General features: G+C 42.3%; 1 long non-coding RNA gene and 2 pseudogenes across 2 annotated transcripts; 1 reads left to right on the top strand and 2 right to left on the bottom strand.

Moving 5' to 3' along the window:
• Positions 1-18,816: 18,816 nt before the first annotated feature.
• LOC100408296 (large ribosomal subunit protein eL34 pseudogene) lies at positions 18,817-19,249 on the bottom strand (annotated as a pseudogene). Its single transcript, XR_013520399.1, has one exon. The product of XR_013520399.1 is annotated as a large ribosomal subunit protein eL34 pseudogene (transcript).
• Positions 19,250-30,834: 11,585 nt separating this feature from the next.
• LOC144577175 (uncharacterized) lies at positions 30,835-121,563 on the bottom strand. Its single transcript, XR_013520572.1, has 2 exons — positions 121,383-121,563; positions 30,835-31,549 (listed from the first exon to the last, which is right to left on the bottom strand). It is a non-coding gene; the product is annotated as an uncharacterized LOC144577175 (long non-coding RNA).
• On the top strand, positions 61,681-62,015 carry LOC108592665 (large ribosomal subunit protein eL33 pseudogene; annotated as a pseudogene).
• Positions 121,564-121,896: the final 333 nt, after the last annotated feature.

Below are 121,896 nucleotides of genomic sequence, written 5' to 3' on the forward strand. Positions count from 1 at the left end.
ATGTATGTAAATCACTATGCTGGGTACATTGAAAATGTGTGACATTAAATGGTAAATGTCCTTTCTTCATTCTACTGCTGTTCCCAAGTCTGGGACCTGAAGGGACTTTAAAACACCCTCTATCCCCTTGGCCTACACACACACACACACACACACACACACACACGAGAGAAACTACATGGTTAGATCTGAGTGTTACAATTGAATCTCTTCCCTTTCTTGCAGATAGTGAGCTGGTAAGATTAACATGCCTGGCACATAGCAGCTGCCCAATAAATATTGCTCTATGAGTAATAAGAAAATACAAGGCCTCATTTTCAAAGTTCTCCCAGAGTTAGATTTTTCACTTTCAACCCAACAAAGAAGGAAGTAGGCCTGCCTGAGTGGGGCTGTGGAGAATCAGGAGCAAACTGCTCCCCGCCCTTCCCAGTTTGGGGTGTTGCTTCATCACCCGACTGACACACAGGCCAGAGAAGCAGCTGGCGCCCAGCAGAGCGGCTGCCTTATAAGGACATTGGCCAGGCCTGCCAGGTGCGTCGTCATGAAGCCCAGTGATGGCCCCAGTGAGTCAAGGCTGGGGTGGATAAAGCAAGCTCAGAAAGCCAAATGGGCAGCAAGTGAGAGTTTTCTCACTTCCTCTCCTTCTTATATGTTTCCATGTGTTTCTAATTATTATCCCATTTACCACTTACCTCTGCAATTGGGAAAACAGAGAAGAGAATTTTTGGAAAAGAGGTACTCATAAACTATTACTCGAGTAGCAAAGAAAATTCTCTCTCTGCTTTTTGATGGGTTGTTGGCAGGGAGTGAGCTGGTGAAATAAAGCAAGTAGAGTCTGCGGGGTGGCCCCTTAGGAATGAATACGTGGTGGCCCCTCCAGGACAAGGCAGTGTCCAGCAGCATAGAGAGCTGCCTCTGTCCCAGGGCAATGTGGGGAGACCCGGTCTCTGTCTGTTGAGGGAAGATTTGATGCTCAAAAAGACAAGCCAGCAATGGGCAGGGAGCCTTGGAGAAAAGTGGCCCTTTTGAAAGGTATGAAGGCCCAGGAAGGGGCAGTGGTACTGACCAGAGGTGGCATAGAACCATGACTAAGAAATTAGGCTTTGAAATCTTACAAACCTGGATTTGAGCCCCAACTTTTACAACTTTAGCTGGGTGAACTACCGCAAGTTAGTTCGTTTCTTTTTTTTGAGACAGGGTCTTGCTCTGTTGCCCAGGCTGGAATGATCACAGCTCACTGCAGCCTCGACTTCCCGAGTAGCTGGGACCACAGGTACACCCCATCATGCCCAGCTAATTCATTTTTATTTTTTGTAGAGATGGGGTCTTTCTTTTTTTTTTTTTTTTTTTTTAATTTTTTATTGGATTATAGGTTTTGGGGTACATGAGCAGAGCATGCAAGACAGTTGCGTAGGTACACACATGGCAGTGTGCTTTGCTTTTCTTCTCCCCTTCACCCACATTTGGCATTTCTCCCCAGGCTATCCCTCCCCAGCTCCCCCTCCGACTGGCCCTCCCCTTTTCCCCCAAATAGACCCCAGTGTTTAGTACTCCCCTTTCTGTGTCCATGTGTTCTCATTTTTCATCACCCACCTATGAGTGAGAATATGCGGTGTTTCATTTTCTGTTCTGGTGTCAGTTTGCTGAGGATGATGTTTTCCAGATTCATCCATGTCCCTACAAACGACACAAACTCATCATTTCTGATTGCTGCATAATATTCCATGGTGTATATGTGCCACATTTTTCCAATCCAGTCTATTATCAATGGGCATTTGGGTTGATTCCAGGTCTTTGCTATTGTAAACAGTGCTGCAATGAACATTCGTGTACATGTGTCCTTATAGTAGAACGATTTATAGTCTTTTGGATATATACCCAGTAATGGGATTGCTGGGTCAAATGGAATTTCTGTTTCTAAGGCCTTGAGGAATCGCCACACTGTCTTCCACAATGGTTGAACTAATTTACACTCCCACCAACAGTGTAAAAGTGTTCCTTTTTCTCCACATCCTCTCCAGCATCTGTTGTCTCCAGATTTTTTAATGATCGCCATTCTAACTGGCGTGAGATGGTATCTCAGTGTGGTTTTGATTTGCATCTCTCTGATGACCAGTGACGATGAGCATTTTTTCATATGATTGTTGGCCTCATATATGTCTTCTTTCGTAAAGTATCTGTTCATATCCTTTGCCCACTTTTGAATGGGCTTGTTTGTTTTTTTCCTGTAAATCTGCTTGAGTTGTTTGTAAATTCTGGATATCAGCCCTTTGTCAGATGGGTAGACTACGAAAATTTTTTCCCATTCTGTTGGTTGCCGATCCACTCTAGTGACTGTTTCTTTTGCCGTGCAGCAGCTGTGGAGTTTGATTAGGTCCCATTTGTCTATTTTGGCTTTTGTTGCCAATGCTTTTGGTGTTTTGTTCATGAAGTCCTTGCCTACTCCTATGTCCTGGATAGTTTTGCCTAGATTTCCTTCTAGGGTTTTTATGGTGCCAGGTCTTATGTTTAAGTCTTTAATCCATCTGGAGTTAATTTTAGTGTAAGGTGTCAGGAAGGGGTCCAGTTTCTGCTTTCTGAGATGGGGTCTTTCTATGTTGCCCAGGCTGATTGTGAACTCCTTGCCTCAAATGACCCTCTTGCATTGGCTTTCCAAAGTGCTGGGATTATACTATGCCTGGCCTTCATCTTTGTAAATCTCCATTGCCCCCTGTGTGAAGTATTTGTCCATTTAGGAAATACCCACAGAGTATTTCAGCGTTTTACCCTCATTAACTTTTCATAGCAAACCAATGAAGTAGGTTCTATTATTAACCCCATTTTACAGGTGAGGAAAGTAACTTGCCCAAGGCCGAACAGCTAGTAACTAGGAGAACTGAAATTTGACCCCAGGCTGTCAGGCACCAGGGCCTGCAGTCCTAAGCCTAAACTATGCCAAGAGGTTATAATTGCACCTGCTTTGCCTGATGGGATTCAGGAGGACTAAGTGGACCAGGGCATGTAAAGAGCTCTTATCACAGTGCCTGAAACATGGTCAAACCCAGTGAATGCTACCTATCATCATTTGTCTGTTATTTGTGAGGATTACCCAGAAGTGGATCCTGAGAGAAAGGTTCTTGCGCAAGTGCAAAAGACGAGCTCCCGAAGAAACAGGTGTGGTATGGAATGGGGCAAGTCGGCCAGGGACTGAGAAGAAGCCAAGCAAGGGTGCAACTGCAGGCAAGGTCTCACAAGGGAGTGTGTGAGATTTCTGAGTTTGTCCCCATGGAGACAAGGGAGCTGGGCTTTGCGGTGTCAAACTGTTGGTCTCTGGCTAAGGGATGCTCTAAAAAGATGAAAACTTCTTGGCGTGCCTGGACTCTGCACGTGTGGTCAAAGCAGTATAGTAATGAGATGGCAGGCTCCCAAAGAGAGTCATGGGTATGGGGCTGTTAGAAGCAAAAGCATCAGAAAGCACTGGCAGAGTTCACAGAAACAGCAAAAAATAGATCCAAAGGCCTCTGAGGGAATAGGAACTGAGCGACCCAAGACCACCCCTTGCATCACCCAGACTAACTCACATCTTCTATTCTGTGCACTTCATCCTGCCGTTGCATCTTCAAGAGGGTAGACACTCAGTTTCTGGAAGAAAATTTACAAGGTAAGAGTTTAGTGAGACAAGATATATCTCTTCTCACACAAGTTTATGTAAGCCATTCACACAAGTTTATATAAAAGAATATTAATTGTGCTGGGTGCTGTGGCTCATGCCTGTAATCCCAGCACTTTGGGAGATCGAGGCAGGCAGATCACCTGAGGTCAGGAGTTCAAGACCAGCCTGGCCAATGTAGTGAAACCATGTTGCTATTAAAGATACAAAAATGAGTTGGGCATGGTGACTCGCACCTGTGATCTCAGCTACTGAGGAGGCTGAGGCAGAATTGCTTGAACCTGGGAGGTGGAGGTAGTGAGCCAAGATCACGCCACTGCACTCCAGCCTAGGTGACAGAATGAGACTCCATTTCAAAAAAAGAATATAAAGAATGTTAATTGCAACATGAATAATAATAGCTAAAATGCAAATAAGTCAAACTTATTTGATCTCTAGGGATCAAACTTAGATCTCTAGGGATTTGCTTTTTTCTTTTAATAATTGCTTAATACTCTATGGTATGGCTGCATACCATGATGTATTTAAGCAAGCCACTGATTCATGATTATTCATTTAATGAAGCCACTACTGACGAAAGTTAGACTTATTTGCATCTGAGCTATTATTAACAATGTTGCAATTAATATTCTTTTACATAAACTTGTGTGAGTGGTTTACATAAACCTTTGCAGTGGTCCCTTGGCTGTAGCTGATATTCATTATCTCCCTGCCCTGCCACTCTTTCTAGATTTCCCCCACTCCCAGCAAGTACTTCTGGTGGTGTAGGTTGTTGAGATTCACTCACTCAGGGTGGCTGGCAAAATATTGGGAAACGTTAGGAAAACTTATAGATTATAGCCTCAAACCTTTCGGAAGGCCAAAAGATTTGCTGGAACAGGCTGAAGGCGGCTGGTTTGTTCTGTTAGCACAGCGAAAAAGACAGGGACAATAAAGTACAAGTTAAGTCTGTTTACCCCACACTCCTTTGTCTCTAACTGTTTACCCATGTAAATTTGGTGCTGGATGTCCCTCTCAGGGAGGTCTAAGGGGAATTACCCATTAATGGGGTTTGCTCTGGGCCCCCGGAACCTAAAGCTTTTATCATTTGTAAAACTACTCTTTTAACCATGTAAATTATCCACTGGCATTAACTTAGAACCTCTGTTATTAAATCTATCCTGAATAAATGTGAGCAGTTACAGGGAGTTATGGTGGGTTAGCCGCAATTGTCCTCTGAAAGCAGCCGACAACCATCCTAGCCCACTCAGATTAGTGTGAGTGTATTCACTCATCCATCATTGAGTCAGGGTCTGCAGGACAGACCTCTGCAGGTGGTGACTGACCTCTCAGTAGGTGGCTTGCTTGATGAAGTGACAGACTTTTAGCGTTTATCTCCCACCCTCTGAAGAGCATGAATCCTAACAGGCATCCAGAATTGTTGCCCCTTCCATCTTACCAGGTTCAATCAACGTAAAGCAACCGATACGGTGGACCAAATACAAAGTACACTGTACTCTCGGCTTCCTAAGAAAGGAAAAAGATAAAATTCCATTAGCCGTAGTCAAATGAGCACACCATCAATGCCAAGAAAAACTGTAAACTTGTGTTAATTAACCTGTTGTGATTTGGTTAAAAAGAAACCATTGACCAATAGGAACCAGAGAGGGTTCTCTAAGAACAAGTCAGGCCAAGGACACATTGTGGATGAGCAAAAGAGAAACTGTAAATCAGTTTAATTTTGGACTTGGTAACAAGTAAAACAAATGGTTGAGAGAAGTGGAGGTGGAAGAGATAAAAATGAATGGAGAAAGTGTCTATTATTTGTAGATTTCATTTATACAAACAATTCTTTTCCATTGATAGTTGAAAACTGAGCGTGATGTTTTCCTGTTTGCTGGGGTAGAAATAGATTGTGAAATGTTATCCTATGGTTTCCAGGGAGTAAGTGGAAAGCTGGGGTGAAAATGCAGCACAAATTCCGTGTGTTGTGAGACCTGCCATCAGGAGCTAACCCACCAAGCTGAGGTCCCTCAGAAGTTTCCCTGTGTGGCAGCCAGTTTCTCACATGCTAGCAGTAGCAAGTCTCTCAAATTGCTCCTTTAATAAGCAAGAAAAAAAGCTTTCTCCCAGATTGGCAGTATTCATTGTTTCGCTGTTGCTACAAGTATAATATCTGCTTGTAAAATCTCCAAAATATGAAATTGAATGTGGAAGTCTCTAATTAGTCTAACTCGATCTAGTGATAATGTGGTGATAAAACTGTTAATGGTCTGATATATACAAATTTCACCTCTTTTGCAGAATAAAAAAATGAAAGGAAAGATGGATGAGCAGATGGAAAAATACTTTACAATCTGCCTCTTTCACTTAAAATACTGTGGACAGCCTTCCTTGTAAAAACAGATCTCTTGGGATTTGCTGTTCTTCTTTTAACAATTGCATAATATTCCATTGTATGTTTGCACCATGATTTTTTTAACCAAACCAATACTGATGAAAGTTTGAATGTTTGCATTTTAACTACTATTGGCAGTGTTGCAATTAATATTCTTTTACATAAACATGGTGTCTTTGTCTGTAGGACAAATTTCTACAAGTTCTGGGAATTGCTGGGTCAGAGATTACACAAATTCTAAATTTGGAATTATCATTGCTTACTGGACCTCGAAAGGGTCTACAAATTTACACTCTCACCAATGGTTCATCAGAGTATCTGTTTCCCCTCACCCTGCAGCTTTTACTGTTTACATGGGAGACTGGGCAGGGAAGAAGAGTCATTTGTGTTGTTTCTTTCGTCAGCCAACATCTTTGGTCACTTTTTTCTTAGGGAATTTGTCTTTTTCTTATTGGTTAATAAGAAAAAGTTGCTTATTAAGGACATTAATCCTTGGTAATATTGGGGAATCTTTTCAGAACAAGCCATTTTAATGAAATAAGTGTTCCTGCCTAATGGGCAAAAAGGTATAATATTATGATGTAATAATTTTACATTCATATACAGAGAACCTCCTCAGCCCACCCTATGCATAGCAGATAATGTGCTGCATAGAAGATACAGACAGACGAACCAAATTGCTTATTATTTAAAGAAAGAGATAAACAAATAAATGCCATATAGTGCAAAATGTTATAAGGGAATTTCAGGCAAGGTTCATGAGGGACTAACAGGGGAATAGTCAGCTCTGGCCAGGAAGGACTCTGTCTTTTTCCCTGGTTGTTGTCTGTGGGTACCTTAGGTGGTTTGTCTTCTTGCTGATTTGTGAGAGGTTGCTCTGATGCACTAACATGAGAAACAGCGTGCTGAATTCTGTTGGGATGTTCTGAATTTGAGAATATCATAGACGGGGATGGTGGGAGGGATGGTAATTCCCATCAAACACCTTCATGTTTCCTATCCCCCCCTGATCTTGTGAGATAATATACAACTCTAGAGAGGGAGTCCCATGAAACCCACCCCTAGACCCCACTGGAGTGATAAGGAGGGTACAACCTGAAAATGAGGAGTGTAGGCTAAATCCCCAAAGCAGTTGGGAGTCTTCGAGGAGTTGTAAGTGGTGTTGGAGATGGGGCTGCCCTTCCTATTTGTGCCATAGAGGCACTCTAGCTGCTGTGTGAATGGGTTCAAGGAAAGCAACTCTGGAAGCCAGACCTATGTGAGGGCTGCTGGAGGAAGATGCCTGGGCCGGAACTGAGGTACCACACAGATTGGAAAGACATAGAGGTGGGAACTGCTGACTGTTTGGACACGGGGGATGATGAGCGTGAGTGATGGTGCCATTCACTGAGTTGCAAGGTGTAGCAGGAGAAGCAGGTTTGAGGGAGTTTAGTGGAGAAGTAGGTACCTGTGGGGTTACTAGCGAAGATGCCCAGAAGGCAGCCACATACACAGATTCAGAGCTTATAAGGCAGTTCTCAACTGGACCTTTGGAGGGAGAGTCAGCAGCCTGTTGCTGAACACTGAAACCTCGAAAATGGATGCTATTGCCCCTTGCAAGGTTAAAATGAGAACAGGGTTGGCACAGAACCCTACAGAAGACCGACAGAGCAAGAGAGAGGATGGAAGATAGATGACTGGAACAAATGCCAACTCTCTACAGGCTCTGAGATGACACAAGAGTAAGGCAAAACCAAGCTGAGACTCAATCTTTAGTTCATTTAGCAAACCCAAGCTGAACGTTTAAAATACACTCTGGATTGCAATGCTGGTTTAAACTGGCTACAGGATGGAGTCCAACAGCTCTGTTCCCTGGTATCATAGCTGCAAACCCATCCAAACTGTGCTCTGCTCCCAATCAGTTCTTTGTGATTGAAGGAATTCAGCTTCGGTGTATAAGACACCTTCATCCCCTGATTCACAAAGTGACTTTTGCACACTCCCAACTAACTCTCTGTTTCCCTGAGCTCTGCTTTGTCAACATGCATCTTCTTTCCATCATAGCACTGTGGAGAAAATGTTTCAACATAAGGAAGTGTATAATGTAGAGGAAAAACCCAAAAGCCCTCTTAAGTGTTCACGTTCTCTTTGAAATGTGGCACATCCGCCAGCTTCCCAGGGTTCCCAGGCTGGGGGCTGGGCTGGACTGGGAGTCAGATGGTGATGATATGCCCAAGTGCAGCTGGCTCTTGCCTAACAGAGAAGCAATTTTTAGCAAATGTTAAGGAGGATTTGCTCTCTCTTTAGGATGATCCACTTTTCCACTAGGCAAGACTCATTCAGTTGCTTTTCCAGAACCTTTACACTCTAGTCTGAATCACACATTGGGATTTTAATTATTCACTGTCTTGTGCCACCAGTCATGTCCTCAAGTGGATTCTAAATTCCCTGAGGAGTCAGAGGCCGTGATGTTACTTCTCCTGGATCTACCAAGTACCCACAACTGGTCTATGTGCATGGGAGGCCCTCGATGAAGTGAAGCTGATCAGGAAACGCAGAGCACTCAGGCTCACAGACCTTGGCCTTGGGGAGCATCCAGCGCAACCCCTTACACATAGGGAAACTGATAGCCATGGCCATGCAGCGGCATGTGCAGTCCTACAGCCCATTGATGACAGAGCCGGAAGTGTTACACAAGGAAGTGTGGAGAAGTAGCAGGGTGACAAGCCAAGAGCATGGCCTTTGCCAGGCCTCCTTCATGTACTGGCCACATGAGTGTGGGCTCCTTATCATGCCTCTTCCACTTCCCCTACTATAAAGCAGAGATCGTAAGTGAACCTCAGGCCGGGCACAGTGGGCGGCCCATGCCTGTAAACCCAGCACCTTGGGAAGCCAAGGTGGGCCGAACTCCTGAGCCCAGGAGTTCAAGACCAGCCTGGGCAACACAGTAAGACCCCATCTCTACGAAAACATACAAAAATTAGCTGGGCATGGTGACATGCATATGTAGTCCCAGCTACTCAGGAGGCTGAGGTGGGAAGACTATCAGAGCCCAGGGCGGTCAAGGCTATAGTGGGCCACGATCACACCACTGGACTCCAGCACATGGGTGGCAGAATGAGATCCTGTCGCAAAAAAAAAAAAAAGTGAACCTCAGCAGAGGGCATTATGAAGATCAAATGGGCAGACCCGTAGACAGCTCATGGCACAAGGCCAGTAGAGTAAGTGCTCAATGAACATCAGCAAAAGGGAAATACATTACTTCAAAAGAAAAACGTACAATTTCATTAAAGTAGTTGCTACCTCCAAAGTATTTAGCATGAATTTGTTGAATAGCTTGACATTTTCATCTCAACTCTTCCCACACAGAGGACGCAGCTGGGAGTTGGGCGCTTTCGGTTTTCTAAGCACAGGACTGTTCCTTTCCAAGCAAGCGCTCCACATGGCTCTGAACACTGTGGAGGCTATATTGTCAGCACGGTGGCGGTGGCCGGCAGTCAGGCCCAGCAGCCGGGGCTGGAAATACCCTGCTGAGATGAAGTAATGCAACCAGAGGGCAGAAGGGAGAAGTGACCCACACAGCGCATGGAAGGAAGCGGAGGGAGGGTTACAGGAAAAAGCTTTTCCTTTTCACAAACTGTTGCTTTAACTGAAATGCAGTCTCATTTCAGCCTGTTGTAGACGCTTATTAGACACCATAAAATCATACTCACTGGAGCTGTATTCTAGCTCCTGTCTTTCCCCGCAAAGCCATGTGACGTAATTCCCAAGCCATGTGATCTTGGGAGTTACGCAACTTTTCTGTGCTTCCTTTCATGGTTTACCCTTCCTCCCACAAAATGAGGACGATAATAGTAACTTATGGTAAACCCTTATTAATTACTGCATCAATTTACAAAAACAATTCCTGTGAAAGATTTAGAACAGAGTGTCTAGCATATAATAAGCATTCTATAAATATTAGTTGCTATTGTTTTTAAAAGTGTCTACCCTATACTTTGAATACAGCTGTAGAGTTATTATTTCAGGAGCAAAATCTTGATACCCTCCTTCCACCTGGATCAATTTAATCTGAATTCAATTAAAAACCAAAAGAAAATTGAATTTAGAGTTTCATTATGCATAAACAAAGGCTGGAAAGAAACACCCCAACTGACGTAGTGGTGGATGCAATAGGGTAGGACTATGAGCAGATTTTGTTCTTCCTTCTTACATTCTGTATTTTCCATCAGTTATTTGTATAATTAAAAGCAATTTTTTCATACAAGAGGGACATTGTGAGCTATCCGTGAGAAACATCTTCTATCTGTTGCTCTCTGTAGACAGATACAAAAAAAGGGGGCGCCAGCTTGGTTTGGGGAAAGTCCCAATGCCATTCTCTTGGCTGAGAAGCTTCCTACCTCATCTAATGTGGAGATTCTACCTACCCGGGAAGCCTCCCCTCCTGCTACCTCAAGTCTGCAGCCGGCCTCCCAGCCTTCTGCTCCTCCTACCTACAGCCTGCTTGGGGCACATTGGTGGGAAAGGAGAGCACAGGTGGCCACACTCCCTAGAGCCCCTTCCACTCCTTGACTCAGGCTGGGTTCTGTCAGTTGCACTCTTCCACGGAGATCTCTGTCTTCTACTGGTGCCACCTCTGCATCCTTGCCTCATTGTCCTGCCCACCATGAAAGGCTTCTGTTTCCAGGACTTCAGCAACTGGTACATCCTTCTCTCCCTTCCATAGTCATGGCTGCTTTCAACACACAGGTGTTATCTGTCTGTCTGTTTGCTTATTTGATTGTTTTATAGTATGATTCTTTTAATACAGAGTCCAAAAACTAGCAAACTAGACCGTATTCATGGTGAAATGTATATGTAGGTGGCTTACTATAAAGAGCAGCAATTGTATCTCTGGCACTGTTCAAAGCACTTCATATACATTTGCCATATTTAATCTTTTAAACAACCTTATCAGCTTGCGTCTTCTCATTATCCTTATATTACAGATGAAGAAACTGGGCACAGAGGGATGAAGTAATTTGCCGCAGGATACATAGCTAGTGAGTAGAGAAACCAGGATGTGAATCGATGTCTTCTGGCTACAGATTCCATGTCCTTCACCACTGTGCCATGTTGCTTTCTAAAAAAGCAGCATGGAAATAATTGTCCCAAAAGTCAGAGTAGTAGGTAGCTTTAGGGGAGGCAAAGCATTGAAATCAGGAAAATACGTGGGAGAGATTCTGAGATGCTGGCAGGGAAGTGGTCCCCATCATGACCTACTTGGTGTTTACATAGGAGTTTACTTTGTGATTATTTATTGAACTGCACGTGTCTCTTATGCAACATACAGACGCCCTTTGACTGACGCTGGGTTCATCCAGACATAGCTCATCATAAGGTGAGGAGCCCATGCATATGGCTTTAGCACCACTGCAAAGTTGAGAAAGAAAAATCGTACGTCAAAGCTTCCTAAGTCGGGGGCCATCCGTATATTATTCATGGGGTTGTGAGGGGTACTGAGCACTACACTCCGGAAAGCAAGTGGCTACACCACAGGTTTGACTTCCCAGGTCTGCCTCCACCTGTTCATTCCATAAAACACTGGAGGCCCCTGCTTCATGTTTGGGACACTGGCACCAGCAAAGCCTCTGAGAAGAAACAGCTTCTGGGCACAAGAGCAGCTGGAGTGCCTGAGGGCTCCTGCCATTGAAATAACTGCCCAGGCTTTCCTTATCCTGGGGCCTGGAGCCAGGGTGCCATGGAGGGCGTCTTCTAAACTTTCTGTCCTGTGACTGAGGCCCTTGGGAAGTCTTCCAGGAAAATCTTCCAGGGAGAGCCAGGCAAGGCACAGCTCAGGGTGGCAAGGCACAGCTCAGGGTGGCAAGGCACAGCTCAGGGCGGCAAGGCACAGCCCAGGGCGGCAAGGCTACAGCTCAGGGCGGCAAGGCTACAGCTCAGGGCGGCAAGGCTGCAGCCAGGCTGGAGCCAAGAGGAAAGGGCAGGGCCTCCTGTCTTCCATTCTCACGTCCTGCCTGACCTGGGGCCTCCCAGCACCCTGACCTCCATTTCCATTCCATCTGAGACCCGCATAGGTGCAGCAGCTCTTGGGCCTCTACCTCCACAGAGCCCTTGCTCACTCCTCACTAAAAAGTGGTGAGGAGGAGCCTGCACCCACTGCTGCCCGGAATGAGGCTCTAGCCTCTTCCCAAGGGGCTCTCAAGTGGTGAGGCCTGGGACTCCAGGGGCCAACCCTAATTCAGTCTGAGGCAGGCAGGACCCTGTGACGTTGTGTTCTTCTCACCACTTTTTGCACGTTGCAGGGGGGGCAGTGACTCGTGGCTTTGGGGAGGGCTTTGTCTGCTCTACTTCAGGGTTCTGGCACTGGAGGCCTGATTCATATGCTTATGATGACACCAGAATTCCCCTTCCACCCACTAACCAGCCTTGAAAGTCCAGCTTGTTTCCCAGCTCGCCTCGTGGCTTTATCCCTGCAGTGTCGGCACAGTCCACACTTCTCACTGCCCATTCCGCTTGCTCTCCCTGGGCCAGCTCAGCCTCTTCTAGTGCTGCTCACTCCATATCAGCAGCTCACACCAGCCCCCCTCCTGACTGCCAGACACTCACTCCTCTTCTTCTTCTCCTGCTAATACTCAGAGTCATAGTTCGTTTTGTGTTGCTATAACAGAATACCACAGACTGGGTACTTTATTTATTTTTATTTTATTTTACATTTTTTGAGACAAGAGTCTCACTGTGCCCCAGGCTAGAATGCAGTGGCATGATTTCGGCTCACTGCAACCTCTACCTCCTGGGTTCAAGGGATCCTCCTGCTTCAGCCTCCCAAGTAACTAGGACTACAGGCATTCACCACCATACCTGGCTAAATTTATCAATTAAAAATTTATTTCTTGTAATTCTGGAGGCTGGGAAGTCCAAGGTCGAGGGGCCCTTGTCGGGTGAGGGCTTTTTGCTGCATCCTCCCATGATGGAAGAGGAAAGGGCAAGAGCACACAAGAAAAGGCCGAACTCACTTTTATAACACTTCCTCTCTTGTAATAACAAGTGCATGAGATCTGTTATTGATAACGAGATTAATCCATTCATGAGGACCCATTAATCTATCCATTAACAACATGAATCCACCCATTAATCACCTCTTAAAGGCCCCACCTCTCAACGTTGGTGCATTGGGAATTACATTTTCAACATGTGAAGTTTGTAAGCATTTACTGAGTGAATGTAAGCATTTACTGAGGGCTTACATTCCACGTACCAGACCCAGCATCAAAGTCTTATTTACAATATCTCATTTAATCCCTGTTAACCCACTTCATGGCACTTGGTAGGGGTTCCGTAAGTATGGAATAGATGAGTCTTCATGATACTCTTTTGTGGAAGTTACTGTTAATCTCTCCACCTCATAGATGAGAAAATGAAGGCTTGGAGATGTTAAATAATCAGCCCACAGTCACAATGATGAGTGGCCGAGCTGGAATGCATGTCAATAGCAGATCTGTTTCTAGGATTTATGTGCTTACCCACTGATATACTGCCATTTATCTGTTCATTCAACAAATATTACTCCAGTACCTACTATTAGACCCAGGGGTTGCAACAGAAAATGAAGCAGACAAAATCTTTGATGTATAGAGCTTACATTCGAGTGAGTGAGACAAACATTAAACATGTACCATGAATAGTTGGGTAAGAGCTAATAAAAAGATAAAGAAGGGGAGGAAAGAGTAAGGGGTGTCATTTTAGAGGAATAAACAGGGAGGCTTCACAAAGAAGGGATCGTTGGGTAAAGGCATGAAGGGGGTGAGGGAGACAACTTAATCTAAGGAAAGGGCTTTGGAGACAGGGGACCAAGTGCCGAGGCTCTGAGGCAGGAGGGTTCCTGACAAGTTCTAGGAATTGTGAGGAGACCAACGTCTTTGAAGCAGAAGCACTGAGGGAGAGAGTAATGGGAACTCAAAGAGTAGGAGGAGCTGGGTCACATATGGCCTTAGGTCTCTGTACATAGTGGCATAAACCCTGTGTGTGATGGGTTCACTAGAAGGTTTCCATAGGGAGGCATGACATGTGCTGATGTGGCTTTTGACAAGATTCCTCAGGCTGCCACACTGAGAGACAAGGCAAATGCATCAGCAAGGAGACCAGCAATCTGAACAATTGCTATGGCAATTCTTCAGATAAGAGATTCTGGTGGCTGGGACTTGGGTGGTAGCCATAGAAATGGTAGGAAATAGTTTATTCTGAATACGTTAAAATGGAATCCATAGGCTTCCAGACTCTGGGGCTCAGCTGCCTGTTGGATGCCTGCATGGTCCCCTTATACCTCAAACTCATCATATCAGAAACTGAACTCATTATCTTTCCCCTAGAAATCTTCATCCCTCCTGTACTTTAGTCCCTGTTATTACCACTCCCAGCTAGACAGAGACCCAAGCCAGAAACCTAGGCACCATCCTTGATCCGTCCCTGTTCACCTTCCATTTTGCTTTCTCCTTCTTTGTTCCCAACTGCACTGCATTAATTCAGTCCCACATTCCTCTGGCCTGAACTCTTAACAGTTTTCCTCCTCTGGCCTGGTTCAGCAAACTCTACAAGGTACCAGGATGATCTTTACTGGAAGCAGACCACATCCATTTAAAATGCTTCAAAGACTCTCTGTTGCCCGTTAAAGAATTCCAAAGATGTTCAAAGAAATATAACGTAAGCCACATATATAATTTTAAACTTTCTAGTAGTCACATTAAAAAATTAAAACAAAACAGATAAATTAATTGTAATAACATACATGATTAACCAAATATATCCAAAATATTATTATCTTAACATGTAATTGTTGTTGGAAATAAGAGCTTGGAGTCAAAAAGAAAACAATTACTTGAACAAAAGATTTCTCAGCAAGGCAAATTTACTTCTGCAGAAGGGTGTTGCTCATGCCTGGCATGGTCACAAGAGCACACGGAACAAAGAAGGGGTTTTTATTCCTAACACAGTCTCTGCTTCTGTGTCTTTCCTCCATTGGGTGGGGTCAGACCACGCAATCTAAACTAGTCCTGATTGGTTAAACCCTCAAACTTTTTAAAAATAAGGTAAGCATGTTATGGAAGAAAAAAAGAGAAGGGGGTTGCTTATGGGGAACTAGGAAGCTAACATATTTCCAGATAAGGAAAGGGATGTGGACTGGGGCTCAGGTATGTCCAGGAATGCCTAGGCATATTCAGCCTTGTCAGGGGGCAGGACAGGCAGGAGAGGTTGCTTACGTGTGGGCCACTAGGGGCGGGAAGGTACAAGGGAATCAGAGAACAAAGAACAAGGAAGCTGGGCAAGCTGTTTGAAGAGGAATTCACTGTACCTAACATTGTCAAAAGACAAAATGACAACAGATTTAATGATCTTAGTTGGATTTTATTTGCGATTCTAGAATGAGGCAACATCTTAGTTTGTAAAACGGAGTAAGTGTTCCAATAAGCTGAGCAGATTTTTGTAGACAGAAAAGGGCTGAAGAACACAGAAACAGAATGAAAATCAGAGTGGTTGTTTCAAAGCTGCTTTCCTTGTCAAGGTTAAAGCAGAGGGTACTTCTGCATCATGCTGGCTAAAACTGGCTCCTTTGGGGATCTGGCTGTCATCTGTCTCTCCTGATTTCTCGGAAGGTCAGATAAACAATTTACTTTTGGCTTCATGGTGTGGAACTTCAGCATGTATAACCCCACTTTGGTTTGGTCTGTTGGGTCTAGTGCTTTAGCTTAGTCTAAACCAATGATATTATAAATTTTATTTAACATAATAAATATAAAAAAGTATTAAATGATATCTTTTGCATTCGTTTTTTTCATAAGTCTTCAAAATCTGGTGTCTATTTTACCATCACAGCACATTGCACTTTGGAGCAGTCACATTTCAAGCACTGAGCAGCAATGTGTGGCTACAAATGGGACAGTGCAGCTCCAGTCAGTCAGCCACAGCCTTGCCCTTGGTTTCTGTCTCCTCTCCAGCCTCATCCCAGCCCCTACCCATAGTCCCTCACCTGCTTGTTCCCCGGGCTCCAGCAGATCTTATCCACACACCCGGCTATTCATGACTCTGCCCTTGCACATCAGTTTAGAAGTGTGCTGGAGCACAATCAAGTAAGTCTCTTCCCAACTCCCCATTCAGAGATGCCACGTAACCTGAAGTCAGCCAAGCTGGAAGCATCTATACTACAGAAACTGGCAAGCACTGTAAGACCGGGCTTTTTCTGTGGAAGTGGTAGGTCCATTGATCAACATTTGCCAGCGTATCACTGCATGTAATGACCACCCCCCGCCCGCCCGCCCCACCACCGCCATGCTGTCCTCCCATCCCTCATTCACTAGATAAACTTGGCCATCCAGAGATCTGTGTATGTTTGCAGCCCTACAAGAAAGCAGAAGTTGCCACTTCAGAAAGCAGAGAGTAGTTTTTTTTAATCCAATGCTTGGCATGTAGTAGAGTTCTTTCTTCCTCTCGTTTTTCTTTATTTTTCTATTTTAATTATCATTGTACATAAGAGACCATAAAGAAAATATGTTTAAAACGTCAGATGAATCCTGCTTTCTCTACTTATTGGTGTCGTGGCCTCAGGTAAGGTACTTAACTGTAATGAATATTTATTTTCATATCTGAAAAGAGGTTTAAAAACGTATTTACCACAAAACTGCTGGGATGATGAAATCGTCGACATTGTTTAGTCCAGTACTGATCACATACCACAGGCACTCAAAAAATGTTTAGATATTATTATTAAGTGTTTATCTATCACTGGTATAAAGTAGTTTCTCAAACGCTTTTGGTTAAAATAAATGCTGAATCAAATTTTAGAAATTCCTCGAGTCCAATTCAGAGTATATATGAGTCAGAATTCCAGCTGCAGACAGATGGCACGTACACTCAAAAGGATGACTAAGGGGGGTTTATTAAAGGGATATTTACCGAAGTCTAGGCAAGTTTAAGGGAACCCCAGGGTTGGCAACAGTTCGTGACCACCTCTTGGCCTGAACATGCAAGGGATGGGAACACTGACCTGAATGCAGTGAGAACTGTGGCTACAGGAAAGGTCAATCAATGGGAGCTACAGCCTTCCTTAAAGGAACCCAGCAAGCCATTAGCAGAGGGGGTGGATAGATATCCTGCCTCACTTTCCTCCAGCTCTCCGGGGGACCACCTGCCAGTGCTTCCCAGTGTCACAACCCAAGGAGCCCATACGCAGACCGTGCCAGCCAGCCACATGGACAGTGAGCCAGATGGAGACAGTGGCAGATGGACGGGAGGCCCAAACAGGGACACACAAACACAAGAGAATCTTCAAGTGGGACAAAACCTCCATCAGCCTACAGGTGTCCAGTTTTGCTTATGTATCAAAGACAATAATCATCAATACTGGGCAGTGTTTCTTTGGTTTTAGCCTTAAAGGAAAGAATCAGATGGCAAACATTTGTGTGGCTATCTGGTTATTCTATCTGCAAGTGCATTCCCTCAAATATAAGAAAGCTGATTTTACTCTATGACTTTCCACTTTATTGGCATCAGCATTCTTAGAGAAAGTCCTTTTCCATGTCTAACTTAAACGATTCCCACTACAGCAGAAATATGTTGTATCTTAAATAGTTCTCCATAGAGCAGGAAAAAAATTGGTATAAATACATAACCTCGACTAAATCGCTCTATATTATTTTTACCTATACAATTGATATCACAGTACTTTTCATTTTTATCCTCTGATCATTTATTCAGCTTCTAGCAATGGCCTGCCAGATACCCTACACATGTCAGAAGAGTGGTTAAAATGCTGGTGTGATTATCTTTGCTTCTTGTCGAGACCTGGAAAAAGATTTATAGTTTTCTTGGAAAGGCCTGGAAGGAGGCTGTAATCATTTCTTGACTTTGTTCTGGAAGCTCTCCAGCTTCTCCACAAATCCCTTATGCTAGAGAGAAGGGTTATGGCCAGGGGATCAGTTTCACTTTCCCGTCTATCCTAAAGTGTGGTCTTCTGAGTCTTTCCTTGTCTCTGCTGGCAATTCTAAAAGCAAAGGCTGATGCCCATTCCACAGGAAAGAGATAGGGGAGGAAGGGGGAAGGCAGCAAGGGTCTCACCAACATGTTGATTCCTTCAGTTGAATGTAAGCTCCGTGAGAGCAGGAGCCACAACTACACACTCACCTCATGTCCCTAGTGCCTAGCCTAGTGTCTGGCACACTGAAGATGCTCAGCCCTTTTGTGGAATGAATAAATGAATGAAGGCACACAATGTGCCAAACACTAAGATGTTGGAGATCTTGTTTTTCAGATGGGAAAATGGAGAGCCCAGTATTATTTAAAATGTCAGCAATGGGCAAGGCTTCAACCCCCAGTCTTTGGCTTTCGCTGTCTAATACATCCTGCTGCTTCCCATCTAAAATGATGCCTTCCTTTACCAAGTCATCTTGCTTTACCTTGGCTATTACCTCGCTCAAGTTCAACTTTTCAGTAACAAGCCTGGACCCACAAAGCCTGCCAGGATCAAGAGCCCTTCTCTCCACAGTTAATTAACCCATCTGTGTTCCGTCTCTCATTAACCTTGCCCCAGTGGTCTTCCCCCTTCTCACCTTAAGATCTGCAGCCTTCTGGGGATTTATGACTGTATTTTAGAGGATTTATTTTTTGAGACAGTGTCTCACTCTGTCACCCAGGCTGGAGTGCAGTGGCATGATCTCAGCTTACTGCAACCCCCACCTCTCAGATTCTAACAATTCTCATGCGTCAGCCTCTCTAGTAGCTGGGATTTCAGGCATGTGCCACCATGCCCAGCTACAGAGGCTTCTTTTTTTTTTTTTTTTTTCATTTTTATTACTCAAAGTTTCATTTTTTATTTAGCTTTCTGACTCTGTGCTTGCGCCTTCAACACTTTCACAATGATTTTCTGCTCCTCGATAAGGAAAGCACGCTTGATCCTGTCACGATCACATTTAGCACACATGGAACCACCATAGGCCCTGCTGACATGTTCCTTTGTTTTGGACAATCTCATAAGAACTTTAGGTCTTACAGCACGAACCCCTCGAAGCCTGCCTGGGCATACACCACATGCTGATTTTGGTGCTTTCCCAACCTTCTTGGTATAAAGGTATACAATTCTATTACCAGGGGTCCAGGACATACTAGTTTTGTTAGAGGCAGTATTGTAGGAAGGCCTACGTCGGTATGTCAAACGCTGGATCATTCTGAGTGCCTGCACACAACGTCCCCGGAAGAGCAGAGGCTTCTTTTTGAGTAAACTATATGTGGAACGTTAGAAACTGTGACTGCCTCAGAACCACCACCTGCCTGTATTGATCTCCATGGCCCAGAGGCTTGCAGCTCCTGGTGTGTCAATGGCCTGGATGGATGCCTGCACCACCTGAGGCGGTCCCAGGATACTAGCATCAAGCTGTGAACTGGTTCCAAACAGTTTCCCTTTCCTGCAACCCACCGCCATGAGCTCCTGGACACTCCTGGCCTAAAAGCCCCAGAAAATGGTGAGGACAGTGCCTTGTTTGGGTGGCCCTCCCCACCCACTCCCAAGATGCAGTGTTTCTCTGTCCAGGCTGTCTGCTCCCTGTATCCAGAACTGACCAGCTATGGACCTTTGCTGCCTCTACTTGCCTTGGCTCTGTTCTTTTTGGCAGAGGTAGATATGGAGCTAGTAAAGGCCTGGGTGAAAGGCATAGTTTTGCATTCATGCCGGCCCTTCCCACCCATTTACAGGTGTAACTTTTACAAAGCCTGGATTCCTGTGTGCTGGCACTAGGCCGGTGTTGTGCTTAAGAAGCACAGGACAATATCCAAAATAGAATTTAAAAGGAAATGCATTCTTTATTCATTATCATGTAAGTCATAACAGAATAAACCTAGATAGGAACTCTAACATTCACTAAATTCCCAATATCTATCCTTCCTTTCTTTCTTTCTTTTATTTATTTATTTTTTTGGGGGGGCAAGGTCTCTCTCTGTCACCCAGGCTAGAGTACAGTGGTATGATGATGGCTCATTGCAGCCTCAACCTCCTAGGCTCAAGCAATCCTCCTCTCTCAGCCTCCCATGTACTTGGGACCACAAGTGCACACCACCATACTCAGGTAATATTTTTATTTTTTGTAGAGACGGGATCTCACTTTGTTGCCCAGGCTGGTCTCAAACTCCTGGGCTCAAGCAATCCTCCTGCCTCATCCTCCTAAAGTGCTGGCATTACAGGCACAAGTCACCGTGCCCAGCCTAAATTCCCAGTTTATTCTCTGTCTTCTCTGTTCATAGTTCCTCCAGTGAGACTTCTCAGATCCCTAAAGAAAACTCCTCTACCCCTTCCTTGCTTCCACGACTGCCTTTTTCCTCCAGCCCTATTCTCCTCCTCTCTTGGGATTTTATTAGATAGCTTGAGTTTGCTTCTTTCCCAGCAATAAGGAATCTTTTCTCTTTGGAAGAGGACAGAAATCAAGGGCTCTGTCATCAAAGCTTATCTTTAGAGCACTAGGGGAGAGGGAGAAGTGGATACTCACACAGAAATCAGCATGTCCCATCACTTAAACATTTGCAGAATAGGTATAGCTTCATTATTTTCTTATTAGTCCTCAACTCCTAGAAACATATTTTCAGTTGTTCTTCGTGATGTTCAAAGTGCCACATCAACAATTATCCCAGCTTGGAAATTGAGCCTGCTTGCTGGTGAAAAGCAACAACTCAATTGATGAGACCAGCTTAGAAACAAGGCTATGATAAGTTTGAGCTGGTAGATCTTACCTGGCTGAAGCAGGAAAGGATGCAACTACATCAAGTCTCTTTCTTGTGTGCAAGAACCTGTTCATCCATTCATTCATTCAACCACTAAACCAACATTTTCTGTGCAACCATTACTCTTCTGCTAGATGAGAAGAGACTGAAATGAATAAGACTCAGCCTTCATCTTCAAGGAAGTCACCTCTAGTTGAGGAAATAATCATGTGATCACATCAACCATAACGCAGTTTGGTGCATTATAGCAGACATAGTATCAAGGAACCACAGGCCACTGGGATAGAACAACTAACCCTGACACGGGATACGCATGGATCAGCCTAAAAAGGCTTTCCAGGGGAGGTGTCATTTAATCTGGATCAAAAAAGAAAAGTAGAAGCTTTTCGATGAAGACTGGAGTATAGGCACTTCAGAAAGAGGCATAGAATAGGTGATATCATAGTTACTTGAAAGAGGATGCTATTTTGGGGAAATAATAGAAGTTCAGAATAGCTGGAGTGTATGTGGCACAGAGTATTGGGAGTTGACACAAGCAAAAACGGGAAGGACCTTTGAAATTTAAAAATATATACTGGAAGAAAACAGAAAAAAATTACAATTACCAATACCCCTCATCATTTCTTAAATATTATATAAAGTAAAGCACAATAGAAATCCCCTTTCTGCCCATGCAGAACCATCGACCAAGGAAACCACAGCTATCAGTTTGAGAGATACCCTTTCTTCTTCTTACATGTATGCAATCACATTTAAATCAAGCTTTAGAAACAAAAAATTAAGTATCCTATATCTACGGATCTGCGGGTTGATTTTTTTCAGTTAGTAACATATTTTCGCAGGCCAATTTACACAGAACTATTCTGTTATTTCTAACAGACAACAAGGAACCAGTAAAGAACATTAAGTTTGGGAACAAGTGAATCAGATCTATTTTATATGGAGCCTGGATGGTAGAGAAGAGGACGTGGGCAGAGAGTCCACTCAGGGAAGGCCATGGTGACAACTCCATTGAAAAGGCCACAGGGATGAAGTTTCAGATTTCTGAGGTCAAATCATCAGGATTGTGACAGGTGATGGATTGGCTGTGTGAACGGCTTGGTGAAGGTTCTTTCGTTGTATGTGGCAGAAGCCACTCAAGGTAAGAATCATTTTGAAGCAAGGATTCAAAGGCAGGAACAAAGTGGGGACTGAGGATGGCCTGGAACCGAGAACTAGAAAGCTAGCAGGAGTCAAGATCACTGCTTACTCTTTCTAGGGCCTAGATCTCTCACTCCAACTTCCCCCTGAAGGCATGCCTCATTGTCCTCAGTGTGACTGCTTCTCCACGCGCTGGTGCCTCTCCCAGCTACAGAGCAAGTGCTTAGATCAATCCAATCCAGACCAAGAAAACCCGAATCTGGGGGGACACCTGGCCATCGTGTGTGTGTGTGTGTGTGTGAGAGAGAGAGAGAGAGAGAGAGAGTGTGTGGTGTTGAGGACTAAACTCTAATATATATTTTTTTAATCTTGCCCAAATTCCTATCTAAGGGATCTAGGGAGTCATGCCCTACAAGTCATAAATTCTCATCAATGGGTTTTATCTAACCCTATATATTGTGACTTACTTTCCAACCTGATTCTGGCATAGTATTGAGACAAGGTAGAAAACCAAAACTTTTTACCCCAAAATATGTTTCCTTGCCATATCTTTGAATAGCCCTGCAAAGCTGTTTTTTGTGGGGAAAGTTTGCATCTGTAAAGAAACTCTACTAACATAGCTAGATCCTTTTCTTCCTGACCCTCCCAATCCTAAAGAGATTAGCTGGTATCTGAATAGGAAACTTCTGTCATCTAGTGCCTCTAAGGGTAGCCACTATAAGACTTTGAAAGAACGTTGGTCTCCACAGTCTTTATCTTAACCTGAACATTCCCTTTCTATGAATCCCAGGTCTTTAGACATATTCAACCAATTGTCAACTAGAAAATGTTTAAATTCACCTATAGCCTGGAAATCCCCCTCCTTACACCCCCACCCCGCACTTTGAGTTATCCCGCCTTTCTGGACCAAATCAATGTATTTCTTAAATATATGTGATTGATGTTTCATGACTCTCTAAAATGTATAAAACCAAGCTGCGTCAGGACCACCTTGGGTACAGGTTCTCAGGACCATAATCACTCATATTTGGCTTAGAATAAATTTCTAAATATTTTACAGAGTTAGACTTTTCACAGACAGTGTTTTCAGAATTCCTGGGCAACTTTAACATGGAGCCAGGTTGAACAATCTCCAGTTTGGCAAGGCTCAGAGACTTGGAGGCGCTATTTCCAAGTTTGCAGGAGAGAGGATATGATTGGCCCACCCTGGGTCAGGGGTCCACGCTGGTCCAATCAACTGTGGCTGTGGACAGAGGCCCCGAGACACCGTGGGAATAAGCAGGGCTTCATTTAACAGGGCGACTCCTGCTGGGGAGTGGAAAGGGAGGGAGGAGTGGCCCTGACAACATCAAGGTTCTGTGGTTCCACATGGCACAGGCAAATCAGGTTTCGTATTTGTCTCTTGCTTCTTCTCTCCCGGGCAAAGCCCTGGCCTGAGTGGAAGATGAGTACTTTGTGTCACTGGCAGGGGTCCCATTAATCCTTCCCTCCCCAAAAGGACGAAGGGAGCAGCCTAGTTCTGGGGCTGCAATCCACAGGTCTCCCTCCACCAGGAGCCTGAGCTGCCTGAAGGCGCCACTCTCAGAGCCTTTTAACCAAGTCCAGAGGCAAAGAGCCTGTCTGCTGGGAAGTGGAGGCAAACAGCTGTGAAATGATAGGTTCTGGAATCAACTTGTCATCAGAATAAATAACGGGAGTGAATTGTGGCTTCATATTTCCATCCAGATTTGGGGGAGGAAGGGAGGCGAGAAATTGCTGACTAGAGGAATTTGAATGCCAGAGAAGCTGGCCATTTGTTGTGTCTTCATTCATATTTACTTCAACTGTTGTTAGGAAGTTCCTCCCACTCACCTAAGACCATCTCCCTAAATGCAGAATTCCTCACACCCGGCCTCAAAGCGAGGAAGGGGAACCTGGGCTGCATTTGAAGGGACTTAGTCCAACCGCAAGAGATTCATGTTTCCTGCGCCTCCGCCTCCGACTCAAAGTCAGATTGCTTCGGGGGCGTGGAACTTAACATAACTATCCAGCCCTAAGAACAGCAGGAGGGTGGTTTGGAAAGAGGCCTCTGTTTTCCTCTCTGCCAGGTCTTATCTTCCCTTTTCATACCCTGGTGTTGACCACTGCTTCCACAGTGTTTTTATACTTCGCCCACTTGGCAGTGCATGCACGCGTTTTTGAGTGAATATTTTTCAGTTTTGTTTTGATTTCTCTGGGGATGCTAAGAGGGTTATATTGTTGTGCCAAGACAGAGGACTTACTATAGATTCAGAAGACTCAGATCTCAAGTCCCAGATCTTTCAATTGCTAGTTTTGTACCTTAGGCAAATGACGTCGGTCCCCCGGCCCCCCCATTCTCTGTTATTATAGCTATCACATGCCTGCGTTTCCCAGATTTTGAACATCTTAATATTAAATTTTTATTTATCTTGGTAACAAACCCAGTGCCTAGTACATTACCTAATACATAGATATATATTTTTTTAAATTCTGAAATGTTAAGTTTTCAGTATGAAATTGGGACAATTACACCAAATTGTAAATATTAAATAAGACAATTCATGTGATGTATAAACTATAACAAATACTATGCTGAAAAGTTGTAATAATGTCACTATAAAATTTTGTATTTTTTTATGGTTCTCTTCTTATTGCATACTTAAAAAGTTTAGGGTTAGGAGTTTGTCAGGAAAACCTAGGAATTTTTATTTGCAAAATTTTATTAATTACATGATTTACTCTGTTTCTAGCATAAGCCTCTCTTCTCACTTACAGTGTTTTTTCATTTAATTAGTTACATTCCTTAATGGTTAATATTTGTGATATAAAGGATGATAGCTCTAAATGAGGGTTTGTCACCCTTTGCACTATTGACATTTCAGGCTAGATAATCCTTTGTTGGTGGGAGGGGCCTGTCCTCTTTAGCAGCATTCCTTGCACCCCACCCACTAGATGCCGTAGCCCTTCCCCCTCGCTGTAACAACCAACCGTGTCTCTGGACATTATCATCCCCTCCTCACTGTTGAGCACCATTGCTCTGAAGTCATGACTTGTGCTTTTTTCTCTTGTATGGTCTGTTACTGTCTCAATATTTGAAATGTATACCTCTTAAGTGCTGCAAAATCAGACCACTCTGAAGTCCACCCAAAGCATTTTTCTCCGATTTGGGTCTGAAGACAAGCATGTCCTTCACAGAGCATTTCCCTAGCTTGCCAGAGAAATTCCCTCTTTCTCCCCCATTCTTCCTCTATACACAAGGTCGGCACAGATCAATCCTAAAATTCCATTCACCATGACTTCCAAAAGCAAGTAGCCTTCTTGCTTTGAAAGCCTGGGATGGCTTACCTTCTTAGAATTCCCCAGGTGAACACACAATCAGCCACTGTCAGCCGCCCTGCACTAGAGAGACCCTTTATTTACCGCATATGTACATGTGGGTGTGGTCACTTTATATGATCATAAAGACAAGTCTCTCCTCAGTGAACAAACACCCATCTTTTCTTCACAAATGTACCTTTTTTCCTAGCTTCCCTCCCTTTCTCTGTGTTTGGTGTCTTTACAGATTTGTGCCACTTTACAGGCAATAACTTAATTTTTCCACCCCATTGATGACTGGAGCCAGTGTTAGAATCTTCTTGTAGCAGATAAGATGCCTGCTTTCCTCCCAGCTTCCGGTTTACCTGCTTTGAAGAGCACCAAAGCCCAAGATTGTGTCTAAAATTCATTTCCACCAAGATGCAAAAGCTGTTATTAATCACCTCCATTAGTTTGCCTCTGACCTTGGTAAGCACAAATGAACCAAGTACAAATGGTACCCACTCCTCTGAACACTGGGTACAAATTCCTGTTTCCCTGATAGAAAAGATGCTGTCTCATCAACAAATTGCCCTACGTTCTATGCATACAGCTCCCATTCCTTCTTCAGGAACCCATTCCTGTGGACAAGGAAGAAGGGGGCTTGCTGTCCTCGGACCACGTCTGCACATATTGAATGCCCAGTGTCTGACACATAACAACACTTTTTTCTCCTCAACTTTGACTTTAGGTTCAGGGGTACGTGTGTGGGGTTGTCACATGGTAAATTGCATGTCACTGGGGTTTGGAGTCCAAAGATTTCATCACCCAAGTAGTGAGCATAGTACTTGACGGCTACTTTTTCAACCCTCACCATCTTCCCACCCTTTTCCCTCGAGTAGTCCCCAGTGTCCATGGTTTCCATCTTTATGTCCATGTGTACTCAACATTTAGCTCCCACTTATAAGTGAGAACATGCAGTTTTTGGTTTGCTGATCCTGCATAATGGCCTCCAGCTGCATCCATGTTCCTGCAAAGGACATGATTTTGGTTTTTTTAATGGCTACATAGTATTCCATTGTGTATATGTACCACATTTTCTTTATGTAATTCACTTCTGGGCACCTAGGATGATTCCATATCTTTGTTATTGTGATTAGTGCTATAATGAACATATGGGCACATATGTATTTTAAGTGAATGATTTCTATTCCCTTGGGTCTATACCCAGTAATGGGATTGTTAGGTTGAATGGCAGTTCTAAGTTCTTTGAGAAATCCCCAAACTGCTTTCCATAGTAGTTGAACTAATTTACATTCCTTTCAGCAGTGTATAAGCATTCCCTTTTTCCTATAACCTCGCCAGCATCTCTTATTTTTTTGACATTTTAATAACCATTCTGACCAGCATGAGATGGTATCTCATGATTTTTATTTGCATATCTGTAATGACTAGTGATGCTGAACAGTGTTGATATGCTTATTGGCCACCTGTGTGTCTTCTTTTGAGAAGTGTTCCATGTACTCTGGCCATTTTTTAATGGGGTTGGTTGGTTGTTAGCTACATAACCACATTTCTACAGTTGCTTTTGGCAAGAGTGTTTGATGGCTTAAGATTGCTCTCTTTACAAAGTAGCTACATTTTAAATTAACATTCTGAAGATGAGCTGACACAATGCATCCAACATATTTCAGAATAATTCCCTTCACACTGACAGCCACCATCACCACCACCTCTTTGAACCCCTACTCAGTGCTTGATGTACATTAACTCATTTAAATCTCACAACAATCCTGATGAGGTCTTACTGGAAGTAAGAATTATTACTTCCATCTTACAGATGAGGAAACTAAAACTCAGAGATGTTGTGTGAACTTGACCAACAACCCACACTTGTTAAGTAGCAAATTTAGGATTTGATCCAAAGCACAACAAAGTGAGATGCTGGACATTAGCAACCAGAAGAGAGATTTCTCTGAAACTCTGAAGTGGAATAAAGAGCTTCCTATCTAATCCCAGCAACTATCACATTAAGAAAAAGAATCTTAGAAAACATCTCTCAGAGTGATATGAAAAATACAAATTAGGAATCATAAAATCTGGGTCTTAATCCCTGCTTTACTACTTTCAAGCTGAGTGATCAGGGACAATTTATCACTGCTGAGCATCAGTTTTCTCATCTAAAATGGAAATTACAGGGCTTTTGTTAGTAATGATGTTTTAACTGTTAATCTCTACAAAAATGTAGTTCAACCACAGGCATTTCCAAAGAGTCTCATCACCAAATCCTGGGAAGAACCTGGCTTCTCTGCTCAAGTTAAGTTAGACGGCCGCTGCTGAGGTTGTCCAAAGGCAATGTTCTCTTTCTCATAACATCAGTGATGACACAGAAAAAGCGAGCATGTCAGGCTATGGGGCTGCTCCTCTAATAGGCTGGCCATGTTTGGAACATAGGTCCGGGCCTCTCCTGGCCAGTAACCACTAGGACAGGACGAACAGATGCAAGGGCATGCCTCCAAGTGGCTGGCCAGCACTCGGGGGCTTTAGAACATTGTGGTTAACCTCAGGCTCTGGCAGGAGGGAAAAGTCCCAGCTCCCAAGTTAGTTGCGTCCACAAAAGTAAGCCAAAATGAGTCATGTGATAATGGAGAAACCACCAGAGACAGCTTTCCATGTAAGGATCACAGTAAAGAATAAAAGCCGGCAATGGGAGAATTCTAAGCACCTGGATGGCTGATGTTTCTTTTTTTTTTTTTTTTTTTTTTTTTGCAGTTGCATGGATGTGTATATGTGAGATTGATTTAAATTTAGGGTTGCTGCTGTTTGATACCCAGACAGTCAAGGTTACAATGAGCTGAGATTGTGCTGCTCCACTCCAGCCTGTGTGACTCCAGCCTAGGATGTCTCAAAACAACGAAATAACAACAACAAAAAACCCAGCCTGGCCAACACAGTCAAACCTTGTCTCTACAAAAAAATACAAAAATTAGCTGAATGTGAGGAGGGTAGATCATCTGAGGTAAGGAGTCCGAGACCAGCCTGGCCAACATGGTGAAACCCCAGCTCTACTAAGAATACAAAAATTAGCTGGGCATGGTTTTTTTTTTTTTTTTTTTTTTTTTGAGAAGAAGAAGGGGAAAAAAAGAAAAAGAGGGAAAAAGGAATATTACTTCATTCCTAAAATGGGTTTCAATAATGGTCGATCAATATTTTGAGTGTTTAAAGTGGTTAATGCATATTTTATGTGTTTAAAATGGAGACCTCTATTGTGTTTATTTGTTCTGGCTCTGAGTTCAAGTCCTGGATATCGTTATCAATTTGTTGTCTCGTTGAATCTAAATCTCATTATGTGTCTTACGTATCTGGGTGTTAAGATCTCTTATTGTTGCATTAATCCTTTTACCCTTGTATCCTTGTAGCTTTGAAATCTATTTTGTCAAATGTAAAAATTGCAACTCCTGCTTTTTATTTATTTATTTTTGCTCTCCATTTGGTTGGTACGTTTTTTTTTCCAACCCTTTATTTTGAGTCTATGTATATCTTTGGATATACCATTAGATTTTGTCTGTATCTTTTGATTGGGAGATTTGGTCGATTTAAATTTAGGGTTGCTGCTGTTTGATATTAACTGGCTATTTTGTCCTTTTGTTGATAAAAATTCTTCTTTATGTTAATGCTCTTTACTTTTTGGTGTATTTTTAGAAAGGGTCATACTGGTTGTTCCTTTCTGTGTATAGTGCTTCTTTTAGAAGTTCTTGTAAAGCAGGCCTGGTGGCAATAAAATCTCTGAGTACTTGCTTGTTCCTAAAAAATTTTATTTTTCCTTCAAATGTAAAGCTTAAATTGGCAGGATATGAAATTCTGGGCTGAAAGTTCTGTTGATTAAGTATATTGAATATTGGCCCCCACTCTCTTCTAGCTTGTAGTGTTTCTGTTGAGAGATCTGCTGTAAGCCTAATAGGCTTTCCTTTATGGGTAACTTGATCTTTCTCTCTGGCTGCCCTTAATATTTTCTCCTTCATTTCGATCTTGGTGAATCTAACGATTATGTGCCTTGGGGTTGGTCTTCTTGAGGAATATCTTTGTGGTGTTCTCTGTATTGCCTGGGGTTGAATAGTGTCCTGCTTTGCTAAATTAGGAAAATTTTCCTGGATAATGTCCTGGAGAGTATTTTCCAGCTTGAATTCATTCTCTCCGTCACATTCAGGTACACCAATCAAGCGTATATTAGGTCTTTTCACATAGTCCCATATGGCTTGGAGACTTTGCTCATTTCTTTTTATCCTTTTTTCTCTATTCTTGTCTTGTTGTTTTGTTTCATTAAGTTGATCTTCGACCTCTGATACCCTTTCTTCTGCTTGATCCATTCGGCTGTTTAAGCTTGTACATATTTCACTAAGTTCTCGTGTTGTATTTTTCAACTCCATAAGTTCATTTGTATTCCTCTCTATATTGTCTATTCTTTTCAACATTTCATCTAACCTTTTTTCCAAGTTCTTAGTTTCTTTACATTGGGTTAGAACAAGTTTCTTTAACTCCCAGAAGTTTCTTATCATCCACCTTTTAAAGCCTACTTCAGATAATGGAACACAGTCCTTTTCCATCAGGGCTTGTTCCGTTACTGATGAGTCCTTTTCCATCAGGGCTTGTTCTGTTGCTGATGGGTTCTGATTTTGAGTATACTCGGCCTTCTTAGGCTGTTTTTTTCCCTTCATTGTAGATGAACCACCTTTCTAATTAGTTTTCTGAGTCGACGTCCAACTTATTGATTCCCAGTGTTGGGATCTGAGCAACCCACTGTGGTGGCCTAAATAGCAGCGGTAAGACTGATGGTGCTCTTCTGCCCGGGAATCTCTGGTCTGGCTTCCCTCTTGAGTCCACAACAAGCGGCTCTGACTTCCCGGAGCTCCAAACTCCGGTCAGTAGGGGAAGCAGTCCCGTTGGCTCTGCATGAAGAGCTGCTGCACCGAGACGCCGGCAAAACCGCTGCGGCGGCCACAAGAGTCGCGCTGGCGACCCGTGGGGCTCCTCCACTGGGAATCGGCTGATCGGTGAGTGACGAAAATTTGTCTAAAAGTGTGGCGTCGTCTCGTTCTCTGGGCTTTCACTGGGAGCTACAATCCTGAGCTGTTAGTGGTCGGCCATCTTTGATGTTTCCTTTTTAATGGGTTGATACGTGACATGTGTGGCCAGACACGAGCGTGAGCATGGGTGTGTGCAGTGAGGGAAATCTGTGTGTATTCTTCTGCCTCCTCTGTGGCTGGTTTGCCAGCTGCTGCTTAACATCATCCATGCAGTTTGGAAACTTACACAGTAGTATTATTAGAGGGTGACCCTCATTCATTTTGGTATTACAAAATCGCCCTTTAAAAAGCTTTTCTTGCTTTGATTCTGAGAGGGGGCATAGTCCATATATTCTACCTATGCATATTTGCAACTAAATATGAGTGAATAAGCAAGGACAGCCAGAGCTCTTGAAAGCAAATGTCTCAGAGAAGTGTAACGGGGTGGGGGGGGTGCGGGCATACCCAGCTCCCAGTTCTCGAGAGCTTCTTGGCCTCTCTAACCCCGAAGAATGGGGAAAAGCGTCCCATAGGCATGGTGAGTTTCCTGTTCAAATAAATATTGCAAATGCAAAGAGTTTTGCAGAAGAGCGATTTATTAGACAGAGAGAGAGAGAGAGAGAGAGACAGAGAGAGAGAGAGAGAGAGAGAGCTCCCACACTGTTGTGGGAGGGGAATCCAGAGAGGGCTATCCTTTCAGGTAACCAGCAGCTGAAGTTTTAACCCTTGAGTTATTTCCTCCCCATTCATGTTCTCGTCCAATGAGAGGAGTTCTTTCAAACTTCCTCTGGAGTGATTGATCTTTGACTCTGATATCAGATTGGCTACTTGGTCCACAGCTCTGAGTTACAGAACCCCCTCCTCCCAGAGCTTTCAGTGGAAGTTTTAGGACAAAGGAGCCCTAGCTGGCCTTCTCTACCAAGCCCATGCGCAGGAAACCCAGACAAAGAACTTTACATTTGAAACTCCTCTGGTCCCCAGATGGAGGCATGGAACTGGGAAATTCCTGCCTTTGAAACCACACCCCTTGTGGACCCAGAAAGAGGAGTTTCTTTAACACAGTCCCTCAGTCCCCCCTCTGAACAGGAAAGTCCAACTGCTGTCATGGGCGTTGATCACTCTCCAACTACTTCCTGCTGAATTGGGGTGTAGAAGGGGCCCTGAAGTTGAGGTTCCTCCAAATGAGAGTCTTCCAGGGGTGCAGGTTGATCCAGAAGTCCACGATAGAGCTCATGAGCCAAGGACATCCAGGGTTCCATTTGCAGGACCATTTGTAGCCTCATGGACTCAATTCTAGAAGAAACGAATTTGACAAGAAGGTTAAAGATGAGAGGCCTGGGCCAGGAGCAGTGGCTCAAGCGTGTAATCCCAGCACTTTGGGAGGCCAAGGCAGGTGGATCACGAGGTCAAAAGATCAAGACCATCTAGGTCAACATGGTGAAACCCCATCTCTATTAAAGATACAAAAAATTAGCTGGGCATGGTGGCACGTGCCTTTAATCCCAGCTACTCAGGAGGCTGAGGCAGGAGAATTGTCTGAACCCAGGAGGCGGAGGTTGTGGTGAGCCGAGATCACGCCATTGCACTCCAGCCTGGGTAACAAGAGCAAAACTCCGTCTCAAAAAAAAAAAAAAGATGAGGACGGACTCAAGATGGCACGGTGAGAACAACCCAGGATTGAAGCTCTCAGTGAATGCACAGAGGGTGAGTCAGGGCCACATTTCCAGACAGATCTTTGTTGCCCACAGAATGGGGAAATTCCCAGGTATAAAAGAGACACGGGGCGCCAGCAAAGAGGTTTTGGCTGGTGCAGCCGGTGGCCAGTGCAAAGCGCACGGGTTTGGGAGCCCTGTTGAACAAGCAATCTGAGACTTGAGAGGACAGATTGGCATATCCATCTGATTGAACGGGACTTGGACAGTGAGCCAGGTCAGGAGATTCCAGGGAAACAGCGTTGGGGCCAGCACAGTGAGACAAACAAAACGGCGATTTCAAACGCTCTGGGTGGAGAGTTTCACTGTGGGCACAGCTGAAACCAGGATGGTGCAGCTCAGTGGGGGAGGGGCATCCGCCATTACTGAGGCAATCCGCCCCTACTGAGGTACACGCCCATTGCTGACACAGCCTGCCGTTGCCGAGGCAACCCGCCACAACAGAGAGACCCTGCCACAGGGTGTAGCCCGTGGCAGCAGGGCGGAGACCACAGCAGCAGGGCAGAGCCTGCAGCAAAAGGGCAGACCTCACACCAGCAGGGCGAAGCCTCAGCAGGCAAACAGTGCCTAGACTGCCTCCAAGCTGGGCAGGACAGTGCAATGGACACTCCTAAAGAAAGCCCCAACCCCCCGAGACAGAGCATCTGAGAAAAAAAGGGTTTTTTTTTTTTAATGAGTTCTGCTGCAGCAGAATTAAATGTAGCAGCCTAACAGCCCTGAATGAACAACAGAGCTCACAGCTCAGCACTGAGCTCCTATAAAGTACAGACTGTCTCCTCAAGCAGCTCCCTGACCCCTCTATATCCAGAAGACTGACATTTGGCAGGCATCATTTGGGGACCAAGATAGCAGAAAAAGAAACTGGTAGCATCCCTCACTGTTCCGCAGCTGCTACAGGTGCACCCCAGACTAGCAGGGACTGGAGTGGACCTCAGCAGTCATACAGGAAAGGGGCTAGACTGATAGAAGGAAAACCAAGTAACAGAAATACTTCATCATCAACAATCTGGGCGTCCACTCAGAGACCCAATCGAAAAGTCAGCAACTACTCAGATGACAGGTGGATAAATCCACAAAGATGGGAAGAAACCAGCACAAAAAGGAGGAAAACACCTGAAACTAGAACACCTTGCCTCTTACAAAGGACCAAAACTCCTCACCAGCAAGGGAACAAAGCTGGACGGAGAATGACTGTGATGAAATGATGGAATTAGACTTCAGAAGGTGGATAATGAGAAACTTTTGTGAGCTAAAAGAACATGTTTTAAATCAATACAAAGAAACTAAGAACCTTGAAAAAAGATTTGAAAAAAGATTCGAGGAAATGATAACAAGAATGGATAACTCAGAGAGGAATATGAATGAATTGAAGGAGCTGAAAAACACAATATGAGAACTTCACGAAGCATGCACAAGTTTCAACAGCCGAATTGACCAAGCAGAAGAAAGAATATCAGAAGTCGAAGATCAACTCAATGAAATAAAATGAGAAACCAAGATTAGAGAAAAAAAGCACAAAAAGGAATGAACAAAGTCTCCAAGAAATGTGGGACTATGTGAAGAGACCTAACCTACGTTTGATAGGCATACCAGAATATGATGAAGAGAATGAATCCAAGCTGGAAAATACTCTTCAGGATATTATCCAGGAAAATTTCCCCAACCTAACAAGACAGGCTAACACTCAAATGCAGGAAATACAGAGAACACCACAAAGATATTCCACAAGAAGAGCAACTCCAAGGCACATAATCGTCAGATTCACCAGGGTTGAAATAAAGGAGAAAATACTAAGGACAGCCAGAGAGAAAGGTCGGGTAACCCACAAAGGGAAGCCCATCAGACTCACAGCAGATTGTTGTGAACTGACTTGCCCCACGTCGGGCGCCAGCTGTTGTGAACTGAACGCGAGCCTGGGAATCTCGTCCAGCGAGAGGGTCCCAAACCTGGAAAAAAGCATGCGCCGGAAAAAAAGGAGATAGAAAAGAGCAAGGTCTGGAGAGCTACATGCGCTATGCTCATGCAGCAATTTTATTTTTGCAATATGTTTCATTATATACTTTTCTGAAGTTAAAGTTGTTTATGCCAGATCAACATACTTAAGTTACAGTAAGCAAGTTACACCCACTAAGTTACGCCCAGTAAGTAACTGAAGCCCAGTAACCAGGTTACGCCCAGTAAGTAGGTTACTTCCAGTAAGTAGGTTATGCCCAATAGGTCAAGGTAAGTAAGTTACAGTCACGCCCTGTAAGCTATGGTAAGTAAGTTACAGTTATGCTCTGTAAGCTATAGTAAGTAAGTTACAGTTACACCCAGTAAGTTATGGAAAGTAAGTTACCAAGTGCAAATACTTAAGTTAATATTTTACAATGAAGGTAACAAGGGTAACACAATCAAGCAATAAACATAAGGTGCCAAAAGTGGACACATTGCCTCCCAAGTCCTCATATCCATAAAGTAATGTCTGTTAATTATTTAGAATAACATAGTCCCTCTCTCGGTTCCTGCTTTCCCTCAGCTCGACTCCCCCAACCAGGGATCTGTGTCTGGGCTCAAGCTCATCATATGGTGAGGCCCATTTCCTAGGGGCCTCACACACGAGCGATCCCCACAGGTCTCCCTTAGCAGATCTCTCGGCAGAAACCCTACAAGCCAGAAGAGAGTGTGGGCCAATATTCAACATCCTTAAAGAAAAGAACTTTCAACCCAGAATTTCATATCCAGCCAAACTGAGCTTCATAACTGAAGGAAAAATAAAATCCTTTGTGAACAAGCAAGTACTCAGAGATTTTGTCACCAGCAGGCCTGCTTTACAAGGGCTCCTGAAAGAGGCACTACACACAGAAAGGAACAACCAGTACCAGCCATTCCAAAATCACACTGAATGCTAAAGAGCATCAACATAATGAAGAATCTACATCAACTAACAGGCAAAACAGCCAGCTAGCCTCAAAATGGCAGTATCAAATTCACACATAACAATATTAACCATAAATGTAAATGGACTAAATGCACCAATCAAAAGACACAGACTGGCAAATTGGATAAAAAACCAAAACCCATCAGTGTGCTGTATCCAGGAAACCCATCTCACATGCAAGGATACTCAAAGGCTCAAAATAAAGGGATGGAGGAAGATTTACCAAGCAAATGGAGAGCAAAAAAAAAGCAGGAGTTGCAATTCTCATCTCTGATAAAATAGACTTTAAAGCAACAAAGATCAAAAGAGACAAAGAAGGCCATTACATAATGGTAAAAGGATCGATACAACAAGAAGAGCTAACGATTCTAAACATATATGTACCCAATACAGGAGCACCCAGATACATAAAACAAGTTCTTAAGGACTTACAAAGAGACTTAGGCTCCCACACAATAATAGTGGGAGACTTTAACACTCCACTGTCAATATTAGACAGATCAACCAGACAGAAAATCAACAAGGATATCCAGGGCTTGAACTCAGACCTGGAACAAGCAAACCTGATAGACATCTACAGAACTCTCCACCCCAAATCCACAGAATATACATTCTTCTCAGCACCACATCACACCTACTCAAAAATTGACCACATAATTGGAAGTAAATCACTCCTCAGCAAATGCAAAACAACTGAAATCATAACAAACAGCTTCTCAGACCATAGTGCAATCAAGTTAGAACTCAGAATTCAGAAACTAACCCATAACCGCACAGCTTCATGGAAACTGAACAACTGGCTCTTGAATGTTGACTGGATAAACAATGAAATGAAGGCAGAAATAAAGAAGTTCTTCGAAACCAATGAGAACGAAGACACAACATGCCAGAATCTCTGGGACACATTTAAAGCAGTCTCTAGAGGAAAATATATAGCAATAAGCGCCCATATGAGGAGAATGGAGAGATCCAAAATTGACACCCTATCATCAAAATTGAAAGAGCTAGAGGAGCAAGATAAAAAAAAAACTCAAAACCTAGCAGAAGACAAGAAATAACTAAGATCAGAGCTGAACTGAAGGAGATAGAGACATGAAAAACCCTTCAAAAAAATCAATAAATCCAAGAGCTGTTTTTTTGAAAAGATCAACAAAATAGACAAACCACTAGCCAGATTGATAAAAAAAGAAAAGAGAGAACAACCAAATAGATGCAATAAAAAATGACAAAGGGGAAATCACCACAGATTCCACAGAAATTCAAACCATCATCAGAGAATATTACAAACAACTCTATGCACATAAACTAATAAACCTGGAAGAAATGGATAAATTCCTGGACTCCTGTGTCCTCCCAAGCCTAAACCAGGAGGAAGCTGAAACTATGAATAGACCAATAACAAGGTCAGAAGTCGAGGCAGCAATTAAGAGCCTACCACACACAAAAAAGCCCAGGTCCAGATGGGTTCACAGCCGAATTCTACCAGACACACAAAGAGGAGCTGGTACCATTCCTTCTGAAACTATTCCAAATAATCCAAAAAGAGGGAATCCTTCCCAAATCATTTTATGAGACCAACATCATCCTGACACCAAAACCCAGCAGAGATCCAACAGGAAAAGAAAACTTCAGGCCCATATCCATGATGAACATAGATGCAAAAATCTTCAAGAAAATATTGGCAAGCCGATTGCAACAGCACATCAAAAAACTTATCCATCATGATCAAGTAGGATTCATCCTGGGGATGCAAGGCTGGTTCAACCTACGCAAGTCTATAAATGTAATTCACCACATAAACAGAATCAAAAACAAAAACCACATGATTATCTCAATTGACACAGAGAAGGAATTCGACAAAATTCAACAGCTCTTTATGCTAAAAACCCTCAATAAACTCGGTATTGACGGAACGTATCTCAAAGTAATAAAAGCTATTTACGACAACCCAACAGCCAATATCATACTGAATGGGCAAAAACTGGAAGCATTCCCTTTGAAATCCGGCACTAGACAAGGATGCCCTCTTTCACCACTCCTATTCAATATAGTACTGGAAGTTCTAGCCAGAGCAATCAGGCAAGAAAAAGAAACAAAGGGTATTCAAATAGGAAAGGTGGAAGCCAAATTGTCTCTATTTGCAGATGACATAATAGTATACCTAGAAGACCCCATCGCCTCAGCCCAAAAACTCCTGAAACTGATAAGCAACTTCAGCAATGTCTCAGTATATAAAATCAATGTGAAAAACTCACAAGCCTTCCTCTACACCAATAACAGACTTACAGAAAGCCAAATCAAGAACGAACTGCCATTCACAATTGCTACAAAAAGAATAAAATACCTAGGAATACAACTCACAAGGAACGTAAGGGACCTCTTCAAGGAAAACTACAAACCACTGCTCAACAAAATAAGAGAGGACACAAACAGATGGAGAAATATTCCATGTTCATGGTTAGGAAGAATTACTATCATGAAAATGGCTATACTGCCCAAAGTAATTTACAGAATCAATGCTATCCCTATCAAGCTACAATTGACTTTCTTCACAGAACTGGAAAAAACCACCATGAACTTCATATGGAACCAAAAGAGAGCCCACATAGCCAAGTCAATTCTAAGCAAAAAGAACACAGCGGGGGGCATCACACTACTGGATTTCAAACTATACTACAAGGCTACAGTAATCAAAACAGCATGGTACTGGTACCAAAACAGAGATATAGACCAATGGAACAAAACAGAGGCATTGGAGGCAACACAACATATCTACAACCATACAATCTTTGATAAACCTGACAAAAACAAGCAATGGGGAAAGGATTCCCTGTTTAATAAATGGTGTTGGGAAAACTGGCTAGCCATGTGCAGAAAGCAGAAACTGGACCCCTTCCTGACACCTTACACTAAAATTAACTCCAGATGGATTAAAGACTTAAACATAAGACCTGGCACCATAAAAACCCTAGAAGAAAATCTAGGCAAAACCATTCAGGACATAGGAGTAGGCAAGGTCTTCATGAACAAAACACCAAAAGCATTGGCAATAAAAGCCAAAATAGACAAATGGGACCTAATCAAACTCCACAGCTTCTGCAAGGCAAAAGAAACAGTCACTAGAGTGAATCGGCAACCAACAGAATGGGAAAAAATTTTTGCAGTTTACCCATCTGACAAAGGGCAGATATCCAGAATTTACAAAGAACTCAAACAGATTTACAGGACAAAAATAAACAAGCTCATTCAAAAATGGGCAAAGGATACGAACAGACACTTTACAAAAGAAGACATATATGAGGGCAACAATCATATGAAAAAATGTTCATCATCACTGGTCATCAGAGATGCAAATCAAAACCACATTGAGATACCATCTCAAGCCAGTTAGAATGGCAATCATTAAAAAAATCTGGAGACAACAGATGCTGGAGAGGATGTGGAGAAAAAGGAACACTTTCACACTGTTGGTGGGTGTGTAAATTAGTTCAACCATTGTGGAAGACAGTGTGGCGATTCCTCAAGGCCTTAGAAATAGAAATTCCATTTAACCCAGCAATCCCATTACTGGGTATATATCCAAAGGACTATAAATCGTTCTACTATAAGGACACATGCACACGAATGTTCATTGCAGCACTGTTTACAATAGCAAAGACCTGGAACCAACCAAAATGCCCATTGATGATAGACTGGATTGGGAAAATGTGGCACATATACACCATGGAATATTATGCAGCAATCAAAAATGATGAGTTCGTGTTCTTTGTAGGGACATGGATGAATGTGAAGAACATCATTCTCAGCAAACTGACACAAGAACAGAAAATGAAATACCGCATATTCTCACTCATAGGTGGGTGATGAAAAATGAGAACACATGGACACAGGGAGGGGAGTATTAAACACTGGGGTCTACTGGGGGGAAAAGGGGAGGGTCGCGGGGGGAGCTGGAGAGGGATAGCCTGGGGAGAAATGCCAAATGTGGGTGCAGGGGAGAAAGGAAGCAAAACACACTGCCATGTGTGTACCTATGCAACTGTCTTGCATGTTCTGCACCTGTACCTTAAAACCGAAAATGCAATAAAAAAAAAGATGAGAGGCCTGAAGGCCAGCAATGATAGAATGGTTCTAAACTGCCTAGGAGAGGGTAGGGACAGGTCAGCCAGTTGTTAAGCTCTGTGATCCTGTTTCTTGAAGGATCTAGCCCTGTGTTCAATTGACTTCTGAGTTCTTTTAACTTTGTTTAAGACAATACCCGATTGGTTTACAAAGTACCAGCATTCTTCTCCTAAATAGACACAGATTCCTCCTCTCTCTGCTGTTAGCAGATCCAAGGCCCTTCTATTTTGAAGAGCCATGGCAGCTAAAGAGTTAAGCTGCTTCTGCAGAGAGAATTAGCAACCTTTTCCACGTCATCATTTAACTCCTAGGATAGCTTATAGTAAAACTGAGTAGAGGTAGCAATTCCTCCAATGCCAGTAGCAAGAGCTCCTATTATTCTGGCCCCCACTATGAAAGGAATAATTGGGGTTCAAGTATGGTGTGGCCTTGGCAAGAGAAGACGCTGCACCTGAGAGTCAGTGTAAATTGTCATGGGGGCACTAGGAAGGAGAGGAGGCATATTTGCCCAGGGGTATTGTTCAGGCAGTGGTAAGCTTTTGTGCCATAAACAAAGAATAAGCCTGGTGCTAGGCAGTTGAGGCCTGGGGGTAAGGCAACCAAGTTTTGGCACAGGGAAGCACTGGAGTTGTTAGTAGAATTCACACAAGTGAAGTTTGAGGCAGATGGAATTTGTAGATTGGTGACCAAGGGACCTAAAGCTCTGCATGATTTGAGGGAGAGTTTATAAGATGTAGGCCAATCCATAGGGGCGACCGCATAGAATCCGGTCACAAATAGTAAATTTAAGAGTGATAGTCCTGTCAATGCCAGGCTGTAAATCAGACTCATGAGCAGTTACTTTCTGGGGATCTTGTCAGAAGAGCAGATGTAGATCCTCTAACGGCTCGCAGGTGTACAAAGGGTCATCTCCTGGAACTTCAGGCTGTGGAGTGGAGGCCTATGATTTTCTTCAGGAGGGTCCAAGGCTCAGCCCAGTGTGATGAATCCATGAGTCAGTTCCCACCACCTTAACTGCCATTGGGGTAGACAGAGTAACTGAAAATGGTCCTTCCCAAGATGGGCCTAGAGAGGGAGTCTGAGAGGAGAGATTAACAAGCACCAAGTCTCCAGGGCAGAACAACTCTTTCCCTTTTTCCCTAGGGTTTCCTTCAGGTAAGGCCCTAAGAGCCTGTTGCTACTTAGCCAAGGAGGTTGTATCTTTTATCAGATTTGCTGTTCCTTGTCTACTACAAGATCAGTAGTAAGAAAGGGCCATTCATAAAGCACCTCATAGGGGCTGAGTCCTATTTTCTGAGAGAGTTTCGAGCCCTTAAGAGTGCTGTCGGTCATAGAGATGGCCACGGGAGGTGGGTTTCCTGTGCCAGTTTCTTTGTCTCTTAAGAATTTCATTCATCTTTTCCACTGTCCCTGAGGACTGAGGCCTCCAAGCACAGTGGAGATGATACTGTATTCCTAGCACTTTGGAAGTTCCTTGGGTCACTGCAAGTTTGAAGGCGGGGCTGTTATTGCTTTGAAGACAGCGAGGGAGTTGGAATGTAGGGATTATTTCATCAGGACTTTTATTACCTCTTGGGCTTTTTCTGTTCTACAGGGGAAAGCCTCAACCCAGTTTGTGTAGGTATCTACACATACTAACAGATATGGATATCCCTGAGACTTAGGCATAGGGGTAAAGTCCATTTGCCAGTCCTCATCTGGGTAATGACCAGCTCGCTGCTCCCCAGGAGGAGCTTTGCAATGTGCCAAAGGATTATTTTTCTGGCATATTTCACATCCCTTGACTATTTGTTGGACAGCCTTGAAGAGACCTTTTTTTGTCAATATAGATTTGGCCATTCAATGGGTATTCTCTATACCCATATGGAAGTTTCAATGCAGGGTTTTAAGTACTTTCCACAGGCTGGCAGCAGGTAGGAGTACTTTTCCCTCCTCAGTAGCTGACCATCCTGAAGGAAGAAGATGATGTCCCTGGGAGACTGCCCACTCTACCTCTTCTGATGAGTATTGAGGTTTAGTTTGCTGGAGAGGGTTTTCCCATATTAAAGGTCCTTCTGTAAATTTTTGTCTAGCTGCCCTTTTTGCTTCTAGGTTAGCTTGGCAATTGCCCTTTGCTTCTTCCTCATCTCCTTTCTGGTGACCCTGGTACCTCTTTGGGTGCTTGGACAGCTTGTAATAAGTCTAATATTTCCTTCTGATATTTAATGGGAGTTCCTGCTGAGGTTAGGAACCCTCTTTCCTTCCATATGGCAGCCTGAGCATGCAGAACCAGGTAAGCATATGTGGAATCTGTATATATGTTTATTCCCTTTCCTTTTCCCAATTTTAGAGCTCAAGGAAGGGCTGCTAGTTCTGCCAGCTGGGCACTAGTTCCAGGAGGAAGGGAATTACTTTCAAGCACTGTTCGATCACTGACTACTGCATATCCTGCCTCCTGAAATCCATTTTCTATAAAAGAACTTCCGTCAGTGTATAGGTTAAGGTCAGCATTGGCTAGAGGAGTTTCTAAGAGATCCTCTTGAGCCACATATTTCTGAGCTATAACCTGCTGACAGTCATGTTCCGTGTCTGTGCCTTTTCAGGAAGAAAAGTGGCTGGGTTGAGGGCTGCACATGTGTGCAGCTGAAGTACAGGCTCTTCAAGCACTAAGGCCCGATATTTAAGTAGGTGATTGTCGGACAGCCATAAGCCTCCTTTAGAGGCCAGAATTCCAGCTACATCATGTGAAGTCCATACAGTTAGATCTTCCCCTTGCACTATTTTAACAGCTTCTGAGACCAGTATAGCCACCACAGCTATGACCTGCAAGCAGTGGGGCCAACCTTTTGTTACTGCATCAATTTCCTTACTTAGCTATGCCACCATACCTAAGGAAGGAAAAGTGCTACTTTTTCTTACATATGTTACAGAAAAGTGCCACTCCTGACTTTTCCGTAACATATAGGGAGAAGCCATTCCCTGTAGGAAGGCTTAGAGCTGGAAACTCCAGTAGTGCCAAGGCTGCCTCAGTTACAGATGGGTGTATTAGATGGGTGTTAGCCTTTTGGGTTTCCTTAGTCAGAGCGTATAGGGGTTTGGCCACAGTGGTAGCAAGCTCTGCCAGACTGGCGGCTAACCCAAGACTTTCCCTCTTCCGAGCCCCTTGGGTCTGCTTGCCTGAAGGCCATGACTAGGACTGCAGCTTTTCTCTTGTCCCTCCTGTTCCTTTTGGCCTGTTCCTCCTGGTCTCTACTATAGAACACTGAGTTTGCTAGGTTTCATAATGATTCTAGACTCTGTTCTGGCCCCAGGGCCAGCTTCTGGAGCTTCCTTCTAATGTCCACTGCTGGTTGCATAATAAATTTGTCTTTTAGTATTACCTGATCCTCAATGGAGTCTGATGACAGGAGAGTATATTTTCTCAAGGGCTCCAATAACCCCTCAAGGAAGGCTGTTGGGTTTTCTTCCTTTCTCTGAGTTATGGTGGATAACATTGCATAATTCATGGGCCTTTTCCTAGTTCGCCTTAGTCCCTCAAGTATGCAGGTCAATAGATGCCTACAACTCCAGTTACCCTGTTCTGAGTCAGGATCCCAGCAACGGTCCGTGCTAGGGACTGCCTGTCTACCTGTAGGGAATCTATCCTTCTCCTCTGATGTCATTTGGTCATGTACTTGACTAAGGTACCAGGTGTCTCCAAACTCTTGAGCTGCTGCTAGAGCAGCCTCTCTCATTGCTGGTTAGGGTTTGACTAAGCAATAACATGGTATCTTTCCAATCTAAATTAAAGGACTGACCCAGGCCCTGCAGAACATCTATGTACTTGTCCGGGTCATCTGAAAATTTTCCTAAGTCCGCCCTGATTTGCTGTAAGTCAGAAAGTGAAAAGGGAGTGTGCACCTTGGTTGGGCCAAATTCTCCTTCAGTTGCTTGTAGGGGGCAGAGTTGGGGCATCTTAGTAGCCTGAGATATCTTGGCCTTTTCTGATTCCTCTTGGGTTACAGGAGCTGAGGAGACCTGGTCAGTATCAGTGGAGGGAGGAGCCACAGGGAATCCTAAGTATGGGGGTAGTTAGTCCTGATGAGGGGCGAGTAGGGCATAGGTTATAAGCCTTACACAGCTGAGGATTATCCCTTAGAGTAAAGAAAACTTGCACTTAGGGGACCTCAATCCATTTACCTTCCCTCTTACAGAACAGGTCTAATTGTAGAAGAGTGTTATGATATATATATTTCCCTTAGGAGGTCAAGTTTCTCCACTAGACAGAGGATATCACAGCCATGCTGTAGGTCAAATTGGTCCCAGTTATCCAGGATACACTTTCAGGGCGATTTGCTTTGGGAAGAGCAGCACCCATCTGAAACTAAACACAGGAATGCCTGCATCCCATGGTATTTCTTGCAACTGCTAGCCCTGGAGCATCCCCCAGTTACAGCACCTTATAGTTTCCTTGTGCCCTACATGCATGATCATCTTCTCCCTGCCCCCATGTGCTGGGTTTAATTATGCTTACCAGCATCATGGGCACACCCTCACTGTCTAATATCCTCTTTGGCCACCATAAGGACATGGGGACTGCCAGGCTTAGTGGCCCTGTACTGGCGCATCCTTGAAGAACTAGGCCAGTGAGTCTTGGGTGATGGGTGCCAAAATTCCCTAGCAAGAGTTCAATTAACATAAGCCTGACCATAAACCTGCCCCAGGAGGATAAACTCCTTGAGGAGGGCCTCCAAGCAGAACAATCTTAAAGAAGGTAATGGCTGGCCACATGGCCAAGCCTGGAACAATGCCGGACCTGGGCCTTCTTCCCCACCCCACTTTCCATTCTAGGAATTTGCCCTAGGGTCGTGGGTCGTATTTGAGCCTTGGACCAGGTCTGACTATAGTATTCTAGATGGAGGAGTTATGCCTTACATAGAGCCAATTCTAGGCAAGAAAAATTATATGTTATCTGATTGAGGCACCACTCAGTTGGATAGGGAAATTGAGGATGACAAAAAAATAAAATATCCTATGGCCTCCAGTACCCACTGATAGACTCTGGCTCTGTTAGGACATAACCTAGCACTGCAGACTAAGGGAACTGGCCCTGTGTATTTATCCTGTAGGAGGTCCTCATAGGCATGAGCCTGAGGGCACCATGGGCGTGCCACCCCAAAAGGCTAAAAGTCCTAGCAAGAAGGGTAATAGCCTCATGTGTAGAAAATATCTTAGAGGAAAGAGCTAGGAAGAAGTTTTCCTTATGGAAATCTGGACCCAGCAGGTTGGGGTCTGAAAGGCTGGGGGTGGCTTTCTTAGGAGGTCTAAGTGGAGCCACAACCTCAAACAGACTGAACTGGGAGTTTGGGACCACCACTCTGTCCTCCTACTGACCCTCAGCTTGGCCCAGAGAAAGAAAGAAATTAAACACAGGTAAGAAAGGGAAGCTGGTTTAGGGCTGACCAGGGCCCCCAGTTCCAAAGAGCCAGGGGTTGTTAGAGAGTCCATTCCCAGAAAGCCTGACACCCATGTCTTTAGTCCAGTGGCCATGCTAGTCACACTCAGATGGCTAACAGGCACCTGGTTTTTACCTCCTTAACAAATTTAAAAGAAGGGAAAGGACAGATTGGCAAGTGAATGGGGTCCAATACCACACCATTCTGAAGTTCAATGTCTCCTGGCTGGCTCGCCAACAGATGTAACCAGGGGAGCATACCCAGCCCCCTGTTCTGAAGAGGTTTTTGACCTCTCTAACTGCAAAGAACGAGAAAGGGACCCCAAAAGGCACAGTGAGTCTGCTGTTTGAATAAATATCGCGGACCCAAAGAGTTTTGCAGAAGAGCAATTTATTAGAGAGAGAAAGAGAGAGAGAGAGAGACAGAGACAGAGAGAGAGACAGCCCCCTTGCTGTTGTGGTAGGGGAATCCAGATAGGGATATCCCTTAAGGTAAAGAGCAGCTGAAGTTTTAACCCTTGAGTTATTCCCTCCCCATTCATGTTCTCATTCAATGAGAGGAGTTCTTTCAGACTTTCTCTGGAGTGATTAATCTTTGACTCTGATACCAGATTGGCTACTTTGTCCACAGCCCAGAGTTACAGAGCACCCTCTTCCCAGAGCTTTCCACATGATTTCTGGGACAAAGGAGCCCCACCTGACTTTGCCTACCTAGCCTGTGTGTGGGAAACCCAGACAAATAACTTTACATTTGAAACCCCTCTGGTCCCCGGATAGAGACATGGAGCTGGGTAATTCCTGCCTTTGAAACCACGCCTTTTGTGGACCCAAGAAGAGAAGTTTCTTTAACACAGTCCCTCAGAAGGGCTGGAAGACAAAGTTGAGGAAATAGTCCCAAATGTAATGCAGAAAGAAAGGATGAAAATTATGGGGGGAAAGTTGAAAGAAATGTAGGTATCAATTCACAAAATCCAACATCCGTCTAGCAGGATTCTAGAACACACACACACACACACACACACAAACACACACACAGTCAAGATGAGGGGAAACATTATCAAAGGAAAGACAAGAATTTCAGCCTGGAAGGACCCACTGAAGATTGAGCAAAAAGTGTATAAAAAGGACTCATATACATTGTGATAAAATTTAGAAATATAAACAGAATATTCTCAGTGATTTGAGAAAGTGAAGATAGATACTGTAGAAAAATAAGAATCAACCCAAGCTTTGCCTTCTGGTCAGTAATTTTGGATGCCAGAAGAATAACCCAGTGAAGCAATTGATGCCTCTGTAGTACCAAGGGAATCTGTTTTTCCATTTAGAATCATCAATACAATCAAACCATTCAAATGTCAGAGCAAATAGATTTTCAGAACCACGCTACTTGATTCTTCAGTAAATAATATTTGTAGTTATATTATTGTAAAGTTAGCTGAGATTAAGGAGAACAGACCCAAAGTCAGGCATGCACGTTTTATTAACTTGCCGAGCTGCCCCATAACAATCATAGGAGGCAGCCCCGTAAGCGAGGGGTTTGTATGAGGTGAGAGAGGCATAAGGGAGTTTCAGGACTGAGATAATCTATCAGCTTGTAACAGGCACAGAGATAGTTTGTTAACTTGTGACAGACTTACAATACATCATCCTGTGACTTTTGTGGTGGCAGTTTTACAAAAAACAGGATTTTTCAGGTATGTGTCAAACAGGAATTTATAAGTATGGATAACAAACATTTGTTTTCCCTGTCCTCCCTCAAGCTGCCCAGATGGCTGTAATCAGGCTTTGCTTAATTGTAGCACGTCTGGCAGCCTTGATGTGGCGCCTTGGTAGGGGTTCAGGAATGCAGCTGCAGAGCAATCAGGGGTTGGGGGTGGGGTCGGCTTGCAAGGAGGGGGTTTTCTGAAGCAGCTTGTCACTAACAATTATAAAAATTGATTATCAATCTTTGATTTTCAGAATTAACCTATAGACAAAACAAAGACTCAAATGTTTATCTCCCTATTCTGAAAGAGTACCTGGTGTGTGCACCCCAGTAAGATGAAAGAGGAATCCAAGAAAAAGAAAGTCACAGTATCCAAGAAACATTAGAAATAATTTAAGCATGTAATTAAAATTTTAGAAAAACATGATGGTAACTGTGGTACATACCTAGAAAACAATGAGACAAAATTCAGTCATTTAAAAACGGTATGCTTAAGAAACTGGATGATCTTCATGATATAGTAAACAGGATGTTTGTTTCTATTGTCAATTAATTTAAAAATGGAAAGCAAATAGAACCCCAGAATAAAACCAAAATAAGAATTAGAAGCAACCTAAATTAGGGTATAGTTTTGAAAAACTGATTAGGGTAAGAAAAGAGAATCTGTTTTCTTTTGCATGGCCTGGGATTATTTATTTCTTGATTCTTCAGGAAATAATTTTTATATATTCACAGGATTATAAAAACTGTGTATTGGTTTTTAATATTTAGAATCAATCCTTAGACAAAGCAGGGAAGACTTAACTTTGGTTTCAGAGAAGAATATAATTATTACAACCCCGGCAAATACAAAAGGGAATTGTGGTACAGGCAGAAGTTAGAAGGTGAAGGAAGTAGGAAGGGTGGAGGGAAAATGGGGTCATGAGGTCCTCATTTTTCTCGTGAGGAATCAAGTGGAATACAGTCTAAAATTATGAAGCTGGAAAGACACAGAGGCAGTGGAGAATAAGTCAGCAAACACCCTCATCTGGCAGGAGTCAATACATACTGCTGAAAGCTGATACATCAGAAAAGAGAGTATTTTGTGGCAAACACCTAAACAACCAAAACCGGAACTGGTTAACATTGATTGCCATTGGCATGGGATGGTGTAAGGATAGGGAGAAGGAGACTTTTCATAGTATTCTGTCCTATTTTAGTATAATTTCCTTCACATATGGGCATTACTTTTCAAATAAAACTGGAAAGAATAATAAGATTACCAAGTGTTGACATTGGGGAAGAAACTGACACTCATACCCTGTTTGCAAGAATGAAAACTGAATTGGTCCAAGCTTTTTTTAAAAAAGTCATGAAACACTGAGAAAACTTGAAGTCATGTGTGTGCCTTTAGGAGTTCTATTTTAAGTAAGACTTGGAAGTTTTAATGCACTTATGCACAAACTGGGAAGTGCTAGGGAACTCACATCCTCCCCATCAGCCTGGCTGGAGCCATCTGGGACAAGCATCTACTTGTGGCAGAAAACTTACACAGCAGAAGCTTGAGAGTTACTCTGTCACTTGGCTGACAGATCCACAAACTCCTGAGAAGAGGAACAGGAGGGAGCGGCAGTGGCCTTTCCTGGAGATATGAGGGGTGCCTTCTCTGAAAATTTCATGGCAGGCCACAATTTTGTCTTACACCATATTGTCACAGGAAGAAATGCTGCCTGTGGAAACTCAAACACAGGACCCAAACAGGAAAATCCCAATGAGATCATGGGTCCCTGGAGGGGATCCTCTTCTGCAAACCCCCAAAGGCAAAGCACTTTGCAGGCAGTAGGCATTTATATCAGTGTGCTAGGGCTGTCATAACAGAAGAGCATACACTGGGGGGCTTAAACCACAAGTATTTATTTTCTTACAGTCCTGGAGGCTCAAGTTTAAGATTAAGGTGCCATGAAGATTGGTTTCTGGTGAGGCCTCTCTTCCTGGCTTACAGACAGCCACCTTCTTGGTGTGTTTTCACATGACTTTTTCTCTGTATATACAAAGAGAGAGAAATCTATAGTATCTCTTTTTATAAGGACACTAGTCCTGTCAGATTAGGGTCCAGTCCTTATGACCTTATTTAACCTTGATTACCTTCTTGAAGACCTCATCTCCAAATACAGTCATACTGGTAGATAGCGCTTCAACATACGAATTTGGAGGTGACACAATTCAGTCCATAACAGTGTGGAATAAGCACCTATGCTTATTGAATGATAATGCTCTGTTTTCCTGGATACGTGGAGGCCCTAATTTTTATGCCACACAATGGAGGCTGTAAAGAGAAAGAAACTCTCCTTCTTGCTCACACCTATCTTATCCCTCCTCAAGGTGGATGTCATTGCTAATATAATTGCACTGCCAAGGTTGTCAAGAGGACAGTTTTTACACATCCCTAGGAGGTGGCAGGGACTTGCTCACCCATTACTCAGCAAACATCCACATGTCCATGATCAGCCACTGCCCCTATTCACACCTGCCCCCACAATGGGAGCTGGTTCATTCTCTCTGTCTCTGTCACTACCTGCTACAGTCTGAGTTTTTGTGTCCTCTTTCTCCACAGATTCATATGTTGAATCCTAACTTCCAACTTGATAGTATTAGGAGGTGGGACCTTTGAGAAGTGATTGGTTATGAGGGTGCAGCTCTTACGGATTGAATTAGTGCCCTTATTTTTTTCAAGAAATAAAAAAAGTCCCCAGAGAGCTGCCTTGTACTTTTACCATGTGAGAATACAGCAAGAAAGTATCATCTATGATCCAGGAAGTGGGCCCTTACCAGACACCGAATCTGCTGGTGCTTTGATCTTGAAACTACCAGTCTCCAGAACTGTGAGTCACAAATTTCTGCTGTTTAAAAGCTACCCAGTTTAAGGTATGTTTGCTATAGTCACCCAAACAGACAAAACTGTTCTCTGTCTCTCTCGCAATCTCTACTCAAGGGGTAATGAGAGCCTGAAATCTGTATGCATTTTTAGGGGTAAATAATGTGGGCTGCACTTCAGTTTCTAGCCTTAATTGTGTGTTCTCTGGAGGAGGAGAAAATGGGGATGGGCAGAGATGTAGAATAGGTATTGTGCACCCTCCGCAAAAAAAAAAAAATAGCAGCCTCTGTTTTCCATTTGCTGTCTTCTCTCTTCCTCACAGAGAAGAGGCCTCACAGGCAAGAAGAACATGAGAACACGGATGCTCCCAGGGTCCCTGGAAAAATGCCATCAAAATCTAGTGTACGTCTGTAACAAAGACAGTTTACTGTTCCAAGAGTCTGCATGTTTCACCTAATAAAGAGTCATATGAACATAAGGAAGCTCTGGTCTCAAGCTATAAATGTGTTTGCTCACTGGGTGCCTGACTGAAAGACAGACTGTGCTTCCTGAACAAACCAGAAACATACAAAACAAATCCTCCCTGAATACATAGGACCCAAAGTGATTTCTCAAGATGCTTGTTTCCTTTCACAAGTAGTCCTAGGTCATATGCCTTATATTCAGAGTGGTCCTGGTACTCTCCCGGCTTCCTAGGACACCACAGCTCAACATCCTTTCAGTTTCACTGTCCAGGGGCCTAGCATACTCATTTCCTCTCTAAATCCCTTGACTCTCAAAAATATCTCTAACACATTTACAGTTTACAAAGTGTTTCCGCATGTCGTCATTTAATTCTTGTAAGTACTCTGTGAGATGACAGAGATTCAGTCATTCATTCATTCAGCAAGCACGAATCAAGGGCTAGGTACCATGCCAGGCCCTGGGGAGACAAAGCTGGCTGAGAAGTGCTGCTCACATTTGTGGAGCTTGCAGACCACCAAGGGAAATAGACGATGCCCAGGCCTAGGTGCCATGGTAGGAGGGCACCATAAGTTAAGAGAGCACAGCGGCAGCCCATTCTGGCTCAGGAGAACCAGGGAGGTTTCCTGAGGAATATGGTCTCGTTCCTGATGGGAGAGTCAGAGCTGAACAGGCAAAGAAGGGGGACAAAGGAAGGCCAAGTAAGCAGCAGGGCATTCAAGTTATAAAAGAGAATGTGTATCCAAATGTGGTGCTTTGAGCAGCTGAGTGTGGCTTGAAGTAGAGTGTGAAGTATGGGAAGGGAGGTGGACAGGAGATAAATCCAGAGAGGAACTTGGGGCCAGATCACAGGTGAGTAGATTTCAGGACATGGTAAGGAAATTGCATTTTTACCCTAGGGAAATAAATAGGTAATTGCAAAGGGTTTTAAGTAAGGCAGGTACATGGATTAGCTGTGCAGCTTAGAAAGAGTAATTCAGGATGACTGGGCGCAGTGGCTCATGCCTGTAATCCCAGCACTTTGGGAGGCCAAGGTGGGCCGATCACTTGAGGTCAGGAGTTCAAGACCAGCCTGGCCAATATAGCGAAATTCTGTCTCTATTAGAAATACAAAAATTAACCAGGCATGGTGGCATGCACCTGTAATCCCAGTTACTCAGGAGGCTGAGGCAGGAGAATCACTTGAACCCAAAAGGCAGAGGTTGCAATGAACAGAGATTACATAACTGCACTCCAGCCTGGGCAACAGAGGGAGACTCTATTCTCAAAAAAAAAGAATACTAATTAGGCAGAGCAGATCCTGGACTGAGGGGTGAGCTGGGAAGATTCTGAATAGTCCAGGAGAGAGAAGAGATTTTCATTCAGAGAAGTAGGAAGTGGGTTGGGGAGTAGGGATGCTTCAGGATATATTTAAGAGGACATGCAGGACTTGTGACTGGATGACTATGGGAGGTGTAGGGGAAGCTGGGGCAAACATCTGGATTTCTTCTGGTTGGGCCCATGGGTAGATGATGGTGCCATTCACCTAAGTGGGATGAGGAAGAGGAGCAGGTTTGGGAAGAAAGTGAACAGATTGATTGGGCATACTGAGTTTTAGGTACATGTAAATCCCAAATAGAGATGTTTGGAGAAGTTTGGGTTCAGGTCTCAGGAACTCAAGGGAGAGGTTTGGCTTGTTGATAAGGATTTAGAAAACTCTGGAATAGTAGCGGTATATAGTGTCACAGAAGTATCCAAGGGAAGGATACAGAAGCCTGATGTCATTAGACAGATGAGGGGACTGAGGTTGCCTCAAGATCTCATAGCTGGTCCATGGCAGAGCTTGGCTGGAGCCAGGTCTTCCAACTCCTGGATATGAGCCTGGGTTGTATCGGGAAGCCAACAGGTTTTACCTCTGTTGTTTCCTTGTTTTATCTATAGGAAGTAGCCCTTGAGCAATGGCCAAGAAGTCTTCATCATGTTGCTCTCGGTAGGCTGCAAGGGTGAGTGGAGGAGTAGTCTAAATACCTACCAGGGAAATACCCTTGGATGAGACAAGGTGGAAAATGCACACACTTGCCACCATGTTCACCCTGTCATTCAATCCTTACATCTGCTCTTCCTAGGTCACCTACCTACCTGCTTACTTCCCTTGCCTCTGCTCACATCAGGTTCTTTGCTTTACCTCCCCTCTCCATCGAAATCTTCTTGTCTTAGTCCCATCCCACTTCCACTCTATAGTTCTCTGCTAGACCATGAGATAAATAAAGCAAGTTCTGCTAAGATGGGTACTAATCAGTTAATGAGAAATCCATCCCATGGTACCCACTCCTTTTAACCAGAATTCTTGGAGACATGTAAGTAGCACTGCTAAAGGCAAGAATTTGAAACAACTTGGCCGATTATTGCGGAAAGGCTAGGCACATAGGCAGGAGAAAAAGAAAGAGAGGAATTTGGGACCAGATCACCATGGTTATGTTTAATATTACATTAAGGTGTTTGGATTTGAGTTCATTCAATATGGTGATGCAGTGGCCTGCTGGTTCAAGCCTTTCTTGTCATGACAGTTGACATTCTATTTCAACACCTGGTAAACAACAGGTGTGCCCTTCTATATGCACACAACATAAGCATCCCTTGTCTTCTGATCTGCAATATGACAGAACAGAGACAAGGCGATTTTCAAATCAAGGCCACAAGTCCCAAATGTTTTTCTCAAATTCTGTGAGTGATCTCACTGGTAGAACCAGTGCCAGGCAGGCTAGAAATCCATTCAGAAACAATGTTTACTAAAGGGTGATTTAAGAAGAAATCCCTTGGGAGACGGAGGGTTTTTCTCCTTTGGCAAAATATGTTTGCTGTTTTCAAGTTAACGAAAAGAAGTGGGGAACAAAAAAATAACAACGGAAAGATCTTTTAAAGGAAGTACAAAACTTGGACAGACCAAGGAACATTTACGAAACAGCCTGCCTTCCTGTCTGGTTCCAGCCTTGCAAGACTTAAGCCAAGTGACCTCAGGGTCATGGAAAGAAGCAGCCCTCTGGGGTTAGAGTTTGGGGAGGAGGAATGTTTTCTAGCACATGCAATGCAGGGCGGCAGGTTTATCTCAAGGGCTCAAGGTCTACAGCAAGCCCCAGGGCATGTTGACCGCCTGCCTGGATAGACATAGGGCCACCCAGTGCTCTGCTATGACTTGGGATGATGAACTGGCAGCAGATGGTGAGGCGAGCCCATCCAGGCTCCCAGCTACAGACAGAAAACGCCAGAGCACTGGGAATTGGGGCATCATGGAGTTCATGAAATCACATGCCCTCCAGCTGTAAGGTTGTCCAGTCTCACTCCTACCAGCCGATGTCTGAATTTCCTCAACAACATTCTCACCAAGTGGTCATTAATCCAGGATTTGAATAGCCCGCATGACAGAAACTTTTATCCTTCAAGAAAGCCAGTTTTGTCTTTGCATAGTTCTGGCTGGAGGGGTAGGTGTTACTAAGTCTAAATGCCTCCATTACTCCAATTGCCTAGTGGTTCTCTGCACTCACACAGAAGACATTTCTGCCCATCCCAAGTGGCAAGAGTTGGTCTGAACACCTGGGTCTGCCACAATGTGCATCAGACCAGTCATCCCACATATCCAAGCACAGGTGACAGGGACATTTTGAACTGCTTTTCAGAGTAAGAGTTCTGTTTGTTTACCTCTGAATCTTCAGCATGAAAATTTCTAGTGTCAATCTGCCCCATGATTGACACTAGAAAAACTAGATAAATATTTTCCAAAAAAACGAGTTTATGAACAAGCCTCAGGTTTTGCCATTTATCTCACCAAGAAACAGAAATTGGGTTTCCAAAAGTCGAATGTGATTTTAAAGGGCATTCAAGACTCAACGAACTCATTCTAACCACACCCTTAACCCAGTGCTTTCCACCTAGGTACATACCAAATTTTGTGCTGTGCTTTTGCACTGGCTCTCTACTTCAAGAGATACACTATCTCTTTTATCATACTGTAAATTCCTCCAGGAAGTTTCACCGGAAAGTTATTCTGGCTTTTTGTATAACTTCCAAAGTTACACAGTGCTGAGCCGACGTTGAGTAGTAAAAATGTTCCATACTTGATCTATACTAGGTAACCACAAATATTTATTTATTTATTGAATCAATGAATGAATGAATGGCAGAAGGAAAGGCTTTGCTGTTGTTTTGTAAAAGTACAGAAGTCAGATCACCCAAACTTTACTTCTTACAAAAGTAAACATGCATATATGCAGACACACGTTCCTTTCCGTCTCTTAACTTTGAATAATTCTTAGAGTGTTTTGACTATCCCCAAACTTATTTTTCAGAAATAAATATTTCCACTATTTCACTTAAATTTACCTATAGCACTTTTGGCCACTTATCATAGACCCTGGGTCTTATTTGAGATAATAGTAAAAAGTAATAATTAAGAATATACATACTATAAACTATAAAATAAAAACTAAAGTAACACAATAAAGAATTATGGATAATAAACCAGTAGAGGAAATAAATAGAATACTTTTTAAAAATACTGAATTAGCCTAAAAGAAGATAGAAAAAGAAGAAAAATGGAACAAAAAACAGATGAGACATAGAAACAGATACCAAGATGCTAGACTTCAACTGAACCCTCTCAATAATCCTATCAAATGTAAAGAGTCTAGACGTCCCAATTAAAACAGAGATTGCCAGATTTGATTAAACATAAGCAAAAAGGTAAGACCCAAATAAATACTACCAATAAGAAACGCACTTTAAGTAAAAAGACACAAATAACTGAAAAGCAAAAGGATATAAACAGTAATCTCAAGAAAGCTGGAGTGGCCATATTAATGTCAGAAAAAGTAGATTTCAGGGCAAAAAAAATATATAACCAGGGAAAAAGCTGTTTCCCATTTAGTAAAAATAAAGGTGCTGAATTATCAAGAGGACATAGGATAGGAATCATAAATGTTTATATTTGTAATAACTAACCTTCAAAATATGTTAAACAAAATATGAATTAAATTACAAGGATAAATTAACAGATACATGATTATAATAACATATTTTAACACCTCCATCTCAGTAGTTAATAGACACTGAAAGAAAATCAGTAAAGATATCAACAACTTGAATGATTCTATCAACCAACTTGACCTAATTGACATTCAGAGAACATTCCACCAAAAAACAAACGAAAATGTCAACATAATACACATTCTTTTCAAATGCATATAGAATATTTTCAAAGACAGACCATATTCTGGGCTATTAAGCAAGCCTGAATACATGTAAAAGGATTTGGGTCATACAAAGTATATTCTTTGACCAAAATTGAATTAAAATAGAAATCAGTAACAGAAATATATCTGGAAAAAACTGCAAATACTTATAAACTAAATTTCACACATATAATCTATAGATCAAAAAAGAAATCACTAGGGAAAATAGAGTATATTTTAGAATTAAAAAAATGAAAATACATCATATCAGAATGTGTGGGACGCAGCCCAAGCAGTACATAGAGGTAAATTTATAGCACTAAATGCTCATATTAGAAAAGAAGAGTCAGGCATGATGGCTCATGCCTGCAACACCAGCACTTTGAGAGGTTGAAGAGAGAGGATAACTTACGGCCAGGAGTTTGAGACTAGCCTGGTCAACATAGGAAGACCCTCTCTCTATAAAAACTGCAAAGCAAACAAACAAACAAAAAAATTGGTCAGGTATAGTGTCATGCACCTGTAGTCCCAACTACTTGAGAGGTGAAGCAGAAGGATCCAGGAGTTCAAGGCTGCAGTGAGCTATGATCATGCCACTGTACTTCAGCCTGGGTGGCAGAGCAAGACTCTGTTTCAAAAAAAAAAAAAAAAAACAGAGAGTGAGAAAAGAAAGAAGGAAGGAAAGAAAAAGAAAAGAAGGCCGGCATGGTGGCTCACACCTGTAATCCCAGCACTTTGGGAGGCCTAGGCGAGCGGATCACCTGAAATCAGGAGTTCAAGATAAGCCTGGCCAACATGGTGAAACTCCATCTCTACTAAAAATACAAAAATTAGCTGGGCATTATGGTGTGCACCTGTAATCCCAGCTACTCCGGAGCCTGAGGCAGGAGAGTCACTTGAACCTGGGAGGTGAGATTGTGCCACTGCAGTCCAGCCTGGGGTGACAGAATGAGACTCCATCTCAAAAAAAAAAAAAAAGAAGAAGAAGAAGAAAACTCTCAAGTCAGTAACTTCAGCTTTGACCTTAAGAAGCTAGAATAAGAAGAGAAAGTTAAAAGCAGTATAAGCAGAAAAAATAAAATAATAAAGATTAGATCACAAATCAATAAAAAGGAGGAGGGGGAAGGAACTAGTATAAGTAACTTTGAAAATGAATGGAGTCTGTAAGACTTGAGGCAAAAAAAATGGCACATAAGCATGTACTCTAGGTAATAAAGCTGTTTCATATGGGGTTACAGGTTAACAATTCTCTTATTATACATGTGTACTGGAATTGAACAGTTAAGTAAATGGATGGCAGATGGTGGAAGCCAGGTTTCTCACTGATGGGGTGGGAAGCTAGAGATAAGCAAAGGGAAGAGAATAGAATGAATGGTCCATGTGGTAAAAGATGACAGTTGGAGACATCCTTATGAAATCATATTTTGCGTACCATAGATACAGATGGTTACATATAAAAATATAGATATGTGCATATAAATAAGTTAGTATTTACACAAGTATATTTCCCTTGCTTCATCACCTGAGAGGGCCTGGAAGCAATGGTACCTCTGTAGGGACAAACACACAGAGCATCCGGATCTTGGTTTCTAATACCATTCTCTGATAAAATGAAACCAAGCCTCCTTTGAAAAATTGCTGCTTCAGTGACTTAGCAGAAAATAAACAAGATAAGACTAGAGAACCATGCAGTGCAAGACAGTGAGTTTCAAAAGAAAACACACACACACACACACACACACACACACACACACAATAATGAGGGGGTGTATGTCAAAAGGACAGAGGGGAAAACTAAAACTGCTCCCAAAGGGCAAAGTTGCAACAATTTGGGCAACAAAACAAATAATCTATCATTGGATTATGAACCGAAGTATTAAATATATAAGAATCCATGTTAATATGTAAGTAAATGATTGAATAAATAAATGGGAAAGAAGAGAAAAATCATTCATGCACAAAATGTCAAATAATTTATGTAGGTACTCTGCTCTCAAGGAGGTGGAACATAACTCCTGGCTTCTTAAGAGTGGGCAGCACATATTGACTTCCTTCCAGTGAGTACAGTGTTGAAGGTGGGGCAGGGGTAACTTTAAGTGAAGAAACATAACAAACAGGGGAGCTAATCCTGGAAGACATAATCCCAAACATCATAATTCCAAATGTTGAAATCTCAAAAACTCCAAGTACTGAAAATGTAATTCTGGAAAAAATAATTTTAAAATTTTCTTTTAAAAATATTTATTTATGTTTTTAAAAGGGTCTTTGAGAAATACACCAGAACACTTCATAGGCCACTTTACACAATGAAATAGGCAATAATAACATATATATTTTTGCAAGCATACACACTCAGATATACTAACAACAGTTGCAGAGACATAAGAGTTATAAGCAGATGAACTGTATTCATAAAGAAATAGGTCAAAAGCAAAATGTATACATGTAGATCACTATGGTCGGTAATTGTGAGCAGCCATGTTTATAATTTCAGTTATGTGAAATACAGTGACAAGTGACCTAAGTCGTTTGATGAGATGGATCAAAAACTGCAGTGGGTCACCACTGCATATGCAGTCGTCCAAAGAGCCTAGATCTCAAAAAATGTTACCTTTCACAACCGCAGACGTACAAAGAGGGCATCTTTTCATTTATTGAGAAAGTTTTGGTGTTTTTATGTACAAGCACAATGCTTACACGCAAAGTCAGTGTTATGATAATGCACTTTTGGGAAGTCAAATTTGCAAAAAAAAATGCATAAAACAAATTAGAACTCTCCAAAGGTCTTTACATGGTTCATGGCTCTAGTATTAGAAATGATGCAAAGTGAAATACTTAGCATAGCAAATGGTAAAATATAATGCTGACACTTTAAAATAGTGGGTAGAAAAGTAAGAAAAAAACTAAAAAGAAAATTCAGCGGCCAGGCGCGGTGGCTCACGCCTATAATCCCAGCACTTTGGGAGGCCGGGGTGGGTGGATCACGATGTCAAGAGATCGAGACCATCCTGGTCAACAAGGTGAAACCCCGTCTCTACTAAAAATACAAAAATTAGCTGGGCATGGTGGTGTGCGCCTGTAGTCCCAGCTACTCGGGAGGCTGAGGCAGGAGAATTGCTTGAACCCAGAAGGCGGAGGTTGCGGTGAGCCGAGATCGCGCCATTGCACTCCAGTCTGGGTAACAACAGCGAAACTCCATCTCAAAAAAAAGAAAAAAAAGAAAATTCAGCATATGAAAAATATATTACAAGGATAGACTGTGGGCAATTGTACATAGTCCATAAGAACTGGCCAACTCCCATGATCATTAACTATTCTTTTGAAGTCTTGCATTGTGATGAATAGCTGTGTTTTATCTTTTAGGCATGGCTCTCCTCAAAGAACAAGTTCACATTCATTTTCTACGTGGCACTGCTCTTTTTGGAATTCTATGATTCAATCAGTATTGACAGGAGCATTTCCCACTAAATGTTCCCGTGTGTACACTGTTTCTATGTTGTTTTGGGTATGTGGAAATTCATTCAGCTTGCACTCATATAAAGACCACAAATACTGATGACAGAATGGCAACACTGCGGTATAAGTATGTTCTTATCCTATCACGAACATAATTATTTTTGAGACAGTCAGTAACTTTGCTGGCTTCTTTAGGCAAATGCAGCTTTAATTCATTAAAAGTTCCTGGGATTGAATCAGCTAGAAGAAACGCCAATGCAGAGAAATGATACATTTTTAAACTGAAGTTTTCACTCTGTCCATATCACATCGTGCGGCCAATCCAGTCATCTGAACTTTCTGCCAGAGCGTATAAAGAGAATAATAGGGCAGTAGTTTCACCTTAAATGATGCAACTAAAATGATGCAACTATCCTGCAAACAACTGAAAATACACTAATACCTTCCCCAGAATGTGGATTTCAGAATTTCAGTGTTCAATATGTTGTCTCTCATTATGATCCAAACTTAGCAAATACGACTTAAGCCGTGTAATCAGATTCACAAGTCATAAATTATATTGATGGTATGTAATCTTGATATGATGTGATGGAAATGGCGCTTTACCCCTTTGCTCTTCCTCTTCAGATCCCACAATCCCAGTCTAATCATAAAAAAAATTAGACAAATCCCAATTATGAGACATTCTACAAAATTCCTGACTAGTACTCCTCAAAACTGTCATAGTCATGGAAAACAAGAAAAATCTAAACTCGCAACCAAGAGAAAGAAGCCTAGGGAGGTGTGACAACTCAATGCAATATATCCTGGAGGCAATCCTGGAATGGAAAAAGGTCATTAGGTAAAAACTAAGGAAATCTGCATATAGTATAGATTTTAGTTAATAACTTTTAAAATCACTTGGGAAAAAGGAAATAATGGAAGGAAAAAAAAACAATGAAACAAAAAGCTGGTTTTTTGAGGTCAATAAAATTTTAACACCTCTAGTCAGGCTCTAATCTCTGTTTCTAGAGACTGCCAACTAGAGTCTCTCTAATCAGGGTTTTAAAAAAAGAAAAGACACAAACTACCTTTGTCAAGAATAAGAGAATGCTATCATTACAGATTCTACGGAATACAGATCTTAAAAAATAAACAGGGAATATTATGAACAATGTTGTGCCAATAAATTCAACAACTTAAATAAAATGGACAAATATTTTGAAAGACATAATATTGGCAAGGTATGGTGGCTCACACCTATAATCCTAGCAGTTTGGGAGGTTGAGGACGGTGGATCACATGAGTTTAGGAGTTCAAGACCAGCCTGACCAACATGGTGAAACCCCATCTCTACTAAAAATAAAAAAAATTAGCCAGCATTTTTTATTTGAAAATTTAAAAATGGTGGGCCTCTGTAATCCCAGCTACCCAGGAGGCTGAGGCAGGAGAATCGCTGGAACCCTGGAGGCAGAGGGTGCAGTGAGCCGAGATCACACCACTGTACTCCAGCCTGGGTGACAGAGCAAGACTCTGTCTCCAAAAAAAAAAAAAAAAGACATATTATCAAAGCTCATTCGAACATATATAAATAACCACTATCTCTAATAAAGAAATTAATTTTTTTTCTTAAAAACCTTTCTACAAAGAAAACTCCAGGGAAGATATAAATTCACTGAGAATTTTACCAAACATTTAAGAAAGAAGTATCACCAATTCTACCCAAAATCTTCCGTAAAATTGAAGAGGAGGAAAACCTTTCCAATTCATTCTAATAAGGCTGGAATTATTCTGATACCCAAACAAAGCAAACCTTAAAAGAAAACTCTGGACTAATAACCCTCATGAACACATACATGAAAAATTTTAACAACATGTTAACAATTCAAAACCAAGAATATATAAGAAAAAAGTTGTTAAGGGAAGGAGACAAGATGAGAAACTCTAAAACTGCAGCTATTGCTTCATGCTGCATGTTCCGTCCTCCGAGAACAGAAAGAGAATGTGAAGAAAGAAAACGATAACCTGCATGGCTAAAAATAGTCCCCTACAAAAATATCATGTTGGACAACTAATCTGAAATAGTGGTATCTCTGGGAAGCAGTTTAGCACTGGTGAGTTTGGACTTTCATGGCAAGTTGCCTCCGTTCATATCTTTTGGTGATGATACTTATCCTCTGTAAGGCCCATTTCTTTTTCTGTGAAATGAAGACAATAGAGTACTTATATATAATTTAGAACAATGTCCACCACATAGTAAACACTTAATAAATGGTAGCTCTTATAAAAAGAAAATAAGAAGAGGAAGCAGAAGAAGAAACAGAAGTAGCAGCAGCATCCACTATGGGCAAATGGAGTTTATCCCAGAAATGCAGAATTGTTTGACATTTTAATATTAAACAATATATTTCTTCATATTAACAGACTCCAAAAGAAAAACAGTATAATCAACTCAAATGATGCAAAAAAAAAGAAAAAGTATTTGACAAAATCCAACATTGACTCCTGATAAAAGCTCTCATGAAACTAGGGATAGACAGGAAATACCTCAACTTGATAAAGGGCATCTGTGAAAACCCTACAGCTAACATCCTACTTAATAGTGAAAAATGAAATGCTTTTTCTCCAAGACTGAGAACAGAAAAGATATTTACTCTCACCACTCTTATATAACATAGTACTGGAAATTTTAATCATAGTAATAAGGCAGGAGAGAAAATTAAAAGGATACAGATTGAAAAGGAAGGTATAAAATGGTCTTTCTTTGCAGATAACATGATTAACTACATAGAAAATCCCAAGGAAAACTACAAAATAAAACTAAAACTAATGAGTGAGTTCAGCAAAGCTGCAGGATACAAGAGAAACACACAAAAATCAATTACATTTCTATAAAAATGAATACATCAACACCAAAATTTAAAAACACGATACCATTTATAATCATTATTTTTTTAAATGAGATACTTAGATATACACTCAACAAAATGATGTATAGTATCTTTATGGTAGAAATCTTAAACTTCTCAAGAAAGAAATCAAATAAAATCTAAATAAATGAAGTAACATACCATGTTCATGGATTGGAAGACTCAACCTAGTTAAAGATTTCAATTTTCCCCAAACTGATCTATAGGTTTAATGCAATTTCTATCAAATTCCAGTAGGATTTTTTGTAGATATGAGAAAAGGTATGGGCTCTAGAATAGCTTAAGCCATCTTACAAAAGAATAGTAAAGTAGGAAGCATCATTTTACCTGATACTAATATATATATTAAAAATATACATTATGTGTGTGTGTGTGTGTGTGTGTGTGTGTGTGTGTGTGTGTTATGTATATGAAAACTTTTGCTCTGGGAAAGACCCAGTTAAGAAGACGAAAAGACAAGCTACATACTGGAAAAAAATAATTGCAAGCCACATATCCAACTAAGAACCAGGACTAGAATCTAGAATATGTAACTCTCAAAACTCAACAGTAAAAACAAATACAATTGAAAATGGTCAAGCTCCTGTGGAGGCAAGTGAAGCGCCTGCTGCTGAAATTTGGGAGGCAAATAACTGGAGCCTGCTGGGAACAGGACTTAAAAAAGGAGCTATGTCTGGAGGGCTGTGGTCCAAGGCTATTTTTGCAGGCTATAAGCGGGGTCTCTGGAACCAAAGGGAGCACATAACTCTTCTTAAAATTGAAGGTGTTTATGCCTGAGATGAAACAGAATTCTATTTGGACAAAAGATGCACTTATGTATACAGAGCAAAGAATAACACAGTGACTCCTGGCGGCACATCAAACAAAACCAGAGTTACCTGGGGAAAGGTAACTCGGGCCCACAGAAACAGTGGCATGGTTCGTGCCAAATTCCGAAGCAAACTTCCTGCTAAGGCTATTGGACACAGAATCCGAGTGATGCTGTACCCCTTAAGGATTTAAACTAATGAAAGTCAGTAAATAAATGTGGATTTGTGCTTTTGTAATTTTGTTAAGTGGATTAAAAAACTTTAAAAAAAAAAAAAGAAAAGAAAATGGTCAAAAGATATGAGTGGGCATTTACTTAAGAGAATATCCTGATGGAAAATAAACAGATCTAAAAGATATTCAACATCATTAACCATTAGAGAAATGTAAATTAAAATAATGACAACATCGCTACATACCTATCAGAATTGCTAAAATAGAAAAAATAGTGACAACACCAAACACTGGCAAGAATATGTAGAAACCAGATCATATTGCTGGTGGGAATGTCAAACTGTAAAATGGTACATCCACTCTGAGAAACAGTATGGAATTTTCTTATTAAATTAAACATGCAACTGTCATATGACCCAGCAATTGCACTCCTGGGTATATATCCCAGAGAAATAGAAACTTAATTTCACATAAAAGCAGTGCACAAATGTTCATATCAGCTTCATTTATAATACCAAAAATTGGAAGCAAGTGAAATGTCCTTCAAAGGTTGAATGGCTAAGAAAACTATCACATATCAGTACCATAGACTATTACTTAACAATGAGAAGAATAAACTATTGATACACTCAACTTGTATAAATCTCCAGTGACTTATTAGGAAAAGCCAATTATAAAAGGTTGAATATGGGTGCTTCCATTTATGTGACATCCTTGAAATGACAAAATTATAGAAATGAAGAACAGACTACTGTTGTCAGGGGTCAGGAACAGGTTGAGAAGGAGGTGGGTATAGCTTATAAAAGAGCAACAGGAAAGACCCCTTGTGGTGATGGAACAGTTCCATGTCTTAACCGTATTAATGGCAATATCCTAGTTTCAATATTGTATTGTAGTTTTGCAAGATGTTATCATTGGGGAAACTGGATCTCTCTGTATTATTTCTTTCAATGACATGTGAATCTACAATTGTCTCAGAAAAAAAAGTTTTCTTTCAAAAAAGTTATTGTATTTATGCACATTAAGCAAATTGATACTAAAATTTGAAAACAATTCAACATTTAACAACATCAAAAATGTAAACATTCTGAGATAGATCTGACAAAAGCTGGGTAAGATTTGTACACTGAAAACTACCAAACATTGCTTAGAAAAATTTAGAAAGACCTAGAGAGAGAGATATACCATGTTTGTAGATGAGAAGACTCGATAGTGTTAAGATGTCAATATTCCCCAAATCAATCTATAGATTCAATGCAATTCCAGTTCAAATTCCAGTGGGCACTTTTAGAAATTGACAGACTGATTATAAAATTGATTTGGAAATGTGAAGGACCTCCACAAACTCAACTCTGAAAAGGAAAATCAAGGCTGGAGAACTTACACTATCTGACTTCCAGATTTATTACAAAACTCCAGTAACCAAGACATTTGCATAAAGTTAAACAAATAGATTAAAGGAATAAAATTAAAAACCCAGCAATAGTCAAATGATTTTCAACAAAGGTGTTGGCAATGAGGTAAAGGAACTGAAACTCTCATACATTCCTAGTGGGAATGTAAAATGGTGTAATCACATTGGAAAACAGTTTGGAAGTTTCTCATAAACACATTTCTATCATATTGTCCAGTTATTTCCTTCCAAGGCATTTACCCAAAACAAATGAAAGCATATGCCCATAAAAGACTTGTACATAAACATACATAACAGCCTTATTTGTAATAGCCAAAACTCAGAAATAATCCAAATGTCCACCAACAGGTGAATGAATAAACATGTTGTGATGTGTCTACACGATGAATGCTACTCAGAAATAAAAATGAATGAACTGCTGATAACAGCAACAACATAGATGAATCTCAAAATCATATATTCAGTGATAGAAGCTAAACAAAATGATCTAGAATGAGTATAGTATTCTGGAAAATGCAACTGATATACCATAACAGAAAGCAGATCTGTGGTTGTCTGAGGATGGAGGTGAGGGAAGGAAAGGGCAGGAAGGTAGGATTACAAAGTGAGGTCAGAAAAATTTGAGGGGTGAATATGTTCTTTACCATGACTGATGATAGTGTCACACAGTCATATACATATGTTAAAAGTTATCAAATTGTGCATCTTAACTACATATAGCTTGTCATTTGTCAATTATACTTTAATAAAGGTTTTTATATTATATACAGACTCTCAGTGCCTTGAATCAAAATATTTAGGGGTGAGATCCAAGAATCAATGTGCAACCTGGATTTGAAACCACTGAGGTTGGCTCTCAGGAGATAAGCAAAAGTGATCAGAGGGAATGGGATATGATGGAGTACAGAGATGTGACAGTATGGACCTTAAAGTTCTTACTAGAAAGTTCTATGATCTGCAATTCAAATGCACATAATCCCTGAGAAGGGAAGTATCATGACATAATCAAAACAGAGTTGTCAAAGCTTGATGCTTGAAGAACCACAGAAGTGGCGATTCCTGTATGTTCTCAAAACAGTGATGACTGCCTGAGTCTTCCTGAGTTTCAGGAATGCCAAAGGGTGGTCAATGTTTTCTTTGCTGACCACCTCAATAGATAAGTTAATTGTATCATATAATTCTAATGTTCAGGATGGTGACTTTTTCTGGGGGGGGCAGGGACCAAGTCTCACTCTGTCGCCCAGGCTGGAGTGCAGTGACAATCTTGGCTCACTGCAACCTCCACCTCCCAGGTTCAAGCGATTCTCCTGCCTCAGCCTCCTGAGTAGCTGGGACTACAGGTGCATGCCACCATGCCCAGCTACTTTTTGTATTTTTAGTAGAGACGGGGTTTCACAGTGTTAGCCAGGATGGTCTCAATCCCTTGACTTCATGATCTGCCTGCCTCAGCTTCCCAGTGCTGGGATTACAGGAGTGAGCCACTGCGCCCCATAGGAATGGTGACTTTTAGAAATGATTTTGTGCTAGATGTTCTTTATGCTCTACATTTCAAATATTCTGCCATATACTCAGAACAGATGAGAGCTTTGGTCCAATCAAGCATGCTGATTGACAGACAGAACACAGTGAACCTGCACGCGGTGCTCTGCTTCCAGTTGCCCTCAGCTGACTTTCATTATTCTACTTTTCTTCTAGAGCTAGTTCTATGTCCCTTCCTTTGTGATTCTCCTCTCTCAGAATGAATTACTCTGTGCTTATACATAGTGTATATTTCTTTATACATAGTGTATATTTCTTTTAAGAGTTAATCAATTTTTTCTTTTTTGAGATGTAGTTTCACTCTTTGTTGGCCAGGCTGGAGTGCAGTGTTGCGATCTCGGCTCATTGCGACCTCTGCCTCCCAGGTTCAAGTGAGTCCTGTCTCAGCCTCCCGAGTAGCTGGGACTACAGGCGCCCACCACCACCACCGGCTGATTTTTGTATTTTTAGTAGTTTCACCATGTTGGCCAGGCTGGTCTCGAACTCTTGATCTCAGGTGATCTGCCCACCTCGGCCTCCCAAAGTGCTGGGATTACAGCTGTGAGCCACCATGCCTGGCCAAGAGTTAATCAAATTTTTTAAGATAGGACATGTAGTCCTTAGATATGGGCTTGTCCTGTTCACTAGAAAGCAAGCTCTTTGTGGACAAAGTCTGTCATTTTACTAAGAGACTGCAGTAAGTGCCTTTATGAAGTGACTGCCCAGCCCATAACATTCTCCTCTGTCTGCCCTTCCACAGCAGCATAAACCTTTCAGCACCTATGCTTGAGCTGTATGATCCTGTTCTCTGAGCTGGGCCAAAGTCTCTTCCCCAGGAATTTGGAATTGGGGTACAGCCAAGATCTGGCTGTCTCTTGGCCCCTTGCCTTGCACACAGGCCATTCAGGCATTGTCGGGTGGCTGACCTGGTGAAGCTCAGCATGCAGAGAGAGAAGGCGGCCAACTCGGAGAAGCAGAGCAGGAAACAAACAGGCGCATCTCAGTCACCCTCTGTCTTGGGTGGTTTGAGATCCCCCTAATGCCCTCCAGACATCCTTTCTTTTCTGCCAAAGCTGTTCTGAAGTGGCATTCCATTATGAGCCACCTCAAGAGGTTTCATTTTAATAGTTACATGACTGCTAGCCAACTTATACCTGCTATTTTCAGGATGCTTATTTTCTATTATGCTTATTTTAATTATTCAGAATTCCTTTGTGAATTTAGTACAGCCATTTTGAATGGTGAATCCACATCAACTGCTTCTGTTTTTCCATAAAGTAACAGCAATGCTGTGTTTTCTTGTCGGAGAGAAAGCCACTGACGGAGGATGAGCTGACCTGGGTTTCCAGTGAGAGGGAGGGAAGGAGGCATCTCTTCCTATCCTGAGACACTGAGGCAAAGATTTATACTTGGCAACAAAACCCATCCTGAAGATAAAATGTCTCAAAATTTCCCCATTTTGAAATTTTTTGCTTATATTTCATCTGAATTCTGCAGACCTTAACTCCAGGTTAATCTCAGGAAATCAGAAAGCAGTAGTTACTGGTCTCTCCCATGCATACGTGCGATCATTAAGGTGCTGTTTAACCCCTTTTTTCCTAGGCTAAATAACCCCATTTCTTGGCCTTCACCCTTCATCATCTTTGGCTTGACCCAGATTGGGATGTAGTTTGCTCTTCCATTTCCTGCTGCCTGCATCTTGCTTGACTCCCACATTAAAACAGGATGTTGATAAACCTTCTTTCCTCCTCCCAAATGTTTCTGTAGTCACTTCTCTTCCCTCTCTTCCATTCTCTCTGTCACTTCCAAACTTGAAGCACTTGTGAACTCTTGCCTGTCTTTTGTAACTAACACCTCTGCTCTCTCCTATCTTCCTGCATCCTACATGGAACTGCTGACAAAGATGCCCTCCTTCACGAATTCATTTTTCTAATGCCTAGTCATGATTATAACATTCCCTGGCTCAAAACCCTTCCCTCCTGCATATACAACAAAGTCTCAGCTCTGTAGTCTTGCATTCACCCCACATTCTGCATCAGCTGGTCCAATTAATCTCCCCCTACACTCCCTTTGTGCTTCCTATGGTCCAGTCAAGCATGCTAATTGACAGACAGGACACAGCGAACCTGTACATGGTGCTCTGCTTCCATTTGCCCTCTGCTGACTTTTATTATCCTACTTCTCTTCCAAAGCCTGGCTCTGTGTTTCTTCCTTTGTGATTCCCCCCTCTCAGAATCAATTACTCTGTGCTTCCTTTGTCACACAGTGTATATTTCTTTTAAGAGTTAATTGAATTTTTTAAGGTCGAACATATAGTCCTTAGATATGGGCTTGTCTTCTTCACTAGAAAGCAAGCTCTTGGTGGACAAAGCTGGACCCTATACCTCCCAGTAAGCTCCAGGTCCCTAATGAAATGCATGGCAGGCAGTGTGTCATCTATAAATACTGATTGAATCAAGTTTGAAAAACCATACATATCTGCAGGCAAGCTGTGGGTCCACACGGTTTTCTCTGGTCACATGACTACTGTTTCAGAAGATGCATGAGGTCAAATGACTCAGCAAAATTTTGCAGGCCAAACAACAGGAAATCAGAACTTCAAAAGCAGACTCCATTACCACTGATCTAAAACACGTGTGCGTGGGACCTCAGTGCTACAGCACACACCAACCGACCGCCTGCAGCCTGATGCTGGGCCTCTAGGAGGGGCTGATAAACCACAGGCTCCTCTGCTGTCTGGTGTCCCAGCAAGGGCGCTTGCAAAGCCTGCAGATCCCTAAGCATGCATCCAAAGCTGTGCCTCCCTTTTCCAAGAATTCTGTCTGCCTAGACTTTCCAGATCATCGAAGCTTGCCCATATAGGCACCCAAATTTTTAAAAGTAAAAGTAAAATCTATTTTGATAAAACAGATTCCAAAAGGAATACAATCCCACAATTCTCTACCTTCTTAAGACCTCTTTTGATAGATCCAGGCTGACATCAGACGTATTAATTGCTGGTTTTCATACAGGATTGCTCATCCCACTACTGGAGAGGTAAAAAATCACTGGGCCCTCAAATAAAAATTACCACAATAAGAGTAGCCAAGATTTATGAGCACTTTCTATGTGCCCAGCACACCAAGAGTTACTCTACATATATTATTTCATTTTTGCTTCACAATATCCCTGAAAGGTAGGTGTTATTTTTCCACCAGTTTCCAGATGAGAAAACTGAAACGCAGCAAGGCGAAGTAACTTGCCCAAGGTTGCAAATTAAATAATGGAGACAGGCCCTAACCCAGACCATTGGACCTGCAGGCCCACACAGGTAAGCCCTCCACTCTGCTGCCTCCCCAGGTACAATTAGCCTGAGATACAAGGACCAGCTGGTCCCAGGACTTTCCAGCCTGAGCAGCATGAAATCCCAGGAAAAGCTGAGACAGCTGATCATCCTTGCTTGAACACTAGAAAGCACTCCACTTGAACTCTTGGCTTTTATAGGCCCTGTGTTCCTCTCCAATGGTCCATCCCTATCTATTGATGATGGGGAAGAAGCCCCTTTCCCAAGCAAGTCAAACTGGTGAAGTCCAGGCCTCTCTCTGCAAGGCCAGACAGAGACACAGGGGCTCCCTAAGACACTTACTAATGCAGCTCTTCTTTAGAGCATAATCGTTCAACACTAGTGGGGGTGAGAAACTTCTAGGAGTAAAAATCATGTTTTTTTCTTCATATTCAAAACAAGAGAATAGCTGTATACACTTACGATGGGGAATTTTCTAAGCCACACTATGTTTATTGAGGCATGTTAAAGAGCTTATTATGTAGATAATAAAAGGGAAAGGAAATCCCTCCTTCCTTCCCAGGGAGCAGCATGGCACCATGCGTTACTCGGTGTCACCTGTCGCCAGACCACAGAGTGACTCTTAGTTTCCGGTGTGGATGCAGGTCTCAGGGCTGAGGCTCTGCCTGCAGTTGTGCCCCACTATTTGCTTGGAATTGTCACAAATAGGAATGCTTCCATGAGAACACTGCCACCAGGAAAGTTTGCAATAAGGAACTGCTTACTTGCACGGGAACTCTAGGCAGAAACCTGAGTTAACTGATATTGCATTTCTAGTTTATTCCAGTGTGTTTAGTGTTCCTTCAAAACTAGTATCCCAAGCAGCGTCCATAGGCCCCTGAGGCTCCCTCTTTAATTTGCCTGGGTCTCCTGGCCTGAGAAAAATGAGTGGGCTTTGTCACCAGTCTTTTCCTCAAAGACCTTTTCTGAAATCATCTGTGGCTGGGGAGGCTGAGGTTAATGGCAGTCTGGTCCCCAGAAAAGTGGGGCTGCTGTCTTTAGAGATTGTTTCTTCCACATGACATTAAGTGAGAGTTCAAGGTTAACTTCCAGGCAAAACAAACAAGGCTTTCTGCCTTGCTTCTTGCATCTGCACAAGCCAGGACATCGCCTTGGCAGGAAGACTCAACAGTTGACAGAAGAACAGGCAGAAGAAAGCTGATCAGCCTATGGGAAGAGTGACCCTGCTCTGTCTCCCAGCAGCCCTCTGTCTTTCTTGGACTCACTTAGCAGTGTCCAATAGGCTGGACAGAGCCATTCCCTAGAGGGTTCCTTGAGTCTGCGAATCTCACAATCCTCCCCTAGAGGGATTCCCCAGTTCCAAGCAGGGCAATGGCATTTGAGGGGGCAGCTGGGTTCACTTCAATGAACTAAGTGGCTCCTTTAGAAACTAGAGACAAAATAATATGAGGCTGCCTGAAGAGATGAGTAATAAACAACAATAAAAATATGTTCCAAGGAAAATTGTAAAGGCATTTTTAAAGGACCCTGGGGTTCACATTTCTGTTCATTTTATTTTTTAAAATGTTTTCTTAAATTTAACTATTTAGGAAATTGCTTATTAAAACCAAAATGTCAAGATTTTCCTCCTTCAAAGCCAAAACGAAGCCTAGTCTATTTTCTTTCTTTCTTTCTTTCTTTCTTTTTTTTTTGAGATGGAGTTCCGCTCTTGTTACCCAGGCTGGAGTGCAATGGCATAATCTCGGCTCACCGCAACCTCCGCCTCCTGGGTTCAGGCAATTCTCCTGCCTCAGCCTCCTGAGTAGCTGGGATTTACAGGCACACGCCACCATGCCCAGCTAATTTTTTGTATCTTTAGTAGAGACAGGGTTTCACCATGTTGACCAGGATGGTCTCGATCTCTTGACCTCGTGATCCACCCACCTCGGCCTCTCAACGTGCTGGGATTACAGGTGTGAACCACCGCGCCCAGCCGCTTCTACCTTGCCATATATCTTTCTGGGGTCACTCACCTTTGGAATCTTGGACCCCTGGAACCCAACCACTGTGTTGTGAAGAAGCCAGGCAGCCCCAAAAAGGTCTTAGCCAAAGATCAGCATCACCCACTGCACAGGTAAGCAAACTTTCAGATGCTTCCAGCTGCCCACCTTGGAACTGCCTCAGCTGACACTAAGTGGGCAGAGGCAAGTATTTCCTTGGAGCTCTGCCCAAATTGAAGATTTGTGAGTCAGATACATGCTGCATGCCAGGAAGTTAGGCAGGTTTGTTACATAGTAATAGAAACCTGAAACACTATTTTTATTGTTGCTCAGGCCCAAAACCTTGGAATCATCCTTGCTACCTCTCTTATTCTCATACCACCACTTCAGATCTGTCAGCAAATTCTAACAAAACCTATTCAAAATCTGACCTCTTTTCCCAGCTCCACTGCCACCAGCTGGCCCAATCTTTCACCATCATTCCTCATGTGCATTATTGCAATGGCTTCCTAATAGCTTCTCTGCTTCCACCTTTGTCCCTTTGCAATCTAAGTCTCCACATAGCAGCCAAAATGACTCTATTAAAAAGTAAGTCAGATTACATACTCCTCTAATCAAAAGTTCAACAGCTTCCCATTTCACTGTACTATTTGCACCCACCCACTAAAACCTCTGTCCTCGCTTCCTACTATCCTTCCCCTCGCTGACTCCCTTAGGTCCCACTGGGGCTGTTCCTAATACACACTGGGTCTCTTTCAAGTCCTTACTCAAATGTCACCTTGTGCATGAAGACCTCCCTAGTCACACCGTCACCCTTCCCTGCTTTATCTTCCTTCGTAGCACGCCTCACCATTCATGTCATCTTAATTATTTATCTGGTTTATTTCTTGCCACTCTATACCACCACTTCCCTCACACACACACAGTCCCACAGAACACACAGTTGACTGTTAGCTCTATGAGGACAGGGACCTCTGCCTGTTTCACTCACTGTTGCATTCTGACTGTCTTAAACAGTACCCAGTTGGCACACAGAAGTTCATTTACAAACATTTGTTGAACACATGAATGGGAACAAATGCTTTAGTTGAAGTCATATCATCTAGGGAACAACTGGAGAATTTGAATCCAGGTCTTTTGCTCTCGTTTTTCTACCAAGTAATATCCATTAAAATATTTTCAGCTGTAACAATAAAATAACAAACAAAACAATGCAGATAAAGTACAAAACAAGGTGTTCTGAGGTAGACGTTTTCCTGGTTGATTATTTCAGTAGCCAAGTGAGGGTACCAAGGCCCTAGGTGGGTTGTTGTTTTTTTTTTTTGTTTGTCTTTTACCTTTTCTCATTGCCTTCTTTACTCATTGTAGCATGTTGTATTTCTCAAAAATGGCCACAACTATATATTTACCTCATAGCACATGCTCTTCACACAGTGTGACTGACAACTGACACTCTTTCCATTAAGGGAAGGGTCTGTGTTCTCTCCTCTCAAATCTAGGCAGGGGATTGTGTGTCCCAGTCAATGAAGTGGGGCAGAAGTGATGCTATGTGACTTCTGAGGGTAGGTCACAAAATGGACACAGCTTCCCCCTGGCTCTCTGTTTTCAGATGCTTGCCTCTGGAACTCAGCCACCATGTTGTGAGGAAATCTAGGACACATGGAGAAGCCAACATAGAGAAAAACTATGGCCTCCCTCCAGTGGGCAGCACCAGCTTGTCAATCATGAAGTGAGCTATCTTGGAAGTGGGTCCTTCAGCCCAGTCGAGCCTTCAGAATCATAGTTCCAGCCAACATGTGACTACAACTTCATGAGAAATCTCTAAGCCAGAACTGCTCTCAAATTCCCGACTCACAGAAACCATGGGAGACGATTATTATTGTTGTTTTAAGTCACGACATTTTGGAGTAATTTGTCAGAGAACGTTGGGTAACTAACATACTTTGCACATTGTCCCTGGCTTCATAGTTAAAGCATGGCTTCTTTAGCTCCTGACAGCACATCATTATTTCAGGTAAATATGACAATATTTTGGATACAGAATTCAATTAATCTGCATAGTTGGCATCAAGAAACTAGTATCTTCTGAATCTAAATCTTGTTCCAGGGTTGCATCACTAAGAGCCACAGTACTGGCTAGATTTTTATACTCTTGTTAAGCAAGAGCAGGAAGCTACTCTAAAATATTTTAGACAATTAACGTATCTTTACCACTAGTAAGTTCACTAGAGAAATTCTGTTTGTAGCATCCATTATGCTAAGAAGCCATGGATTTCATCAATGGAAACCTATTTCTAACATTAAGTATGCCAGCTATACTGTTGATCACAGATAAAGGTCATAGGAGCTCTTGTAGTAACTGCTTCTGGTGTACAGCCCTCCAAATTAGAATGCTGGCTCTCCACCCTGGGGTGCAAATTCCCAATTTGGGCAAAATATGTACCTAGGGTATAATGTAACCTGTAACACACACATGAGATCATGCTGCTTGTGACGAAGTATATTAAATTACAGACAGTATTATACCCAGCCTGGCTTTCTTACATTTAGTTCATTCTCACCTCCCCTTTCAAGCACTCCTGTTAATATCACTATTAATTTTCTCTCACTTCTGAGGCATCCCATCCACTCAAACACAGGAATGGGTTTCCTTTCTGATATTCCTTCCTTTTTGAGTTCCAGAGACACTGTTTTGGCTCCCACGTCAGCTCAGTGCTTGTCTGTTTCCCAAGGAAGGGAGTGATCCTTGTAGACAGTTCAATTCACACCTATATTTTAAAAAGACATATTCTGTCCTTCTTTAACTGCCTCGTAATTTGCAATTAGTCAGTAACTCATAATGGTAAGGCTGCTTGCAGCCTGCTGTATTAAGATCAGGATCATATTTTTTTTAATGGCTGCCTTTTGGTTTTTACAAGAAAGACACTGAAAAGATAACAAATACATTACATTCCCATCCAATATCCATGTTCTCCTCAGTCTCCATCTGGGGATAGATAGGAAATGCCCTATTGTCTCAGTGGCAGACATCCACCAAGGTTTATCAAGCCATATGGATACATGGGCATTTACTAAGGAAGATGAAGAGGCCAATAAAGCAGGGGCTAAGAAGGGGAACCCAGCTCCAGGCCACTGCTGCCAACACTGCAATCCTGAATATGTTCCTTAACCTTTCTTGGCCCCTATATTTCCTTGTCCATAAAACAAAAGGTCATAAGCTCTCTCCTAGCTGGAGAGGCTGTTTCAAGCGATCCAGACCTGTCACTTCTGGACAAACCTGTTATTGCTGCCCTCTTTGTTGTTTCTTTCTTTTTTTTTTTTTCTGAGATGGTGTCTCACTCTGTCACCCAGGCTGGAGTGCAATGATGTGATCTTGGCTCACTGCAACCTCTGCCACCCAGGTTCAAGCGATTCTCCTGCCTCAGCCTCCTGGGTAGCTGGAATTATGGGCACCTGCCACCGTGACTGGCTAATTTTTTTTGTATTTTTAGTAGAGACAGGGTTTCCCCATCTTGGCCAGGCTGGTCTTTGTTTCTGCTTTTTATTTCCCACCTCCTTCCTTTTTTTCCACATGGAGTACCTGCTATGATCTCAGAACAGTCCCTGCCCTCAAGGACATTCCATCTAGCAGGGGAGATAGCAATGATAATTGTTATAGTCATTGTTAATTTAATGAGAATAAACACTGAAATGCTAACTGCCAATATTTCCTGGGCTCCCACTATAAGCCAGATATGATGCTAAGTGCTTTTCATGCATCAGCTCATTTAATTCTGGCAACACCCCAAAGAGAGATGAACTGTTATTCTCCCAGTTTGTGTTTCAGAGAAATCAAGTTATGTAAAGTGATGTGCCTCAAAGCTCATAGCTCTTGCCTGAGAGAGGCTTTTGAACAAATAAAAGCATCACAGTGCAACATTACAAGTGCTACCATACTGATGTGCACAAAAAGCAATGAGGAGCTGCCAAGAAGGAGAAAAAAGATCCCTCCCTACATGAATCTGGGAGATTCTTTGAAGAGGTACCACTGAAGAATAAGAGGAACTTTACCTGGAGGAAAAAGAAGATGGCACGGTAGGAGCAACTCAAGATTGCAGCTCTCAGTGAAGACGGAGAGGGTGAGTGCAAGCTGCATTTCCAGACAGATCTTTGTTGCCCACAGAACGGGGAAATTCCCAGGTGTAGGAGAGACATGGGATGCCAGCGCAGCTGTTTTGGCTGGCGCGGCCGTTTCAGCCAGCGCCGCAGCGCAGCGGCACTCCACACAAAATGCACTGGTCCGGGTGCCCTGTTAAACCAGCAATCTGAGATTTGGGAGGGCAGATTAGCATATCCATCTGATTAAACGGGAATTGGACAGTGAGCCAGACCAGGAGATTCCCGGGAAGCGATGTTTGAGCCAGCACAGTGGGTCGCTGCACGGAAAATAACACAGATCCTGGTGCCCTATCAGCAGGCAACTGAAACACCTGGGAGAGAGTCAACTGTTCAACTTAAAAAAAAAAAAAGGGCTCTGAGGCAGGGAGCCAGGTGATCAGGCTCGGCGGGTCCCACCCCGACAGGGACAAACAAAACAGCGCTTCAAAACACTCGGGGTTGAGAGTTTCACTGCAGGCACAGCTGAACCCAGGACAGTGCAGCTCGGTGGGGGAGGGGCGTCCGCCATTACCGAGGCATTCCGCCCCTACTGAGGTATACTCCCATTGCTGACGCAGCCTGCCATTGCCGAGGCAACCCGCCATAACAGAGAGACTCCGCCAACAGGGCAGAGCCCACAACAGCAGGGCAGAGCCCACGGCAACAGGGCGGAGCCTCAGCGGGCAACTAGTGACTAGACTGCCTCCTAGCTGGGCAGGACAGTGCAACGGATATGCATAAAGAAAGCCCTAACTCCCCGAGACAGAGCATCTGAGAAAAAAAATGGGGTTTTATGAGTTCTGCTGCAGCAGACTTAAACGTACCTGCCTAACAGCCCTGAATGATCAATGGAGCTCACAGCTCAGCATTTGAACTCCTATGAAGTACAGACCACCTCCTCAAGCAGCTCCCTGACCCCTGTATATCCAAAGAATCACCTCAAAAAGGAATGATCAGACTGACATTTGGTGGGCAACATTCTAGGACAAAGATAGCAGAAGAAGAAACTGGTAGCATCCCTCACTGTTCTGCAGCTGCTACAGGTGTACCCCAGACAAGCAGGGCCTAGAGTGGACTTCAGCAGTCATACAGCAGAGGGGCTAGACTGTTAGAAGGAAAACTAAGTAACAGAAATACTTCACCGTCAACAATCTGGGCGTCCACTCAGAGAACCAACCGAAAAGTCAGCAACTACTCAGATGACAGGTGGATAAACCCACAAAGATGGGAAGAAACCAGCACAAAAAGGAGGAAAACACCCGAAACCAAAACACCTCGCCTCCTACAAAGGACCAAAACTCCTCACCAGCAAGGGAACAAAGCTGGACGGAGAATGACTGTGATGAAATGATGGAATCAGACTTCAGAAGGTGGGTAATGAGAAACTTCCATGAGCTAAAAGAACACGTTCTAAATCGATGCAAAGAAACTAAGAACCTTGAAAAAAGATTTGAAAAAAGATTCAAGAAAATGATAACAAGAATGGACAACTTAGAGAGGAATATGAATGAATTGAAGGAGCTGAAAAATACAACATGAGAACTTTGCAAAGCATGCACAAGTTTCAACAGCCGAATTGACCAAGCAGAAGAAAGAATATCAGAAGTCGAAGATCAACTCAATGAAATAAAACGAGAAACCAAGATTAGAGAAAAAAGCACAAAAAGGAATGAACAAAGTCTCAAAGAAATGTGAAACTATGTGAAGAGACCTAATCTACGTTTGATAGGTGTACCTGAATGTGACAAAGAGAATGAATCCAAGCTGGAAAATACTCTTCAGGATATTATCCAGGAAAATTTCCCCAACCTAGCAAGGCAGGCCAATATTCAAGTCCAGGAAATACAGAGAACACCACAAAGATATTCTGCAAGAAGAGCAACCCCAAGGCACATAATCGTCAGATTCACCAGGGTGGAAATGAAGGAGAAAATACTAAGGGCAGCCAGAGAGAAAGGTCGGGTCACCCACAAAGGGAAACCGATCAGACTCACAGCAGAAACTCTACAAGCCAGAAGAGAGTGGGGGCCAATATTCAACATCCTTAAAGAAAAGAACTTTCAACCCAGAATTTCATATCCAACCAAACTGAGCTTCATAAGTGAATGAAAAATAAAAATCCTTTGCAAACAAGCAAGTACTCAGAGATTTTGTCACCACCAGGTCTGCTTTACAAGAGCTCCTGAAAGAAGCACTACACATAGAAAGGAACAACCAGTATCAGCCATTCCAAAAACATACCAAATGCTAAAGAGCATCAACAAAATGGAGAATCTGCATCAACTAACAGGCAAAACAGCCAGCTAGCATCAAAATGGCAGTATCAAATTCACACATAACAATATTAACCCTAAATGTAAATGGACTAAATGCACCAATCAAAAGACACAGACTGGCAAATTGGATAAAAACCAAAACCCATCAGTGTGCTGTATCCAGGAAACCCATCTCACATGCAAGGATACACAAAGGCTCAAGATAAAGGGATGGAGGAAGATTTACCAAGCAAATGGAGAGCAAAAAAAGGCAGGAGTTGCAATTCTCATCTCTGATAAAGTAGACTTTAAAGCAACAAAGAGCAAAAGAGACAAAGAAGGTCATTACATAATGGTAAAAGGATCAATACAACAAGAAGAGCTAACGATCCTAAATATATATGGACCCAATACAGGAGCACCCAGATATATAAGGCAAGTTCTTAACAACTTACAAAGAGACTTAAACTCCCACACAATAATAGTGGAAGACTTTAACACTCCACTGTCAATATTCAACAGATCAACCAGACAGAAAATTAACAAGGATATCCAGGGCTTGAACTCAGGCCTGGAACAAGCAAACCTGATAGACATTTACAGAACTCTCCACCCCAAATCCACAGAATATACATTCTTCTCAGCACCATATCACACCTACTCTAAAACTGACCACATAAACACTCCTCAGCAAATGCAAAACAACTGAAATCATAACAAACAGCCTCTCAGACCATAGTGCAATCAAGTTAGAACTCAGAATTCAGAAACTAACTCAGAACCGCACAGCTTCATGGAAACTGAACAACTGGCTCTTGAATGTTGACTGGATAAACAATGAAATGGAGGCAGAAATAAAGAAGTTCTTCGAAACCAATGAGAATGAAGACACAACATACCAGAATCTCTGGGACACATTTAAAGCAGTCTCCAGAGGAAAATATATAGCAATAAGTGCCCATATGAGAAGAGTGAAGAGATCCAACATTGAAAGAGCTAGAGGAGCAAGATCAAAAAAACTCAAAACCTAGCAGAAGACAAGAAATAACTAAGATCAGAGCAGAACTGAAGGAGATAGAGACACGAAAAACCCTTCAAAAAATCAATAAATCCAAGGGCTGGTTTTTTGAAAGGATCAACAAAATAGACAGACCACTAGCCCGACTGATAAAAAAGAAAAGAGAGAACAACCAAATAGATGCAATAAAAAATAATAAAGGGGAAATCACCACAGATTCCACAGAAATTCAAACCATCATCAGAGAATATTACAAACAATTTTATGCACATAAACTAGTAAACCTGGAAGAAATGGATAAATTCCTGGACACCTGTTTCCTCCCAAGCCTAAACCAGGAGGAAGCTGAAACTATGAATAGACCAATAACAAGGTCTGAAGTCGAGGCAGCAATTAAGAGCCTACCACACAGAAAAAGCCCAGGTCCAGATGGGTTCACAGCCAAATTCTACCAGACACACAAAGAGGAGCTGGTACCATTCCTTCTGAAACTATTCCAAATAATCCAAAAAAAGGGAATCCTTCCCAAATCATTTTATGAGACCAACATCATCCTGATACCAAAACCCGGCAGAGACTCAACAAGAAAAGAAAACTTCAGGCCAATATCCATGATGAACATAGATAAAAAAATCTTCAATAAAATACTGGCAAGCCGATTGCAACAGCACATCAAAAAACTTATCCATCATGATCAAGTAGGATTCATCCCGGGGACGCAAGGCTGGTTCAACCTACCCAAGTCTATAAACGTAATTCACCACATAAATAGAACCAAAAACAAAAACCACATGATTATCTCAATTGACGCAGAGAAGGCATTTGACAAAATTCAACAGCCCTTTATGCTAAAAACCCTCAATAAACTCGGTATTGACGGAACGTGTCTCAAAGTAATAAAAGCTATTTACAACAAACACATAGCCAATATCATACTGAATGGGCAAAAACTGGAAGCATTCCCTTTGAAATCTGGCACTAGACAAGGATGCCCTCTTTCACCACTCCTATTCAATATAGTACTGGAAGTTCTAGCCAGAACACTCAGGCAAGAAAAAGAAATAAAGGGTATTCAAATAGGAAAGGTGGAAGCCAAATTGTCTCTATTTGCAGACGACATGATAGTATACCTAGAAGACCCCATCACCTCAGCCCAAAAACTCCTGAAACTAATAAGCAACTTCAGCAAAGTCTCAGGATATAAAATCAATGTGCAAAAATCACAAGCATTCCTATACACCAATAACAGACTGAAAGAAAGCCAAATCAGGAAGGAACTGCGATTCACAATTGCTACAAAAAGAATAAAATACCTCAGGATACAATTACAAGGAACGTAAGAGACCTCTTCAAGGAAAACTACAAACCACTGCTCAATGAAATAAGAGAGTACATAAACAGATGGAGAAACATTCCATGTTCGTGGTTAGGAAGAATCAATATCGTGAAGATGGCTATACTGCCCAAAGTAGTTTACAGAATCAATGCTATCCCCATCAAACTACAATTGACTTTCTTCACAGAACTGGAAAAAACCACCATGAACTTCATATGGAACCAAAAGAGAGCCCGCATAGCCAAGTCAATTCTAAGCAAAAAGAACACAGCGGGAGGCATCACACTACCCGACTTCAAACTATACTACAAGGCTACAGTAATCAAAACAGCATGGTACTGGTACCAAAACACAGATATAGACCAATGGAACAGAACAGAGGCATTGGAGGCAACACAACATATCTACAACCATGCAATCTTTGATAAACCTGACAAAAACAAGCAATGGGGAAAGGATTCCCTGTTTAATAAATGGTGTTGGGAAAACTGGCTAGCCATGTGCAGAAAGCAGAAACTGGACCCCTTCCTGACACCTTACACTAAAATTAACTCCAGATGGATTAAAGACTTAAACATAAGACCTGGCACCATAAAAACCCTAGAAGAAAATCTAGGCAAAACCATTCAGGACATAGGAGTAGGCAAGGTCTTCATGAACAAAACACCAAAAGCATTGGCAATAAAAGCCAAAATAGACAAATGGGACCTAATGAAACTCCACGGCTTCTGCACGGCAAAAGAAACAGTCACTAGAGTGAATTGGCAACCAACAGAATGGGGAAAAAATTTTGCAGTTTACCCATCTGACAAAGGGCTAATATCCAAAATTTACAAAGAACTCAAACAGATTTACAGGAAAAAAACAAACAAGCCCATTCAAAAATGGGCAAAGGATATGAACAGACACTTTACAAAAGAAGACATAAATTAGGCCAACAAACATATGAAAAGATGCTCATCATCACTGGTCATTAGAGAGATGCAAATCAAAACCACATTGAGATACCATCTCACTCCAGTTAGAATGGTGATCATTAAAAAATCTGGAGACAACAGATGCTGGAGAGGATGTGGAGAAAAAGGAACACTTTTACACTGTTGGTGGGAGTGTAAATTTAACCATTTGAACTTACATTCAATGTAAGTTCAACCATTGTGGAAGATAGTGTGGCGATTTCTCAAGGCCTTAGAAATAGAAATTCCATTTGACCCAGCAATCTCATTACTGGGTATATATCCAAAGGACTATAAATCGTTCTACTATAAGGACACATGCACATGAATGTTCATTGCAGCACTGTTTACAATAGCAAACACCTGGAACCAACCCAAATGCCCATCAATGATAGACTGGATTGGGAAAATGTGGCACATATACACCATGGAATATTATGCAGCAATCACAAATGATGAGTTCATGTCCTTTGTAGGGACATGCATGAATTTGGAGAACATCATTCTCAGCAAACTGACACAAGAACAGAAAATGAAATACCACATATTCTCACTCATAGGCAGGTGATGAAAAATGAGAACACATGGACACAGGGAAGGGAGTACTACACACTGGGGTCTATTGGGGGGAATAGGGGAGGGACAGTGGCGGGGGGAGCTGGGGAGGGATAGCCTGGGGAGAAATGCCAAATGTGGGTGAAGGGGAGGAAGGCAGCAAAACACACTGCCATGTGTGTACCTATGCAACTATCTTGCATATTCTGCACATGTACCCCAAAACCTAAACTGCAATAAAAAAAATTAAAAAGAGGAACTTTACCTGATGAAGAAGAATCTGATTGAAAGATTAGATTAATCTGTAACTTAGAAAGTGATAAAGAAATAGTAATTATCACCATCATCTAATAATATTACAGTAAAGGAAATAACTTGGGTTTTCATCTGGCTATATGTTAATGTAGATGATGCACTTTCTGTGCCACATGCACACATACAAATATACCCACTTCCTGGTTTCAATTATTGCTTCATTTCCTCCTTCGTGCTAAGTGATGCCGCCTACTTGTTGAAAGGATACAAGAGTTCTCTCTTAGTCTTCTGCCAGCCCTTCCCCAATTTTCCAGTCTTTGTGTTTGTTAATCACATGTTTTCTTTTTTCCAGGATGAGAACTCAAGCATACTTTACTTAAAACATGTTACAGAACAGATCACGGAAAACCCCTTCACTTTCTAGGAACATTGACAGCTACGTGAAGGCCTTAGAGAACCATTCCCTCATTTAATTTCTGGCTTTGACTTATACCCAGCCACGTATTTCAGAGTTTGAAGTGTGGAAATGTGATGCTTTTCTGCTCAATATTCATGTCTTCTTTAGATAACAGAAACTCCGTTTTTCTTGGGAAACCACTTTTCCCCGAGTCTCAGTCCAAGGGCTTGAGAGTGGTTACCTGCCCCTCTCCTGGACCATCAAGGTGACAGCCATGATCCATTCCAGGCTGCAAAGCATCAGCCTTGGAACTTCTCTTGGTCTTCTTTTGTAGCAAATCTAGTGACCTGTGAGCTTGGCACTACAGTTGCCCATCATTATCACAGTTGAGTGGAGACTACTGAAAATGAGGCTAACATTAGCAGCCTTGTGCGTGGACAGAGAGAAAGCCATGCAAGGCATTAACCAGCCTGAGCAGAAACATTGTGTTAGCTTCGTTTTACTTCAACTGGACACTGCCACAGGGGCCCCTGGTGGGGACACAGTGACACAGTGTCTACTGATACTGCCCTTATTCAAGAGGTCAGTGCTGCCCTTCACCCCTATCCCAAACCCTACTCCCTGGCTGGAATCTCATAACTCCTCCAACAATTTAAAATCACTCTCCTGCCTTTTGTTAGATTTCTGCTTCCAACTCTGCCCCTGTCCCCTGCCAAGATGCATCAGCCTCATGGCAGAGACACCTCTTCATGTCCCAGCAAGTACATTTGTGTGGTCCATCAGGAACCCTCTCAGGGCAAATAGCAGCCTCTCCATCACCAGGTGACCTTATCTTTTGACCAGAGAGCCTTAGACTTTCCACCTTTCATTGAGGCCCCACGGTCTTCATGCCAAAGAATGAGGTGCCAGGCTTCTGCCTGGATGTGCGTGGCCTTGACACCAGTGCTATGTGAGACTGCTGGCTGCTCACACAAACCCCAATCTGCAGAAGAGGAGGTTGGAATGTCTTCATGAGTCTACAGGGAGGATATTCCTTCAAATATTCATCAGTGTGCATGTGGCTGTTTGTTCTGTGAGATAGCCCAGCCATATCCCAGAGCTGATTAAACACCATTACACCACAGATATTATGCCCAACGCTGTGATCTTCTGGGATAATACTCTGATGGTCTCTGGTTCATCTGAAGCTCACTCAATGTCACAGTTGCTGGTGACCCACTGTGATGCTTCTGGGCCACATTCTGTGTAGCTAAATTGTTTGAGACATTAACATACCTGGAAGGACCTTTCCCGAGTCCATTAAAAATTCTCTAGTCTTTTTAGGCCACTTAAGAAAGGGTCATAGCTAGCATAGTGTGGTCTACACATTCCTGACTTGACACCACCCTTCCTGGTAGGAACCAGCCGCAAGAACAAAGGCCATTCAGGTTTCCTACCAATGCCTTATTCTGGACACATTCAAAACAGCCACAGTCAAACCAAAGTTTCAGGCAGGTCTTATCTAAGACTGGTTTGTGTTTCCATAGTCACTTATAAGACAAGTCCTGGGACCCAGAATGATTTTCCCATGGAAACAGTGACATAGACTGTAACAAAGGCATCAGGCCGAGCCACAAGTGCCTACAGCAACCATGGTGCCAGGAGCACTATTTCAATAACTGTCAATCACTTCGTGTAACATTGCTTCTACAGGAAAGCTCCAATTGAGTTTCAAGCTCCAGTGCAGGATTCTAGGAACACATTTCCAAGCCCCCACAGGCATCTTGGCAGCATGAGAGAATTACCTCTTTTGATCAAGCCTTCACTCATCCTCACATATACTTATTGAAACTCTATTTTGCATGAGCCACTGCTCTAGGTGCTGGGGATACGGCAGTGAACCAAGGTCACCCACAAAGTCCTGAAGTGGAAACACAAAGTGATCTGCACCACATTGGCCAGCATAATGAAGGGAGGGTCATCTTACTGTTTCTCCCACTTTGGCCAGTGAGTTCCAAAGGCAACTTTCCATTTTCACCCTAGAATGCAGAAAGGCAGACTCTTGGTTTCCTAGCTTAACACTGTTTAGATCTAGCCTTCACTTTGCATTCTATTTTTGAAATTTAGTTGTTGACATTCAAATCAATTAGAAGCAAACCATCAAGATAAGACATATTCTCTCTTCTTCTATGTGGCAAAAAAGGAACCTGGGGGACACATGCAGTCTTAATTGAGCTTGACAGGCTTGCTTGAAAATTTTGAAGGATTTGAGGGGAAGGGGAGGAGGGTGATGCCCATGCCAATAGAACCACCAAACAGTGGATTTCCAGTCAATCCAGGTGGCAAGAAAGGAGCTGCATTCTTCTGCTTCCCAGCTGCTCTTGGAGATTCTTCCAGGTGAGTTAATCTGGAATCTGTTTACCTCTCTAACATTTGCTTACTCTCTTAACACACTGAGAATTCTGCTGCCAGAATGACCGTAGAATGGAGTTAACATAACTCGTTCTTTACTGCCTCTCATGTACTCATCCAGAGTATTTAAAGTGTTCCCAAATTTAAAGGGATGTTTGCTAATTTTCAAATACTTATTGTCCCTTATAAAGTGATCTTATAAGGTTTTTTTTCCCCCTTCTTGGACCATATTTAATGGTTTTTTTTTTTTTTTTTTTGTGATTTAGGCGGTGGGGAACAACTCTTCCTCACAGAGAAGAAAACAAACTCCAAGAGTAGTAAATCTTCATGACATTTATTCCTTCTTCTCTTCCTTCTTAATAGGTTTATTTATCTGGATTAAAACTCACATTAAGCTTTTTTTGGGGAGGGTATTTGCAAAAGGCCCACAATAAAAACCAGTGACTTCCAATGGCATCATTAGATTATGAGCTTCCTTGGAACAGGGAGTATCTTTAGTTCTGCTGAAGAGTACAGGGTGAAAGTTAGACAATAAATAACAAATCTAACAGTTAGGCAGATATTGCTCAAGAACTGGTTTTTACTAGCAGGGTGGCACACTTCTCTATTGACCTAATATCAGAGAAAGCAAAGCAGTCTTTTAAGACACAGACAAAATGTTTCTGAAATACATCTGTTTAAGATCATGGGAGCAGATAATTATATTTGTTATATTTAGAAATAATAAATTTGACCTATATATCTGTAGATTATTTAAAAATTCTTTCTTGATAACTTATATTGCCACAGAGATTTTCCCAAATCCACTGAAATGAGTTCAGATGCTCAATGTTTGTAAATAACATCCCTCCGATCTCCTATAGAGCAAGTGGAACTGTATTCCAAACCTAGGGCCAGAAACTCGAGAGCATGTGCCAGCCCATGCCACCAGAGCCCAATCTGTGCCCATTTCTGTTGCCGCTGGTGCACACATCAAGAGGAGAGGTGGAGGTGGCTAGGTCTCCTCTGCTTTTTTGCCCTTCTATGGGGTTAGGAAGTAAAAGTGGGGCCAAAAGAAGAGAGAAATAAACAAGTATTCTCCTGTTCCCTTTAGGAGTCTGAACATGGAGAACAGAGGCCCAGCACCTGCTGGAAGACAGTAGTTTCTGGAAGACATCCAGAAAAGCCCTCATGTTGTGCCTCCAAAGGCAAAGTGTCACCTTTTCTGGTCTGCTTGGCTTATTGTTAGACAATGTGACTCCACGCTTTGCCACCTTCTGGCTGTGTGACTTTGGAAAAGCAACTAAGCTTCACTCTTCTCATTTATAAAATTCAGAATAATATAAATTTTACCAGTTAGGGCCAAGGATTGAATGAATTAAAGCATAATAGAGTGAATAATAAAGGGAAGGTCATCTTACTGTTTCTTCTACAATGGACAGTGAGTTCCAAAGATAAATTTCCATTTTCACCCTAGAATACAGAAATGCAGACCCTTGGTTTTCTTGCTTAACAATGTTTAGATCTACTCTTCACTCTGCATTCTATTTTTCAAATTTAGCTGTTGACACTCAAATTGATTTGAAGCAAACCATCAAGGTAAGACATATTCTCTCTACTTCCATGTGGCAAAAAAAGAACTCTGCCAGAAGATAGCAGTTTCTGGTGGACATCCAGGAAAGCTCTCATATTGTGTCTTCAAAAGCAAAGTGTCACCTTTTCTGGTCTGCCGGGCTTATACTTAGCCAATTTGACTCCACTCTTCGTGCCACTTTCTAGCTGGCAAATACAGGGCATAATAGATGAATGAATTAAAGCATAATAGAGAATGAATTAGAGCATAATAATGAATTACAGCATAATAGAGACACCATATGTGGCATATAGTAAGCACGCCAGAAAGAGTGGCTAGTATTGGGTTTTCCTAACATAAAATTACAAAACCTGTACTTTATTCCCCAGGTTGGAGAAGATGCTTTTCCATTTAAGCCTGAGATGCAAAGATTCAGCAGTTTGCTGGCAATGTTTTGTACGTAGCATGATGGTTTGTAAGAGAATTCTAGCCTTTATTCAAATGCTGTGCTAAACTCTGAAAAGAAGCATGGCTAGTTCTTTTTGTTCAAGAATGAATGACATCACTACCACAGTCCTTGAAAACCAAATGAGAGAGTCATGGAGGGTGCTTAGCAGAGTTTCCCCACATATTTCTAGTGAATTTTGTGCAAGCTGACATTGCAACCCCAGGCAAATAAAAAGTTAGGTAACACTTTCCTTAAGTACCTTCTACAGAAAGAACACTGTGCTCTAGTTACAGAGCCATGAGTGGTTGGGGAAACGGATGCAGTAAAACATCCAAGCTAGGCTGGGCATAGTGGTTCATTCCTGTAATAGTAGCACAACTTTGGGAGCGCGAGGTTGGTTGATCACCTGAGATCAGGAGTTCAAGACCAGCCTGGCCAACATGGCAAAACCCCATCTCTGCTAAAAATACAAAAATGAGCCAGGCATGATAGTGCACACCTATAGTCCCAGCTATTTGGGAGGCAGAGGCAGAATTGCTTGAACCCTGGAGGCAGAAATTGCAGCAAGCTGAGATCGCACTTTTGCACTCCATCCTTGGTAATTGAGCAAGACTTGAAAAAATAAAAATAAATTTAAAAAAAGAACACCCAGGGCTATATATAAAGATGGAGCCAGTGTGGATTGAGCCCTGAGCTGGACATCAGAAGAGCCTGGGTCCTTGGCCCTTCCCCTCCCCTTAATAGCTACATGATCTTGGGTATGGCAGTCAAGGTCTCTAGGCCTATGTGCTCAAGTGTACAATGCATGGAGTGAATCTATAGTTCCTTTCTAATTTGTGGCCCCAGTTCAGAAGAAAAAGGAAACATGAAACGATATGAGATGAATAACAGAGTAATACTCACTGCATCATAAATCCTGAGGTGGCTACCCTGGACCAAAGGGGTCATCAGGTTGAAGTTTGTCTACTTTTCCCAATTAGGTTTGTTTAAATGTTTTAAATCCTTGAACTACACACTTGCCTAAGCTGATGGGAAGGAGCTAGTGCTGAGTACATTCATTCACTGGGGCATAAATCTGGGCTGTTGGTGAAGGCTGGAAACGCTGGCATATGACCCTATCAGAAGCCTTAGTAAGGAAACAGCCACTGATCAGTTCATTGCCACAAAGGGCTGCAAAGCCCTGAGGCAGCCTGAGTTAGGAAAGAGGCTTTACCTCCCAGGAGAAAGCAAAATTATCTCATGGAAATTCAGGATTTCTCACCTGCGAATGAAGTTCTGCCTGTGCATCACTTTGCAAGGAGAATCAATGTCAAGCTTTAAGCAGACCCACCTTGAAGGAAGACAAGGCAGGCTGCTGTGCTGAGGTATGGGCTGAACTGGGGTGAGCCTCTCCCATGCCTGCTGCCCAGCAGTCCACCCTAAAGATAAACCAGCCCCAACTGGCTAAGACCTTATTCCTCCATAGCCAGTGGGGGACAAATGTGTACCCAACTAGACTTTTCCATGGAGGTTTCAGACACCAGTATCTGTAGGAGGCTGTGAGCTGTTCATTTCAGCCCCTTTCCATTCGAGATTCTGGGTGCCCCCGAAGTTCAGCCCCTTTCCATTCGAGATTCTGGGTGCCCCTGAAGTTCAGCCTATTGGCCTCTCCCAGATCATGGGCACCCACCCCTGTTCCCACCTCTGTTGGCAGGGCCTTGGCAAGAGGTCTTTCCATTTCCAAAACCTGGAAAGACCCTGCAGTGAATCATAAGTCACAGTGCTCTCTTGGGATCCTGTCACAGGAAGTAGCGGGAAACAGGATGCCTTCTCATCCCCACACTGGTGTCAGCTGTCAGGACTGTGGTTTCTCAGAAACATACTGGGTGACAGCCTTTGCAGACGCTCTAAGGTGAGAAAGCTCCCAAAGGGTCAGAGAATGCCCATTTCCACCTGTAACAGAAGTCTCCTAGCACTGCTATGATTAGGAAGAAATAGTAATCGTTAAATCAAACATACCATGAGAAAACATGCAGACATGGATTCTACACTTGCCGCGAGTTCTCATGCCCTGCAGACTTTCATCATCCTGACCCTTCCAACCTAGAACATTGTCTTTTGCTAGCTAATCTGTGACTGCCCTTCAAGATTCACTGGAGATCAGAAGGCCTCTCCCTGAGCAACTGGCCTGCCTCCCATGGCCCATGCACCCGCTGCCCTTCTTACCCCCGTCGGCCAGGGCTTTCCCTCAGAGCAGTGTCTGAGTGGCCCCCAAGTGCCTGACTCAGTGTGTGGCAACAAAAGAGCTCAACTAAATATTTTAGACAAATCATTAATAATCAAATGAACTGTTTTATTGGATATTGTCCAAAGTAACATCCTGCTTCTAATTCATGGAAAAGAGCATAAATCAGCCACAGCATGAGAGAGCACCTTGAAGAGTACTCCTAGTCCACAGCAGTTTGAAGCCTCTATAGGAAGAATAGCATTTCCTGAGCAATGGGGTTTCCCAACGTAGAGAGAGGGAACTGATCCTTGAGAGACGTTAGATTCCTCCATAGCCAGCCGGGGCGGGGGGGGGGGGCGGCAAATGTGCACCCAATTTGTTATTCCCATTGTTATTCCCATTATCTTCATTAGGCAACTGCGGCAGCAAAATTTCCTGGCCAGGTGTCACGATGGTGCGGAATTGCTGTGATAGGGCCAGCTTTTCATTCCCCAACCTTGCACTTACTTGGCAAGTGCGTCCGGTCTGCCAAGCACTTTGCAAGGCATGCAAGCGGTGAACAAGACCGACTCAGTCCCTACTGTCACATAGTGGTGGGCCAGGGACTGACATGAGATTAATAAATGTATCATTACAGGTTGTCATTAATGTTATAAAGTACAGGACACCTACACATGGTTACATAAATGGGAAAGGCCTGGTTGGCTGGCATTTATGAAGAACATAGTGTATATCAGGGACTGTGCTGTGCTCAGACCTGAGGCAGTTTACCACAACCCTCACAATGAGCTGGGAGCGGATGATCCAGATGCTCCCACGGGGAGGTCCTATGGCTTTCATGTAGCCCCTGTCTCTTCCTTGTCAAAAGTGGAGATAGCACTTTGCCTACATGCTGTTCATCTTAATGTGAAGATCAATGATCAAGCACTTTCTCTTTTCAAAATACTGGGTTAAATTAACATTGAAAAAGCTTGTTTTTTCTTTTCTGTAAAAATCTTTTACAGAAATGAGCAGTGTTAAATTGAGTTAAGCTTGGCCTAATGCTACCTCCATATATATCTTAAGTTTGGCCTAAAGGTTTCTCCGTATATAGTGAGCTGTAACCTAACTTGATGTGTAATCAGGCAGTAACTTACTCTTGGAACAAGTGGGCCGGATCTCAGCAAATCACAGCAGCTGAACCGGGGTCAACCACAGACAGCCCACTGTTCAAACCAGGTTCAAATAAGGCAAATTCCAGCTTTAACCATTGGGCTAGTGCTGTACCTCACTTCCCCTTTCTTCTGCTTTCTGTATTTGACTTCCCTTTTTCTGTCTGTAAATGTCCAGCTGTGTGGCAACTCCTGGAGTCTCACTACATCTGTCCTGGTTCTAGGGCTGCCAGGTTCATGAATTGTTCTTTGCTCAATTAAACACTGCTAAATTTTATTTGTTGAAAGTTCTTTTAATAGTGGTTATTTCCTTGAGTTCAGATTTGTATTCAACAAACAGAACCCATTTCCTCAATGACCCCAACTCTCATTTGTACACACACACAGATATGTACACCCAAATATATGTATGTACACACACACAGACACACACACATATATATATATATTTGCCATTTTTCAAAGACAGTAGTGCTGCTACAGGGTAAAACCAGTAGACTGAGATGCATGCTTTCCTTGGGAACACAGCATAGGAAGGTCACCTCTCCTTTCTCCCTCTACCTTCCCTGAGGTCAGAGAGCTTACTTCTCAGAGACCCAAGGGGAGGTAGACATTTGGCTTTATATTTCTCTTTCCCTCAAGTCTACCTCAGCATGAGGTGGTATGAGAATTACAAAGAGAATGTGATTGATATTGGGAATGCCCCAAATGTAGTCCTGGTTTTGATGCACTCACCTCCAGGTCAGGGAAAGGGTTTCCTCGTTCTGAAGCTCATGTGACAAAGATGTGGCCTAGAGGAAGGCCCTGCTGGATAGGACAGAGCCTGGCAGGCCTCTGAGGGCCCTTCCCAGGAGGTTTGTGCTCCCAAGGGCCAAGATAAGCTGGCGTTGGAGTGCAGCTCTGTGGTGCACCCTGGAACTGTGGAGCACCAGGAGGGCTGGCCTAGGGGAGTTTGTGCCAATAGAGGCTGCCTCTTTCCCCAGGTCTGACTTCTCTCCTGCACAGCCTCCTTCCTATCTGGAAATGCTGGGGACTCAGCACAAGGTTCTGCTTTCACAGGAGAGGACAATGAAGATGAAACTAATGTTCGTGTGGTACCTGATAAAAGAAGCTTGAAGGGCTTCCTCTAAAAAGGAAGCTGCACAGAAGAGGCCCTCTGCAGACCAGCAAGTGTGTACACGGCAATCAGGTCCAAAAACTCACCCCTTCCCTGGCAAGGGGAAGACCATGTAGTCATGTGATTCACAGGAGCCTTTCATGCCTACAGCAGCATTTGATCTGCATCTCCTTCCAGGGAGGTAAGGACCCTGAGGCTCAGGGTTGGCCAAGCTGCCTGTCATGGCAGAGCAAGGTGGTGACAGACTCAAGGCAATTGGGCATGCTTCCATTCATGGGAATTGAACTGAAATTTTCAATTTCAAATTTTCTCCCTTCCCTATAGTAGGAAGCCCCTGGGTCATGGGAAGGCAGCAATGCCCTTCAAAACTCAAGGCAGAAGGGCATTGCTGCCTTCCCATGACCCAGGGGCTTCCTCCTATAAAGGGAGAAAAGAATGACTTGAGAGTATCCTTTCCATAGCTATATGGCTTGCTTTCTCTCCCTCCCCTCCTAAACCTGAGAAACTAGTTCACTCTATGTTGTTAATGACTGAAAAGCCCACCCCGAGGCATATTTGTGATTTACAAAAACAATGCCCTAATAAAATGACCAGTTTTTACAGTTCTAGGGTTACAGTCTTAAGAGTAATGCTTAAGGTGCATGAAGAAAAACCAAGGCACGTATATCAAAGCTCTAGAGAATCAGGTTTCAGTTCCGCTAAACTACTTCCACCAGCCTGTTCAATGATTAGGATTTTAAAGCTCAAAATCGCTTCTACAGCAATACTACAATTATATAAAAATTACATGCATAGAAACATTAAAAATGATGGGCAAGAAATCTGCAGAAGAGGTATTTGAAGACCTCAGTGGAGACTATCTGACTCTTTCCCCACCCAGAGAGCAAGCTCTTCCATCCAGAGCAGCACTGTCACTGCTTTACCCTGTGTCTAGAGTGCAAGGCACAGTGCTTACCACATGACAGGTATTCCCTAAGGTATCTGATGATAGATAAATGAAGAAGTGATGAGTGGGTGAGTGGATGGGTGGGTGGGTGGATGGGTGGATGGGTGGGTGGATGGGTGGGTGGATGGGTGGATGAGTGGATGGGTGGATGGGTGGGTGGATGAGTGGATGGATGGATGGATGGTTGGATGGATGGATGGATAGACGTATGGGTGGATGGGTGGATGGGTGGATGGACAGACTACCCCCAAACCACTTCCCCAGTAAATGAATCACTCATTCACTTACTCCTCCAGTTACGTCTACTAAGAACCAAGCCTGAGCCAGGCAATAAACCCTGCACTAGAGATATTGCTGTGAACTAGACAGAGTTTAGAGTCTAACAGGGAAGTTGGTCATTAAACAAATGGGGCAAATAGTTATTTAGTTATAATTGGGACTAGGTGTGCTAGTAAGGTTAATGGCTACAACTGTATGCTCTGATCATTTAGGTATCCAGCTGCTAATCTGTAATCTAATTTTGAATCTGGCCATTATACTCACCAAATTCACATTTTTAAAATACACTTTGGTGTCGTTTAAACACAATCTTTATGTTTTTATTTTCAACCCAAAAGAGTAATGCTTAAGGTGCATGAAGAAAAACCAAGGCACGTATATCAAAGCTCTAGAGAATCAGGTTTCAGTTCCGCTAAACTACTTCCACCAGCCTGTTCAATGATTAGGATTTTAAAGTTCAAAATAGCTTCTATAGCAATACTACAATTATATAAAAATTACATGCATAGAAACATTAAAAGGAAATCACAAAAATATAAACAGTAGGTATTTACTAAGTGATATGATTATGGGAATTGTTTTTACTATTGCCATTTTTTAAGTCTTTTATTTAATGGATGATTATTACTTTGTAATAAAATGAATTTTTTAAAAGACTATTTAAATGTGTGATAGATGATCTCATTTTCCTTTTAGAATTACTCATATTGCAAAGTCCATAGTATATTACACTTAGTGGATTTTCACTGTGTCTTCCTTTCCTCTCCCCACTACGTGTTTCTTGAATAAAGGAATAGATGAATGAATTTTGAATTCCAATAAGACCAACATATGGACATTTTTGTCTTAAAGTGTTGCACTCAGATTTCCCAAACAGTGATCAAAGTCGAGTCCTTTGGGCTCCTTCAAAAAAGACTTATAAAAAGTCTTTGATTTAGTTGTCTTATTCAGTTCTTAATTATTTTTGCTGGTGAATATGAGTTTTGAATATAATAAATGGATTGAATTAAAGAAAATGTTCAAACGCATTCTGAAATTCATTACTTCTCTAATCCCTACTATTTAAAAATTATGTCTTCTATTGAGAGCAACCTCCTGCAGGCTTCTCAGGAAATCTCATTTGTTATCAACGAATATTTGGATCCCATCAGAACATTTGTTTGTCACTTGTAATTGTATTTTCTTTGGAGTCCGTCTGTGATCTGTTTGTTTATGACTAATAAGTTAGAAACAATTAGTTAAAATTCATCCAATCATAGGAATTTACATTTGGAGGGGTCATTAATGGTTAGTCTAGCATTTTTCCCAAGCAAGAATCCCTTCTACAGCCTTGGTCAATAGTCTGGTGTTTCTGTGAATACCTCAGATGCTAGAAATCTCACTGTCACCCATGGGAGCCCAGTTTCTTTTTTAAAAATGCTCATCTTTATGCCCATCGAAGATGAAAGTTTTATTTTGTTTACATGTACACTTCTAATCCCAGCACAGAACTCAGCACAACAAAAGATCTTCAGTAAATGTTCATTGCCTGAACAAGTGGAGGTTTGAATCCACTCATTCATTCAGTGTATTTATTGAATGTCTACTCTGTTGCAGGTATGTATCAGTGTATTTATTGAATGTCTACTCTGTTGCAGGTACGTATCAGTGTATTTATTGAACGTCTACTCTGTTGCAGGTACGTATCTGAAGCACTGGGGATACAGCAGTGGACAGGAAAGACATAGTTCCTGGCCCACGAGGTGTTTTCATTCTAGCGGAATGAACGATCTACCCATATTTCCCTTTCCTATTGAAATCTTAGGCAGTGGGCAGATGGAAACAGCCACTACTAGGACATGTTGTGCAGTAAGTAGCAGTTTCTTACACATTCTTAGAGATTACTTGGGAACCTCCAGGGAAGACTAGACTTCCTCTCAGGCTGGGTTGGTGGGCGTTCTAAGTCAGTACTGTTTCAATATTAAAGAAATGTAACCTTATTTTATAAGGTAATATAAAGCTGATGGAGTAGGATATTCAATACAAAGAGAGAGAAGATGAGGCTATATTAACATATACCATATTTTCTACTTATTGATACATATATATGTATATATACACCCTCACATAAAAATAGAAAGATATTCACCTAATTTTTAAAATAATTATCTCCAGGTAGTGGGATTATCAATTAATTCTTTCAGTTTCTCTATATTTGACACATTTTCTTCAACAAACAAATATTGCTTAAGCAGAACAACTGTATTTAAAACACAATTGTTTGTAATCCCAGCACTTTGGGAGGCCAAGATGGGTGGATCACCTGAGGTCAGGAGTTTGAGACCAACCTGGCCAACATGGTGAAACGCCATCTCTGCTAAAAATATAAACATTAGTTGGCCATGGTGGCGGGCACCTGTAATCCCAGCTACTCAGGAGGCTGAGGCAGGATAATCACTTGAACCTTGGAGGCAGAAGTTGCAGTGAGCTGAGATTGTGCCACTGCACTGCAGCCTGGGGGACAAGAGCAAGACCACATGTCAAACACACACACACAGCAGGAGAGCAGGTCTGGCTAACTGGTCACGTTGCTGATGCCTCAGTGCTTTGTTCCTATTGTAGGGGGGAAACCCCGCAAGTGCTGTGGCAAGGGTCTGAAGCCTCAACCTGTTCCCATATAAATATTGACTTAGAAAAGAATTAGAAATGTAGGCATATAGTTATTTCTTTATATAATCATATACAATCTTACAGTTAAGTTGGGAGAAAACTCCACTTCTCCATGCTCTTGTGGCAAGGCCTGACGACTATCAGGGTACCCTGCAGACATCCGGGGGCTTAACTGTCTCTATGTGATGCTGTGCTTCAGTGGTCATGTTCCATGTCTACTCTCATGCCCTGCTCTTGCACCTGGTTTCTCTTTTTCTCAGAAGATGTCCTTGACATTTCCAAGAAATACGCAAAGAGCGCTGATGCATTAGGTTTTCTCCTCACCTTGGCTACTTGAAAGTCTTGGGCCCCCTATCTCCAAGACATGTGATTTACCTGACCCTATCACCGACCACCATTACCTCACCCTACCTTCCCTGTCCACTGCTTTGTACTCAATAAAAGAGAATCCAGGCACTTGGTGCCACTGCAGGTCTCTGCAATTTGGTTGGCAGTGGACCCCGAGCCAAAACTCTCTTTTCTCTATCTCTGAGTCTGTGTCTTTCATTTCTACAGTTTCTCGTCTCTGCACCAGCAGGGAGGGGCTCACAGAACCCTATATTCTATGAATGCCTTCTCCCTCCTCTCTCCCTTTCATCATCTTCCTCGTCCTATAAATCATCTCAGCTCAAGCATCATCTTCACTAGAAAGCTTTCCTGATGCCCACCTTCCCCAGGGGTCCTACACCCCCCTTTCTTTATGCACTCACTGAACTGGGTAGAGATATTTATGATGGTGCCTTACAGCCATGCGTGGCCTGCTCGCCTGATTGTAAGTGCCTGCAGGCATGGCTCTGTGCCGCTGATCTCGAAACCCCAGCCCAGTATGGTGCCTCACCCTCAGTAGGGAATTGGGAGATGAGGGATGAATCCTTGAGCCTCTCCTAGGTCACTGACACAGCTGCTCATTGGTTTCTCCTCTCCAGCTGAGATCACATTGCCCTCCTTACAAACTCCTGATGGCTCCTCACTGCCCACTGAAGAAAATGCAACACCTTGGGGCACCCGAGAGCCTCCACAATATGATACCAGCTCACTGTTTTAGCCTCATCTCTCCTGTATCCTTTCCCAGGGCCACTCGTCCAGCCCTAAACAGGCCATGCTCCCCCACCTTTGCCCCTGCTATTCTTTTAAACTAAAATTATTTTCCCTATCTCTACTTAAGGAGTGTCTAAAAAGTAATTTCTATTCATCCTTACACTAGCTCAAAAGCAAATGATGCTCTGATGTGCTCATCAAAATCTCTGTTGGGAGTATCTGCTATCTCATATGCCCCGGAGTTCCTGTCTGTCCCTGCAGCCACGCAATGGAAGCTCCATGAAGGCGGAGGTCGTGCCTTACATCTTAATTTGGGAGGCCCTCACTGAGGGGCTGTTGATTTTAAATGATTTGGAAAAGAAAAAGTCCATGTTCTCTTCCAAATGCAGGGCTATACAAGTTACTGTGGATGGTTTTAATACAGAAAATGAGAGAAAAGAGAATCTTAAAAAAAAATAGAGTGAAATGGGATAGGTTGCCAATCAAGCAAAGAATGAAACCATAAAAGTAGAATTTGCTTTAAGATAAACATTTAGGTATTGGATATCTGAGATTTCTGTTACCTTGTTTTATGAGCACAGGATTGTAGGAGAGTCAGCGAGCACCCTTAGCTTTTATGTGGGCTCTTTGGCTAGAACTAAGAAACCAAATGGACACCAGGCAGATTAACAAGATAAAAGCATACTAATTGTATTAGTTTTAATGAACACAGGTGTCACGCCAGACCTCTATTGACTCCAAAAGGAATGGCACAATGTTTGAGAGCCCAAATAAGAGATCCATAGCCAGCAAACGAGACACAGGGTTTTATTAGGGAGAACTTACATACATGGATAGTCCAGTGGTGGAAAGCTGAACACGAAATCACAACTGCTTGAAAAAGCATGTAATTTATACTGCACCCTCCCTTAGCACCCTCCCTCCAACAGCCTCCATGTGGCAACCCTCATTTCTTAAGTCATTGCTGGCAGGTGCACCTGCCATCTAGGGTCATTCTCAGGGTGTGATTAAGTTAGAGCTGTCAGATGCAACTACCATGCACAGGAGATCTTCACAAACGAATGAAATCCAAAGAAGCGGCCAAAGCAAGATGGGCCAAAGCAAGATGTCTTTACACTTTTTAGACAAAGAACAATGAATTTGAGAAGAAATGACAGGATAAAGGGGATCTGGCTGGGGCAGTAAATTTTAAGGGAGTCATAGGAGCTATATGGGTGGATGTAAAACTAGTGGACAAGAAGGGTTACTTTGGTAAATATTTATTTAGGTCCACTGCAGCCCTGACTTCCCAGTCTCTGGTAATAAGGACTATTTTATTACCCTAGTACAGGGAGTCCCCTCTCCAAGAGGAAGCTCTATGGCTTGCTACATGCAGGGGGAGACAGGACAACTGGCCCTTTCTGAAACTACAATTTCTTCAATATTTATAACTCAAAATAATCAATATATGAATTTGGCACATTTTGAGACTGCACATCCTTCACTCCTTTAGAATTCAAAGTCACAGGTGTTGGTTCTGTCCTTGATGTTGCCTCTGATAAGCTTGGTGATCATCAGCAAACCCTTCTGATCTTTAATATCCTCCTCCTTAAAATGAATACAAGAATCAGTAGAAACAATAGCTACCAAAGAGCTGTAAAAAGTTGAGTTCATAAGGTGCTCTAGAAATGTAAGGCATTTTTGAATGTGGTGTAATTTTTTTCAACAAATAAATATTACTTAAGCATCAGTTATGTGCCAGGTGCTAGAGGCAGTGAGCTAGGAAAAACCAGACAGATATCTTAGTGGCATCTACTTGCTTCCTTCCTTGCAGGTATACACATTTGCAATTTGCTTCTGCCCTTCAGTGACTGCGATAGGGAAAGAGAGAAAGGAACACACATAGCTCCCCATATAGTCCCTGTCCCCAACTCTGCCAAGCCCTTCCCTGTATAAACACAGAGGGAAGGTGGAGAAAGGAGAGATTATGGGCTATTAATGCTCTGGGAAGAATGCAAACCAGTCTGTTCATACCACCAGTCATAGTGAGCTGTGACCATGATCACAATGCTCGCTCGACATTAGGATCAGTATATTTATAAGTAGATCAGGAGCTTCTCCCATCGTTAGAGCCTTTTGATCTTTCTTACCCACCAGAAGGAAAGGCAAGACACCATCAAGTGAGGAGCCTGGGCCAAAGGTACCATGATGCAGTCCAGTGCCTGAGGAATAAAACAGCCTCCACCCTAAATGCTGCACTCAGTTGGGAATGGAGGGAGTACTTGGGCACTGCTAGAATCATTGATTCCATCATGCATTCAAAAAATTCATTCAAAACAGTGCAGCTTAGTGGTTAAAACACTGACCTTTTTGCTGCATAAACCTGGGTTCAAAACTTAGCTCCACCCCTTATAAGATATGGGACCTTAAGGAAGTTGCAGAATCTTCCTAAATGTGCCACTTCATCCAAAAACTAGGATAACACTAATAGCTACCCTTAGAACCATGGTGGGGATTAAATGTTACGGAGCTTTTAGCACTCTGCCTCTAACCTGCTAAGCATATAATGAATAATAATTGTCATTATAATCATCAGTAGCATTCATATGTTCCAGGCACCATCTTAATACTAGGACCAGAGAGTCAGGGGAAAAAAAAAAGTCATTGCACTCAGGTAGGCAAAAAACTCACTATAATACAATATGGTAAGTATTACAACAGACCTAGGAACAAAAAGCTGTGGGAGAAAAGGGTTGGGGGAGAGGGGTGGTGGCTTCCTAGAAGAGACAGTGTTTTCACTGAGTCTTGAAGAATAAGTAGGGATTTCACCAGGAGAAAAAGAGAGAACAAGGTAAGGCGTTCTAGGCAGAGAAAATGTCCCAACAAAGGAGGAAGGAGCAGAGTGAGTCGAGACAGCCGCACGCAGTGCATCCCGGTCCTTCCTCTTCTCTAGTACACTGCAGAGAATACCTTGTTCTGCTCAGAAAACACAACCCGGGGTGTGCTGGGCTGAGAGAGAGAGAAGGAAGTGCCCAAGACTCTGGCACCCTTTTTGCTGCCTGGAATTCACCCTTCAGCCATTCCAGATACTGATTGCCAGGGGGAAGAACAGAGTGCCAAGGTCCCAGCTGAGGGAGATGAGAGGGCAGAGCCTCCCCAGAGCTGGCAGTGGAAGCTTCCCTGGGGAAGCCGGAGTCAGCTCCAGCACAGCAACCACTGCAGGAGCAGCCAAGGAGCTGAAGCACAGCCAGCCAGGCCAGCCCGCCAGCCTTCACCCCAACAACTGCTATTTACTTTGGATGCCGGCCGTCCTCACAATTCACACACAAGATTTATCACCAGAAAGTAAGTCATACAGGCTGTAGTAATAACAAACTTTCTAAACACGAAGTCTGGGGCTAGGGCAGGAGGATAGGACGAGAGGAATATCATCCAGTTATGGGAAACATTTATCACGCCTTATACGTTTAGAGAACATTTACGTTCCCTAGAAATGTTAGGGAGTCTTTTTCTGTGTCTTCAGTAACTTCGGTATCTCATCACTACAACAGGGTAATAGGCTGAAATTTCCAAGTGTGTGAATGCTGCCTGTCTTTTCCCTGACCTCTTAGTTCAGTCGGGAAACCAAGTTTTGTGATTTCTTGTAAAAGGGTTCTGGCAAAGCGGAAAGCAGACATCAATTCTAGAGAATTGGAAGTCAGGGGCAAGGCAGGAAGCATGTCTTTAAGGGGCAGCAAAGTAGGAATGGAGACTCCTAGAAACTGGAGAGAAGGTGGCAAGGTTTTAGAGAGGAGCCGCTAAGTGGTTACAGGTTCCTGGAGCTGAGCTTGGCCCTGAGGGGAGGAGAGAATTACCACCCAGCCACCTGTGCCAACAGATAGTTCCTATCAACTAGGGCAACCTAGGGTGGGGAGGGCCTCCCTACTGCCTTATACCTAAAACCCTGGGACAAGACAGAGTCCTCAAAACCACTGGGTTGCAATTTCCTGCTAGTCCAGGAAAGTGGGGACTCAAAAGAGTATTATTCGTCAGTATAAACAGCCCTTCCACCCCACCTAAGGAAATTAACCCTGCCTTGCCTGAGGAAACTCTGAGGTGGTTGCTTGCAAGACAACACTGAACCCGCCCTGCCACTCCTCATGGCTTCTAAATCTATGAGACTCAAGTCCCAGCAGGCTCCAAAAGATGAGGTACAAAGTGTTACCCATGATGAGGTACACCACACTCCAAAAGAAGTACATGATTTTTCCAACTTATACAGACAGAGCTCTGGAGAATGTGTGTGGGAACGAACAGTAAGCATGTGTGATAATGGTGAAAGAGACATAAAGTTGGATCAGGCCAAATTTATTGATATGGTCCACTAAGCAGGAAGTCTGCATTTAATGTTGAAACTCGAGGGGCTAGAAAAGGGCCTAACCACTGGTTTGGCTGGCTGAAACTTGGCCCGAATAGTGGTGTATACCAAAGGAAGGTGAAATGGTAGAACTCTCTGTGTACGCTGTGGTAGAAGGTAGCCACAGGCTTACAGAGATTGGAATGTTAGAGTAAACTTGTCACGTAAGACTTGCTCACATGAGAGGGAAGACCTCCCGCCTCCTTCAATTTCACCTCCTCCCACCCTGCCTTCCAAATTGGAAGCAGAGTGAAGAAGGAAAAAAAAAAATGAAATAAAATACCAAAGAGCTGGGAAAATGACTCCCTCTTTAGTTCCCAGCATCTCTGCTATCTGTCAACCTTGAAAGAGCTGCAAATGAATGTTATCTCTGCCGGCTGGAGCCCGGCACTGGTTCATGCCCCACTTCTCCATGGACCAGGCTTCCTCCTGAAAACACCTCTGCAAACAAACAGCTTGTTGCTTTTGTCTTGTCTCTGTGAGCCCCCTCCCCTGTTGGTCCCCACTCACACTGCATATAAATTAGCAAATCAATGAAGCCAAAAGATTGTAAGGTCGGACGTCCAGCAAATGGACAATGACGAAGTTTCACCTCAGTTTCCCCTTTAGTATTGTAAGCCTATAAAAGAGGAAAGAAGCTGCAGCATGGGGAGCTTGGTAAATAAGGGTGTAGCCCCCCGAAGCTTCTGGCCTGATAAAAAGCCACTTCCTTCCACAGTTCGGTGTTTGAGAGGTTTGTTCCCTCCCACTCTTGCTTCACTCACACTCCAGAAACATCCAGAGGACACATCTTTCACCCTGAAAGAAGAAACTTGATGGGTCTGTGGTTGCTCTTCGCTATAGATCAGGAATTGCCATGGTAACTGCTACCAGTAAACTGCAGTCATTAAATGCAAGGGGGATAATTAAGTCCCAGGGTGGCAGGGGCCAAGTAGTGACACTTAATTACCAAAGATGTGGATGTGGCTACCACAGTGGACAACAGAGTCAAAGCAGTTGTCAAAATCATATGTGTTAGGAGCATGTAAAGAGACCAGCAGGCAGGCTTTGTGTGAGCAACATGGCTGTTTATTCACCCGGGTGTGGGCAGGCTGAGTCCAAAATGAGAGTCAGTGGAGGGCAGTGGAATAGCAGTTGGTTGTATAGCGTGGGACAAGTGGTCAGTTAAAGGTGGTAATCTATTTTGGGGAGGGGAAGGGTGCCATGAGATGCATGACCAAAAGGGTAGGAGTCATCTATTACAAACGGGCATGATCATAAGGGTGGGGGTTATTGGTTGCAAGCAGAGGGGAGGGTGCAGTAAATTACATAGTTACAGGGGTGGGGGTCCTGAGAAACCCAATGTCCAGCAGGGAAATTCCACAAGGTTGAGCAGGAACCATGGTTGCAGGTTGCAGGTGGGGAGCAATTATTTGAGGCAGGAACAAGTGGTTTCACTTCTTTCTGTGGCCACCTGGTTACCTGTTGTTACTTCAGACTTTCTGGCTCCTGGGGACCATCCAGAGGGGTACCTGCGGGTCCCCAAGGCTATAACGGCCAGGCTTGGACTTGGAGGCCTGACAAAATGGCTCAGAGATCCATGGCATTGACTAGTTGAACAAGGTACCCTAAAAGTGAAATAGTCAGTCTACTACATTCCGGGTTTTTTTTTAGAGACAAGGTCTCACTCTGCTGTCCATGCTAGAGTGCAGTGGCATGACAGCCTCAAACTCCTAGACTCAAGGGATCCCCTGGCTCAGCCTCTTGAGTAGCTAGGACCACAGGCATGTACTCCCACACCTGGCTTTTTTTTAGAGAGATAGGGTCTTGATATGTTGCTCAGGGTGGTCTTGAACTTCTGGCCTCAAGCAATCTTCCTGCCTCAACATCCCAAAATGCTAGGATTACAGGTGTGAGCAACATGGCTGGCCTGGTGATATAGTTTGGATGAACCCAAATCTCATGTCAAAACGTAATCCCCAATGTTGGAGGTGGAGTCTGGGAGAGGTGACTGGATCATGGCGGGAGGATTTCTCATGAATAATTTAGTGTCATCTCCTTGGTACTGTCCTCACAATAGCGAGTGAATTCTTGTGAGACTTGTTCGTTTAAAAGTGTATGTTGGCTTTGTAGATGCCACTGCCACTGGGAGTCCTGAACTATCAGCCCCAGTCAACCCCGGGTTCCTTGACGTGGCCATCGATGGCGAGCCTTTGGGCCACATCTCCTCCAAGCTGTTAGCAGACAAGTTTCCAAAGACAGTAGAAAACTTTTGTGCTCTGAACACTATAGAGAAAGGGTTTGGTTATAAGGGTTCCTGCTTTCACAGAATTATTCCAGGGCTTATGTGTCAGAGTGGTGACTTCACATGCCATAATGGCACTGATGGCAGGTCCATCTACAGGGAGAAATTTGATGATGAGAATTTCTTCCTGAAGCATACAGGTCCTGGTATCTTGTCTATGGCAAATGCTGGACCCAACACAAACGGTTCCCAGGTTTTCATCTGCACTGCTGAGACTGAGTGGTTGGATGGAACGCATGTGGTCTTGGGCAAGGTGAAAGAAGGCATGAATATTGTGGAGGCCATGGAGCACTCTGGGTCCAGGAATGGCCAGAGCAGCAAGAAGAGCACCATGGCTGACCGTGGACAACTCTAATAAGGTTGACTTGCGTTTTATCTTCACCACTAGATTATTCCTTCCGTAGCTCAGGAGAGCACCCCTCCACCCCATTTGCTCGTAGTATCCTAGAATCTTTGTGCTCTCACTGCAGTTCCCTTTGGGTTCTGTGTTTTCCTTGTTCCCTTCCATGCCTAGCTGGATTGCAGAGTTAAGTTTATGATTATGAAATAAAAACTAAATAACAACAACAAAAAGTGTGTGTTACCTCTCCCTGTCCCTTGCTTCTGCTTTCACCATCTTAAATGCCTGCTCGCAGCTCCCTGAGGCCTCCCCAGAAGCAGATGGCGCCATGCTTCCTGTACAGCCTGCAGAATTGTGAGCCAATTAAACCTCTTCTCTTTATAAATTATCCAGTCTCATGTATTCCTTTATGGCAATGCAAAAACAGGCTAACACACCCAGTCTACTACATTCTTATTTGCTCTGCTTAAGCAGAAGAGTTTCAGGCAATATGAACTTAGTCTAATTTGGATCATAAAAATAGACAGTTGTAGTTCCCGCAGTCAATTCCTAGACTTGAGCTGTTTACAATCCCAAATCCCTTGAAAGAAGGGGAGGTTTGAGCTCCTTTAAGAAGTACCCCATCAAGCTGCTGAAAGATTATACTGTTAAACTTTCTTTTAGCCTTCCCCAAAGGACCTATGGCCCTTTGCCAGGGTGACTGTGCATTAGGGAATGTAAAATAATCCGACTTTTAGGTGACTGTTGGACACTGTCTAACTGGATTATTGACACCAGTCTTAGGAGACCCAAACCATCACTGTGGTCTATCAGTCAGAGTAGAAACTTGATTGATTGATTAATTGATTGATTGATTGACATGGTCACACTCTGGTTGCCCAGGCCAGAGTGCAGTGGCATATTTCAGCTCACTGCAGGCTTGATGTCCTCTGGCTCAGGTAATTTTCCCACCACAGCCTCCCGAGTAGCTGGGACTACAGGCTCATGCAACCACACCCAACTAATTTTTTTTTTTTGTATTTTTAGTACAGACCAGGTTTCACCATGTTGCCCAAGCTGGTCATGAACTCCTGGGCTCAAGAAATTTACCCACTTCACCCTCCCAAAGTGCTGGGATTACAGGCATGAGCCACTGTGCCCAGCCTAGAGTGGGAACTTAAAAAACTCAGGTAATCAGTGAAGTTTTAGCTCAAATAACAGTGGGTCAACTGGGTCTCCAAACCCATTCAGTGGTCATTTCTCTGATTCCAGAGTAAATAATTGGAATAGACATATTCAGTAGCTGGTAGGATCCCCATTTTCTGACTTGTGGAGTGGGGGTCATTGTAAAAGGAAAGACCAAGCATAAGTCACTAGAATAGTCTCTACCTAGGAAAATAGTAAACCAAAAGCAATACTGCATTCCTGGAGGGATTCTACAGAATGGTCCCACTATCAAGGTTGGAAGGAGGCACAGGCGATGATTCCCACCACATCCTCATTCAACTTGCCTGTTTGGCCTGTACAGAAGACAGATAGATATTAGAGAATCGCAGTGGATTATAGTAAGCTTGATCAGGTGGTGACTCAAATTTCAGCTGGTCTTTCAGATAAGGCTTCATTGCTTGAGCAAATTAACACATGCCCTATTATCTGGTATGCAGCTACTGATCTGATGAATGCCTTTTTCTTAATACCTGTAAATAAACTACCCAGAAATCATTTGCCTTCAGTTAGCAAAGCCAGCAATACACCTTAACTGCCTTACCTTGGAGATAGCAACCCTTCAGAGCTATATGTTATACTACGGTCTGCAGAGACTTGATCATCTTTCCTTTCCATAAGACCACTGGTTCATTACATTGATGAATGCTGATTCTACCTAGTGAGCAAAAAGTAGCAATTACATTAGACTTATTGTTAAGACATTTGTGTGTCATATGGTAGGAAATAATTCCAACAAAAATTTAAGGGCCTTCAAACACCCATTTATGATTTAAAAAAAAAAAAAGCACTCAGCAAACTAGAAATAGAGGGGAACTTCCTCAAGTTGATAAAGCATAGCTATTAAAAAAAATCTACAATATAATACCCAATGGTGAGAAACTGCAAGCTTTCCCACTAAGATCAGGTACAAGGCAAGAATGTCTCCTCTCATCACTCCTTTTCAACATTGCACTGGAAGTCCTAACTAATGTAGCATGATTTTCTAAGGAAATACAGTGCATAAAGACTGAGAAGAAATAAATAACATGTCTTTGTTCACAGATAACCATGTTTGTCTATATAGAAAATCCAAAACAATCAACAAAAATGCTCCTGGAATTAATCAGCAATTACAGCAAGTTTGCAGTACACAAGGTCAACATATAAAAGTCAATTTCTTTTCTAGGTACCAGCAATGAATAAGTAAAATCTGAACTTTAAAACACAGTATCATCTACATTAGTATCTCCAAAAACAAAATACTTAGGTATCAGGGTTTTTTTAAATGTACAATATCTATATGAAGGAAACAATAAAATTCTGGTGAAAGAAATCAAAGAAGAACTAAATAAATAGATATTTCATGTGTATTGATAGAAAGACTCAATATTGTGAAGATGTCAGTTCTTCCCAACTTGACCTACAGATTCAATGCAATCCAAATCAAAATCCCAGCAAGTTATCTTGTGAATATCAATAAATTAATTGTAAAGTTTATATGGAGAGGCAAAGGTAACTAACAAAATATTGAAAGAGAAGAGACAGAGGACTTATACTACCTGACTTCAATACTTACTATAAAGCTATAGTAGTCAAGATAATGTGGCATAGTAAAGAAATAGACAGATAAATGGAATAGAATACAAAGACCCAGAAACAGACCCACATTAATATAGTCAACTGATTTTTTACAAAGGTGCAAAGGCAATAAACTGAAAAATAGATGATCTTTCCAACAATGATGCTGGAATGAATGGACATCAATATGTAAAAAATAAAAATCTAAAGACAAAAATTAACTCAAAACAGCTCATAAACCTGAACTTAAAACATGAAACTATAAAACTCCTATAAAAATAACATAGGAGAAAATCTAGATAACCTTGGTTTTGGCAATTACTTTTTAGGTATGACATCAAAGTCATAATCCATGAAAAGAAATTAATAGGCTGGACTTCATAAAAACTAAAAACTCAAAAGACCCTTTAAGAGAATTAAAACACAAGCCACAAACTTGGAGAAAATATTTACAAAAGACAGATCTGATAAAAGACTCTTAGCCAAAATATGCAAAGAATTTATAAAACTCAATAATAGCAAAATGAAGAACCTGATTTCAAAATAAGCAAAAGACCTGAACAGATACCTCACCAAAGAAGACATGCAGATGGTAAATAAGCATATGAAAAGATACTCAACATCATATGTCATTAAAGAATGGCTAAGTAAAATAATGAGATACAACTACACATCCATTAGAATGGACAAAGTCCAAAACAGTGACATCACCAAATGCTGGTAAGGGGAGCAACAGGAACTCCCATTCACTTCTGTTAAGAATGCAAAAGAGCACAACGACTTTGGAAGTCAGTGTGACAGTTTCTTACAAAACTAAACATATACTGACCATATAATCCCGAGATCCTGCTTTTGTAAAAATTAACAAACTGATTGTAATATGTATGTGAAAATTCAAAGGGCTGAGAACAACCAAAAAAAAAAAAAACTGAACAAAAAGAACAAAGTTGGAGGACTTAAACAAAATTTATTATAAATCTACAGTAATCAAGATAGTATGCTATTTGTGTATGGACAGACATATTGATCAAAGAGACAGAATAGAGACCAGAAATAAATCCTCATACTCATAGTCAATTGATTTTGACAAAGGTGACAAAGCAATTCAATGAGAGAAAAGACAGTCTTTTCAACGAATGATGCTGGAACAATTATATATTACTATACAAAAACAAAAATAAAAAAAATCTTAGAGCCTCAACTCATACCATATATAACTCTAAATGGGTCATAGGTTAAAATGTAAATCCCAAGTCTATAAAACTTCTAGAAAAGGAAACAAGGAATCTTTGTGACCTTGAGTTGAGCAACCATTTGTTAGATATGACACAAAGCAAGATCCATGAAGGAAAAAAATATTAAATTGAATTTTATCAAAATTTAGTATTTACTTTTCAAAAGTAAATTCAGAAAATTAAAAGAGAAGCCACCATCTGGGAGAAAATATTTGCAAATCACATTTCTGATAAAAGACTTGTATGCAGAACTCTTACAACTTAATAACATAATAATAAGACAAACATGAAGAATGAAATTAGACTCCTATCATTCCTGTATACAAAAATAAAGTCAAAATAGATTTAAAATTTAAATCTGAGACCTGAAACTATGAAACTACTAGAAGAAAACATTGGGGAAATGCTCCAGGATATGGATCTGGGCAGATTTTTTTTGTGTAAGACCTCAAAAGCATAGGAACAAAATCAAAAATAGACAAATGGGATTATATCAAGCTAAAAAGCTTCTGTACAGCAAAAGAAACAATCAACAAAGTGAAGAGACAACCCACAGAATGGGAGAAAATACTGGCAAACTATTCATCTGATAAAGGGTGAATAACTAGAATACATAAGGAACACAAATGAATTGTTTTTAAAAAATCAAATTTTAAAACAAGCAAAAGCTCCAACTGACATTTCTCAAAAGAAGACATACAAGTGGCAAATAGGTATGTGAAAAAATGCTCATCATCACTAATTATCAGAGAAATGCAAATCAAAACCACAATGAGATATCATCTCATCCCAGTTAAAATGGCTTATATCAAAAAGATGTTGGTGAGGATGTAGAGAAAGGGGAATTCTCATACGCTGTTGGTGGGAATGTAAATTAGTGCAGTCACTATGGAAAACAGTATGGAGGTACCTCAAAAAACTAAAAATAGAACTACCATGTGATCCAGAAATCCCACTACCAAAGAAAGGAAACCAATGTTATCAAAGAGATACCTGCACTCCCATGTTTATTGCAGCACTATTCAAAATAGCCAATATACAGAATCAACCTAAGTGCCCATCAGTAGATCTACAGATCAAATGTGGTGTATAGATACAATGGAATATTATCTGGCCATTAAAAAGGAATGAAATCCTGTCATTTGCAGATATATGGAAGGAATTGGAGATCATTATGTTACCTCACTCATGTGGTAGCTGAAAAAGTGGCTACCCACAAAGAGTAGAAGGGTAGTTACCAGAGGCTGGGAAGGATAGAGGGCAGGGAGGAATGAAGAGAGCTTGGTTAGTGGGTACAAATACAGAGTTAGGTAGAGGAAATAAGATCTAATGTTCAATAGAACAGTAGGGTGAATATAGTTAGCAATAATCTATTGTATATCTCAAAATAGCTAGAAGAGAATAAATGGAATGTTCCTAGCATCAACAAAAGATAAATGGTAAAGGTGAAAAATATCTCAATTACCCTGATTTATTTGTACACAGTATATGTAATATCTGAGATATCCAAATATCTCATATGCCCCCAAAATAGATACATCTAAAAAAGACAACTCTGGCCAGGCACAGTGGTTCACACCTGTAATCCCAACACTTCAGGAGGTCGAGGTGGCTGGATCACCTGAGTTCAAGAGTCCAAGACCACCCTGGCCAACATGGTGAAACCTTGTATCTACTAAAAATATAAAAATTAGCCAGGCATGGTGGCATGCGCTTGTAGTCCCAGCTACTTGGGAGGCTGCGGCATGAGAATCACTTGAACCCGGGAGGCGGAGGCTGCAGTGAGCCAAAATTGCCCTGCCACTGCACTCCAGCCTGGGCAACAGAGTAAGACTCTGTCTTAAAAAAAAAAAAGACAACTCTGTTTTTTAAATGGTCAAATAATATAAATAGATATTTTATCAAAAAAGAAACACATGATTAATAAGCGCACAAAAGGATTCCCAACATTAGTAGTCATTAGGGAAATGCAAATTAATACCCCATCCACTGGAATGACTGTAATAGAAAAGACTGACCTTACTAAGTCATAGATTGTTGGTGGGAAAATAAAATGGTACAGCAATGTTGGGAAACATTTTTGCAGTTTCTCAACATGTTAAATATACACTTACTACGTGACCCAGCAATTTCCCTTCTAGGTATCCAGTCATGAGAAATGAAAACATATGTCCACAGAAAAACTTATATGCGCATGTTCATAGCAGCAAGATTCATAATAACCCAAAGCTAGAAACAATTTAAATGTCCATTAACTAATGAATGGATCAGCATATTGTTGCTTATCTATAATGGAGGACCACTAGGCAATGGACAGGAACAAACTGCCATGACTACAATCCAGTTTTAGAGCACTTCTGCCACCTCCAAAGGTTCCTCTGTGCCTGTTTGCTAATCATATGAGCAACAGCGTGGGTAAAACTCAAAATATTATTAAGTGAAAGATGCCAGACACAAAATATAATATATTGCTTGACTCCAGTTACATAAAACTTCTAGAAAAGGCAAAAACATGAAGACAGGAAACAGATCAGTGGGTTGCCTGGAGCTGAGGGTGGGAGGTGGGATGGACTGCAAGCGGGCACAGAGGAACCTTTTGGAGCTGATAGAAGTGCTCTAAAACGGATTGTAGTTATGGTAGCAAATCTGGGCTTTTACTAAAAATCAGAGATGCAGTCATAATGGATGAGTTGTTCAGAATATATATATATATGTATGTGGCCATTACTTTTAATGACAAAACCACAATTACTTTTGCACCAACCTAATAAACCCCAATAAAGTTATTTTTTTAAAAGCAGAGCTAACTCTTGTATACTTGAGTTTGTAGATTCAAATTCGTACTGATATCATGAGCTTTAATTTTCCCCAAGCATAAATCATCCTTGCTAATATGATAATCGATTTGTCCAAATCGATTATCCACTTGCCTTCCACAATTTGTAATTTATTTTGAAAGCACACAAGTTTCTGTTGCATGCCTCTGATTCCCTCTCCTTCAAAACCTTTGCTGTCTTATGATTAACTCACCTGGGAAGGGCTCAGTCATTGGGTCTGAACAAAAGAATCCACAGTAATCATGAGGTACAGGTACTATTCTGTCCTCTATGTACCATCTTCCAAATCTATAGCAATAATTACTTGAAGCCAAGATCACTGAAATTTAAAGACTGAGAAATTCATCACAAGACTTCTAATTTCTAATTAGTTCTTACTTTTATAAATTCAGAGATGAAATTATATTTACTGCAAAGCTACTGTGTGGAGCCTGTTCTGTGACCCTTGCAGATCCAGAGCCACCCGAGGTCTGAGTTCTAGAATCTCAAATCCTAGGTAAAACTAACAGGTTATTTCGTGGCCCATTTGGCCACACTGCATCTCTTTCTTCATAGTTGGAAAGTTCTGTGGGTGGTTTAAAAGATATTTTTAAATTTTCACAAAACATATAACCTAAATCAAATCATGTTTATGATCTTTCTAATCTATAAATTTCAACTTATTTGAATCACTGATGAAATTACCACTCCAAATAGTCTGAACCAAACTATACCTACCAGTTTGTGCAATGAAATTCAGAGCAAAACACATGCACAATTCTGGCAAGTGTTAGTTGCCCAAATCTACTAGCAGCTGACCCACGACTCTATTTACAAATGGCGGGTTATACATGAAATGTAATTTTTATTGTCAAGATAATTCTCTCTCCAAAGGAAATAATGATAGTTATATCTTTAAAACTTGCTTTCCTGGGCTGGGCGCGGTGGCTCACGGCTGTAATCCCAGCACTTTGGGAGGCCGAGGTGGGTGGATCACGAGGTCAAGAGATCGAGACCGTCCTGGTCAACATGGTGAAACCCCGTCTCTACTAAAAATACAAAAAATTAGCTGGGCATGGTGGCACGTGCCTGTAATCCCAGCTACTCAGGAGGCTGAGGCAGGAGAATTGCCTGAACCCAGGAGGCGGAGGTTGCGGTGAGCCGAGATCGCGCGATGCACCCCAGCCTGGGTAACAAGAGCGAAACGCCGTCTCAAAAAAAAACAAAAACAAAAAAAAACTTGCTTTCCTTTTCTTTTTGTTTGAGGTCACTTAGTTCTTCACAGCTACTGTCAGCACTGCTTCCCTCCAAAGGAGAGTATCTGACACGGGGCTTTTATCGAGATATTATTTTGGTTAAAACTTCTCTGAGATTCTGAATGGCAGAAAAAATGTCTCCCAGAAGAAACTTATCAGATCCAGCAGAGTAAATTTCATCAAATGACAGAATCTCAGAGTTGAAGACCACCCACCTAACCCAGGAGTCATCTCTACAATACCCCTCGTGTTCATCTATATAATTCTAGGAAACCGTGACTCTCTGAGCTCAGAATTCTATATTTAAGTCACTTTTTCAATTTTTTTTTTTTTAGCCATTTCAATACTTCAGAGAGTAGGAAATCAATTCTGGCTTTTTAAAGTTAGATGGCTAAACTTCTAAATCTGGGGAAAAGTATACCAAAAATAAGAAATAAATGTCATTAATTCAAGCACCTGAGAGAAACCAGCCGATTCCCTCTCCCTAGGATCATCCCATTGACCATCTGTCATTTCATTTCATGGCCTTCACAGAAAGTGCACGGAAGCCATTTCCCACCTACAGGAGGACAGATGAGTATGCTGCAATCTGCAGTTTCTGTTCCTGGTTCACTGTTTTTATTTTCATAAGACCATGATAGATGCTTCCTCTACCCAATGTTATACATTTAAATTGTGAATCATTATACAGGAAGCAAAAGGAATTCCAAAAGCTCTATACATATATCCTTTGGGTTTTTTAATTGAATGAGGTTTCTTGTAACACATACATATTGTGTAATAGAAACAATTCATAAGGTTTCCAAAGAAGGACTTCGAGTGATTATCTATTGCTAGTATCATGGCGCCAAACGGTTATTACTCACAGGGCTGAGGGTGGCTTGCATTCTCTCTAAAAATAGATCTTTCCATGAAAACACATAATACGTTGTTGCTATTTGAGGTTAAAAACTACAAAAGAAGATATTTTTATCCTCTAGGCAGTTAACTTTTCATTCCAAATAGAACCAACCAAATTGTTTACCAAAGGAAAAATAAGAGGATCCCAGACATTGGAAATTCACTGTTTTTCTTTTTCTATAGTTTACATTTCTGAAATGCCTTTCCTTATTACATAAAATCATATCCTTTAACCAGTAATGTCTAATAATTAATATCCCCAGTTTGGAGGCAGTTAACAGTAATTCAAGCTTCAAAAACACAAGAAAAATAAACAAAAGAAAGATCAATCGAAGAATAAACAGTCCATTCTAACACATCTTTTTCTATCATTTCTGTCCCAGGCTCCACATTAAAAAGCAGTACAGTGTTGCCAAAGAGCCTGATCTGTAATTAAAAAGGGCTGACTGCAAAGATCTGCGTGGGAACACTGGCTCCATCCCTTACTACTGATATGACCTTGAGCAAGATTCTTAACTAGCGGTTCCATTTGCTCCTCTGTAAAGTGTGGATGACCGTATCTCTATCGTGGTGTAGTTGGACTAAATGAGATACATGAGTAAAGGGCTCAGCATACTGCCTGGCACACAGCAATTAGCAAGTAGGATCCTCGCTCTCAGACTTGTGCAGGATTTTGAGGAAGGAATGGCTGAAAATTGTCAGGGAAAAAAGAAAAGAAAGAAGTGAATGGAATAAACACCTGAAGGAGGCAGTTCTACCAGGTGGCCTGCCCAGATATTGGGACCCTTTGTCAGTATTGATACATTTGATACCACCTCTTTGCATCTTGGTGGCCCCAAAATCATACACCAATTATTTTTCCACCTAATATATCTGTAAGATAGCTACTCATAAACTCCCAGTTTTTAGAGGCCAAAAAAATGGTTCATTTTAGTTGAACCATTTTTTAGTTCAACTAAAATGTTGAAGGCCCCAAGGCAAAGCCAGGCAGGAAGGCCACTGCTTTCTGTTGACATTCTGCTGCTGGATCCATCAGCACCAACAGTGGGTCTAATTGTCATTTTCTTTCCTTTTTTTTTTTGAGATGGAACCTCACTCTGTTGCCCAGGCTGGAGTGCAATGGCGTGATCTTGGCTCACTGCAACCTCCACCTCCCAGGTTCAAGTGATTCTCCTGTCTCAACCCCCAAGTAGCTGGGATTATAGGCACATGCCACCACACCTGACTAATTTTTTATATTCTTAGTAGAGATGTGGTTTTGCCATTGTTGGCCAGGCTGGTCTCAACCTCCTGACCTCAGGTAATCTGCCTGCCTCATCCTCCCGAAGTCCTGGGATTACAGGCCTGAGCCACCACGCCCAGCCCATTTTCTTTGTAAAAATAATAATAATGTCTCTGATACATAAATTTAAGCAAAATTTAAAATATTCATAATACTCTAAATAGGTTTAAAAAAAAAAAGTCCATATCACAAACTAGCAGGTGATGTGCACAAATGAAAACATGACCTTTATTTTGGGATTAAAACTTATGCATCATATTTGTGCTGGATTTCAAAAACCAGATTTTAGAACCCCACTCCCCATGTGTAGATCTTAGCAGTCAATATTATTATTTTCTATCTCTTTTTTTTTTTTTGTACCCAAGACAGTCTCGCTCTGCTGCCCAAGCTGGAGTGCAGTGTGCAATCTCGGCTCACTGCAACCTCTGCCTCCCAGGTTCAAGCAATTCTCCTGCCTCAGCCTCCCGAGTAGCTGGGATGACAGGCATCCGCCACCACGCCCAGCCAATTATTTTGTATTTTTAGTAGAGACAGGGTTTCATCATGTTGGCCAAGCTGGTCTCAAACTCCTGACCTCATGATCCACCCTCCTCGGCCTCCCAAAGTGCTGGGATTACAGGCGTGAGCCACGGTGCCTGGTCTTCTATCTCTTTTTCTAAGTAGAAACATCTGAATTTGCTAAATGACACTCAAAGATTTTAGCAGAACTACCTACCTACAAGGTTCCCTCCTATCCAGTTCCATGATGCATGGATGATCCTAAGAGACAATTTCCTAGTGACTGTAGCCCATTCCTAGCATAATTACTTACTATGAATGAAAAGAAACCCAAGAAGACAGCCAGCAAGCCATTGAGAACAATTGCAAAGTACATAGTTTTTAAACCTTAAAGACGGGTTATTGAGATCAATAATCTGAAAGTTTGAGAACCACCATCCTGAATGCTTGACATATCTTAGAAGCCCTGCAGTTCTGAATTACCAGACAGTCCAGAACTGAAGGGGGTTTCTCACAGAGCTTCCTGAAGGATGCTAATTGTCAATTTAAAACCTAAGAGATGGCACTTTCTCCTTAATCCCACTCCCATAAAAAGCAGCCTGGGAGCTGCTGTGTAGTCATTATCCTTCCTGAAACACACATAAGAAAAGGGGAGAGAAGAGAGGGGGAAATGAATGAGGGCAGTGGAGGTGAAGGGAAAAGGCCATAAGGGACTTCTGCCATCCTGAGTCTTAAAACGTTGAATGAAGGAAAGACACGTTATGCTTCAGGAAAGGAGGGTTGCGTGCCTCAATTCCACACTAGCCTGATGCCTCTCAGGCAATGTCCTACGGGGTGCCCATGGCTGGGATAATCCATCCCTTCTCTTTGAGAGAGGCAGCAACATTCCTATTTCCGGGCAAGATCCGCAACATCATACTCACTAGGACTGTAACTAGAAATCCCCAGCATTGCATTCCTATTCCTGGGGGAAACACTCAGTGCCTTTGTGATCAGTTTTCAAGTGGCGAATAGGATATTTTTCTCTTTCTTAAATTGGCATGGTTTTAGGCCCAGCACAGTCAGATAATAAAGACTTGGCTTTTAGTCAATTTTATTTGACGAGAAACTTGAGAACTTCCAAAAGCGAAATTATGGGCATTGATTCAGTGTCTTTAAAAACTGTGTATCAAAACACACGTGCACATCTAGCGTGCAAATGCCTCGTAAACGTCATGTTTTTCTACCCGTCTTGGTCTGCTGCCCTGCTTCCTGTCATCGTGAACAGGATGTGACCCAACAGGATGTAGCGCTCCCTTGTTTCTGTTTTCCAGCTCTAAATAACTGATGTCTGAGTTGGATGACTTGACCACTGACCTCTAGTGACCATGGACAACCAGAGGAAAATCCTCACTCCCGTAGTCTGAGAGTCAAAGCCTGGAAGATGGCTGGACTTTCCATTCTTTCTCTGGGTTCCTGGTAGTCTTCTCTTTCTAAGTAGGTAAACTTGGGTGAAGAGCAGGTAAAAGCTGAACAGCTGATCCATCATCTGACTGGATCTGTAACTGTTCTCTTGCGTCTCTGCAGAGCTGTGCTGTGCTAGTGGGGAGCACCTGACACTGCAGGAGAAGATGACAGGGACCATGAGCTGACTCAAAGCCTACCCACCACCCCACCACTCTCCAGTCCCCTTGCCAGGCATTCAGCTTGACCATCTGAGATCTCAGGCGTATCTAATTGGATGTGTGGAGAGGGTCTGATCCTGGCCATCACAACTGGCTCCTTCTAAAAGGCTGTCGTTTATCGAGTGCCTGTCAGGGGCCTGGCCCTGTGCTGGCACTTCACAGACCCAACAGTGTATTATTACTCCATTTTATAGATGAAATAGAAAGGTTAGATAACTTGCTCAAGGTTAAAGCTTTTTCTACTCTGGCACGCTTCTAAAAGAGCAGTATCAGAGAAACCTGGAGACTTGGGAATTGCCAGTATGACCAATAGTACACTAAAGACAAATGCTATGGAAAGCCCAGAATGGCCCCCTTTGACTCAGCTGCAGCTCCTCTCACTCACCTGCCATGCATCAATTTGTCCAGCCCTTTGGGAAGTCATTTACATCTCTCACCTCTGCCAGCCATCCAGATTACACCTGCTATCGACTCACTACTCTGCTGTCTTTGTGTCCCCACTGCAGCCCTGTGTGCCAGAGGCTGGTCCTCTGAGAGCCGCCTGTGAGTGTTCCTCCTGTCCTGCAGTCCTCTCCGTGCACAACAGAGAAACAAAAAAACAGAAAGAGGGACCAGGCACAGTGGCTTATGCCTATAAGCCCAGCACTTTGGGAGGCCAAGACAGGAGGACCACTTGAGGCCAGGGTCTTTACAAAAAAATATATATATTAGCGAGGTGTGGTGGCATGCACCTGTAGTTCCAGGAGGCTGAGACAGGAGGATCACTGAAGCCCAAGAGTTTGAGGCTGCAGTGAGTTATAATTATGCCACTTTACTCCAGCCTGGGCAACAAAGCACGATTCTGTATGAAGAGTAAAGAAAAAAATAGGAAGAGGCGGGGTGGCTGTTCCAGGCTGGTCTTCTCAAGCTTTCAGAGCTGAAATCCCCATGGTCTGGACTCAGGCCAGCAGATCACTGCCTCACCGCTAGTCACATTACTGCAGGCTTGTTTGGGCCACCAAACTGTATGTTTCCAGAATCCACAATATAAAGAAACCTCTATCTTATTACAAAGCACATTATTGTCCACTGTGCCATAAAACAGAGGAAGGAAGATGGGTTTGGGAAGAGGTGGCAGGGAGCCAAGAACTCTTGGGAAGACACACTAAATTTGAGGTTTCAGAGGACCATCTAGGTAGAATTTCCAGTAGGTGACTGGAACTCTCTATCTGATGGAACTCTGAAATACCAAATAGCACCTTGGTTCTCCCATGGTATGATAGTATAATTATATTCGTGAAAATCGAAACCATCTCTCATAATGTGAATCTCTTTGCCACAATTTACCACTGAGTAAGAACCAAATATGCACTAGATTTTAAAAACTGTGATTTACGCAGCTAACAATTAATAACACAATATTAGAATCCTCCCCTAACTCCATACTTAACCCTGAATTACCTTCAGATGACTATGATGTTTTTCAATTATGCAGTGTTTAAAGGGCAAAAACAGAGTCTATTTGAATTGCTAAGAGAACTTTAGTAATCTATGGTATGTGTTGTTCTCAGCCTTGGCCACAAATCTTTGATATCTAAAGATTATTTGGTCCAGAAATCAATTAAAGAATTCTTTTTAAAAATTCTAATAGGCACTGAAGGTTGAAAAATAATGAACTCTAGATTACTCTCTCCAAAAATATAATTTTCCAAAATACTCACCACTCTAGTGATTAGAGAATAATGAAATAATAACTTGTCATTATCTCAGATTGTCAAATAGGCAAATACTAAAAAGAACCCTACCAACCAAGTATTAAGATAGTGTTTTTTCAAACAATGAGTTACTGCCCATTCATGGATCATGAAGTTAACCCCACCATATCTGGTATTTTCAAAAATGTTTTTGAAAAGAAAAGGAAAGGAGAAAAGAGAAAAAGTTTATTGTTCCTAGTCAGGAAAATATTAAACTTTATTTCAGTTATACATTTGTGTGTGTGTTTAAGTGGGTCGTTATACAAAACGTATTTCTTCCAGTGGGTCAAAGTGCAAAAGATTTGAAAAACAATCTAGAATGCTGAGAAAAGCACCCTCTCCTGCGCTGCTGGTGGGAATGTAATTGGCACAATTTTTCTTGAGAGCCCTTTGGCAATAGCCTTGAAAAGCTGCACTTTGACCTGGGTGTTTACTCTTCTGAGAATTTATTCTTTTTTTTCGAGACGGAGTTTCGCTCTTGTTACCCAGGCTGGAGTGCCATGGCACGATCTCGGCTCACCGCAACCTCTGCCTTCTGGGTTCAAGCAATTCTCCTGCCTCAGCCTCCCGAGTAGCTGGGACTACAGGCGCACATCACCATGCCCAGCTAATTTTTATATTTTTAGTAGAGACGGGGTTTCACCTTGTTGACCAGGATGTTCTTGATCTCTTGATCTCGTGATCCACCTGCCTCGGCCTCCCAACGTGCTGGGAGAATTTATTCTTTTGTAATAACCTCTCAAATGCACATCTGCATGTAAAGATGTACATTTCATTGCTGTCTGTAATAGTGAAAACATAAAAATATCCAACCACATGAATTACAGTTAAATATATTATCCACGAAACAAAATACAATGCAGCCATTAAGAATGATGAAATGGCCTGATATCTACTGATTTGAAATGATGTTCAGATATATCAGAAGGAAAAGCAGGTTGTAGTAGAAAACATTAGGTGCAGCATAGTCTCATTCTGGGAAATGCATACTGTGTTTATAATAAATCTAAGCCCTGGAAAAGAAGTTACGCATAAAGGCAAAGCATGACCTTCCGGTTCTCACATCCTGGCTGCACCATCTTGGTCAAAAAACTAAACTTCACAAGACAATCCTTGTACCTACCGCAGAAGATTGTTGCGAGAATGAGCTAAGTTAATACAGGTAAAATTTTCCAAGCAGTGTCAAGCGTTTGGTAAACACAAAAGAAATATTAGTTCTATCTATGCCAGAAAGAAAATGAGAGATTTCACACCAGAAAACCTTAACAGTGGTCATTTTCTGTGTGCTTGGATTACGAGAGAACTTCATATCTTTCTTTAGACATTTTGAATATTTAAATTTTATAATCAGAAAAAAAGACAGTATAAAAATTAAAAGTATATACTTTTATGGTTCTAAAGTGTCTTTATTTTGATAACTTTAGGTAAAAAAAAAAATACGTAGACAGAGTGACAGTAACAAGTTCTACTTGGATTGTGCTTCCTTCTTTCAAGAAATTTGGTTTGAGGGACTTTTGCCGAATCAGGCAATGAACTCTGCTCTGAAATTTTACTTCCCTGATTTTGGAATTCTTTCTGTAACTTCAGAGATTGGTACAAAGATTTTGCTTCCCAATCTCCTTCTGTAAAAGGTTTTCTGCTTTATCTCACTCTTATCGGTCCAGAGTCCACTAACAGAAATCTACATCAAATTGTCCAATTATACAGGCCTCAAAGCCTCTCTCTGTCTCAATATCATACCTTAGACAATAACATTTCTCATGAAATGATTACATCATGTCCAAAGAACAGTTCAAACTGAATTAACCTTCGTGTTTATCCATGAGTTAAACACAGGAACCTTAAGTGTCATTGTGTGTGGGTGGGGGAACTAATTATTAAAGAAAATGGGGAATTACAGACTGCATGGAAAAAACGGATTTAGAAATAATCTATTGTTTCTCAAAGTCCATTATTAACACACTATTATATTTCCTTTCAGTCTGTTTAATTCTCATTCATCAGGAATGTATTTCAAGCCATGATGTGAATTGAGAACCTATACACATTCTTTTTATTATTACTGTTTATTTATTATTTTATTCATTTATTGATGCATAGCCTTGTTCTAACAAGAATTTTATTTATTCATTATTAATGATGTAGCCTTTCTCTTTGTGACACACAGTGAATTCTTGCACAGTATATGTAATATGTAGTATCTAAGGATACTTCTTTAGGCCACAGAATGCGCTCCACCGAAGTCACCCTTCTGTCACTGTAACCTTACCACGTGCACTGATAACACAAATACTCCCATAATGAGCCGGTCTCCTTTTGAATTTGATAAACTGCTTGAATATACACTTCTTAGGTAAATTTTAAGAATACTTTGCCAAGCCTTCTATCCCACGGAAGAATCCCATTGGATTTAGTTTGAAATAGCATTAAGTGTACAAATTAACTTTAGAACAAGTCCTATCTTCACAATGTTTTCCTGTCTTGACATGATGGGCCTTCTGTTTATTCCAGCCTTCTTTTGCATTGCTCGTTAGAATTTGTGCCTTTATTTCTATCATCTGTCACGTTTGCTTCCCATTCTGTCCCCACATTAGTTTCACTTTGTATCTTCCCGTTTCCTTACAGAATGAACATCCACACAAAATGCAATAGGACTTTTACTTAGGGTAGATGAGAAGTCCTAGTTCAGTCTTCATTTTATTAAACAATTAGTTAACAGAAGCATTGCCTAAGAGGCCCATGCTCTACCTGGGACAGCAGAGCTCTCGAAGTCATTTGTTTTATCTGGTTAATAATCTCTTGAGAGCCCTGTATGCTCTTTCAAGTTACTTGGCTCCATCTTTCGGTTTGAATTTTGAGTCCTTGGAGTAAGGACAGTTGCAAGTTGCCAGAGCAGGGCTGAGACTGGGGTGAGGTGAGCTGGGTGTCTAGGGTCCACATTTAAGAAAGCTTCTGCTCTCAGGCCCCCTGCTGCCTCACCCACCTCACCCGGTCCCAGCCTGCCCCCAGGAACCAGCTGCTGTGAGCCAGCTAGGTCTGGTGAGCGGTAGGGAGAGGGTTGCCACAGTTTCCCCCATAGCTCTGCCCTGGGCCTGCACAGGCTGAGCTGCCGTCACCGTCCACGGGGAGCACTTGGCCCAGCCTGGCTAAGGAGCCCCACTCTTGCTTCTCCAGGCCGCTTTTGTGTTTTGGTAGCAAGCGGCATCTACAGGCTAAAAACAGATTGACAGCCTGACATCACCTAAATGCTCTTACATTATCCCCAAAGCCAGTTCGTTTCCATTTGAGAAGTGCTTTGTCTGAACTGTGTTATTGGTCCATGGGTCATGGCCTCCCTCTGGCCTGTGCCACCCTAACTGCCCTTAACTGTCCAGAGTAACCACCAGCCCTGCCCTTGAAGCCTGCCCAGAAAGGCTTCAAGAACAAGAACTCATTTTTTAAAAATCCATGAGCAGATGAAAGCAGCTATAATAAAATACATTATTATAAAACCTATATGGGAGGGGGGTTTAGATAGATGTGATGCTTATTTCCACAGCCTTTCCATGATGTTCAAATGCAGAGAGTAAAATGGTTTTGGTTTCGTACTATTTACACTTAGTAATGTTCCAATATCTTTAATTTGTGAGTTTTTAAAACATTCTTTAGTTTTATTTTTCTGAAATTTATAGTAAATCTCCCAAAGATATAGAGGAGGTTTGGGTAAGAGAAATTTATTTAACTGTCCTAGTTAACAAAATGAGGGATATTCTCATTAGTTAGAAATGGCTCTAAAAACAGAATCTAAGATTATAAAATTTAGAATGAGAGATAAAAGGAAAAAGAAAAGAAAAGCAAGGTTGAGGAACAAATAAGAGGGAGGAGAACACTGGAGAGCAGAAATGTGGCAGGAGCAGCAAGAGGCCCACACATAATAACAAGACCCCAGGTCATATTAGCCAGGCATGGTGGCGGGTGCCTGTAGTCCCAGCTACTTGGGAGGCTGAGGCAGGAAAATCACTTGATCCCAGGAGGCAAAGGTTGCAACGGGCCAAGATCACACCACTGCACTCAAGTCTGGGTGACAGAGTAAGACTCCATCTTAAAAACAAAACAAAGACAAAAACAAGACCCGGGACAGATTCGAGGCAGCAGGCAGAGCTGGAACATTGAGTGTGGGCAAACGGGCCTGCCTGCCACCACCCCACGCAAATTGCTTACAATAATCCTCAAAAATAGCACCTAGTACAATCATTTTTGGTACTAATAATGACTATATGTCCTTGAGAAAGTTAAGGCACACATAGTCCCCCCATTTAAAGCAGCCACAGTGATCTATTTCGTTATGTTATTTGTCTCTGAAATCACGTTATAAAAGTAAATAGACATTTCAACTCATAAAAGACACTGTGGTCTACACTCCTCGTGCTCCAAGTGCCACCGTAAGCCCTGTGACAATAGCTGCGCTTCTGGGCAGTGAGCACGAAGTCACATCTGTAAGTGCCGTCAGCGTGGAGCCCTCTCCCATCCTCAGCTGATATCCAGCACTGTCTGTGGTTACCCCACCACGGCCTTGTTGCCTGCCATTTAGTTTGTGTCCTAGAAACCATCGTGACTGATCAGCATGCTACACATACAAGGTTTCTGTGAAGGGAGCGCCCATGGTCACCCCGTCAAATTGGATTAGGGCCCAGCATTAACCCCATGTTAACTTAGTTACCTCCTGACAGGCCCCATTTCCTTTTCTGCTTTCCCTCGCTCAGAACAGAAAAAGAGAGCATTGTTGTGAGACAGAGTAGGGATGGGACTTGACCTCCCTCCCCCATGCCCCCGCAAGGACCTTTACTGCAAGCTGGTGGGACCCCAGTCAGATCATTCAGCCCTCGCACCGTAAATGTGAGGTACTAGGGGTTAGGGCTTCAACATACGAATTTGGGGAGGACACAATTCAGCCCATAACAAACGTGAACTTTTAAAAAGTTAACCTCAGTTATCTAGAACTCTTGCTCACCAGTCTAGAATCTCATTTTCTAATAGCCTCATACAGTAGAGTTGGCACTTCTTCCCGGGCAGTGCTGCCACGAAAGACCGGTTTGCGATTGTGGTAGAAGCTCCTGCAAGCTCAACAACTCATGAAAGACGCAACATGGCATGGGTGGGGAGCGGAAAGGACAGAGGGGCCAGAGCGGCCTGATTTTTCTGTTTTCCCACCATCCAATAAGCAAATTAATATCACCGTATCTGCAGCACTAATCTATAGACATTCATATTCTAGGTCAGAGTTATGGCTCATGTTCCTATAAATGATATATACAACTTGTTTAAGACAGATTCTGTGTCCTACCTTTAGAGATATTACTTAATCTACTCCGGGTGGGCCCAGGATCTGCCTGTTTCAGAAATGCCCCAGGAGATTGTGTCTTCGGAGCCACACTGCTAGCGGTGACAAGGCAGTGACATCTTGGCTGTGCACCAAACATGGGCCCAATACCCACAGCTCCCAAGTCAATCAGCTGATGAACTCTGAGTCAAATCAGCTGATTCACTGAGTCACACAAGCAGATTCTCCTAATTTGCTGCAAATTAAAGGAGCCTGTTTCCTATTTCATTGGTAACCTAGGCTTAATTTATATAACACTAGCTATAGGTTATTGAACTTCTAATAACCAAACCAATAAGTTGGTTTGAGGCCAAGTTATAGGGTAGGCAAACAATAACAATTTTCCGAATTAGCCATTGTTATCACCATTTTAAAATGAGGAAACGGAGGTTTACAGAGAATAAGTAATTTGGGAGCTGAGGCAGGAGAATCGATTGAACCCAGGAGGTGGAGGTTGCAGTGAGCTGAGATTGCGCCA

The sequence above is a fragment of the Callithrix jacchus genome, chromosome 7 (genome assembly GCF_049354715.1).
Source record: "Callithrix jacchus isolate 240 chromosome 7, calJac240_pri, whole genome shotgun sequence".
NCBI classification, from domain to species: domain Eukaryota; kingdom Metazoa; phylum Chordata; class Mammalia; order Primates; family Cebidae; genus Callithrix; species Callithrix jacchus.